The following is a 144,179-nucleotide window of genomic DNA, read 5'->3' on the forward strand; positions in this document are numbered from 1 at the left end:
TTCCTCTCTGTGTATGGACACCCAAGTTCCTAAACCACCTCCCCCCACCATCACACAATTATAATTCATCTGCATTGAGCTCATTATATGGCTCACCAACACCCCTCCTTCCTTTGCTTCTATTCAATGCTGCCGCATGCTGAGCCTGCTATTGACAAGGTATACATTGTCTACTTTAATTGCACACTTCACATCAAAAACACAACAGGTGATGTTCTCAACATGGATAGACTGTTTAGGCTAGTGGGTACTGTCTGTGCTTTGCACATTGAGGTATGGGGTTTGGATCATGGAAGGGGAGTTTGTTTTCCTTTTCTTTTGAATCTTTATTTTTAGATTAAAAATAAATCACTTGGTGGTGTGTGTGAATTCTGTTATGGCATGGTGTGACTCGGTAGCGCGAGTATCTTTAATGCAAGTTTTTACCTTCAATTACATCTGAATCATACAGCGAATCAAATTGAAAGCACAAGCAGCTTTTTCTGATGAAAACACTATGCAAATTGATTATAATCTGTGAGCCAGTTCAGGTGTTTCTGCATGTCTTTTGTTACATTACACTAATAGCGACTATAACACTTAAACGTAGTGGTTTTCTTGAAGATACATCTGTACTGGATCACAGAACATAGGCATGCTGCATATCATTTTAATCAGCAGAAGCAGATTGTTCTATTAAGATGCATTTTAGGGTAAAAAGATGCATTAAAAGATGCACGATGCTACCAAGTCACACAGCTCTCCTATGACCTTAGACTCAAAACATTTCTCTCAACATCCTATCACTTGAAATTTCTGCTATACATTAGAAATTGTATTATACACAAAACAGGGGGCAAGTTTCACATAATGAGAGATCATGTTAGGGTCAATACTTTTTAAAATACACTACTTTGTACTTTCCTTCTCCCTTCCTCTCTGTGTATGGACACCCAAGTTCCTAAACCACCTCCCCCCACCATCACACAATTATAATTCATCTGCATTGAGCTCATTATATGGCTCACCAACACCCCACCTTCTTTTGCTTCTATTCAATGCTGCCGCATGGTGAGCCTGCTATTGACAAGGTATACATTGTCTACTTTAATTGCACACTTCACATCAAAAACACAACAGGTGATGTTCTCAACATGGATAGACTGTATAGGCTAGTGGGTACTGTCTGTGCTTTGCACATTGAGGTATGGGGTTCGGATCATGGAAGGGGAATTTTTTTTCCTTTTCTTTTGAATCTTTATTTTTAGATTAAAAATAAATCACTTGGTGGTGTGTGTGAATTCTGTTATGGCATGGTGTGACTCGGTAGCGCGAGTATCTTTAATGCAAGTTTTTACCTTCAATTACATCTGAATGATACAGCGAATCAAATTGAAAGCACAAGCAGCTTTTTCTGATGAAAACAATATGCAAATTGATTATAATCTGTGAGCCAGTTCAGGTGTTTCTGCATGTCTTATGTTACGTTACACTAATAGCGACTATAACACTTAAACGTAGTGGTTTTCTTGAAGATACATCTGTACTGGATCACAGAACATAGGCATGCTGCATACCATTTTAATCAGCAGAAGCAGATTGTTCTAATAAGATGCATTTTAGGGTAAAAAGATGCATTAAAAGATGCACGATGCTACCAAGTCACACAGCTCTCCTATGACCTTAGACTCAAAACATTTCTCTCAACATCCTATCACTTGAAATTTCTGCTATACAGTAGAAATTGTATTATACACAAAACAGGGGGCAAGTTTCACATAATGAGAGATCATGTTATGTTCAATACTTTTTAAAATACACTACTTTGTACTTTCCTTCTCCCTTCCTCTCTGTGTATGGACACCCAAGTTCCTAAACCACCTCCCCCCACCATCACACAATTATAATTCATCTGCATTGAGCTCATTATATGGCTCACCAACACCCCTCCTTCCTTTGCTTCTATTCAATGCTGCCGCATGCTGAGCCTGCTATTGACAAGGTATACATTGTCTACTTTAATTGCACACTTCACATCAAAAACACAACAGGTGATGTTCTCAACATGGATAGACTGTTTAGGCTAGTGGGTACTGTCTGTGCTTTGCACATTGAGGTATGGGGTTTGGATCATGGAAGGGGAGTTTGTTTTCCTTTTCTTTTGAATCTTTATTTTTAGATTAAAAATAAATCACTTGGTGGTGTGTGTGAATTCTGTTATGGCATGGTGTGACTCGGTAGCGCGAGTATCTTTAATGCAAGTTTTTACCTTCAATTACATCTGAATCATACAGCGAATCAAATTGAAAGCACAAGCAGCTTTTGCTGATGAAAACAATATGCAAATTGATTATAATCTGTGAGCCAGTTCAGGTGTTTCTGCATGTTTTATGTTACGTTACACTAATAGCGACTATAACACTTAAACGTAGTGGTTTTCTTGAAGATACATCTGTACTGGATCACAGAACATAGGCATGCTGCATATCATTTTAATCAGCAGAAGCAGATTGTTCTAATAAGATGCATTTTAGGGTAAAAAGATGCATTAAAAGATGCACGATGCTACCAAGTCACACAGCTCTCCTATGACCTTAGACTCAAAACATTTCTCTCAACATCCTATCACTTGAAATTTCTGCTATACATTAGAAATTGTATTATACACAAAACAGGGGGCAAGTTTCACATAATGAGAGATCATGTTAGGGTCAATACTTTTTAAAATACACTACTTTGTACTTTCCTTCTCCCTTCCTCTCTGTGTATGGACACCCAAGTTCCTAAACCACCTCCCCCCACCATCACACAATTATAATTCATCTGCATTGAGCTCATTATATGGCTCACCAACACCCCACCTTCTTTTGCTTCTATTCAATGCTGCCGCATGGTGAGCCTGCTATTGACAAGGTATACATTGTCTACTTTAATTGCACACTTCACATCAAAAACACAACAGGTGATGTTCTCAACATGGATAGACTGTATAGGCTAGTGGGTACTGTCTGTGCTTTGCACATTGAGGTATGGGGTTCGGATCATGGAAGGGGAGTTTTTTTTCCTTTTCTTTTGAATCTTTATTTTTAGATTAAAAATAAATCACTTGGTGGTGTGTGTGAATTCTGTTATGGCATGGTGTGACTCGGTAGCGCGAGTATCTTTAATGCAAGTTTTTACCTTCAATTACATCTGAATGATACAGCGAATCAAATTGAAAGCACAAGCAGCTTTTGCTGATGAAAACAATATGCAAATTGATTATAATCTTTGAGCAAGTTCAGGTGTTTCTGCATGTCTTATGTTACGTTACACTAATAGCGACTATAACACTTAAACGTAGTGGTTTTCTTGAAGATACATCTGTACTGGATCACAGAACATAGGCATGCTGCATACCATTTTAATCAGCAGAAGCAGATTGTTCTAATAAGATGCATTTTAGGGTAAAAAGATGCATTAAAAGATGCACGATGCTACCAAGTCACACAGCTCTCCTATGACCTTAGACTCAAAACATTTCTCTCAACATCCTATCACTTGAAATTTCTGCTATACAGTAGAAATTGTATTATACACAAAACAGGGGGCAAGTTTCACATAATGAGAGATCATGTTAGGTTCAATACTTTTTAAAATACACTACTTTGTACTTTCCTTCTCCCTTCCTCTCTGTGTATGGACACCCAAGTTCCTAAACCACCTCCCCCCACCATCACACAATTATAATTCATCTGCATTGAGCTCATTATATCGCTCACCAACACCCCACCTTCTTTTGCATCTATTCAATGCTGCTGCATGCTGAGCCTGCTAATGACAAGGTATTCATTGTCTGCTTTAATTGCATACTTCACATCAAATACACAACAGGTGATGTTCTCAACATGGATAGACTGTTTAGGCTAGTGGGTACTTTCTGTGCTTTTCACATTGAGGTCTGGGGTTCGAATCATGGAAGGGGAGTTTTTTTTCCTTTTCTTTTGAATCTTTATATTTAGATTAAAAATAAATCACTTTGTGGTGTGTGTGAATTCTGTTATGGCATGGTGTGACTCGGTAGCGCGAGTATCTTTAATGCAAGTTTTTACCTTCAATTACATCTGAATCATACAGCGAATCAAACTGAAAGCACAAGCAGATTTTGCTGATGAAAACAATATGCAAATTGATTATAATCTGTGAGCCAGTTCAGGTGTTTCTGCATGTCTTTTGTTACATTACACTAATAGCGACTATAACACTTAAACGTAGTGGTTTTCTTGAAGATACATCTGTACTGGATCACAGAACATAGGCATGCTGCATATCATTTTAATCAGCAGAAGCAGATTGTTCTATTAAGATGCATTTTAGGGTAAAAAGATGCATTAAAAGATGCACGATGCTACCAAGTCACACAGCTCTCCTATGACCTTAGACTCAAAACATTTCTCTCAACATCCTATCACTTGAAATTTCTGCTATACATTAGAAATTGTATTATACACAAAACAGGGGGCAAGTTTCACATAATGAGAGATCATGTTAGGGTCAATACTTTTTAAAATACACTACTTTGTACTTTCCTTCTCCCTTCCTCTCTGTGTATGGACACCCAAGTTCCTAAACCACCTCCCCCCACCATCACACAATTATAATTCATCTGCATTGAGCTCATTATATGGCTCACCAACACCCCACCTTCTTTTGCTTCTATTCAATGCTGCCGCATGGTGAGCCTGCTATTGACAAGGTATACATTGTCTACTTTAATTGCACACTTCACATCAAAAACACAACAGGTGATGTTCTCAACATGGATAGACTGTATAGGCTAGTGGGTACTGTCTGTGCTTTGCACATTGAGGTATGGGGTTCGGATCATGGAAGGGGAGTTTTTTTTCCTTTTCTTTTGAATCTTTATTTTTAGATTAAAAATAAATCACTTGGTGGTGTGTGTGAATTCTGTTATGGCATGGTGTGACTCGGTAGCGCGAGTATCTTTAATGCAAGTTTTTACCTTCAATTACATCTGAATGATACAGCGAATCAAATTGAAAGCACAAGCAGCTTTTTCTGATGAAAACAATATGCAAATTGATTATAATCTGTGAGCCAGTTCAGGTGTTTCTGCATGTCTTATGTTACGTTACACTAATAGCGACTATAACACTTAAACGTAGTGGTTTTCTTGAAGATACATCTGTACTGGATCACAGAACATAGGCATGCTGCATACCATTTTAATCAGCAGAAGCAGATTGTTCTAATAAGATGCATTTTAGGGTAAAAAGATGCATTAAAAGATGCACGATGCTATCAAGTCAAACAGCTCTCCTATGACCTTAGACTCAAAACATTTCTCTCAACATCCTATCACTTGAAATTTCTGCTATACAGTAGAAATTGTATTATACACAAAACAGGGGGCAAGTTTCACATAATGAGAGATCATGTTAGGTTCAATACTTTTTAAAATACACTACTTTGTACTTTCCTTCTCCCTTCCTCTCTGTGTATGGACACCCAAGTTCCTAAACCACCTCCCCCCACCATCACACAATTATAATTCATCTGCATTGAGCTCATTATATGGCTCACCAACACCCCTCCTTCCTTTGCTTCTATTCAATGCTGCCGCATGCTGAGCCTGCTATTGACAAGGTATACATTGTCTACTTTAATTGCACACTTCACATCAAAAACACAACAGGTGATGTTCTCAACATGGATAGACTGTTTAGGCTAGTGGGTACTGTCTGTGCTTTGCACATTGAGGTATGGGGTTTGGATCATGGAAGGGGAGTTTGTTTTCCTTTTCTTTTGAATCTTTATTTTTAGATTAAAAATAAATCACTTGGTGGTGTGTGTGAATTCTGTTATGGCATGGTGTGACTCGGTAGCGCGAGTATCTTTAATGCAAGTTTTTACCTTCAATTACATCTGAATCATACAGCGAATCAAATTGAAAGCACAAGCAGCTTTTGCTGATGAAAACAATATGCAAATTGATTATAATCTGTGAGCCAGTTCAGGTGTTTCTGCATGTTTTATGTTACGTTACACTAATAGCGACTATAACACTTAAACGTAGTGGTTTTCTTGAAGATACATCTGTACTGGATCACAGAACATAGGCATGCTGCATATCATTTTAATCAGCAGAAGCAGATTGTTCTAATAAGATGCATTTTAGGGTAAAAAGATGCATTAAAAGATGCACGATGCTACCAAGTCACACAGCTCTCCTATGACCTTAGACTCAAAACATTTCTCTCAACATCCTATCACTTGAAATTTCTGCTATACATTAGAAATTGTATTATACACAAAACAGGGGGCAAGTTTCACATAATGAGAGATCATGTTAGGGTCAATACTTTTTAAAATACACTACTTTGTACTTTCCTTCTCCCTTCCTCTCTGTGTATGGACACCCAAGTTCCTAAACCACCTCCCCCCACCATCACACAATTATAATTCATCTGCATTGAGCTCATTATATGGCTCACCAACACCCCACCTTCTTTTGCTTCTATTCAATGCTGCCGCATGGTGAGCCTGCTATTGACAAGGTATACATTGTCTACTTTAATTGCACACTTCACATCAAAAACACAACAGGTGATGTTCTCAACATGGATAGACTGTATAGGCTAGTGGGTACTGTCTGTGCTTTGCACATTGAGGTATGGGGTTCGGATCATGGAAGGGGAGTTTTTTTTCCTTTTCTTTTGAATCTTTATTTTTAGATTAAAAATAAATCACTTGGTGGTGTGTGTGAATTCTGTTATGGCATGGTGTGACTCGGTAGCGCGAGTATCTTTAATGCAAGTTTTTACCTTCAATTACATCTGAATGATACAGCGAATCAAATTGAAAGCACAAGCAGCTTTTGCTGATGAAAACAATATGCAAATTGATTATAATCTTTGAGCAAGTTCAGGTGTTTCTGCATGTCTTATGTTACGTTACACTAATAGCGACTATAACACTTAAACGTAGTGGTTTTCTTGAAGATACATCTGTACTGGATCACAGAACATAGGCATGCTGCATACCATTTTAATCAGCAGAAGCAGATTGTTCTAATAAGATGCATTTTAGGGTAAAAAGATGCATTAAAAGATGCACGATGCTACCAAGTCAAACAGCTCTCCTATGACCTTAGACTCAAAACATTTCTCTCAACATCCTATCACTTGAAATTTCTGCTATACAGTAGAAATTGTATTATACACAAAACAGGGGGCAAGTTTCACATAATGAGAGATCATGTTAGGTTCAATACTTTTTAAAATACACTACTTTGTACTTTCCTTCTCCCTTCCTCTCTGTGTATGGACACCCAAGTTCCTAAACCACCTCCCCCCACCATCACACAATTATAATTCATCTGCATTGAGCTCATTATATGGCTCACCAACACCCCACCTTCTTTTGCTTCTATTCAATGCTGCCGCATGGTGAGCCTGCTATTGACCAGGTATACATTGTCTACTTTAATTGCACACTTCACATCCAAAACACAACAGGTGATGTTCTCAACATGGATAGACTGTTTAGGCTAGTGGGTACTGTCTGTGCTTTGCACATTGAGGTATGGGGTTCGGATCATGGATGGGGAGTTTTTTTTCCTTTTCTTTTGAATCTTTATTTTTAGATTAAAAATAAATCACTTGGTGGTGTGTGTGAATTCTGTTATGGCATGGTGTGACTCGGTAGCGCGAGTATCTTTAATGCAAGTTTTTACCTTCAATTACATCTGAATCATACAGCGAATCAAATTGAAAGCACAAGCAGCTTTTTCTGATGAAAACACTATGCAAATTGATTATAATCTGTGAGCCAGTTCAGGTGTTTCTGCATGTCTTTTGTTACATTACACTAATAGCGACTATAACACTTAAACGTAGTGGTTTTCTTGAAGATACATCTGTACTGGATCACAGAACATAGGCATGCTGCATATCATTTTAATCAGCAGAAGCAGATTGTTCTATTAAGATGCATTTTAGGGTAAAAAGATGCATTAAAAGATGCACGATGCTACCAAGTCACACAGCTCTCCTATGACCTTAGACTCAAAACATTTCTCTCAACATCCTATCACTTGAAATTTCTGCTATACATTAGAAATTGTATTATACACAAAACAGGGGGCAAGTTTCACATAATGAGAGATCATGTTAGGGTCAATACTTTTTAAAATACACTACTTTGTACTTTCCTTCTCCCTTCCTCTCTGTGTATGGACACCCAAGTTCCTAAACCACCTCCCCCCACCATCACACAATTATAATTCATTTGCATTGAGCTCATTATATGGCTCACCAACACCCCACCTTCTTTTGCTTCTATTCAATGCTGCCGCATGGTGAGCCTGCTATTGACAAGGTATACATTGTCTACTTTAATTGCACACTTCACATCAAAAACACAACAGGTGATGTTCTCAACATGGATAGACTGTATAGGCTAGTGGGTACTGTCTGTGCTTTGCACATTGAGGTATGGGGTTCGGATCATGGAAGGGGAATTTTTTTTCCTTTTCTTTTGAATCTTTATTTTTAGATTAAAAATAAATCACTTGGTGGTGTGTGTGAATTCTGTTATGGCATGGTGTGACTCGGTAGCGCGAGTATCTTTAATGCAAGTTTTTACCTTCAATTACATCTGAATGATACAGCGAATCAAATTGAAAGCACAAGCAGCTTTTTCTGATGAAAACAATATGCAAATTGATTATAATCTGTGAGCCAGTTCAGGTGTTTCTGCATGTCTTATGTTACGTTACACTAATAGCGACTATAACACTTAAACGTAGTGGTTTTCTTGAAGATACATCTGTACTGGATCACAGAACATAGGCATGCTGCATACCATTTTAATCAGCAGAAGCAGATTGTTCTAATAAGATGCATTTTAGGGTAAAAAGATGCATTAAAAGATGCACGATGCTACCAAGTCACACAGCTCTCCTATGACCTTAGACTCAAAACATTTCTCTCAACATCCTATCACTTGAAATTTCTGCTATACAGTAGAAATTGTATTATACACAAAACAGGGGGCAAGTTTCACATAATGAGAGATCATGTTATGTTCAATACTTTTTAAAATACACTACTTTGTACTTTCCTTCTCCCTTCCTCTCTGTGTATGGACACCCAAGTTCCTAAACCACCTCCCCCCACCATCACACAATTATAATTCATCTGCATTGAGCTCATTATATGGCTCACCAACACCCCTCCTTCCTTTGCTTCTATTCAATGCTGCCGCATGCTGAGCCTGCTATTGACAAGGTATACATTGTCTACTTTAATTGCACACTTCACATCAAAAACACAACAGGTGATGTTCTCAACATGGATAGACTGTTTAGGCTAGTGGGTACTGTCTGTGCTTTGCACATTGAGGTATGGGGTTTGGATCATGGAAGGGGAGTTTGTTTTCCTTTTCTTTTGAATCTTTATTTTTAGATTAAAAATAAATCACTTGGTGGTGTGTGTGAATTCTGTTATGGCATGGTGTGACTCGGTAGCGCGAGTATCTTTAATGCAAGTTTTTACCTTCAATTACATCTGAATCATACAGCGAATCAAATTGAAAGCACAAGCAGCTTTTGCTGATGAAAACAATATGCAAATTAATTATAATCTGTGAGCCAGTTCAGGTGTTTCTGCATGTTTTATGTTACGTTACACTAATAGCGACTATAACACTTAAACGTAGTGGTTTTCTTGAAGATACATCTGTACTGGATCACAGAACATAGGCATGCTGCATATCATTTTAATCAGCAGAAGCAGATTGTTCTAATAAGATGCATTTTAGGGTAAAAAGATGCATTAAAAGATGCACGATGCTACCAAGTCACACAGCTCTCCTATGACCTTAGACTCAAAACATTTCTCTCAACATCCTATCACTTGAAATTTCTGCTATACATTAGAAATTGTATTATACACAAAACAGGGGGCAAGTTTCACATAATGAGAGATCATGTTAGGGTCAATACTTTTTAAAATACACTACTTTGTACTTTCCTTCTCCCTTCCTCTCTGTGTATGGACACCCAAGTTCCTAAACCACCTCCCCCCACCATCACACAATTATAATTCATCTGCATTGAGCTCATTATATGGCTCACCAACACCCCACCTTCTTTTGCTTCTATTCAATGCTGCCGCATGGTGAGCCTGCTATTGACAAGGTATACATTGTCTACTTTAATTGCACACTTCACATCAAAAACACAACAGGTGATGTTCTCAACATGGATAGACTGTATAGGCTAGTGGGTACTGTCTGTGCTTTGCACATTGAGGTATGGGGTTCGGATCATGGAAGGGGAGTTTTTTTTCCTTTTCTTTTGAATCTTTATTTTTAGATTAAAAATAAATCACTTGGTGGTGTGTGTGAATTCTGTTATGGCATGGTGTGACTCGGTAGCGCGAGTATCTTTAATGCAAGTTTTTACCTTCAATTACATCTGAATGATACAGCGAATCAAATTGAAAGCACAAGCAGCTTTTGCTGATGAAAACAATATGCAAATTGATTATAATCTTTGAGCAAGTTCAGGTGTTTCTGCATGTCTTATGTTACGTTACACTAATAGCGACTATAACACTTAAACGTAGTGGTTTTCTTGAAGATACATCTGTACTGGATCACAGAACATAGGCATGCTGCATACCATTTTAATCAGCAGAAGCAGATTGTTCTAATAAGATGCATTTTAGGGTAAAAAGATGCATTAAAAGATGCACGATGCTACCAAGTCACACAGCTCTCCTATGACCTTAGACTCAAAACATTTCTCTCAACATCCTATCACTTGAAATTTCTGCTATACAGTAGAAATTGTATTATACACAAAACAGGGGGCAAGTTTCACATAATGAGAGATCATGTTAGGTTCAATACTTTTTAAAATACACTACTTTGTACTTTCCTTCTCCCTTCCTCTCTGTGTATGGACACCCAAGTTCCTAAACCACCTCCCCCCACCATCACACAATTATAATTCATCTGCATTGAGCTCATTATATCGCTCACCAACACCCCACCTTCTTTTGCATCTATTCAATGCTGCTGCATGCTGAGCCTGCTAATGACAAGGTATTCATTGTCTGCTTTAATTGCATACTTCACATCAAATACACAACAGGTGATGTTCTCAACATGGATAGACTGTTTAGGCTAGTGGGTACTTTCTGTGCTTTTCACATTGAGGTCTGGGGTTCGAATCATGGAAGGGGAGTTTTTTTTCCTTTTCTTTTGAATCTTTATATTTAGATTAAAAATAAATCACTTTGTGGTGTGTGTGAATTCTGTTATGGCATGGTGTGACTCGGTAGCGCGAGTATCTTTAATGCAAGTTTTTACCTTCAATTACATCTGAATCATACAGCGAATCAAACTGAAAGCACAAGCAGCTTTTGCTGATGAAAACAATATGCAAATTGATTATAATCTGTGAGCCAGTTCAGGTGTTTCTGCATGTCTTTTGTTACATTACACTAATAGCGACTATAACACTTAAACGTAGTGGTTTTCTTGAAGATACATCTGTACTGGATCACAGAACATAGGCATGCTGCATATCATTTTAATCAGCAGAAGCAGATTGTTCTATTAAGATGCATTTTAGGGTAAAAAGATGCATTAAAAGATGCACGATGCTACCAAGTCACACAGCTCTCCTATGACCTTAGACTCAAAACATTTCTCTCAACATCCTATCACTTGAAATTTCTGCTATACATTAGAAATTGTATTATACACAAAACAGGGGGCAAGTTTCACATAATGAGAGATCATGTTAGGGTCAATACTTTTTAAAATACACTACTTTGTACTTTCCTTCTCCCTTCCTCTCTGTGTATGGACACCCAAGTTCCTAAACCACCTCCCCCCACCATCACACAATTATAATTCATCTGCATTGAGCTCATTATATGGCTCACCAACACCCCACCTTCTTTTGCTTCTATTCAATGCTGCCGCATGGTGAGCCTGCTATTGACAAGGTATACATTGTCTACTTTAATTGCACACTTCACATCAAAAACACAACAGGTGATGTTCTCAACATGGATAGACTGTATAGGCTAGTGGGTACTGTCTGTGCTTTGCACATTGAGGTATGGGGTTCGGATCATGGAAGGGGAGTTTTTTTTCCTTTTCTTTTGAATCTTTATTTTTAGATTAAAAATAAATCACTTGGTGGTGTGTGTGAATTCTGTTATGGCATGGTGTGACTCGGTAGCGCGAGTATCTTTAATGCAAGTTTTTACCTTCAATTACATCTGAATGATACAGCGAATCAAATTGAAAGCACAAGCAGCTTTTTCTGATGAAAACAATATGCAAATTGATTATAATCTGTGAGCCAGTTCAGGTGTTTCTGCATGTCTTATGTTACGTTACACTAATAGCGACTATAACACTTAAACGTAGTGGTTTTCTTGAAGATACATCTGTACTGGATCACAGAACATAGGCATGCTGCATACCATTTTAATCAGCAGAAGCAGATTGTTCTAATAAGATGCATTTTAGGGTAAAAAGATGCATTAAAAGATGCACGATGCTATCAAGTCAAACAGCTCTCCTATGACCTTAGACTCAAAACATTTCTCTCAACATCCTATCACTTGAAATTTCTGCTATACAGTAGAAATTGTATTATACACAAAACAGGGGGCAAGTTTCACATAATGAGAGATCATGTTAGGTTCAATACTTTTTAAAATACACTACTTTGTACTTTCCTTCTCCCTTCCTCTCTGTGTATGGACACCCAAGTTCCTAAACCACCTCCCCCCACCATCACACAATTATAATTCATCTGCATTGAGCTCATTATATCGCTCACCAACACCCCACCTTCTTTTGCATCTATTCAATGCTGCCGCATGCTGAGCCTGCTAATGACAAGGTATTCATTGTCTGCTTTAATTGCATACTTCACATCAAATACACAACAGGTGATGTTCTCAACATGGATAGACTGTTTAGGCTAGTGGGTACTTTCTGTGCTTTTCACATTGAGGTCTGGGGTTCGAATCATGGAAGGGGAGTTTTTTTTCCTTTTCTTTTGAATCTTTATATTTAGATTAAAAATAAATCACTTTGTGGTGTGTGTGAATTCTGTTATGGCATGGTGTGACTCGGTAGCGCGAGTATCTTTAATGCAAGTTTTTACCTTCAATTACATCTGAATCATACAGCGAATCAAATTGAGAGCACAAGCAGCTTTTTCTGATGAAAACACTATGCAAATTGATTATAATCTGTGAGCCAGTTCAGGTGTTTCTGCATGTCTTTTGTTACATTACACTAATAGCGACTATAACACTTAAACGTAGTGGTTTTCTTGAAGATACATCTGTACTGGATCACAGAACATAGGCATGCTGCATATCATTTTAATCAGCAGATGCAGATTGTTCTAATAAGATGCATTTTAGGGTAAAAAGATGCATTAAAAGATGCACGATGCTACCAAGTCACACAGCTCTCCTATGACCTTAGACTCAAAACATTTCTCTCAACATCCTATCACTTGAAATTTCTGCTTTACATTAGAAATTGTATTATACACAAAACAGGGGGCAAGTTTCACATAATGAGAGATCATGTTAGGGTCAATACTTTTTAAAATACACTACTTTGTACTTTCCTTCTCCCTTCCTCTCTGTGTATGGACACCCAAGTTCCTAAACCACCTCCCCCCACCATCACACAATTATAATTCATCTGCATTGAGCTCATTATATGGCTCACCAACACCCCACCTTCTTTTGCTTCTATTCAATGCTGCCGCATGGTGAGCCTGCTATTGACCAGGTATACATTGTCTACTTTAATTGCACACTTCACATCCAAAACACAACAGGTGATGTTCTCAACATGGATAGACTGTTTAGGCTAGTGGGTACTGTCTGTGCTTTGCACATTGAGGTATGGGGTTCGGATCATGGATGGGGAGTTTTTTTTCCTTTTCTTTTGAATCTTTATTTTTAGATTAAAAATAAATCACTTGGTGGTGTGTGTGAATTCTGTTATGGCATGGTGTGACTCGGTAGCGCGAGTATCTTTAATGCAAGTTTTTACCTTCAATTACATCTGAATCATACAGCGAATCAAATTGAAAGCACAAGCAGCTTTTTCTGATGAAAACACTATGCAAATTGATTATAATCTGTGAGCCAGTTCAGGTGTTTCTGCATGTCTTTTGTTACATTACACTAATAGCGACTATAACACTTAAACGTAGTGGTTTTCTTGAAGATACATCTGTACTGGATCACAGAACATAGGCATGCTGCATATCATTTTAATCAGCAGAAGCAGATTGTTCTATTAAGATGCATTTTAGGGTAAAAAGATGCATTAAAAGATGCACGATGCTACCAAGTCACACAGCTCTCCTATGACCTTAGACTCAAAACATTTCTCTCAACATCCTATCACTTGAAATTTCTGCTATACATTAGAAATTGTATTATACACAAAACAGGGGGCAAGTTTCACATAATGAGAGATCATGTTAGGGTCAATACTTTTTAAAATACACTACTTTGTACTTTCCTTCTCCCTTCCTCTCTGTGTATGGACACCCAAGTTCCTAAACCACCTCCCCCCACCATCACACAATTATAATTCATCTGCATTGAGCTCATTATATGGCTCACCAACACCCCACCTTCTTTTGCTTCTATTCAATGCTGCCGCATGGTGAGCCTGCTATTGACAAGGTATACATTGTCTACTTTAATTGCACACTTCACATCAAAAACACAACAGGTGATGTTCTCAACATGGATAGACTGTATAGGCTAGTGGGTACTGTCTGTGCTTTGCACATTGAGGTATGGGGTTCGGATCATGGAAGGGGAATTTTTTTTCCTTTTCTTTTGAATCTTTATTTTTAGATTAAAAATAAATCACTTGGTGGTGTGTGTGAATTCTGTTATGGCATGGTGTGACTCGGTAGCGCGAGTATCTTTAATGCAAGTTTTTACCTTCAATTACATCTGAATGATACAGCGAATCAAATTGAAAGCACAAGCAGCTTTTTCTGATGAAAACAATATGCAAATTGATTATAATCTGTGATCCAGTTCAGGTGTTTCTGCATGTCTTATGTTACGTTTCACTAATAGCGACTATAACACTTAAACGTAGTGGTTTTCTTGAAGATACATCTGTACTGGATCACAGAACATAGGCATGCTGCATACCATTTTAATCAGCAGAAGCAGATTGTTCTAATAAGATGCATTTTAGGGTAAAAAGATGCATTAAAAGATGCACGATGCTACCAAGTCAAACAGCTCTCCTATGACCTTAGACTCAAAACATTTCTCTCAACATCCTATCACTTGAAATTTCTGCTATACAGTAGAAATTGTATTATACACAAAACAGGGGGCAAGTTTCACATAATGAGAGATCATGTTAGGTTCAATACTTTTTAAAATACACTACTTTGTACTTTCCTTCTCCCTTCCTCTCTGTGTATGGACACCCAAGTTCCTAAACCACCTCCCCCCACCATCACACAATTATAATTCATCTGCATTGAGCTCATTATATCGCTCACCAACACCCCACCTTCTTTTGCATCTATTCAATGCTGCTGCATGCTGAGCCTGCTAATGACAAGGTATTCATTGTCTGCTTTAATTGCATACTTCACATCAAATACACAACAGGTGATGTTCTCAACATGGATAGACTGTATAGGCTAGTGGGTACTGTCTGTGCTTTTCACATTGAGGTCTGGGGTTCGAATCATGGAAGGGGAGTTTTTTTTCCTTTTCTTTTGAATCTTTATTTTTAGATTAAAAATAAATCACTTGGTGGTGTGTGTGAATTCTGTTATGGCATGGTGTGACTCGGTAGCGCGAGTATCATTAATGCAAGTTTTTACCTTCAATTACATCTGAATGATACAGCGAATCAAATTGAAAGCACAAGCAGCTTTTTCTGATGAAAACAATATGCAAATTGATTATAATCTGTGAGCCAGTTCAGGTGTTTCTGCATGTCTTATGTTACGTTACACTAATAGCGACTATAACACTTAAACGTAGTGGTTTTCTTGAAGATACATCTGTACTGGATCACAGAACATAGGTATGCTGCATACCATTTTAATCAGCAGAAGCAGATTGTTCTAATAAGATGCATTTTAGGGTAAAAAGATGCATTAAAAGATGCACGATGCTACCAAGTCAAACAGCTCTCCTATGACCTTAGACTCAAAACATTTCTCTCAACATCCTATCACTTGAAATTTCTGCTATACAGTAGAAATTGTATTATACACAAAACAGGGGGCAAGTTTCACATAATGAGAGATCATGTTAGGTTCAATACTTTTTAAAATACACTACTTTGTACTTTCCTTCTCCCTTCCTCTCTGTGTATGGACACCCAAGTTCCTAAACCACCTCCCCCCACCATCACACAATTATAATTCATCTGCATTGAGCTCATTATATCGCTCACCAACACCCCACCTTCTTTTGCATCTATTCAATGCTGCTGCATGCTGAGCCTGCTAATGACAAGGTATTCATTGTCTGCTTTAATTGCATACTTCACATCAAATACACAACAGGTGATGTTCTCAACATGGATAGACTGTATAGGCTAGTGGGTACTGTCTGTGCTTTTCACATTGAGGTCTGGGGTTCGAATCATGGAAGGGGAGTTTTTTTTCCTTTTCTTTTGAATCTTTATTTTTAGATTAAAAATAAATCACTTGGTGGTGTGTGTGAATTCTGTTATGGCATGGTGTGACTCGGTAGCGCGAGTATCATTAATGCAAGTTTTTACCTTCAATTACATCTGAATGATACAGCGAATCAAATTGAAAGCACAAGCAGCTTTTTCTGATGAAAACAATATGCAAATTGATTATAATCTGTGAGCCAGTTCAGGTGTTTCTGCATGTCTTATGTTACGTTACACTAATAGCGACTATAACACTTAAACGTAGTGGTTTTCTTGAAGATACATCTGTACTGGATCACAGAACATAGGTATGCTGCATACCATTTTAATCAGCAGAAGCAGATTGTTCTAATAAGATGCATTTTAGGGTAAAAAGATGCATTAAAAGATGCACGATGCTACCAAGTCAAACAGCTCTCCTATGACCTTAGACTCAAAACATTTCTCTCAACATCCTATCACTTGAAATTTCTGCTATACAGTAGAAATTGTATTATACACAAAACAGGGGGCAAGTTTCACATAATGAGAGATCATGTTAGGTTCAATACTTTTTAAAATACACTACTTTGTACTTTCCTTCTCCCTTCCTCTCTGTGTATGGACACCCAAGTTCCTAAACCACCTCCCCCCACCATCACACAATTATAATTCATCTGCATTGAGCTCATTATATCGCTCACCAACACCCCACCTTCTTTTGCATCTATTCAATGCTGCCGCATGCTGAGCCTGCTAATGACAAGGTATTCATTGTCTGCTTTAATTGCATACTTCACATCAAATACACAACAGGTGATGTTCTCAACATGGATAGACTGTTTAGGCTAGTGGGTACTTTCTGTGCTTTTCACATTGAGGTCTGGGGTTCGAATCATGGAAGGGGAGTTTTTTTTCCTTTTCTTTTGAATCTTTATATTTAGATTAAAAATAAATCACTTTGTGGTGTGTGTGAATTCTGTTATGGCATGGTGTGACTCGGTAGCGCGAGTATCTTTAATGCAAGTTTTTACCTTCAATTACATCTGAATCATACAGCGAATCAATATGAAAGCACAAGCAGCTTTTGCTGATGAAAACAATATGCAAATTGATTATAATCTGTGAGCCAGTTCAGGTGTTTCTGCATGTCTTTTGTTACATTACACTAATAGCGACTATAACACTTAAACGTAGTGGTTTTCTTGAAGATACATCTGTACTGGATCACAGAACATAGGCATGCTGCATATCATTTTAATCAGCAGAAGCAGATTGTTCTATTAAGATGCATTTTAGGGTAAAAAGATGCATTAAAAGATGCACGATGCTACCAAGTCACACAGCTCTCCTATGACCTTAGACTCAAAACATTTCTCTCAACATCCTATCACTTGAAATTTCTGCTATACATTAGAAATTGTATTATACACAAAACAGGGGGCAAGTTTCACATAATGAGAGATCATGTTAGGGTCAATACTTTTTAAAATACACTACTTTGTACTTTCCTTCTCCCTTCCTCTCTGTGTATGGACACCCAAGTTCCTAAACCACCTCCCCCCACCATCACACAATTATAATTCATCTGCATTGAGCTCATTATATGGCTCACCAACACCCCACCTTCTTTTGCTTCTATTCAATGCTGCCGCATGGTGAGCCTGCTATTGACAAGGTATACATTGTCTACTTTAATTGCACACTTCACATCAAAAACACAACAGGTGATGTTCTCAACATGGATAGACTGTATAGGCTAGTGGGTACTGTCTGTGCTTTGCACATTGAGGTATGGGGTTCGGATCATGGAAGGGGAGTTTTTTTTCCTTTTCTTTTGAATCTTTATTTTTAGATTAAAAATAAATCACTTGGTGGTGTGTGTGAATTCTGTTATGGCATGGTGTGACTCGGTAGCGCGAGTATCTTTAATGCAAGTTTTTACCTTCAATTACATCTGAATGATACAGCGAATCAAATTGAAAGCACAAGCAGCTTTTTCTGATGAAAACAATATGCAAATTGATTATAATCTGTGAGCCAGTTCAGGTGTTTCTGCATGTCTTATGTTACGTTACACTAATAGCGACTATAACACTTAAACGTAGTGGTTTTCTTGAAGATACATCTGTACTGGATCACAGAACATAGGCATGCTGCATACCATTTTAATCAGCAGAAGCAGATTGTTCTAATAAGATGCATTTTAGGGTAAAAAGATGCATTAAAAGATGCACGATGCTATCAAGTCAAACAGCTCTCCTATGACCTTAGACTCAAAACATTTCTCTCAACATCCTATCACTTGAAATTTCTGCTATACAGTAGAAATTGTATTATACACAAAACAGGGGGCAAGTTTCACATAATGAGAGATCATGTTAGGTTCAATACTTTTTAAAATACACTACTTTGTACTTTCCTTCTCCCTTCCTCTCTGTGTATGGACACCCAAGTTCCTAAACCACCTCCCCCCACCATCACACAATTATAATTCATCTGCATTGAGCTCATTATATCGCTCACCAACACCCCACCTTCTTTTGCATCTATTCAATGCTGCCGCATGCTGAGCCTGCTAATGACAAGGTATTCATTGTCTGCTTTAATTGCATACTTCACATCAAATACACAACAGGTGATGTTCTCAACATGGATAGACTGTTTAGGCTAGTGGGTACTTTCTGTGCTTTTCACATTGAGGTCTGGGGTTCGAATCATGGAAGGGGAGTTTTTTTTCCTTTTCTTTTGAATCTTTATATTTAGATTAAAAATAAATCACTTTGTGGTGTGTGTGAATTCTGTTATGGCATGGTGTGACTCGGTAGCGCGAGTATCTTTAATGCAAGTTTTTACCTTCAATTACATCTGAATCATACAGCGAATCAAACTGAAAGCACAAGCAGCTTTTGCTGATGAAAACAATATGCAAATTGATTATAATCTGTGAGCCAGTTCAGGTGTTTCTGCATGTCTTTTGTTACATTACACTAATAGCGACTATAACACTTAAACATAGTGGTTTTCTTGAAGATACATCTGTACTGGATCACAGAACATAGGCATGCTGCATATCATTTTAATCAGCAGAAGCAGATTGTTCTATTAAGATGCATTTTAGGGTAAAAAGATGCATTAAAAGATGCACGATGCTACCAAGTCACACAGCTCTCCTATGACCTTAGACTCAAAACATTTCTCTCAACATCCTATCACTTGAAATTTCTGCTATACATTAGAAATTGTATTATACACAAAACAGGGGGCAAGTTTCACATAATGAGAGATCATGTTAGGGTCAATACTTTTTAAAATACACTACTTTGTACTTTCCTTCTCCCTTCCTCTCTGTGTATGGACACCCAAGTTCCTAAACCACCTCCCCCCACCATCACACAATTATAATTCATCTGCATTGAGCTCATTATATGGCTCACCAACACCCCACCTTCTTTTGCTTCTATTCAATGCTGCCGCATGGTGAGCCTGCTATTGACAAGGTATACATTGTCTACTTTAATTGCACACTTCACATCAAAAACACAACAGGTGATGTTCTCAACATGGATAGACTGTATAGGCTAGTGGGTACTGTCTGTGCTTTGCACATTGAGGTATGGGGTTCGGATCATGGAAGGGGAGTTTTTTTTCCTTTTCTTTTGAATCTTTATTTTTAGATTAAAAATAAATCACTTGGTGGTGTGTGTGAATTCTGTTATGGCATGGTGTGACTCGGTAGCGCTAGTATCTTTAATGCAAGTTTTTACCTTCAATTACATCTGAATGATACAGCGAATCAAATTGAAAGCACAAGCAGCTTTTTCTGATGAAAACAATATGCAAATTGATTATAATCTGTGAGCCAGTTCAGGTGTTTCTGCATGTCTTATGTTACGTTACACTAATAGCGACTATAACACTTAAACGTAGTGGTTTTCTTGAAGATACATCTGTACTGGATCACAGAACATAGGCATGCTGCATACCATTTTAATCAGCAGAAGCAGATTGTTCTAATAAGATGCATTTTAGGGTAAAAAGATGCATTAAAAGATGCACGATGCTATCAAGTCAAACAGCTCTCCTATGACCTTAGACTCAAAACATTTCTCTCAACATCCTATCACTTGAAATTTCTGCTATACAGTAGAAATTGTATTATACACAAAACAGGGGGCAAGTTTCACATAATGAGAGATCATGTTAGGTTCAATACTTTTTAAAATACACTACTTTGTACTTTCCTTCTCCCTTCCTCTCTGTGTATGGACACCCAAGTTCCTAAACCACCTCCCCCCACCATCACACAATTATAATTCATCTGCATTGAGCTCATTATATCGCTCACCAACACCCCACCTTCTTTTGCATCTATTCAATGCTGCCGCATGCTGAGCCTGCTAATGACAAGGTATTCATTGTCTGCTTTAATTGCATACTTCACATCAAATACACAACAGGTGATGTTCTCAACATGGATAGACTGTTTAGGCTAGTGGGTACTTTCTGTGCTTTTCACATTGAGGTCTGGGGTTCGAATCATGGAAGGGGAGTTTTTTTTCCTTTTCTTTTGAATCTTTATATTTAGATTAAAAATAAATCACTTTGTGGTGTGTGTGAATTCTGTTATGGCATGGTGTGACTCGGTAGCGCGAGTATCTTTAATGCAAGTTTTTACCTTCAATTACATCTGAATCATACAGCGAATCAAATTGAGAGCACAAGCAGCTTTTTCTGATGAAAACACTATGCAAATTGATTATAATCTGTGAGCCAGTTCAGGTGTTTCTGCATGTCTTTTGTTACATTACACTAATAGCGACTATAACACTTAAACGTAGTGGTTTTCTTGAAGATACATCTGTACTGGATCACAGAACATAGGCATGCTGCATATCATTTTAATCAGCAGATGCAGATTGTTCTAATAAGATGCATTTTAGGGTAAAAAGATGCATTAAAAGATGCACGATGCTACCAAGTCACACAGCTCTCCTATGACCTTAGACTCAAAACATTTCTCTCAACATCCTATCACTTGAAATTTCTGCTTTACATTAGAAATTGTATTATACACAAAACAGGGGGCAAGTTTCACATAATGAGAGATCATGTTAGGGTCAATACTTTTTAAAATACACTACTTTGTACTTTCCTTCTCCCTTCCTCTCTGTGTATGGACACCCAAGTTCCTAAACCACCTCCCCCCACCATCACACAATTATAATTCATCTGCATTGAGCTCATTATATGGCTCACCAACACCCCACCTTCTTTTGCTTCTATTCAATGCTGCCGCATGGTGAGCCTGCTATTGACCAGGTATACATTGTCTACTTTAATTGCACACTTCACATCCAAAACACAACAGGTGATGTTCTCAACATGGATAGACTGTTTAGGCTAGTGGGTACTGTCTGTGCTTTGCACATTGAGGTATGGGGTTCGGATCATGGATGGGGAGTTTTTTTTCCTTTTCTTTTGAATCTTTATTTTTAGATTAAAAATAAATCACTTGGTGGTGTGTGTGAATTCTGTTATGGCATGGTGTGACTCGGTAGCGCGAGTATCTTTAATGCAAGTTTTTACCTTCAATTACATCTGAATCATACAGCGAATCAAATTGAAAGCACAAGCAGCTTTTTCTGATGAAAACACTATGCAAATTGATTATAATCTGTGAGCCAGTTCAGGTGTTTCTGCATGTCTTTTGTTACATTACACTAATAGCGACTATAACACTTAAACGTAGTGGTTTTCTTGAAGATACATCTGTACTGGATCACAGAACATAGGCATGCTGCATATCATTTTAATCAGCAGAAGCAGATTGTTCTATTAAGATGCATTTTAGGGTAAAAAGATGCATTAAAAGATGCACGATGCTACCAAGTCACACAGCTCTCCTATGACCTTAGACTCAAAACATTTCTCTCAACATCCTATCACTTGAAATTTCTGCTATACATTAGAAATTGTATTATACACAAAACAGGGGGCAAGTTTCACATAATGAGAGATCATGTTAGGGTCAATACTTTTTAAAATACACTACTTTGTACTTTCCTTCTCCCTTCCTCTCTGTGTATGGACACCCAAGTTCCTAAACCACCTCCCCCCACCATCACACAATTATAATTCATCTGCATTGAGCTCATTATATGGCTCACCAACACCCCACCTTCTTTTGCTTCTATTCAATGCTGCCGCATGGTGAGCCTGCTATTGACAAGGTATACATTGTCTACTTTAATTGCACACTTCACATCAAAAACACAACAGGTGATGTTCTCAACATGGATAGACTGTATAGGCTAGTGGGTACTGTCTGTGCTTTGCACATTGAGGTATGGGGTTCGGATCATGGAAGGGGAATTTTTTTTCCTTTTCTTTTGAATCTTTATTTTTAGATTAAAAATAAATCACTTGGTGGTGTGTGTGAATTCTGTTATGGCATGGTGTGACTCGGTAGCGCGAGTATCTTTAATGCAAGTTTTTACCTTCAATTACATCTGAATGATACAGCGAATCAAATTGAAAGCACAAGCAGCTTTTTCTGATGAAAACAATATGCAAATTGATTATAATCTGTGATCCAGTTCAGGTGTTTCTGCATGTCTTATGTTACGTTTCACTAATAGCGACTATAACACTTAAACGTAGTGGTTTTCTTGAAGATACATCTGTACTGGATCACAGAACATAGGCATGCTGCATACCATTTTAATCAGCAGAAGCAGATTGTTCTAATAAGATGCATTTTAGGGTAAAAAGATGCATTAAAAGATGCACGATGCTACCAAGTCAAACAGCTCTCCTATGACCTTAGACTCAAAACATTTCTCTCAACATCCTATCACTTGAAATTTCTGCTATACAGTAGAAATTGTATTATACACAAAACAGGGGGCAAGTTTCACATAATGAGAGATCATGTTAGGTTCAATACTTTTTAAAATACACTACTTTGTACTTTCCTTCTCCCTTCCTCTCTGTGTATGGACACCCAAGTTCCTAAACCACCTCCCCCCACCATCACACAATTATAATTCATCTGCATTGAGCTCATTATATCGCTCACCAACACCCCACCTTCTTTTGCATCTATTCAATGCTGCTGCATGCTGAGCCTGCTAATGACAAGGTATTCATTGTCTGCTTTAATTGCATACTTCACATCAAATACACAACAGGTGATGTTCTCAACATGGATAGACTGTATAGGCTAGTGGGTACTGTCTGTGCTTTTCACATTGAGGTCTGGGGTTCGAATCATGGAAGGGGAGTTTTTTTTCCTTTTCTTTTGAATCTTTATTTTTAGATTAAAAATAAATCACTTGGTGGTGTGTGTGAATTCTGTTATGGCATGGTGTGACTCGGTAGCGCGAGTATCATTAATGCAAGTTTTTACCTTCAATTACATCTGAATGATACAGCGAATCAAATTGAAAGCACAAGCAGCTTTTTCTGATGAAAACAATATGCAAATTGATTATAATCTGTGAGCCAGTTCAGGTGTTTCTGCATGTCTTATGTTACGTTACACTAATAGCGACTATAACACTTAAACGTAGTGGTTTTCTTGAAGATACATCTGTACTGGATCACAGAACATAGGCATGCTGCATACCATTTTAATCAGCAGAAGCAGATTGTTCTAATAAGATGCATTTTAGGGTAAAAAGATGCATTAAAAGATGCACGATGCTACCAAGTCAAACAGCTCTCCTATGACCTTAGACTCAAAACATTTCTCTCAACATCCTATCACTTGAAATTTCTGCTATACAGTAGAAATTGTATTATACACAAAACAGGGGGCAAGTTTCACATAATGAGAGATCATGTTAGGTTCAATACTTTTTAAAATACACTACTTTGTACTTTCCTTCTCCCTTCCTCTCTGTGTATGGACACCCAAGTTCCTAAACCACCTCCCCCCACCATCACACAATTATAATTCATCTGCATTGAGCTCATTATATCGCTCACCAACACCCCACCTTCTTTTGCATCTATTCAATGCTGCCGCATGCTGAGCCTGCTAATGACAAGGTATTCATTGTCTGCTTTAATTGCATACTTCACATCAAATACACAACAGGTGATGTTCTCAACATGGATAGACTGTTTAGGCTAGTGGGTACTTTCTGTGCTTTTCACATTGAGGTCTGGGGTTCGAATCATGGAAGGGGAGTTTTTTTTCCTTTTCTTTTGAATCTTTATATTTAGATTAAAAATAAATCACTTTGTGGTGTGTGTGAATTCTGTTATGGCATGGTGTGACTCGGTAGCGCGAGTATCTTTAATGCAAGTTTTTACCTTCAATTACATCTGAATCATACAGCGAATCAAACTGAAAGCACAAGCAGCTTTTGCTGATGAAAACAATATGCAAATTGATTATAATCTGTGAGCCAGTTCAGGTGTTTCTGCATGTCTTTTGTTACATTACACTAATAGCGACTATAACACTTAAACGTAGTGGTTTTCTTGAAGATACATCTGTACTGGATCACAGAACATAGGCATGCTGCATATCATTTTAATCAGCAGAAGCAGATTGTTCTATTAAGATGCATTTTAGGGTAAAAAGATGCATTAAAAGATGCACGATGCTACCAAGTCACACAGCTCTCCTATGACCTTAGACTCAAAACATTTCTCTCAACATCCTATCACTTGAAATTTCTGCTATACATTAGAAATTGTATTATACACAAAACAGGGGGCAAGTTTCACATAATGAGAGATCATGTTAGGGTCAATACTTTTTAAAATACACTACTTTGTACTTTCCTTCTCCCTTCCTCTCTGTGTATGGACACCCAAGTTCCTAAACCACCTCCCCCCACCATCACACAATTATAATTCATCTGCATTGAGCTCATTATATGGCTCACCAACACCCCACCTTCTTTTGCTTCTATTCAATGCTGCCGCATGGTGAGCCTGCTATTGACAAGGTATACATTGTCTACTTTAATTGCACACTTCACATCAAAAACACAACAGGTGATGTTCTCAACATGGATAGACTGTATAGGCTAGTGGGTACTGTCTGTGCTTTGCACATTGAGGTATGGGGTTCGGATCATGGAAGGGGAGTTTTTTTTCCTTTTCTTTTGAATCTTTATTTTTAGATTAAAAATAAATCACTTGGTGGTGTGTGTGAATTCTGTTATGGCATGGTGTGACTCGGTAGCGCGAGTATCTTTAATGCAAGTTTTTACCTTCAATTACATCTGAATGATACAGCGAATCAAATTGAAAGCACAAGCAGCTTTTTCTGATGAAAACAATATGCAAATTGATTATAATCTGTGAGCCAGTTCAGGTGTTTCTGCATGTCTTATGTTACGTTACACTAATAGCGACTATAACACTTAAACGTAGTGGTTTTCTTGAAGATACATCTGTACTGGATCACAGAACATAGGCATGCTGCATACCATTTTAATCAGCAGAAGCAGATTGTTCTAATAAGATGCATTTTAGGGTAAAAAGATGCATTAAAAGATGCACGATGCTACCAAGTCAAACAGCTCTCCTATGACCTTAGACTCAAAACATTTCTCTCAACATCCTATCACTTGAAATTTCTGCTATACAGTAGAAATTGTATTATACACAAAACAGGGGGCAAGTTTCACATAATGAGAGATCATGTTAGGTTCAATACTTTTTAAAATACACTACTTTGTACTTTCCTTCTCCCTTCCTCTCTGTGTATGGACACCCAAGTTCCTAAACCACCTCCCCCCACCATCACACAATTATAATTCATCTGCATTGAGCTCATTATATCGCTCACCAACACCCCACCTTCTTTTGCATCTATTCAATGCTGCCGCATGCTGAGCCTGCTAATGACAAGGTATTCATTGTCTGCTTTAATTGCATACTTCACATCAAATACACAACAGGTGATGTTCTCAACATGGATAGACTGTTTAGGCTAGTGGGTACTTTCTGTGCTTTTCACATTGAGGTCTGGGGTTCGAATCATGGAAGGGGAGTTTTTTTTCCTTTTCTTTTGAATCTTTATATTTAGATTAAAAATAAATCACTTTGTGGTGTGTGTGAATTCTGTTATGGCATGGTGTGACTCGGTAGCGCGAGTATCTTTAATGCAAGTTTTTACCTTCAATTACATCTGAATCATACAGCGAATCAAATTGAGAGCACAAGCAGCTTTTTCTGATGAAAACACTATGCAAATTGATTATAATCTGTGAGCCAGTTCAGGTGTTTCTGCATGTCTTTTGTTACATTACACTAATAGCGACTATAACACTTAAACGTAGTGGTTTTCTTGAAGATACATCTGTACTGGATCACAGAACATAGGCATGCTGCATATCATTTTAATCATCAGATGCAGATTGTTCTAATAAGATGCATTTTAGGGTAAAAAGATGCATTAAAAGATGCACGATGCTACCAAGTCACACAGCTCTCCTATGACCTTAGACTCAAAACATTTCTCTCAACATCCTATCACTTGAAATTTCTGCTTTACATTAGAAATTGTATTATACACAAAACAGGGGGCAAGTTTCACATAATGAGAGATCATGTTAGGGTCAATACTTTTTAAAATACACTACTTTGTACTTTCCTTCTCCCTTCCTCTCTGTGTATGGACACCCAAGTTCCTAAACCACCTCCCCCCACCATCACACAATTATAATTCATCTGCATTGAGCTCATTATATGGCTCACCAACACCCCACCTTCTTTTGCTTCTATTCAATGCTGCCGCATGGTGAGCCTGCTATTGACCAGGTATACATTGTCTACTTTAATTGCACACTTCACATCCAAAACACAACAGGTGATGTTCTCAACATGGATAGACTGTTTAGGCTAGTGGGTACTGTCTGTGCTTTGCACATTGAGGTATGGGGTTCGGATCATGGATGGGGAGTTTTTTTTCCTTTTCTTTTGAATCTTTATTTTTAGATTAAAAATAAATCACTTGGTGGTGTGTGTGAATTCTGTTATGGCATGGTGTGACTCGGTAGCGCGAGTATCTTTAATGCAAGTTTTTACCTTCAATTACATCTGAATCATACAGCGAATCAAATTGAAAGCACAAGCAGCTTTTTCTGATGAAAACACTATGCAAATTGATTATAATCTGTGAGCCAGTTCAGGTGTTTCTGCATGTCTTTTGTTACATTACACTAATAGCGACTATAACACTTAAACGTAGTGGTTTTCTTGAAGATACATCTGTACTGGATCACAGAACATAGGCATGCTGCATATCATTTTAATCAGCAGAAGCAGATTGTTCTATTAAGATGCATTTTAGGGTAAAAAGATGCATTAAAAGATGCACGATGCTACCAAGTCACACAGCTCTCCTATGACCTTAGACTCAAAACATTTCTCTCAACATCCTATCACTTGAAATTTCTGCTATACATTAGAAATTGTATTATACACAAAACAGGGGGCAAGTTTCACATAATGAGAGATCATGTTAGGGTCAATACTTTTTAAAATACACTACTTTGTACTTTCCTTCTCCCTTCCTCTCTGTGTATGGACACCCAAGTTCCTAAACCACCTCCCCCCACCATCACACAATTATAATTCATCTGCATTGAGCTCATTATATGGCTCACCAACACCCCACCTTCTTTTGCTTCTATTCAATGCTGCTGCATGGTGAGCCTGCTATTGACAAGGTATACATTGTCTACTTTAATTGCACACTTCACATCAAAAACACAACAGGTGATGTTCTCAACATGGATAGACTGTATAGGCTAGTGGGTACTGTCTGTGCTTTGCACATTGAGGTATGGGGTTCGGATCATGGAAGGGGAATTTTTTTTCCTTTTCTTTTGAATCTTTATTTTTAGATTAAAAATAAATCACTTGGTGGTGTGTGTGAATTCTGTTATGGCATGGTGTGACTCGGTAGCGCGAGTATCTTTAATGCAAGTTTTTACCTTCAATTACATCTGAATGATACAGCGAATCAAATTGAAAGCACAAGCAGCTTTTTCTGATGAAAACAATATGCAAATTGATTATAATCTGTGAGCCAGTTCAGGTGTTTCTGCATGTCTTATGTTACGTTTCACTAATAGCGACTATAACACTTAAACGTAGTGGTTTTCTTGAAGATACATCTGTACTGGATCACAGAACATAGGCATGCTGCATACCATTTTAATCAGCAGAAGCAGATTGTTCTAATAAGATGCATTTTAGGGTAAAAAGATGCATTAAAAGATGCACGATGCTACCAAGTCAAACAGCTCTCCTATGACCTTAGACTCAAAACATTTCTCTCAACATCCTATCACTTGAAATTTCTGCTATACAGTAGAAATTGTATTATACACAAAACAGGGGGCAAGTTTCACATAATGAGAGATCATGTTAGGTTCAATACTTTTTAAAATACACTACTTTGTACTTTCCTTCTCCCTTCCTCTCTGTGTATGGACACCCAAGTTCCTAAACCACCTCCCCCCACCATCACACAATTATAATTCATCTGCATTGAGCTCATTATATCGCTCACCAACACCCCACCTTCTTTTGCATCTATTCAATGCTGCTGCATGCTGAGCCTGCTAATGACAAGGTATTCATTGTCTGCTTTAATTGCATACTTCACATCAAATACACAACAGGTGATGTTCTCAACATGGATAGACTGTATAGGCTAGTGGGTACTGTCTGTGCTTTTCACATTGAGGTCTGGGGTTCGAATCATGGAAGGGGAGTTTTTTTTCCTTTTCTTTTGAATCTTTATTTTTAGATTAAAAATAAATCACTTGGTGGTGTGTGTGAATTCTGTTATGGCATGGTGTGACTCGGTAGCGCGAGTATCTTTAATGCAAGTTTTTACCTTCAATTACATCTGAATGATACAGCGAATCAAATTGAAAGCACAAGCAGCTTTTTCTGATGAAAACAATATGCAAATTGATTATAATCTGTGAGCCAGTTCAGGTGTTTCTGCATGTCTTATGTTACGTTACACTAATAGCGACTATAACACTTAAACGTAGTGGTTTTCTTGAAGATACATCTGTACTGGATCACAGAACATAGGCATGCTGCATACCATTTTAATCAGCAGAAGCAGATTGTTCTAATAAGATGCATTTTAGGGTAAAAAGATGCATTAAAAGATGCACGATGCTACCAAGTCAAACAGCTCTCCTATGACCTTAGACTCAAAACATTTCTCTCAACATCCTATCACTTGAAATTTCTGCTATACAGTAGAAATTGTATTATACACAAAACAGGGGGCAAGTTTCACATAATGAGAGATCATGTTAGGTTCAATACTTTTTAAAATACACTACTTTGTACTTTCCTTCTCCCTTCCTCTCTGTGTATGGACACCCAAGTTCCTAAACCACCTCCCCCCATCATCACACAATTATAATTCATCTGCATTGAGCTCATTATATCGCTCACCAACACCCCACCTTCTTTTGCATCTATTCAATGCTGCCGCATGCTGAGCCTGCTAATGACAAGGTATTCATTGTCTGCTTTAATTGCATACTTCACATCAAATACACAACAGGTGATGTTCTCAACATGGATAGACTGTTTAGGCTAGAGGGTACTTTCTGTGCTTTTCACATTGAGGTCTGGGGTTCGAATCATGGAAGGGGAGTTTTTTTTCCTTTTCTTTTGAATCTTTATATTTAGATTAAAAATAAATCACTTTGTGGTGTGTGTGAATTCTGTTATGGCATGGTGTGACTCGGTAGCGCGAGTATCTTTAATGCAAGTTTTTACCTTCAATTACATCTGAATCATACAGCGAATCAAATTGAGAGCACAAGCAGCTTTTTCTGATGAAAACACTATGCAAATTGATTATAATCTGTGAGCCAGTTCAGGTGTTTCTGCATGTCTTTTGTTACATTACACTAATAGCGACTATAACACTTAAACGTAGTGGTTTTCTTGAAGATACATCTGTACTGGATCACAGAACATAGGCATGCTGCATATCATTTTAATCAGCAGATGCAGATTGTTCTAATAAGATGCATTTTAGGGTAAAAAGATGCATTAAAAGATGCACGATGCTACCAAGTCACACAGCTCTCCTATGACCTTAGACTCAAAACATTTCTCTCAACATCCTATCACTTGAAATTTCTGCTTTACATTAGAAATTGTATTATACACAAAACAGGGGGCAAGTTTCACATAATGAGAGATCATGTTAGGGTCAATACTTTTTAAAATACACTACTTTGTACTTTCCTTCTCCCTTCCTCTCTGTGTATGGACACCCAAGTTCCTAAACCACCTCCCCCCACCATCACACAATTATAATTCATCTGCATTGAGCTCATTATATGGCTCACCAACACCCCACCTTCTTTTGCTTCTATTCAATGCTGCCGCATGGTGAGCCTGCTATTGACCAGGTATACATTGTCTACTTTAATTGCACACTTCACATCCAAAACACAACAGGTGATGTTCTCAACATGGATAGACTGTTTAGGCTAGTGGGTACTGTCTGTGCTTTGCACATTGAGGTATGGGGTTCGGATCATGGATGGGGAGTTTTTTTTCCTTTTCTTTTGAATCTTTATTTTTAGATTAAAAATAAATCACTTGGTGGTGTGTGTGAATTCTGTTATGGCATGGTGTGACTCGGTAGCGCGAGTATCTTTAATGCAAGTTTTTACCTTCAATTACATCTGAATCATACAGCGAATCAAATTGAAAGCACAAGCAGCTTTTTCTGATGAAAACACTATGCAAATTGATTATAATCTGTGAGCCAGTTCAGGTGATCCTGCATGTCTTTTGTTACATTACACTAATAGCGACTATAACACTTAAACGTAGTGGTTTTCTTGAAGATACATCTGTACTGGATCACAGAACATAGGCATGCTGCATATCATTTTAATCAGCAGAAGCAGATTGTTCTATTAAGATGCATTTTAGGGTAAAAAGATGCATTAAAAGATGCACGATGCTACCAAGTCACACAGCTCTAATATGACCTTAGACTCAAAACATTTCTCTCAACATCCTATCACTTGAAATTTCTGCTATACATTAGAAATTGTATTATACACAAAACAGGGGGCAAGTTTCACATAATGAGAGATCATGTTAGGGTCAATACTTTTTAAAATACACTACTTTGTACTTTCCTTCTCCCTTCCTCTCTGTGTATGGACACCCAAGTTCCTAAACCACCTCCCCCCACCATCACACAATTATAATTCATCTGCATTGAGCTCATTATATGGCTCACCAACACCCCACCTTCTTTTGCTTCTATTCAATGCTGCCGCATGGTGAGCCTGCTATTGACAAGGTATACATTGTCTACTTTAATTGCACACTTCACATCAAAAACACAACAGGTGATGTTCTCAACATGGATAGACTGTATAGGCTAGTGGGTACTGTCTGTGCTTTGCACATTGAGGTATGGGGTTCGGATCATGGAAGGGGAATTTTTTTTCCTTTTCTTTTGAATCTTTATTTTTAGATTAAAAATAAATCACTTGGTGGTGTGTGTGAATTCTGTTATGGCATGGTGTGACTCGGTAGCGCGAGTATCTTTAATGCAAGTTTTTACCTTCAATTACATCTGAATGATACAGCGAATCAAATTGAAAGCACAAGCAGCTTTTTCTGATGAAAACAATATGCAAATTGATTATAATCTGTGAGCCAGTTCAGGTGTTTCTGCATGTCTTATGTTACGTTACACTAATAGCGACTATAACACTTAAACGTAGTGGTTTTCTTGAAGATACATCTGTACTGGATCACAGAACATAGGCATGCTGCATACCATTTTAATCAGCAGAAGCAGATTGTTCTAATAAGATGCATTTTAGGGTAAAAAGATGCATTAAAAGATGCACGATGCTACCAAGTCACACAGCTCTCCTATGACCTTAGACTCAAAACATTTCTCTCAACATCCTATCACTTGAAATTTCTGCTATACAGTAGAAATTGTATTATACACAAAACAGGGGGCAAGTTTCACATAATGAGAGATCATGTTAGGTTCAATACTTTTTAAAATACACTACTTTGTACTTTCCTTCTCCCTTCCTCTCTGTGTATGGACACCCAAGTTCCTAAACCACCTCCCCCCACCATCACACAATTATAATTCATCTGCATTGAGCTCATTATATCGCTCACCAACACCCCACCTTCTTTTGCATCTATTCAATGCTGCCGCATGCTGAGCCTGCTAATGACAAGGTATTCATTGTCTGCTTTAATTGCATACTTCACATCAAATACACAACAGGTGATGTTCTCAACATGGATAGACTGTTTAGGCTAGTGGGTACTTTCTGTGCTTTTCACATTGAGGTCTGGGGTTCGAATCATGGAAGGGGAGTTTTTTTTCCTTTTCTTTTGAATCTTTATATTTAGATTAAAAATAAATCACTTTGTGGTGTGTGTGAATTCTGTTATGGCATGGTGTGACTCGGTAGCGCGAGTATCTTTAATGCAAGTTTTTACCTTCAATTACATCTGAATCATACAGCGAATCAAACTGAGAGCACAAGCAGCTTTTGCTGATGAAAACAATATGCAAATTGATTATAATCTGTGAGCCAGTTCAGGTGTTTCTGCATGTCTTTTGTTACATTACACTAATAGCGACTATAACACTTAAACGTAGTGGTTTTCTTGAAGATACATCTGTACTGGATCACAGAACATAGGCATGCTGCATATCATTTTAATCATCAGATGCAGATTGTTCTAATAAGATGCATTTTAGGGTAAAAAGATGCATTAAAAGATGCACGATGCTACCAAGTCACACAGCTCTCCTATGACCTTAGACTCAAAACATTTCTCTCAACATCCTATCACTTGAAATTTCTGCTTTACATTAGAAATTGTATTATACACAAAACAGGGGGCAAGTTTCACATAATGAGAGATCATGTTAGGGTCAATACTTTTTAAAATACACTACTTTGTACTTTCCTTCTCCCTTCCTCTCTGTGTATGGACACCCAAGTTCCTAAACCACCTCCCCCCACCATCACACAATTATAATTCATCTGCATTGAGCTCATTATATGGCTCACCAACACCCCACCTTCTTTTGCTTCTATTCAATGCTGCCGCATGGTGAGCCTGCTATTGACCAGGTATACATTGTCTACTTTAATTGCACACTTCACATCCAAAACACAACAGGTGATGTTCTCAACATGGATAGACTGTTTAGGCTAGTGGGTACTGTCTGTGCTTTGCACATTGAGGTATGGGGTTCGGATCATGGATGGGGAGTTTTTTTTCCTTTTCTTTTGAATCTTTATTTTTAGATTAAAAATAAATCACTTGGTGGTGTGTGTGAATTCTGTTATGGCATGGTGTGACTCGGTAGCGCGAGTATCTTTAATGCAAGTTTTTACCTTCAATTACATCTGAATCATACAGCGAATCAAATTGAAAGCACAAGCAGCTTTTTCTGATGAAAACACTATGCAAATTGATTATAATCTGTGAGCCAGTTCAGGTGTTTCTGCATGTCTTTTGTTACATTACACTAATAGCGACTATAACACTTAAACATAGTGGTTTTCTTGAAGATACATCTGTACTGGATCACAGAACATAGGCATGCTGCATATCATTTTAATCAGCAGAAGCAGATTGTTCTATTAAGATGCATTTTAGGGTAAAAAGATGCATTAAAAGATGCACGATGCTACCAAGTCACACAGCTCTCCTATGACCTTAGACTCAAAACATTTCTCTCAACATCCTATCACTTGAAATTTCTGCTATACATTAGAAATTGTATTATACACAAAACAGGGGGCAAGTTTCACATAATGAGAGATCATGTTAGGGTCAATACTTTTTAAAATACACTACTTTGTACTTTCCTTCTCCCTTCCTCTCTGTGTATGGACACCCAAGTTCCTAAACCACCTCCCCCCACCATCACACAATTATAATTCATCTGCATTGAGCTCATTATATGGCTCACCAACACCCCACCTTCTTTTGCTTCTATTCAATGCTGCCGCATGGTGAGCCTGCTATTGACAAGGTATACATTGTCTACTTTAATTGCACACTTCACATCAAAAACACAACAGGTGATGTTCTCAACATGGATAGACTGTATAGGCTAGTGGGTACTGTCTGTGCTTTGCACATTGAGGTATGGGGTTCGGATCATGGAAGGGGAATTTTTTTTCCTTTTCTTTTGAATCTTTATTTTTAGATTAAAAATAAATCACTTGGTGGTGTGTGTGAATTCTGTTATGGCATGGTGTGACTCGGTAGCGCGAGTATCTTTAATGCAAGTTTTTACCTTCAATTACATCTGAATGATACAGCGAATCAAATTGAAAGCACAAGCAGCTTTTTCTGATGAAAACAATATGCAAATTGATTATAATCTGTGAGCCAGTTCAGGTGTTTCTGCATGTCTTATGTTACGTTTCACTAATAGCGACTATAACACTTAAACGTAGTGGTTTTCTTGAAGATACATCTGTACTGGATCACAGAACATAGGCATGCTGCATACCATTTTAATCAGCAGAAGCAGATTGTTCTAATAAGATGCATTTTAGGGTAAAAAGATGCATTAAAAGATGCACGATGCTACCAAGTCAAACAGCTCTCCTATGACCTTAGACTCAAAACATTTCTCTCAACATCCTATCACTTGAAATTTCTGCTATACAGTAGAAATTGTATTATACACAAAACAGGGGGCAAGTTTCACATAATGAGAGATCATGTTAGGTTCAATACTTTTTAAAATACACTACTTTGTACTTTCCTTCTCCCTTCCTCTCTGTGTATGGACACCCAAGTTCCTAAACCACCTCCCCCCACCATCACACAATTATAATTCATCTGCATTGAGCTCATTATATCGCTCACCAACACCCCACCTTCTTTTGCATCTATTCAATGCTGCTGCATGCTGAGCCTGCTAATGACAAGGTATTCATTGTCTGCTTTAATTGCATACTTCACATCAAATACACAACAGGTGATGTTCTCAACATGGATAGACTGTATAGGCTAGTGGGTACTGTCTGTGCTTTTCACATTGATGTCTGGGGTTCGAATCATGGAAGGGGAGTTTTTTTTCCTTTTCTTTTGAATCTTTATTTTTAGATTAAAAATAAATCACTTGGTGGTGTGTGTGAATTCTGTTATGGCATGGTGTGACTCGGTAGCGCGAGTATCTTTAATGCAAGTTTTTACCTTCAATTACATCTGAATGATACAGCGAATCAAATTGAAAGCACAAGCAGTTTTTTCTGATGAAAACAATATGCAAATTGATTATAATCTGTGAGCCAGTTCAGGTGTTTCTGCATGTCTTATGTTACGTTACACTAATAGCGACTATAACACTTAAACGTAGTGGTTTTCTTGAAGATACATCTGTACTGGATCACAGAACATAGGCATGCTGCATACCATTTTAATCAGCAGAAGCAGATTGTTCTAATAAGATGCATTTTAGGGTAAAAAGATGCATTAAAAGATGCACGATGCTACCAAGTCAAACAGCTCTCCTATGACCTTAGACTCAAAACATTTCTCTCAACATCCTATCACTTGAAATTTCTGCTATACAGTAGAAATTGTATTATACACAAAACAGGGGGCAAGTTTCACATAATGAGAGATCATGTTAGGTTCAATACTTTTTAAAATACACTACTTTGTACTTTCCTTCTCCCTTCCTCTCTGTGTATGGACACCCAAGTTCCTAAACCACCTCCCCCCACCATCACACAATTATAATTCATCTGCATTGAGCTCATTATATCGCTCACCAACACCCCACCTTCTTTTGCATCTATTCAATGCTGCCGCATGCTGAGCCTGCTAATGACAAGGTATTCATTGTCTGCTTTAATTGCATACTTCACATCAAATACACAACAGGTGATGTTCTCAACATGGATAGACTGTTTAGGCTAGAGGGTACTTTCTGTGCTTTTCACATTGAGGTCTGGGGTTCGAATCATGGAAGGGGAGTTTTTTTTCCTTTTCTTTTGAATCTTTATATTTAGATTAAAAATAAATCACTTTGTGGTGTGTGTGAATTCTGTTATGGCATGGTGTGACTCGGTAGCGCGAGTATCTTTAATGCAAGTTTTTACCTTCAATTACATCTGAATCATACAGCGAATCAAATTGAGAGCACAAGCAGCTTTTTCTGATGAAAACACTATGCAAATTGATTATAATCTGTGAGCCAGTTCAGGTGTTTCTGCATGTCTTTTGTTACATTACACTAATAGCGACTATAACACTTAAACGTAGTGGTTTTCTTGAAGATACATCTGTACTGGATCACAGAACATAGGCATGCTGCATATCATTTTAATCAGCAGATGCAGATTGTTCTAATAAGATGCATTTTAGGGTAAAAAGATGCATTAAAAGATGCACGATGCTACCAAGTCACACAGCTCTCCTATGACCTTAGACTCAAAACATTTCTCTCAACATCCTATCACTTGAAATTTCTGCTTTACATTAGAAATTGTATTATACACAAAACAGGGGGCAAGTTTCACATAATGAGAGATCATGTTAGGGTCAATACTTTTTAAAATACACTACTTTGTACTTTCCTTCTCCCTTCCTCTCTGTGTATGGACACCCAAGTTCCTAAACCACCTCCCCCCACCATCACACAATTATAATTCATCTGCATTGAGCTCATTATATGGCTCACCAACACCCCACCTTCTTTTGCTTCTATTCAATGCTGCCGCATGGTGAGCCTGCTATTGACCAGGTATACATTGTCTACTTTAATTGCACACTTCACATCCAAAACACAACAGGTGATGTTCTCAACATGGATAGACTGTTTAGGCTAGTGGGTACTGTCTGTGCTTTGCACATTGAGGTATGGGGTTCGGATCATGGATGGGGAGTTTTTTTTCCTTTTCTTTTGAATCTTTATTTTTAGATTAAAAATAAATCACTTGGTGGTGTGTGTGAATTCTGTTATGGCATGGTGTGACTCGGTAGCGCGAGTATCTTTAATGCAAGTTTTTACCTTCAATTACATCTGAATCATACAGCGAATCAAATTGAGAGCACAAGCAGCTTTTTCTGATGAAAACACTATGCAAATTGATTATAATCTGTGAGCCAGTTCAGGTGTTTCTGCATGTCTTTTGTTACATTACACTAATAGCGACTATAACACTTAAACGTAGTGGTTTTCTTGAAGATACATCTGTACTGGATCACAGAACATAGGCATGCTGCATATCATTTTAATCAGCAGATGCAGATTGTTCTAATAAGATGCATTTTAGGGTAAAAAGATGCATTAAAAGATGCACGATGCTACCAAGTCACACAGCTCTCCTATGACCTTAGACTCAAAACATTTCTCTCAACATCCTATCACTTGAAATTTCTGCTTTACATTAGAAATTGTATTATACACAAAACAGGGGGCAAGTTTCACATAATGAGAGATCATGTTAGGGTCAATACTTTTTAAAATACACTACTTTGTACTTTCCTTCTCCCTTCCTCTCTGTGTATGGACACCCAAGTTCCTAAACCACCTCCCCCCACCATCACACAATTATAATTCATCTGCATTGAGCTCATTATATGGCTCACCAACACCCCACCTTCTTTTGCTTCTATTCAATGCTGCCGCATGGTGAGCCTGCTATTGACCAGGTATACATTGTCTACTTTAATTGCACACTTCACATCCAAAACACAACAGGTGATGTTCTCAACATGGATAGACTGTTTAGGCTAGTGGGTACTGTCTGTGCTTTGCACATTGAGGTATGGGGTTCGGATCATGGATGGGGAGTTTTTTTTCCTTTTCTTTTGAATCTTTATTTTTAGATTAAAAATAAATCACTTGGTGGTGTGTGTGAATTCTGTTATGGCATGGTGTGACTCGGTAGCGCGAGTATCTTTAATGCAAGTTTTTACCTTCAATTACATCTGAATCATACAGCGAATCAAATTGAAAGCACAAGCAGCTTTTTCTGATGAAAACACTATGCAAATTGATTATAATCTGTGAGCCAGTTCAGGTGTTTCTGCATGTCTTTTGTTACATTACACTAATAGCGACTATAACACTTAAACGTAGTGGTTTTCTTGAAGATACATCTGTACTGGATCACAGAACATAGGCATGCTGCATATCATTTTAATCAGCAGAAGCAGATTGTTCTATTAAGATGCATTTTAGGGTAAAAAGATGCATTAAAAGATGCACGATGCTACCAAGTCACACAGCTCTCCTATGACCTTAGACTCAAAACATTTCTCTCAACATCCTATCACTTGAAATTTCTGCTATACATTAGAAATTGTATTATACACAAAACAGGGGGCAAGTTTCACATAATGAGAGATCATGTTAGGGTCAATACTTTTTAAAATACACTACTTTGTAATTTCCTTCTCCCTTCCTCTCTGTGTATGGACACCCAAGTTCCTAAACCACCTCCCCCCACCATCACACAATTATAATTCATCTGCATTGAGCTCATTATATGGCTCACCAACACCCCACCTTCTTTTGCTTCTATTCAATGCTGCCGCATGGTGAGCCTGCTATTGACAAGGTATACATTGTCTACTTTAATTGCACACTTCACATCAAAAACACAACAGGTGATGTTCTCAACATGGATAGACTGTATAGGCTAGTGGGTACTGTCTGTGCTTTGCACATTGAGGTATGGGGTTCGGATCATGGAAGGGGAATTTTTTTTCCTTTTCTTTTGAATCTTTATTTTTAGATTAAAAATAAATCACTTGGTGGTGTGTGTGAATTCTGTTATGGCATGGTGTGACTCGGTAGCGCGAGTATCTTTAATGCAAGTTTTTACCTTCAATTACATCTGAATGATACAGCGAATCAAATTGAAAGCACAAGCAGCTTTTTCTGATGAAAACAATATGCAAATTGATTATAATCTGTGAGCCAGTTCAGGTGTTTCTGCATGTCTTATGTTACGTTACACTAATAGCGACTATAACACTTAAACGTAGTGGTTTTCTTGAAGATACATCTGTACTGGATCACAGAACATAGGCATGCTGCATACCATTTTAATCAGCAGAAGCAGATTGTTCTAATAAGATGCATTTTAGGGTAAAAAGATGCATTAAAAGATGCACGATGCTACCAAGTCACACAGCTCTCGTATGACCTTAGACTCAAAACATTTCTCTCAACATCCTATCACTTGAAATTTCTGCTATACAGTAGAAATTGTATTATACACAAAACAGGGGGCAAGTTTCACATAATGAGAGATCATGTTAGGTTCAATACTTTTTAAAATACACTACTTTGTACTTTCCTTCTCCCTTCCTCTCTGTGTATGGACACCCAAGTTCCTAAACCACCTCCCCCCACCATCACACAATTATAATTCATCTGCATTGAGCTCATTATATCGCTCACCAACACCCCACCTTCTTTTGCATCTATTCAATGCTGCCGCATGCTGAGCCTGCTAATGACAAGGTATTCATTGTCTGCTTTAATTGCATACTTCACATCAAATACACAACAGGTGATGTTCTCAACATGGATAGACTGTTTAGGCTAGTGGGTACTTTCTGTGCTTTTCACATTGAGGTCTGGGGTTCGAATCATGGAAGGGGAGTTTTTTTTCCTTTTCTTTTGAATCTTTATATTTAGATTAAAAATAAATCACTTTGTGGTGTGTGTGAATTCTGTTATGGCATGGTGTGACTCGGTAGCGCGAGTATCTTTAATGCAAGTTTTTACCTTCAATTACATCTGAATCATACAGCGAATCAAACTGAAAGCACAAGCAGCTTTTGCTGATGAAAACAATATGCAAATTGATTATAATCTGTGAGCCAGTTCAGGTGTTTCTGCATGTTTTATGTTACGTTACACTAATAGCGACTATAACACTTAAACGTAGTGGTTTTCTTGAAGATACATCTGTACTGGATCACAGAACATAGGCATGCTGCATATCATTTTAATCAGCAGAAGCAGATTGTTCTAATAAGATGCATTTTAGGGTAAAAAGATGCATTAAAAGATGCACGATGCTACCAAGTCACACAGCTCTCCTATGACCTTAGACTCAAAACATTTCTCTCAACATCCTATCACTTGAAATTTCTGCTATACATTAGAAATTGTATTATACACAAAACAGGGGGCAAGTTTCACATAATGAGAGATCATGTTAGGGTCAATACTTTTTAAAATACACTACTTTGTACTTTCCTTCTCCCTTCCTCTCTGTGTATGGACACCCAAGTTCCTAAACCACCTCCCCCCACCATCACACAATTATAATTCATCTGCATTGAGCTCATTATATGGCTCACCAACACCCCACCTTCTTTTGCTTCTATTCAATGCTGCCGCATGGTGAGCCTGCTATTGACAAGGTATACATTGTCTACTTTAATTGCACACTTCACATCAAAAACACAACAGGTGATGTTCTCAACATGGATAGACTGTATAGGCTAGTGGGTACTGTCTGTGCTTTGCACATTGAGGTATGGGGTTCGGATCATGGAAGGGGAGTTTTTTTTCCTTTTCTTTTGAATCTTTATTTTTAGATTAAAAATAAATCACTTGGTGGTGTGTGTGAATTCTGTTATGGCATGGTGTGACTCGGTAGCGCGAGTATCTTTAATGCAAGTTTTTACCTTCAATTACATCTGAATGATACAGCAAATCAAATTGAAAGCACAAGCAGCTTTTGCTGATGAAAACAATATGCAAATTGATTATAATCTTTGAGCAAGTTCAGGTGTTTCTGCATGTCTTATGTTACGTTACACTATTAGCGACTATAACACTTAAACGTAGTGGTTTTCTTGAAGATACATCTGTACTGGATCACAGAACATAGGCATGCTGCATACCATTTTAATCAGCAGAAGCAGATTGTTCTAATAAGATGCATTTTAGGGTAAAAAGATGCATTAAAAGATGCACGATGCTACCAAGTCACACAGCTCTCCTATGACCTTAGACTCAAAACATTTCTCTCAACATCCTATCACTTGAAATTTCTGCTATACAGTAGAAATTGTATTATACACAAAACAGGGGGCAAGTTTCACATAATGAGAGATCATGTTAGGTTCAATACTTTTTAAAATACACTACTTTGTACTTTCCTTCTCCCTTCCTCTCTGTGTATGGACACCCAAGTTCCTAAACCACCTCCCCCCACCATCACACAATTATAATTCATCTGCATTGAGCTCATTATATCGCTCACCAACACCCCACCTTCTTTTGCATCTATTCAATGCTGCTGCATGCTGAGCCTGCTAATGACAAGGTATTCATTGTCTGCTTTAATTGCATACTTCACATCAAATACACAACAGGTGATGTTCTCAACATGGATAGACTGTATAGGCTAGTGGGTACTGTCTGTGCTTTTCACATTGAGGTCTGGGGTTCGAATCATGGAAGGGGAGTTTTTTTTCCTTTTCTTTTGAATCTTTATTTTTAGATTAAAAATAAATCACTTGGTGGTGTGTGTGAATTCTGTTATGGCATGGTGTGACTCGGTAGCGCGAGTATCTTTAATGCAAGTTTTTACCTTCAATTACATCTGAATGATACAGCGAATCAAATTGAAAGCACAAGCAGCTTTTTCTGATGAAAACAATATGCAAATTGATTATAATCTGTGAGCCAGTTCAGGTGTTTCTGCATGTCTTATGTTACGTTACACTAATAGCGACTATAACACTTAAACGTAGTGGTTTTCTTGAAGATACATCTGTACTGGATCACAGAACATAGGCATGCTGCATACCATTTTAATCAGCAGAAGCAGATTGTTCTAATAAGATGCATTTTAGGGTAAAAAGATGCATTAAAAGATGCACGATGCTACCAAGTCAAACAGCTCTCCTATGACCTTAGACTCAAAACATTTCTCTCAACATCCTATCACTTGAAATTTCTGCTATACAGTAGAAATTGTATTATACACAAAACAGGGGGCAAGTTTCACATAATGAGAGATCATGTTAGGTTCAATACTTTTTAAAATACACTACTTTGTACTTTCCTTCTCCCTTCCTCTCTGTGTATGGACACCCAAGTTCCTAAACCACCTCCCCCCACCATCACACAATTATAATTCATCTGCATTGAGCTCATTATATCGCTCACCAACACCCCACCTTCTTTTGCATCTATTCAATGCTGCCGCATGCTGAGCCTGCTAATGACAAGGTATTCATTGTCTGCTTTAATTGCATACTTCACATCAAATACACAACAGGTGATGTTCTCAACATGGATAGACTGTTTAGGCTAGTGGGTACTTTCTGTGCTTTTCACATTGAGGTCTGGGGTTCGAATCATGGAAGGGGAGTTTTTTTTCCTTTTCTTTTGAATCTTTATATTTAGATTAAAAATAAATCACTTTGTGGTGTGTGTGAATTCTGTTATGGCATGGTGTGACTCGGTAGCGCGAGTATCTTTAATGCAAGTTTTTACCTTCAATTACATCTGAATCATACAGCGAATCAAACTGAAAGCACAAGCAGCTTTTGCTGATGAAAACAATATGCAAATTGATTATAATCTGTGAGCCAGTTCAGGTGTTTCTGCATGTTTTATGTTACGTTACACTAATAGCGACTATAACACTTAAACGTAGTGGTTTTCTTGAAGATACATCTGTACTGGATCACAGAACATAGGCATGCTGCATATCATTTTAATCAGCAGAAGCAGATTGTTCTAATAAGATGCATTTTAGGGTAAAAAGATGCATTAAAAGATGCACGATGCTACCAAGTCACACAGCTCTCCTATGACCTTAGACTCAAAACATTTCTCTCAACATCCTATCACTTGAAATTTCTGCTATACAGTAGAAATTGTATTATACACAAAACAGGGGGCAAGTTTCACATAATGAGAGATCATGTTAGGGTCAATACTTTTTAAAATACACTACTTTGTACTTTCCTTCTCCCTTCCTCTCTGTGTATGGACACCCAAGTTCCTAAACCACCTCCCCCCACCATCACACAATTATAATTCATCTGCATTGAGCTCATTATATGGCTCACCAACACCCCACCTTCTTTTGCTTCTATTCAATGCTGCCGCATGGTGAGCCTGCTATTGACAAGGTATACATTGTCTACTTTAATTGCACACTTCACATCAAAAACACAACAGGTGATGTTCTCAACATGGATAGACTGTATAGGCTAGTGGGTACTGTCTGTGCTTTGCACATTGAGGTATGGGGTTCGGATCATGGAAGGGGAGTTTTTTTTCCTTTTCTTTTGAATCTTTATTTTTAGATTAAAAATAAATCACTTGGTGGTGTGTGTGAATTCTGTTATGGCATGGTGTGACTCGGTAGCGCGAGTATCTTTAATGCAAGTTTTTACCTTCAATTACATCTGAATGATACAGCGAATCAAATTGAAAGCACAAGCAGCTTTTGCTGATGAAAACAATATGCAAATTGATTATAATCTTTGAGCAAGTTCAGGTGTTTCTGCATGTCTTATGTTACGTTACACTAATAGCTACTATAACACTTAAACGTAGTGGTTTTCTTGAAGATACATCTGTACTGGATCACAGAACATAGGCATGCTGCATACCATTTTAATCAGCAGAAGCAGATTGTTCTAATAAGATGCATTTTAGGGTAAAAAGATGCATTAAAAGATGCACGATGCTACCAAGTCACACAGCTCTCCTATGACCTTAGACTCAAAACATTTCTCTCAACATCCTATCACTTGAAATTTCTGCTATACAGTAGAAATTGTATTATACACAAAACAGGGGGCAAGTTTCACATAATGAGAGATCATGTTAGGTTCAATACTTTTTAAAATACACTACTTTGTACTTTCCTTCTCCCTTCCTCTCTGTGTATGGACACCCAAGTTCCTAAACCACCTCCCCCCACCATCACACAATTATAATTCATCTGCATTGAGCTCATTATATCGCTCACCAACACCCCACCTTCTTTTGCATCTATTCAATGCTGCCGCATGCTGAGCCTGCTAATGACAAGGTATTCATTGTCTGCTTTAATTGCATACTTCACATCAAATACACAACAGGTGATGTTCTCAACATGGATAGACTGTTTAGGCTAGTGGGTACTTTCTGTGCTTTTCACATTGAGGTCTGGGGTTCGAATCATGGAAGGGGAGTTTTTTTTCCTTTTCTTTTGAATCTTTATATTTAGATTAAAAATAAATCACTTTGTGGTGTGTGTGAATTCTGTTATGGCATGGTGTGACTCGGTAGCGCGAGTATCTTTAATGCAAGTTTTTACCTTCAATTACATCTGAATCATACAGCGAATCAAACTGAAAGCACAAGCAGCTTTTGCTGATGAAAACAATATGCAAATTGATTATAATCTGTGAGCCAGTTCAGGTGTTTCTGCATGTCTTTTGTTACATTACACTAATAGCGACTATAACACTTAAACGTAGTGGTTTTCTTGAAGATACATCTGTACTGGATCACAGAACATAGGCATGCTGCATATCATTTTAATCAGCAGAAGCAGATTGTTCTATTAAGATGCATTTTAGGGTAAAAAGATGCATTAAAAGATGCACGATGCTACCAAGTCACACAGCTCTCCTATGACCTTAGACTCAAAACATTTCTCTCAACATCCTATCACTTGAAATTTCTGCTATACATTAGAAATTGTATTATACACAAAACAGGGGGCAAGTTTCACATAATGAGAGATCATGTTAGGGTCAATACTTTTTAAAATACACTACTTTGTACTTTCCTTCTCCCTTCCTCTCTGTGTATGGACACCCAAGTTCCTAAACCACCTCCCCCCACCATCACACAATTATAATTCATCTGCATTGAGCTCATTATATGGCTCACCAACACCCCACCTTCTTTTGCTTCTATTCAATGCTGCCGCATGGTGAGCCTGCTATTGACAAGGTATACATTGTCTACTTTAATTGCACACTTCACATCAAAAACACAACAGGTGATGTTCTCAACATGGATAGACTGTATAGGCTAGTGGGTACTGTCTGTGCTTTGCACATTGAGGTATGGGGTTCGGATCATGGAAGGGGAGTTTTTTTTCCTTTTCTTTTGAATCTTTATTTTTAGATTAATAATAAATCACTTGGTGGTGTGTGTGAATTCTGTTATGGCATGGTGTGACTCGGTAGCGCGAGTATCTTTAATGCAAGTTTTTACCTTCAATTACATCTGAATGATACAGCGAATCAAATTGAAAGCACAAGCAGCTTTTTCTGATGAAAACAATATGCAAATTGATTATAATCTGTGAGCCAGTTCAGGTGTTTCTGCATGTCTTATGTTACGTTACACTAATAGCGACTATAACACTTAAACGTAGTGGTTTTCTTGAAGATACATCTGTACTGGATCACAGAACATAGGCATGCTGCATACCATTTTAATCAGCAGAAGCAGATTGTTCTAATAAGATGCATTTTAGGGTAAAAAGATGCATTAAAAGATGCACGATGCTACCAAGTCACACAGCTCTCCTATGACCTTAGACTCAAAACATTTCTCTCAACATCCTATCACTTGAAATTTCTGCTATACAGTAGAAATTGTATTATACACAAAACAGGGGGCAAGTTTCACATAATGAGAGATCATGTTAGGTTCAATACTTTTTAAAATACACTACTTTGTACTTTCCTTCTCCCTTCCTCTCTGTGTATGGACACCCAAGTTCCTAAACCACCTCCCCCCACCATCACACAATTATAATTCATCTGCATTGAGCTCATTATATCGCTCACCAACACCCCACCTTCTTTTGCATCTATTCAATGCTGCTGCATGCTGAGCCTGCTAATGACAAGGTATTCATTGTCTGCTTTAATTGCATACTTCACATCAAATACACAACAGGTGATGTTCTCAACATGGATAGACTGTTTAGGCTAGTGGGTACTTTCTGTGCTTTTCACATTGAGGTCTGGGGTTCGAATCATGGAAGGGGAGTTTTTTTTCCTTTTCTTTTGAATCTTTATATTTAGATTAAAAATAAATCACTTTGTGGTGTGTGTGAATTCTGTTATGGCATGGTGTGACTCGGTAGCGCGAGTATCTTTAATGCAAGTTTTTACCTTCAATTACATCTGAATCATACAGCGAATCAAACTGAAAGCACAAGCAGCTTTTGCTGATGAAAACAATATGCAAATTGATTATAATCTGTGAGCCAGTTCAGGTGTTTCTGCATGTCTTTTGTTACATTACACTAATAGCGACTATAACACTTAAACGTAGTGGTTTTCTTGAAGATACATCTGTACTGGATCACAGAACATAGGCATGCTGCATATCATTTTAATCAGCAGAAGCAGATTGTTCTATTAAGATGCATTTTAGGGTAAAAAGATGCATTAAAAGATGCACGATGCTACCAAGTCACACAGCTCTCCTATGACCTTAGACTCAAAACATTTCTCTCAACATCCTATCACTTGAAATTTCTGCTATACATTAGAAATTGTATTATACACAAAACAGGGGGCAAGTTTCACATAATGAGAGATCATGTTAGGGTCAATACTTTTTAAAATACACTACTTTGTACTTTCCTTCTCCCTTCCTCTCTGTGTATGGACACCCAAGTTCCTAAACCACCTCCCCCCACCATCACACAATTATAATTCATCTGCATTGAGCTCATTATATGGCTCACCAACACCCCACCTTCTTTTGCTTCTATTCAATGCTGCCGCATGGTGAGCCTGCTATTGACAAGGTATACATTGTCTACTTTAATTGCACACTTCACATCAAAAACACAACAGGTGATGTTCTCAACATGGATAGACTGTATAGGCTAGTGGGTACTGTCTGTGCTTTGCACATTGAGGTATGGGGTTCGGATCATGGAAGGGGAGTTTTTTTTCCTTTTCTTTTGAATCTTTATTTTTAGATTAAAAATAAATCACTTGGTGGTGTGTGTGAATTCTGTTATGGCATGGTGTGACTCGGTAGCGCGAGTATCTTTAATGCAAGTTTTTACCTTCAATTACATCTGAATGATACAGCGAATCAAATTGAAAGCACAAGCAGCTTTTTCTGATGAAAACAATATGCAAATTGATTATAATCTGTGAGCCAGTTCAGGTGTTTCTGCATGTCTTATGTTACGTTACACTAATAGCGACTATAACACTTAAACGTAGTGGTTTTCTTGAAGATACATCTGTACTGGATCACAGAACATAGGCATGCTGCATACCATTTTAATCAGCAGAAGCAGATTGTTCTAATAAGATGCATTTTAGGGTAAAAAGATGCATTAAAAGATGCACGATGCTACCAAGTCAAACAGCTCTCCTATGACCTTAGACTCAAAACATTTCTCTCAACATCCTATCACTTGAAATTTCTGCTATACAGTAGAAATTGTATTATACACAAAACAGGGGGCAAGTTTCACATAATGAGAGATCATGTTAGGTTCAATACTTTTTAAAATACACTACTTTGTACTTTCCTTCTCCCTTCCTCTCTGTGTATGGACACCCAAGTTCCTAAACCACCTCCCCCCACCATCACACAATTATAATTCATCTGCATTGAGCTCATTATATCGCTCACCAACACCCCACCTTCTTTTGCATCTATTCAATGCTGCCGCATGCTGAGCCTGCTAATGACAAGGTATTCATTGTCTGCTTTAATTGCATACTTCACATCAAATACACAACAGGTGATGTTCTCAACATGGATAGACTGTTTAGGCTAGTGGGTACTTTCTGTGCTTTTCACATTGAGGTCTGGGGTTCGAATCATGGAAGGGGAGTTTTTTTTCCTTTTCTTTTGAATCTTTATATTTAGATTAAAAATAAATCACTTTGTGGTGTGTGTGAATTCTGTTATGGCATGGTGTGACTCGGTAGCGCGAGTATCTTTAATGCAAGTTTTTACCTTCAATTACATCTGAATCATACAGCGAATCAAATTGAGAGCACAAGCAGCTTTTTCTGATGAAAACACTATGCAAATTGATTATAATCTGTGAGCCAGTTCAGGTGTTTCTGCATGTCTTTTGTTACATTACACTAATAGCGACTATAACACTTAAACGTAGTGGTTTTCTTGAAGATACATCTGTACTGGATCACAGAACATAGGCATGCTGCATATCATTTTAATCAGCAGATGCAGATTGTTCTAATAAGATGCATTTTAGGGTAAAAAGATGCATTAAAAGAGTCACGATGCTACCAAGTCACACAGCTCTCCTATGACCTTAGACTCAAAACATTTCTCTCAACATCCTATCACTTGAAATTTCTGCTTTACATTAGAAATTGTATTATACACAAAACAGGGGGCAAGTTTCACATAATGAGAGATCATGTTAGGGTCAATACTTTTTAAAATACACTACTTTGTACTTTCCTTCTCCCTTCCTCTCTGTGTATGGACACCCAAGTTCCTAAACCACCTCCCCCCACCATCACACAATTATAATTCATCTGCATTGAGCTCATTATATGGCTCACCAACACCCCACCTTCTTTTGCTTCTATTCAATGCTGCCGCATGGTGAGCCTGCTATTGACCAGGTATACATTGTCTACTTTAATTGCACACTTCACATCCAAAACACAACAGGTGATGTTCTCAACATGGATAGACTGTTTAGGCTAGTGGGTACTGTCTGTGCTTTGCACATTGAGGTATGGGGTTCGGATCATGGATGGGGAGTTTTTTTTCCTTTTCTTTTGAATCTTTATTTTTAGATTAAAAATAAATCACTTGGTGGTGTGTGTGAATTCTGTTATGGCATGGTGTGACTTGGTAGCGCGAGTATCTTTAATGCAAGTTTTTACCTTCAATTACATCTGAATCATACAGCGAATCAAATTGAAAGCACAAGCAGCTTTTTCTGATGAAAACACTATGCAAATTGATTATAATCTGTGAGCCAGTTCAGGTGTTTCTGCATGTCTTTTGTTACATTACACTAATAGCGACTATAACACTTAAACGTAGTGGTTTTCTTGAAGATACATCTGTACTGGATCACAGAACATAGGCATGCTGCATATCATTTTAATCAGCAGAAGCAGATTGTTCTATTAAGATGCATTTTAGGGTAAAAAGATGCATTAAAAGATGCACGATGCTACCAAGTCACACAGCTCTCCTATGACCTTAGACTCAAAACATTTCTCTCAACATCCTATCACTTGAAATTTCTGCTATACATTAGAAATTGTATTATACACAAAACAGGGGGCAAGTTTCACATAATGAGAGATCATGTTAGGGTCAATACTTTTTAAAATACACTACTTTGTACTTTCCTTCTCCCTTCCTCTCTGTGTATGGACACCCAAGTTCCTAAACCACCTCCCCCCACCATCACACAATTATAATTCATCTGCATTGAGCTCATTATATCGCTCACCAACACCCCACCTTCTTTTGCATCTATTCAATGCTGCCGCATGCTGAGCCTGCTAATGACAAGGTATTCATTGTCTGCTTTAATTGCATACTTCACATCAAATACACAACAGGTGATGTTCTCAACATGGATAGACTGTTTAGGCTAGTGGGTACTTTCTGTGCTTTTCACATTGAGGTCTGGGGTTCGAATCATGGAAGGGGAGTTTTTTTTCCTTTTCTTTTGAATCTTTATATTTAGATTAAAAATAAATCACTTTGTGGTGTGTGTGAATTCTGTTATGGCATGGTGTGACTCGGTAGCGCGAGTATCTTTAATGCAAGTTTTTACCTTCAATTACATCTGAATCATACAGCGAATCAAATTGAGAGCACAAGCAGCTTTTTCTGATGAAAACACTATGCAAATTGATTATAATCTGTGAGCCAGTTCAGGTGTTTCTGCATGTCTTTTGTTACATTACACTAATAGCGACTATAACACTTAAACGTAGTGGTTTTCTTGAAGATACATCTGTACTGGATCACAGAACATAGGCATGCTGCATATCATTTTAATCAGCAGATGCAGATTGTTCTAATAAGATGCATTTTAGGGTAAAAAGATGCATTAAAAGAGTCACGATGCTACCAAGTCACACAGCTCTCCTATGACCTTAGACTCAAAACATTTCTCTCAACATCCTATCACTTGAAATTTCTGCTTTACATTAGAAATTGTATTATACACAAAACAGGGGGCAAGTTTCACATAATGAGAGATCATGTTAGGGTCAATACTTTTTAAAATACACTACTTTGTACTTTCCTTCTCCCTTCCTCTCTGTGTATGGACACCCAAGTTCCTAAACCACCTCCCCCCACCATCACACAATTATAATTCATCTGCATTGAGCTCATTATATGGCTCACCAACACCCCACCTTCTTTTGCTTCTATTCAATGCTGCCGCATGGTGAGCCTGCTATTGACCAGGTATACATTGTCTACTTTAATTGCACACTTCACATCCAAAACACAACAGGTGATGTTCTCAACATGGATAGACTGTTTAGGCTAGTGGGTACTGTCTGTGCTTTGCACATTGAGGTATGGGGTTCGGATCATGGATGGGGAGTTTTTTTTCCTTTTCTTTTGAATCTTTATTTTTAGATTAAAAATAAATCACTTGGTGGTGTGTGTGAATTCTGTTATGGCATGGTGTGACTTGGTAGCGCGAGTATCTTTAATGCAAGTTTTTACCTTCAATTACATCTGAATCATACAGCGAATCAAATTGAAAGCACAAGCAGCTTTTTCTGATGAAAACACTATGCAAATTGATTATAATCTGTGAGCCAGTTCAGGTGTTTCTGCATGTCTTTTGTTACATTACACTAATAGCGACTATAACACTTAAACGTAGTGGTTTTCTTGAAGATACATCTGTACTGGATCACAGAACATAGGCATGCTGCATATCATTTTAATCAGCAGAAGCAGATTGTTCTATTAAGATGCATTTTAGGGTAAAAAGATGCATTAAAAGATGCACGATGCTACCAAGTCACACAGCTCTCCTATGACCTTAGACTCAAAACATTTCTCTCAACATCCTATCACTTGAAATTTCTGCTATACATTAGAAATTGTATTATACACAAAACAGGGGGCAAGTTTCACATAATGAGAGATCATGTTAGGGTCAATACTTTTTAAAATACACTACTTTGTACTTTCCTTCTCCCTTCCTCTCTGTGTATGGACACCCAAGTTCCTAAACCACCTCCCCCCACCATCACACAATTATAATTCATCTGCATTGAGCTCATTATATGGCTCACCAACACCCCACCTTCTTTTGCTTCTATTCAATGCTGCCGCATGGTGAGCCTGCTATTGACAAGGTATACATTGTCTACTTTAATTGCACACTTCACATCAAAAACACAACAGGTGATGTTCTCAACATGGATAGACTGTATAGGCTAGTGGGTACTGTCTGTGCTTTGCACATTGAGGTATGGGGTTCGGATCATGGAAGGGGAATTTTTTTTCCTTTTCTTTTGAATCTTTATTTTTAGATTAAAAATAAATCACTTGGTGGTGTGTGTGAATTCTGTTATGGCATGGTGTGACTCGGTAGCGCGAGTATCTTTAATGCAAGTTTTTACCTTCAATTACATCTGAATGATACAGCGAATCAAATTGAAAGCACAAGCAGCTTTTTCTGATGAAAACAATATGCAAATTGATTATAATCTGTGAGCCAGTTCAGGTGTTTCTGCATGTCTTATGTTACGTTACACTAATAGCGACTATAACACTTAAACGTAGTGGTTTTCTTGAAGATACATCTGTACTGGATCACAGAACATAGGCATGCTGCATACCATTTTAATCAGCAGAAGCAGATTGTTCTAATAAGATGCATTTTAGGGTAAAAAGATGCATTAAAAGATGCACGATGCTACCAAGTCAAACAGCTCTCCTATGACCTTAGACTCAAAACATTTCTCTCAACATCCTATCACTTGAAATTTCTGCTATACAGTAGAAATTGTATTATACACAAAACAGGGGGCAAGTTTCACATAATGAGAGATCATGTTAGGTTCAATACTTTTTAAAATACACTACTTTGTACTTTCCTTCTCCCTTCCTCTCTGGGTATGGACACCCAAGTTCCTAAACCACCTCCCCCCACCATCACACAATTATAATTCATCTGCATTGAGCTCATTATATCGCTCACCAACACCCCACCTTCTTTTGCATCTATTCAATGCTGCCGCATGCTGAGCCTGCTAATGACAAGGTATTCATTGTCTGCTTTAATTGCATACTTCACATCAAATACACAACAGGTGATGTTCTCAACATGGATAGACTGTTTAGGCTAGTGGGTACTTTCTGTGCTTTTCACATTGAGGTCTGGGGTTCGAATCATGGAAGGGGAGTTTTTTTTCCTTTTCTTTTGAATCTTTATATTTAGATTAAAAATAAATCACTTTGTGGTGTGTGTGAATTCTGTTATGGCATGGTGTGACTCAGTAGCGCGAGTATCTTTAATGCAAGTTTTTACCTTCAATTACATCTGAATCATACAGCGAATCAAACTGAAAGCACAAGCAGCTTTTGCTGATGAAAACAATATGCAAATTGATTATAATCTGTGAGCCAGTTCAGGTGTTTCTGCATGTTTTATGTTACGTTACACTAATAGCGACTATAACACTTAAACGTAGTGGTTTTCTTGAAGATACATCTGTACTGGATCACAGAACATAGGCATGCTGCATATCATTTTAATCAGCAGATGCAGATTGTTCTAATAAGATGCATTTTAGGGTAAAAAGATGCATTAAAAGATGCACGATGCTACCAAGTCACACAGCTCTCCTATGACCTTAGACTCAAAACATTTCTCTCAACATCCTATCACTTGAAATTTCTGCTTTACATTAGAAATTGTATTATACACAAAACAGGGGGCAAGTTTCACATAATGAGAGATCATGTTAGGGTCAATACTTTTTAAAATACACTACTTTGTACTTTCCTTCTCCCTTCCTCTCTGTGTATGGACACCCAAGTTCCTAAACCACCTCCCCCCACCATCACACAATTATAATTCATCTGCATTGAGCTCATTATATGGCTCACCAACACCCCACCTTCTTTTGCTTCTATTCAATGCTGCCGCATGGTGAGCCTGCTATTGACCAGGTATACATTGTCTACTTTAATTGCACACTTCACATCCAAAACACAACAGGTGATGTTCTCAACATGGATAGACTGTTTAGGCTAGTGGGTACTGTCTGTGCTTTGCACATTGAGGTATGGGGTTCGGATCATGGATGGGGAGTTTTTTTTCCTTTTCTTTTGAATCTTTATTTTTAGATTAAAAATAAATCACTTGGTGGTGTGTGTGAATTCTGTTATGGCATGGTGTGACTCGGTAGCGCGAGTATCTTTAATGCAAGTTTTTACCTTCAATTACATCTGAATCATACAGCGAATCAAATTGAAAGCACAAGCAGCTTTTTCTGATGAAAACACTATGCAAATTGATTATAATCTGTGAGCCAGTTCACGTGTTTCTGCATGTCTTTTGTTACATTACACTAATAGCGACTATAACACTTAAACGTAGTGGTTTTCTTGAAGATACATCTGTACTGGATCACAGAACATAGGCATGCTGCATATCATTTTAATCAGCAGAAGCAGATTGTTCTATTAAGATGCATTTTAGGGTAAAAAGATGCATTAAAAGATGCACGATGCTACCAAGTCACACAGCTCTCCTATGACCTTAGACTCAAAACATTTCTCTCAACATCCTATCACTTGAAATTTCTGCTATACATTAGAAATTGTATTATACACAAAACAGGGGGCAAGTTTCACATAATGAGAGATCATGTTAGGGTCAATACTTTTTAAAATACACTACTTTGTACTTTCCTTCTCCCTTCCTCTCTGTGTATGGACACCCAAGTTCCTAAACCACCTCCCCCCACCATCACACAATTATAATTCATCTGCATTGAGCTCATTATATGGCTCACCAACACCCCACCTTCTTTTGCTTCTATTCAATGCTGCCGCATGGTGAGCCTGCTATTGACAAGGTATACATTGTCTACTTTAATTGCACACTTCACATCAAAAACACAACAGGTGATGTTCTCAACATGGATAGACTGTATAGGCTAGTGGGTACTGTCTGTGCTTTGCACATTGAGGTATGGGGTTCGGATCATGGAAGGGGAATTTTTTTTCCTTTTCTTTTGAATCTTTATTTTTAGATTAAAAATAAATCACTTGGTGGTGTGTGTGAATTCTGTTATGGCATGGTGTGACTCGGTAGCGCGAGTATCTTTAATGCAAGTTTTTACCTTCAATTACATCTGAATGATACAGCGAATCAAATTGAAAGCACAAGCAGCTTTTTCTGATGAAAACAATATGCAAATTGATTATAATCTGTGAACCAGTTCAGGTGTTTCTGCATGTCTTATGTTACGTTACACTAATAGCGACTATAACACTTAAACGTAGTGGTTTTCTTGAAGATACATCTGTACTGGATCACAGAACATAGGCATGCTGCATACCATTTTAATCAGCAGAAGCAGATTGTTCTAATAAGATGCATTTTAGGGTAAAAAGATGCATTAAAAGATGCACGATGCTACCAAGTCAAACAGCTCTCCTATGACCTTAGACTCAAAACATTTCTCTCAACATCCTATCACTTGAAATTTCTGCTATACAGTAGAAATTGTATTATACACAAAACAGGGGGCAAGTTTCACATAATGAGAGATCATGTTAGGTTCAATACTTTTTAAAATACACTACTTTGTACTTTCCTTCTCCCTTCCTCTCTGTGTATGGACACCCAAGTTCCTAAACCACCTCCCCCCACCATCACACAATTATAACTCATCTGCATTGAGCTCATTATATCGCTCACCAACACCCCACCTTCTTTTGCATCTATTCAATGCTGCCGCATGCTGAGTCTGCTAATGACAAGGTATTCATTGTCTGCTTTAATTGCATACTTCACATCAAATACACAACAGGTGATGTTCTCAACATGGATAGACTGTTTAGGCTAGTGGGTACTTTCTGTGCTTTTCACATTGAGGTCTGGGGTTCGAATCATGGAAGGGGAGTTTTTTTTCCTTTTCTTTTGAATCTTTATATTTAGATTAAAAATAAATCACTTTGTGGTGTGTGTGAATTCTGTTATGGCATGGTGTGACTCAGTAGCGCGAGTATCTTTAATGCAAGTTTTTACCTTCAATTACATCTGAATCATACAGCGAATCAAACTGAAAGCACAAGCAGCTTTTGCTGATGAAAACAATATGCAAATTGATTATAATCTGTGAGCCAGTTCAGGTGTTTCTGCATGTTTTATGTTACGTTACACTAATAGCGACTATAACACTTAAACGTAGTGGTTTTCTTGAAGATACATCTGTACTGGATCACAGAACATAGGCATGCTGCATATCATTTTAATCAGCAGAAGCAGATTGTTCTAATAAGATGCATTTTAGGGTAAAAAGATGCATTAAAAGATGCACGATGCTACCAAGTCACACAGCTCTCCTATGACCTTAGACTCAAAACATTTCTCTCAACATCCTATCACTTGTAATTTCTGCTATACATTAGAAATTGTATTATACACAAAACAGGGGGCAAGTTTCACATAATGAGAGATCATGTTAGGGTCAATACTTTTTAAAATACACTACTTTGTACTTTCCTTCTCCCTTCCTCTCTGTGTATGGACACCCAAGTTCCTAAACCACCTCCCCCCACCATCACACAATTATAATTCATCTGCATTGAGCTCATTATATGGCTCACCAACACCCCACCTTCTTTTGCTTCTATTCAATGCTGCCGCATGGTGAGCCTGCTATTGACAAGGTATACATTGTCTACTTTAATTGCACACTTCACATCCAAAACACAACAGGTGATGTTCTCAACATGGATAGACTGTTTAGGCTAGTGGGTACTGTCTGTGCTTTGCACATTGAGGTATGGGGTTCGGATCATGGATGGGGAGTTTTTTTTCCTTTTCTTTTGAATCTTTATTTTTAGATTAAAAATAAATCACTTGGTGGTGTGTGTGAATTCTGTTATGGCATGGTGTGACTCGGTAGCGCGAGTATCTTTAATGCAAGTTTTTACCTTCAATTACATCTGAATCATACAGCGAATCAAATTGAAAGCACAAGCAGCTTTTTCTGATGAAAACACTATGCAAATTGATTATAATCTGTGAGCCAGTTCAGGTGTTTCTGCATGTCTTTTGTTACATTACACTAATAGCGACTATAACACTTAAACGTAGTGGTTTTCTTGAAGATACATCTGTACTGGATCACAGAACATAGGCATGCTGCATATCATTTTAATCAGCAGAAGCAGATTGTTCTATTAAGATGCATTTTAGGGTAAAAAGATGCATTAAAAGATGCACGATGCTACCAAGTCACACAGCTCTCCTATGACCTTAGACTCAAAACATTTCTCTCAACATCCTATCCAATGAAATTTCTGCTATACAGTAGAAATTGTATTACACACAAAACAGGGGGCAAGTTTCACATAATGAGAGATCATGTTAGGTTCAATACTTTTTAAAATACACTACTTTGTACTTTACTTCTCCCTTCCTCTCTGTGTATGGACACCCAAGTTCCTAAACCACCTCCCCCCACAATCACACAATTATAATTCATCTGCATTGAGCTCATTATATCGCTCACCAACACCCCACCTTCTTTTGCTTCTATTCAATGCTGCCGCATGCTGAGCCTGCTAATGACAAGGTATTCATTGTCTGCTTTAATTGCATACTTCACATCAAATACACAACAGGTGATGTTCTCAACATGGATAGACTGTTAAGGCTAGTGGGTACTGTCTGTGCTTTGCACATTGAGGTCTGGGGTTCGGATCATGGAAGCAGAGTTTTTTTTCCTTTTCTTTTGAATCTTTATTTTTAGATTAAAAATAAATCACTTTGTGGTGTGTTTGAATTCTGTTATTGGATGGTGTGACTCGGTAGCGCGAGCATCTTTAATGCAACTTTTTACCTTCAATTACATCTGAATCATACAGCGAATCAAATTGAAAGCACAAGCAACTTTTGCTGATTAAAACACTAAGCAAAGTGATTATAATCTGTGAGCCAGTTCAGGTGTTTCTGCATGTTTTATGTTACGTTACACTAATATCGACTATAACACTTAAACGTAGTGGTTTTCTTGAAGATACATCTGTACTGGATCACAGAACATAGGCATGCTGCATACCATTTTAATCAGCAGAAGCAGATTGTTCTAATAAGATGCATTTTAGGGTAAAAAGATGCATTAAAAGATGCACGATGCTACCAAGTCAAACAGCTCTCCTATGACCTTAGACTCAAAACATTTCTCTCAACATCCTATCACTTGAAATTTCTGCTATACAGTAGAAATTGTATTATACACAAAACAGGGGGCAAGTTTCACATAATGAGAGATCATGTTAGGTTCAATACTTTTTAAAATACACTACTTTGTACTTTCCTTCTCCCTTCCTCTCTGTGTATGGACACCCAAGTTCCTAAACCACCTCCCCCCACCATCACACAATTATAATTCATCTGCATTGAGCTCATTATATCGCTCACCAACACCCCACCTTCTTTTGCATCTATTCAATGCTGCCGCATGCTGAGCCTGCTAATGACAAGGTATTCATTGTCTGCTTTAATTGCATACTTCACATCAAATACACAACAGGTGATGTTCTCAACATGGATAGACTGTTTAGGCTAGTGGGTACTTTCTGTGCTTTTCACATTGAGGTCTGGGGTTCGAATCATGGAAGGGGAGTTTTTTTTCCTTTTCTTTTGAATCTTTATATTTAGATTAAAAATAAATCACTTTGTGGTGTGTGTGAATTCTGTTATGGCATGGTGTGACTCGGTAGCGCGAGTATCTTTAATGCAAGTTTTTACCTTCAATTACATCTGAATCATACAGCGAATCAAATTGAAAGCACAAGCAGCTTTTTCTGATGAAAACACTATGCAAATTGATTATAATCTGTGAGCCAGTTCAGGTGTTTCTGCATGTCTTTTGTTACATTACACTAATAGCGACTATAACACTTAAACGTAGTGGTTTTCTTGAAGATACATCTGTACTGGATCACAGAACATAGGCATGCTGCATATCATTTTAATCAGCAGATGCAGATTGTTCTAATAAGATGCATTTTAGGGTAAAAAGATGCATTAAAAGATGCACGATGCTACCAAGTCACACAGCTCTCCTATGACCTTAGACTCAAAACATTTCTCTCAACATCCTATCACTTGAAATTTCTGTTTACATTAGAAATTGTATTATACACAAAACAGGGGGCAAGTTTCACATAATGAGAGATCATGTTAGGGTCAATACTTTTTAAAATACACTACTTTGTACTTTCCTTCTCCCTTCCTCTCTGTGTATGGACACCCAAGTTCCTAAACCACCTCCCCCCACCATCACACAATTATAATTCATCTGCATTGAGCTCATTATATGGCTCACCAACACCCCACCTTCTTTTGCTTCTATTCAATGCTGCCGCATGGTGAGCCTGCTATTGACCAGGTATACATTGTCTACTTTAATTGCACACTTCACATCCAAAACACAACAGGTGATGTTCTCAACATGGATAGACTGTTTAGGCTAGTGGGTACTGTCTGTGCTTTGCACATTGAGGTATGGGGTTCGGATCATGGATGGGGAGTTTTTTTTCCTTTTCTTTTGAATCTTTATTTTTAGATTAAAAATAAATCACTTGGTGGTGTGTGTGAATTCTGTTATGGCATGGTGTGACTCGGTAGCGCGAGTATCTTTAATGCAAGTTTTTACCTTCAATTACATCTGAATCATACAGCGAATCAAACTGAAAGCACAAGCAGCTTTTGCTGATGAAAACAATATGCAAATTGATTATAATCTGTGAGCCAGTTCAGGTGTTTCTGCATGTTTTATGTTACGTTACACTAATAGCGACTATAACACTTAAACGTAGTGGTTTTCTTGAAGATACATCTGTACTGGATCACAGAACATAGGCATGCTGCATATCATTTTAATCAGCAGAAGCAGATTGTTCTAATAAGATGCATTTTAGGGTAAAAAGATGCATTCAAAGATGCACGATGCTACCAAGTCACACAGCTCTCCTATGACCTTAGACTCAAAACATTTCTCTCAACATCCTATCACTTGAAATTTCTGCTATACATTAGAAATTGTATTATACACAAAACAGGGGGCAAGTTTCACATAATGAGAGATCATGTTAGGGTCAATACTTTTTAAAATACACTACTTTGTACTTTCCTTCTCCCTTCCTCTCTGTGTATGGACATCCAAGTTCCTAAACCACCTCCCCCCACCATCACACAATTATAATTCATCTGCATTGAGCTCATTATATGGCTCACCAACACCCCACCTTCTTTTGCTTCTATTCAATGCTGCCGCATGGTGAGCCTGCTATTGACAAGGTATACATTGTCTACTTTAATTGCACACTTCACATCCAAAACACAACAGGTGATGTTCTCAACATGGATAGACTGTTTAGGCTAGTGGGTACTGTCTGTGCTTTGCACATTGAGGTATGGGGTTCGGATCATGGATGGGGAGTTTTTTTTCCTTTTCTTTTGAATCTTTATTTTTAGATTAAAAATAAATCACTTGGTGGTGTGTGTGAATTCTGTTATGGCATGGTGTGACTCGGTAGCGCGAGTATCTTTAATGCAAGATTTTACCTTCAATTACATCTGAATCATACAGCGAATCAAATTGAAAGCACAAGCAGCTTTTTCTGATGAAAACACTATGCAAATTGATTATAATCTGTGAGCCAGTTCAGGTGTTTCTGCATGTCTTTTGTTACATTACACTAATAGCGACTATAACACTTAAACGTAGTGGTTTTCTTGAAGATACATCTGTACTGGATCACAGAACATAGGCATGCTGCATATCATTTTAATCAGCAGAAGCAGATTGTTCTATTAAGATGCATTTTAGGGTAAAAAGATGCATTAAAAGATGAACAATGCTACCAAGTCACACAGCTCTCCTATGACCTTAGACTCAAAACATTTCTCTCAACATCCTATCCAATGAAATTTCTGCTATACAGTAGAAATTGTATTACACACAAAACAGGGGGCAAGTTTCACATAATGAGAGATCATGTTAGGTTCAATACTTTTTAAAATACACTACTTTGTACTTTCCTTCTCCCTTCCTCTCTGTGTATGGACACCCAAGTTCCTAAACCACCTCCCCCCACCATCACACAATTATAATTCATCTGCATTGAGCTCATTATATCGCTCACCAACACCCCACCTTCTTTTGCTTCTATTCAATGCTGCCGCATGCTGAGCCTGCTAATGACAAGGTATTCATTGTCTGCTTTAATTGCATACTTCACATCAAATACACAACAGGTGATGTTCTCAACATGGATAGACTGTTTAGGCTAGTGGGTACTGTCTGTGCTTTGCACATTGAGGTCTGGGGTTCGGATCATGGAAGCAGAGTTTTTTTTCCTTTTCTTTTGAATCTTTATTTTTAGATTAAAAATAAATCACTTTGTGGTGTGTTTGAATTCTGTTATTGGATGGTGTGACTTGGTAGCGCGAGCATCTTTAATGCAACTTTTTACCTTCAATTACATCTGAATCATACAGCGAATCAAATTGAAAGCACAAGCAACTTTTGCTGATTAAAACACTAAGCAAAGTGATTATAATCTGTGAGCCAGTTCAGGTGTTTCTGCATGTTTTATGTTACGTTACACTAATATCGACTATAACACTTAAACGTAGTGGTTTTCTTGAAGATACATCTGTACTGGATCACAGAACATAGGCATGCTGCATATCATTTTAATCAGCAGAAGCAGATTGTTCTAATAAGATGCATTTTAGGGTAAAAAGATGCATTAAAAGATGCACGATGCTACCAAGTCACACAGCACTCCTATGACCTTAGACTCAAAACATTTCTCTCAACATCCTATCACTTGAAATTTCTGCTATACAGTAGAAATTGTTTTGTACACATAACAGGGGGCAAGTTTCACATAATGAGAGATCATGTTAGATTCAATACTTTTTAAAATACTCTACTTTGTACTTTCCTTCTCTCTTCCTCTCTGTGTATGGACACCCAAGTTCCTAAACCACCTCCCCCCACCTACACACAATTATAATTCATCTGCATTGAGCTCATTATATTGCTCACCAACACCCCACCTTCTTTTGCTTCTATTCAATTCTGCCGCATGCTGAGCCTGCTAATGACAAGGTATTCATTGTCTGCTTTAATTGCATACTTCACATCAAATACACAACAGGAGATGTTCTCAACATGGATAGACTGTTTAGGCTAGTGGGTACTTTCTGTGCTTTGCACATTGAGGTCTGGGGTTCGAATCATGGAAGGGGAGTTTTTATTCCTTTTATTTTGAAACTTTTTATGTAGATTAAAAATAAATCACTTTGTTGTGTGTGTGAATTCTGTTATGGCATGGTGTGATTCGGTAGCGCGAGCATCGTTAATGCAACTTCTTACCTTCAATTACATCTGAATCATACAGCGAATCAAATTGAAAGCACAAGCAGCTTTTGCTGATGAAAACAATATGCAAATTGATTATAATCTGTGAGCCAGTTCAGGTGTTTCTGCATGTTTTATGTTACGTTACACTAATAGCGACTATAACACTTAAACGTAGTGGTTTTCTTGAAGATACATCTGTACTGGATCACAGAACATAGGCATGCTGCATATCATTTTAATCAGCAGAAGCAGATTGTTCTAATAAGATGCATTTTAGTGTAAAAAGATGCATTAAAAGATGCACGATGCTACCAAGTCACACAGCTCTCCTATGACCTTAGACTCAAAACATTTCTCTCAACATCCTATCACTTGAAATTTCTGCTATACAGTATAAATTGTATAATACACAAAACAGGGGGCAAGTTTCACATAATGAGAGATCATGTTAGGTTCAATACTTTTTAAAATACACTACTTTGTACTTTCCTTCTCCCTTCCTCTCTGTGTATGGACACCCAAGTTCCTAAACCACCTCCCCCCACCATCACACAATTATAATTCATCTGCATTGAGCTCATTATATTGCTCACCAACACCCCACCTTCTTTTGCTTCTATTCAAAGCTGCCGCATGCTGAGCCTGCTATTGACAAGGTATACATTGTCTACTTTAATTGCACACTTCACATCACATACACAACAGGTGATGTTCTCAACATGGATAGACTGTTTTGTCTAGTGGGTACTGTCTACGCTTTGCACCTTGAGGTATGGGGTTCGGATCATGGAAGGGAAGTATTTTTTCTTTTTCTTTTGAATCTTTATTTTTAGATTAAAAATAAATCACTTGGTGGTGTGTGTGAATTCTGCTATGGCATGGTGTGACTCGGTAGCGCGAGTATCTTTAATGCAACTTTTTACCTTCAATTACATCTGAATCATACAGTGAATCAAATTGAAAGCACAAGCAGCATTTGCTGATGAAAACAATATGCAAATTGATTATAATCTGTGAGCCAGTTCAGGTGTTTCTGCATGTTTTATGTTACGTTACACTAATAGCGACTATAACACTTAAGCGTAGTGGTTTTCTTGAAGATACATCTGTACTGGATCACAGAACATAGGCATGCTGCATATCATTTTAATCAGCAGAAGCAGATTGTTCTAATAAGATGCATTTTAGTGTAAAAAGACGCATTAAAAGATGCACGATGCTACCAAGTCACACAGCACTCCGATGACCTTAGACTCAAAACATTTCTCTCAACATCCTATCACTTGAAATTTCTGCTGTACAGTAGAAATTGTATTATACACATAACAGGGGGCAAGTTTCACATAATGAGAGATCATGTTAGGTTCAATACTTTTTAAAATACACTACTTTGTACTTTCCTTCTCCCTTCCTCTCTGTGTATGGACACCCAAGTTCCTAAACCACCTCCCCCCACCATCACACAATTATAATTCATCTGCATTGAGCTCATTATATCGCTCACCAACACCCCACCTTCTTTTGCTTCTATTCAATACTGCCGCATGCTGAGCCTGCTAATGACAAGGTATTCATTGTCTGCTTTAATTGCATACTTCACATCAAATACACAACAGGTGATGTTCTCAACATGGATTGACTGTTTAGGCTAGTGGGTACTTTCTGTGCTTTTCACATTGAGGTCTGGGGTTCGAATCATGGAAGGGGAGTTTTTTTTCCTTTTCTTTTGAATCTTTATATTTAGATTAAAAATAAATCACTTTGTGGTGTGTGTGAATTCTGATATGGCATGGTGTGATTCGGTAGTGCGAGCATCTTTAATGCAACTTTTTACCTTCAATTACATCTGAATCATACAGCGAATCAAATTGAAAGCACAAGCAGCTTTTGCTGATGAAAACAATATGCAAATTGATTATAATCTGTGAGCCAGTTCAGGTGTTTCTGCATGTTTTATGTTACGTTACACTAATAGCGACTATAACACTTAAACGTAGTGGTTTTCTTGAAGATACATCTGTACTGGATCACAGAACATAGGCATGCTGCATATCATTTTAATCAGCAGAAGCAGATTGTTCTAATAAGATGCATTTGAGGGTAAAAAGATGCATTAAAAGATGCACGATGCTACCAAGTCACACAGCTCTCCTATGACCTTAGACTCAAAACATTTCTCTCAACATCCTATCACTTGAAATTTCTGCTATACATTAGAAATTGTATTATACACAAAACAGGGGGCAAGTTTCACATAATGAGAGATCATGTTAGGGTCAATACTTTTTAAAATACACTACTTTGTACTTTCCTTCTCCCTTCCTCTCTGTGTATGGACACCCAAGTTCCTAAACCACCTCCCCCCACCATCACACAATTATAATTCATCTGCATTGAGCTCATTATATGGCTCACCAACACCCCACCTTCTTTTGCTTCTATTCAATGCTGCCGCATGGTGAGCCTGCTATTGACAAGGTATACATTGTCTACTTTAATTGCACACTTCACATCAAAAACACAACAGGTGATGTTCTCAACATGGATAGACTGTATAGGCTAGTGGGTACTGTCTGTGCTTTGCACATTGAGGTATGGGGTTCGGATCATGGAAGGGGAATTTTTTTTCCTTTTCTTTTGAATCTTTATTTTTAGATTAAAAATAAATCACTTGGTGGTGTGTGTGAATTCTGTTATGGCATGGTGTGACTCGGTAGCGCGAGTATCTTTAATGCAAGTTTTTACCTTCAATTACATCTGAATGATACAGCGAATCAAATTGAAAGCACAAGCAGCTTTTTCTGATGAAAACAATATGCAAATTGATTATAATCTGTGAGCCAGTTCAGGTGTTTCTGCATGTCTTATGTTACGTTACACTAATAGCGACTATAACACTTAAACGTAGTGGTTTTCTTGAAGATACATCTGTACTGGATCACAGAACATAGGCATGCTGCATACCATTTTAATCAGCAGAAGCAGATTGTTCTAATAAGATGCATTTTAGGGTAAAAAGATGCATTAAAAGATGCACGATGCTACCAAGTCAAACAGCTCTCCTATGACCTTAGACTCAAAACATTTCTCTCAACATCCTATCACTTGAAATTTCTGCTATACAGTAGAAATTGTATTATACACAAAACAGGGGGCAAGTTTCACATAATGAGAGATCATGTTAGGTTCAATACTTTTTAAAATACACTACTTTGTACTTTCCTTCTCCCTTCCTCTCTGTGTATGGACACCCAAGTTCCTAAACCACCTCCCCCCACCATCACACAATTATAATTCATCTGCATTGAGCTCATTATATCGCTCACCAACACCCCACCTTCTTTTGCATCTATTCAATGCTGCCGCATGCTGAGCCTGCTAATGACAAGGTATTCATTGTCTGCTTTAATTGCATACTTCACATCAAATACACAACAGGTGATGTTCTCAACATGGATAGACTGTTTAGGCTAGTGGGTACTTTCTGTGCTTTTCACATTGAGGTCTGGGGTTCGAATCATGGAAGGGGAGTTTTTTTTCCTTTTCTTTTGAATCTTTATATTTAGATTAAAAATAAATCACTTTGTGGTGTGTGTGAATTCTGTTATGGCATGGTGTGACTCGGTAGCGCGAGCATCTTTAATGCAACTTCTTACCTTCAATTACATCTGAATCATACAGCGAATCAAATTGAAAGCACAAGCAGCTTTTGCTGATGAAAACAATATGCAAATTGATTATAATCTGTGAGCCAGTTCAGGTGTTTCTGCATGTTTTATGTTACGTTACACTAATAGCGACTATAACACTTAAACGTAGTGGTTTTCTTGAAGATACATCTGTACTGGATCACAGAACATAGGCATGCTGCATATCATTTTAATCAGCAGAAGCAGATTGTTCTAATAAGATGCATTTTAGTGTAAAAAGATGCATTAAAAGATGCACGATGCTACCAAGTCACACAGCTCTCCTATGACCTTAGACTCAAAACATTTCTCTCAACATCCTATCACTTGAAATTTCTGCTATACAGTATAAATTGTATAATACACAAAACAGGGGGCAAGTTTCACATAATGAGAGATCATGTTAGGTTCAATACTTTTTAAAATACACTACTTTGTACTTTCCTTCTCCCTTCCTCTCTGTGTATGGACACCCAAGTTCCTAAACCACCTCCCCCCACCATCACACAATTATAATTCATCTGCATTGAGCTCATTATATTGCTCACCAACACCCCACCTTCTTTTGCTTCTATTCAAAGCTGCCGCATGCTGAGCCTGCTATTGACAAGGTATACATTGTCTACTTTAATTGCACACTTCACATCACATACACAACAGGTGATGTTCTCAACATGGATAGACTGTTTTGTCTAGTGGGTACTGTCTACGCTTTGCACCTTGAGGTATGGGGTTCGGATCATGGAAGGGAAGTATTTTTTCTTTTTCTTTTGAATCTTTATTTTTAGATTAAAAATAAATCACTTGGTGGTGTGTGTGAATTCTGCTATGGCATGGTGTGACTCGGTAGCGCGAGTATCTTTAATGCAACTTTTTACCTTCAATTACATCTGAATCATACAGTGAATCAAATTGAAAGCACAAGCAGCATTTGCTGATGAAAACAATATGCAAATTGATTATAATCTGTGAGCCAGTTCAGGTGTTTCTGCATGTTTTATGTTACGTTACACTAATAGCGACTATAACACTTAAGCGTAGTGGTTTTCTTGAAGATACATCTGTACTGGATCACAGAACATAGGCATGCTGCATATCATTTTAATCAGCAGAAGCAGATTGTTCTAATAAGATGCATTTTAGTGTAAAAAGACGCATTAAAAGATGCACGATGCTGCCAAGTCACACAGCACTCCGATGACCTTAGACTCAAAACATTTCTCTCAACATCCTATCACTTGAAATTTCTGCTGTACAGTAGAAATTGTATTATACACATAACAGGGGGCAAGTTTCACATAATGAGAGATCATGTTAGGTTCAATACTTTTTAAAATACACTACTTTGTACTTTCCTTCTCCCTTCCTCTCTGTGTATGGACACCCAAGTTCCTAAACCACCTCCCCCCACCATCACACAATTATAATTCATCTGCATTGAGCTCATTATATCGCTCACCAACACCCCACCTTCTTTTGCTTCTATTCAATACTGCCGCATGCTGAGCCTGCTAATGACAAGGTATTCATTGTCTGCTTTAATTGCATACTTCACATCAAATACACAACAGGTGATGTTCTCAACATGGATTGACTGTTTAGGCTAGTGGGTACTTTCTGTGCTTTTCACATTGAGGTCTGGGGTTCGAATCATGGAAGGGGAGTTTTTTTTCCTTTTCTTTTGAATCTTTATATTTAGATTAAAAATAAATCACTTTGTGGTGTGTGTGAATTCTGATATGGCATGGTGTGATTCGGTAGCGCGAGCATCTTTAATGCAACTTATTACCTTCAATTACATCTGAATCATACAGCGAATCAAATTGAAAGCACAAGCAGCTTTTGCTGATGAAAACAATATGCAAATTGATTATAATCTGTGAGCCAGTTCAGGTGTTTCTGCATGTTTTATGTTACGTTACACTAATAGCGACTATAACACTTAAACGTAGTGGTTTTCTTGAAGATACATCTGTACTGGATCACAGAACATAGGCATGCTGCATATCATTTTAATCAGCAGAAGCAGATTGTTCTAATAAGATGCATTTGAGGGTAAAAAGATGCATTAAAAGATGCACGATGCTACCAAGTCACACAGCTCTCCTATGACCTTAGACTCAAAACATTTCTCTCAACATCCTATCACTTGAAATTTCTGCTATACATTAGAAATTGTATTATACACAAAACAGGGGGCAAGTTTCACATAATGAGAGATCATGTTAGGGTCAATACTTTTTAAAATACACTACTTTGTACTTTCCTTCTCCCTTCCTCTCTGTGTATGGACACCCAAGTTCCTAAACCACCTCCCCCCACCATCACACAATTATAATTCATCTGCATTGAGCTCATTATATGGCTCACCAACACCCCACCTTCTTTTGCTTCTATTCAATGCTGCCGCATGGTGAGCCTGCTATTGACAAGGTATACATTGTCTACTTTAATTGCACACTTCACATCAAAAACACAACATGTGATGTTCTCAACATGGATAGACTGTATAGGCTAGTGGGTACTGTCTGTGCTTTGCACATTGAGGTATGGGGTTCGGATCATGGAAGGGGAATTTTTTTTCCTTTTCTTTTGAATCTTTATTTTTAGATTAAAAATAAATCACTTGGTGGTGTGTGTGAATTCTGTTATGGCATGGTGTGACTCGGTAGCGCGAGTATCTTTAATGCAAGTTTTTACCTTCAATTACATCTGAATGATACAGCGAATCAAATTGAAAGCACAAGCAGCTTTTTCTGATGAAAACAATATGCAAATTGATTATAATCTGTGAGCCAGTTCAGGTGTTTCTGCATGTCTTATGTTACGTTACACTAATAGCGACTATAACACTTAAACGTAGTGGTTTTCTTGAAGATACATCTGTACTGGATCACAGAACATAGGCATGCTGCATACCATTTTAATCAGCAGAAGCAGATTGTTCTAATAAGATGCATTTTAGGGTAAAAAGATGCATTAAAAGATGCACGATGCTACCAAGTCAAACAGCTCTCCTATGACCTTAGACTCAAAACATTTCTCTCAACATCCTATCACTTGAAATTTCTGCTATACAGTAGAAATTGTATTAGACACAAAACAGGGGGCAAGTTTCACATAATGAGAGATCATGTTAGGTTCAATACTTTTTAAAATACACTACTTTGTACTTTCCTTCTCCCTTCCTCTCTGTGTATGGACACCCAAGTTCCTAAACCACCTCCCCCCACCATCACACAATTATAATTCATCTGCATTGAGCTCATTATATCGCTCACCAACACCCCACCTTCTTTTGCATCTATTCAATGCTGCCGCATGCTGAGCCTGCTAATGACAAGGTATTCATTGTCTGCTTTAATTGCATACTTCACATCAAATACACAACAGGTGATGTTCTCAACATGGATAGACTGTTTAGGCTAGTGGGTACTTTCTGTGCTTTTCACATTGAGGTCTGGGGTTCGAATCATGGAAGGGGAGTTTTTTTTCCTTTTCTTTTGAATCTTTATATTTAGATTAAAAATAAATCACTTTGTGGTGTGTGTGAATTCTGTTATGGCATGGTGTGACTCGGTAGCGCGAGTATCTTTAATGCAACTTCTTACCTTCAATTACATCTGAATCATACAGCGAATCAAATTGAAAGCACAAGCAGCTTTTGCTGATGAAAACAATATGCAAATTGATTATAATCTGTGAGCCAGTTCAGGTGTTTCTGCATGTTTTATGTTACGTTACACTAATAGCGACTATAACACTTAAACGTAGTGGTTTTCTTGAAGATACATCTGTACTGGATCACAGAACATAGGCATGCTGCATATCATTTTAATCAGCAGAAGCAGATTGTTCTAATAAGATGCATTTTAGTGTAAAAAGATGCATTAAAAGATGCACGATGCTACCAAGTCACACAGCTCTCCTATGACCTTAGACTCAAAACATTTCTCTCAACATCCTATCACTTGAAATTTCTGCTATACAGTATAAATTGTATAATACACAAAACAGGGGGCAAGTTTCACATAATGAGAGATCATGTTAGGTTCAATACTTTTTAAAATACACTACTTTGTACTTTCCTTCTCCCTTCCTCTCTGTGTATGGACACCCAAGTTCCTAAACCACCTCCCCCCACCATCACACAATTATAATTCATCTGCATTGAGCTCATTATATTGCTCACCAACACCCCACCTTCTTTTGCTTCTATTCAAAGCTGCCGCATGCTGAGCCTGCTATTGACAAGGTATACATTGTCTACTTTAATTGCACACTTCACATCACATACACAACAGGTGATGTTCTCAACATGGATAGACTGTTTTGTCTAGTGGGTACTGTCTACGCTTTGCACCTTGAGGTATGGGGTTCGGATCATGGAAGGGAAGTATTTTTTCTTTTTCTTTTGAATCTTTATTTTTAGATTAAAAATAAATCACTTGGTGGTGTGTGTGAATTCTGCTATGGCATGGTGTGACTCGGTAGCGCGAGTATCTTTAATGCAACTTTTTACCTTCAATTACATCTGAATCATACAGTGAATCAAATTGAAAGCACAAGCAGCATTTGCTGATGAAAACAATATGCAAATTGATTATAATCTGTGAGCCAGTTCAGGTGTTTCTGCATGTTTTATGTTACGTTACACTAATAGCGACTATAACACTTAAGCGTAGTGGTTTTCTTGAAGATACATCTGTACTGGATCACAGAACATAGGCATGCTGCATATCATTTTAATCAGCAGAAGCAGATTGTTCTAATAAGATGCATTTTAGTGTAAAAAGACGCATTAAAAGATGCACGATGCTGCCAAGTCACACAGCACTCCGATGACCTTAGACTCAAAACATTTCTCTCAACATCCTATCACTTGAAATTTCTGCTGTACAGTAGAAATTGTATTATACACATAACAGGGGGCAAGTTTCACATAATGAGAGATCATGTTAGGTTCAATACTTTTTAAAATACACTACTTTGTACTTTCCTTCTCCCTTCCTCTCTGTGTATGGACACCCAAGTTCCTAAACCACCTCCCCCCACCATCACACAATTATAATTCATCTGCATTGAGCTCATTATATCGCTCACCAACACCCCACCTTCTTTTGCTTCTATTCAATACTGCCGCATGCTGAGCCTGCTAATGACAAGGTATTCATTGTCTGCTTTAATTGCATACTTCACATCAAATACACAACAGGTGATGTTCTCAACATGGATTGACTGTTTAGGCTAGTGGGTACTTTCTGTGCTTTTCACATTGAGGTCTGGGGTTCGAATCATGGAAGGGGAGTTTTTTTTCCTTTTCTTTTGAATCTTTATATTTAGATTAAAAATAAATCACTTTGTGGTGTGTGTGAATTCTGATATGGCATGGTGTGATTCGGTAGCGCGAGCATCTTTAATGCAACTTATTACCTTCAATTACATCTGAATCATACAGCGAATCAAATTGAAAGCACAAGCAGCTTTTGCTGATGAAAACAATATGCAAATTGATTATAATCTGTGAGCCAGTTCAGGTGTTTCTGCATGTTTTATGTTACGTTACACTAATAGCGACTATAACACTTAAACGTAGTGGTTTTCTTGAAGATACATCTGTACTGGATCACAGAACATAGGCATGCTGCATATCATTTTAATCAGCAGAAGCAGATTGTTCTAATAAGATGCATTTGAGGGTAAAAATATGCATTAAAAGATGCACGATGCTACCAAGTCACACAGCTCTCCTATGACCTTAGACTCAAAACATTTCTCTCAACATCCTATCACTTGAAATTTCTGCTATACATTAGAAATTGTATTATACACAAAACAGGGGGCAAGTTTCACATAATGAGAGATCATGTTAGGGTCAATACTTTTTAAAATACACTACTTTGTACTTTCCTTCTCCCTTCCTCTCTGTGTATGGACACCCAAGTTCCTAAACCACCTCCCCCCACCATCACACAATTATAATTCATCTGCATTGAGCTCATTATATGGCTCACCAACACCCCACCTTCTTTTGCTTCTATTCAATGCTGCCGCATGGTGAGCCTGCTATTGACAAGGTATACATTGTCTACTTTAATTGCACACTTCACATCAAAAACACAACATGTGATGTTCTCAACATGGATAGACTGTATAGGCTAGTGGGTACTGTCTGTGCTTTGCACATTGAGGTATGGGGTTCGGATCATGGAAGGGGAATTTTTTTTCCTTTTCTTTTGAATCTTTATTTTTAGATTAAAAATAAATCACTTGGTGGTGTGTGTGAATTCTGTTATGGCATGGTGTGACTCGGTAGCGCGAGTATCTTTAATGCAAGTTTTTACCTTCAATTACATCTGAATGATACAGCGAATCAAATTGAAAGCACAAGCAGCTTTTTCTGATGAAAACAATATGCAAATTGATTATAATCTGTGAGCCAGTTCAGGTGTTTCTGCATGTCTTATGTTACGTTACACTAATAGCGACTATAACACTTAAACGTAGTGGTTTTCTTGAAGATACATCTGTACTGGATCACAGAACATAGGCATGCTGCATACCATTTTAATCAGCAGAAGCAGATTGTTCTAATAAGATGCATTTTAGGGTAAAAAGATGCATTAAATGATGCACGATGCTACCAAGTCAAACAGCTCTCCTATGACCTTAGACTCAAAACATTTCTCTCAACATCCTATCACTTGAAATTTCTGCTATACAGTAGAAATTGTATTAGACACAAAACAGGGGGCAAGTTTCACATAATGAGAGATCATGTTAGGTTCAATACTTTTTAAAATACACTACTTTGTACTTTCCTTCTCCCTTCCTCTCTGTGTATGGACACCCAAGTTCCTAAACCACCTCCCCCCACCATCACACAATTATAATTCATCTGCATTGAGCTCATTATATCGCTCACCAACACCCCACCTTCTTTTGCATCTATTCAATGCTGCCGCATGCTGAGCCTGCTAATGACAAGGTATTCATTGTCTGCTTTAATTGCATACTTCACATCAAATACACAACAGGTGATGTTCTCAACATGGATAGACTGTTTAGGCTAGTGGGTACTTTCTGTGCTTTTCACATTGAGGTCTGGGGTTCGAATCATGGAAGGGGAGTTTTTTTTCCTTTTCTTTTGAATCTTTATATTTAGATTAAAAATAAATCACTTTGTGGTGTGTGTGAATTCTGTTATGGCATGGTGTGACTCGGTAGCGCGAGTATCTTTAATGCAAGTTTTTACCTTCAATTACATCTGAATCATACAGCGAATCAAACTGAAAGCACAAGCAGCTTTTGCTGATGAAAACAATATGCAAATTGATTATAATCTGTGAGCCAGTTCAGGTGTTTCTGCATGTTTTATGTTACGTTACACTAATAGCGACTATAACACTTAAACGTAGTGGTTTTCTTGAAGATACATCTGTACTGGATCACAGAACATAGGCATGCTGCATATCATTTTAATCAGCAGAAGCAGATTGTTCTAATAAGATGCATTTTAGGGTAAAAAGATGCATTAAAAGATGCACGATGCTACCAAGTCACACAGCTCTCCTATGACCTTAGACTCAAAACATTTCTCTCAACATCCTATCACTTGAAATTTCTGCTATACATTAGAAATTGTATTATACACAAAACAGGGGGCAAGTTTCACATAATGAGAGATCATGTTAGGGTCAATACTTTTTAAAATACACTACTTTGTACTTTCCTTCTCCCTTCCTCTCTGTGTATGGACACCCAAGTTCCTAAACCACCTCCCCCCACCATCACACAATTATAATTCATCTGCATTGAGCTCATTATATGGCTCACCAACACCCCACCTTCTTTTGCTTCTATTCAATGCTGCCGCATGGTGAGCCTGCTATTGACAAGGTATACATTGTCTACTTTAATTGCACACTTCACATCCAAAACACAACAGGTGATGTTCTCAACATGGATAGACTGTTTAGGCTAGTGGGTACTGTCTGTGCTTTGCACATTGAGGTATGGGGTTCGGATCATGGATGGGGAGTTTTTTTTCCTTTTCTTTTGAATCTTTATTTTTAGATTAAAAATAAATCACTTGGTGGTGTGTGTGAATTCTGTTATGGCATGGTGTGACTCGGTAGCGCGAGTATCTTTAATGCAAGTTTTTACCTTCAATTACATCTGAATCATACAGCGAATCAAATTGAAAGCACAAGCAGCTTTTTCTGATGAAAACACTATGCAAATTGATTATAATCTGTGAGCCAGTTCAGGTGTTTCTGCATGTCTTTTGTTACATTACACTAATAGCGACTATAACACTTAAACGTAGTGGTTTTCTTGAAGATACATCTGTACTGGATCACAGAACATAGGCATGCTGCATATCATTTTAATCAGCAGAAGCAGATTGTTCTATTAAGATGCATTTTAGGGTAAAAAGATGCATTAAAAGATGCACGATGCTACCAAGTCACACAGCTCTCCTATGACCTTAGACTCAAAACATTTCTCTCAACATCCTATCCAATGAAATTTCTGCTATACAGTAGAAATTGTATTACACACAAAACAGGGGGCAAGTTTCACATAATGAGAGATCATGTTAGGTTCAATACTTTTTAAAATACACTACTTTGTACTTTACTTCTCCCTTCCTCTCTGTGTATGGACACCCAAGTTCCTAAACCACCTCCCCCCACCATCACACAATTATAATTCATCTGCATTGAGCTCATTATATCGCTCACCAACACCCCACCTTCTTTTGCTTCTATTCAATGCTGCCGCATGCTGAGCCTGCTAATGACAAGGTATTCATTGTCTGCTTTAATTGCATACTTCACATCAAATACACAACAGGTGATGTTCTCAACATGGATAGACTGTTTAGGCTAGTGGGTACTGTCTGTGCTTTGCACATTGAGGTCTGGGGTTCGGATCATGGAAGCAGAGTTTTTTTTTCCTTTTCTTTTGAATCTTTATTTTTAGATTAAAAATAAATCACTTTGTGGTGTGTTTGAATTCTGTTATTGGATGGTGTGACTCGGTAGCGCGAGCATCTTTAATGCAACTTTTTACCTTCAATTACATCTGAATCATACAGCGAATCAAATTGAAAGCACAAGCAACTTTTGCTGATTAAAACACTAAGCAAAGTGATTATAATCTGTGAGCCAGTTCAGGTGTTTCTGCATGTTTTATGTTACGTTACACTAATATCGACTATAACACTTAAACGTAGTGGTTTTCTTGAAGATACATCTGTACTGGATCACAGAATATAGGCATGCTGCATACCATTTTAATCAGCAGAAGCAGATTGTTCTAATAAGATGCATTTTAGGGTAAAAAGATGCATTAAAAGATGCACGATGCTACCAAGTCAAACAGCTCTCCTATGACCTTAGACTCAAAACATTTCTCTCAACATCCTATCACTTGAAATTTCTGCTATACAGTAGAAATTGTATTATACACAAAACAGGGGGCAAGTTTCACATAATGAGAGATCATGTTAGGTTCAATACTTTTTAAAATACACTACTTTGTACTTTCCTTCTCCCTTCCTCTCTGTGTATGGACACCCAAGTTCCTAAACCACCTCCCCCCACCATCACACAATTATAATTCATCTGCATTGAGCTCATTATATCGCTCACCAACACCCCACCTTCTTTTGCATCTATTCAATGCTGCCGCATGCTGAGCCTGCTAATGACAAGGTATTCATTGTCTGCTTAAATTGCATACTTCACATCAAATACACAACAGGTGATGTTCTCAACATGGATAGACTGTTTAGGCTAGTGGGTACTTTCTGTGCTTTTCACATTGAGGTCTGGGGTTCGAATCATGGAAGGGGAGTTTTTTTTCCTTTTCTTTTGAATCTTTATATTTAGATTAAAAATAAATCACTTTGTGGTGTGTGTGAATTCTGTTATGGCATGGTGTGACTCGGTAGCGCGAGTATCTTTAATGCAAGTTTTTACCTTCAATTACATCTGAATCATACAGCGAATCAAATTGAAAGCACAAGCAGCTTTTTCTGATGAAAACACTATGCAAATTGATTATAATTTGTGAGCCAGTTCAGGTGTTTCTGCATGTCTTTTGTTACATTACACTAATAGCGACTATAACACTTAAACGTAGTGGTTTTCTTGAAGATACATCTGTACTGGATCACAGAACATAGGCATGCTGCATATCATTTTAATCAGCAGATGCAGATTGTTCTAATAAGATGCATTTTAGGGTAAAAAGATGCATTAAAAGATGCACGATGCTACCAAGTCACACAGCTCTCCTATGACCTTAGACTCAAAACATTTCTCTCAACATCCTATCACTTGAAATTTCTGCTTTACATTAGAAATTGTATTATACACAAAACAGGGGGCAAGTTTCACATAATGAGAGATCATGTTAGGGTCAATACTTTTTAAAATACACTACTTTGTACTTTCCTTCTCCCTTCCTCTCTGTGTATGGACACCCAAGTTCCTAAACCACCTCCCCCCACCATCACACAATTATAATTCATCTGCATTGAGCTCATTATATGGCTCACCAACACCCCACCTTCTTTTGCTTCTATTCAATGCTGCCGCATGGTGAGCCTGCTATTGACCAGGTATACATTGTCTACTTTAATTGCACACTTCACATCCAAAACACAACAGGTGATGTTCTCAACATGGATAGACTGTTTAGGCTAGTGGGTACTGTCTGTGCTTTGCACATTGAGGTATGGGGTTCGGATCATGGATGGGGAGTTTTTTTTCCTTTTCTTTTGAATCTTTATTTTTAGATTAAAAATAAATCACTTGGTGGTGTGTGTGAATTCTGTTATGGCATGGTGTGACTCGGTAGCGCGAGTATCTTTAATGCAAGTTTTTACCTTCAATTACATCTGAATCATACAGCGAATCAAATTGAAAGCACAAGCAGCTTTTTCTAAGGAAAACACTATGCAAATTGATTATAATCTGTGAGCCAGTTCAGGTGTTTCTGCATGTCTTTTGTTACATTACACTAATAGCGACTATAACACTTAAACGTAGTGGTTTTCTTGAAGATACATCTGTACTGGATCACAGAACATAGGCATGCTGCATATCATTTTAATCAGCAGAAGCAGATTGTTCTATTAAGATGCATTTTAGGGTAAAAAGATGCATTAAAAGATGCACGATGCTACCAAGTCACACAGCTCTCCTATGACCTTAGACTCAAAACATTTCTCTCAACATCCTATCACTTGAAATTTCTGCTATACATTAGAAATTGTATTATACACAAAACAGGGGGCAAGTTTCACATAATGAGAGATCATGTTAGGGTCAATACTTTTTAAAATACACTACTTTGTACTTTCCTTCTCCCTTCCTCTCTGTGTATGAACACCCAAGTTCCTAAACCACCTCCCCCCACCATCACACAATTATAATTCATCTGCATTGAGCTCATTATATGGCTCACCAACACCCCACCTTCTTTTGCTTCTATTCAATGCTGCCGCATGGTGAGCCTGCTATTGACAAGGTATACATTGTCTACTTTAATTGCACACTTCACATCAAAAACACAACAGGTGATGTTCTCAACATGGATAGACTGTATAGGCTAGTGGGTACTGTCTGTGCTTTGCACATTGAGGTATGGGGTTCGGATCATGGAAGGGGAATTTTTTTTCCTTTTCTTTTGAATCTTTATTTTTAGATTAAAAATAAATCACTTGGTGGTGTGTGTGAATTCTGTTATGGCATGGTGTGACTCGGTAGCGCGAGTATCTTTAATGCAAGTTTTTACCTTCAATTACATCTGAATGATACAGCGAATCAAATTGAAAGCACAAGCAGCTTTTTCTGATGAAAACAATATGCAAATTGATTATAATCTGTGAGCCAGTTCAGGTGTTTCTGCATGTCTTATGTTACGTTACACTAATAGCGACTATAACACTTAAACGTAGTGGTTTTCTTGAAGATACATCTGTACTGGATCACAGAACATAGGCATGCTGCATATCATTTTAATCAGCAGAAGCAGATTGTTCTAATAAGATGCATTTTAGGGTAAAAAGATGCATTAAAAGATGCACGATGCTACCAAGTCACACAGCTCTCCTATGACCTTAGACTCAAAACATTTCTCTCAACATCCTATCACTTGAAATTTCTGCTATACATTAGAAATTGTATTATACACAAAACAGGGGGCAAGTTTCACATAATGAGAGATCATGTTAGGGTCAATACTTTTTAAAATACACTACTTTGTACTTTCCTTCTCCCTTCCTCTCTGTGTATGGACACCCAAGTTCCTAAACCACCTCCCCCCACCATCACACAATTATAATTCATCTGCATTGAGCTCATTATATGGCTCACCAACACCCCACCTTCTTTTGCTTCTATTCAATGCTGCCGCATGGTGAGCCTGCTATTGACAAGGTATACATTGTCTACTTTAATTGCACACTTCACATCCAAAACACAACAGGTGATGTTCTCAACATGGATAGACTGTTTAGGCTAGTGGGTACTGTCTGTGCTTTGCACATTGAGGTATGGGGTTCGGATCATGGATGGGGAGTTTTTTTTCCTTTTCTTTTGAATCTTTATTTTTAGATTAAAAATAAATCACTTGGTGGTGTGTGTGAATTCTGTTATGGCATGGTGTGACTCGGTAGCGCGAGTATCTTTAATGCAAGTTTTTACCTTCAATTACATCTGAATCATACAGCGAATCAAATTGAAAGCACAAGCAGCTTTTTCTGATGAAAACACTATGCAAATTGATTATAATCTGTGAGCCAGTTCAGGTGTTTCTGCATGTCTTTTGTTACATTACACTAATAGCGACTATAACACTTAAACGTAGTGGTTTTCTTGAAGATACATCTGTACTGGATCACAGAACATAGGCATGCTGCATATCATTTTAATCAGCAGAAGCAGATTGTTCTATTAAGATGCATTTTAGGGTAAAAAGATGCATTAAAAGATGCACGATGCTACCAAGTCACACAGCTCTCCTATGACCTTAGACTCAAAACATTTCTCTCAACATCCTATCCAATGAAATTTCTGCTATACAGTAGAAATTGTATTACACACAAAACAGGGGGCAAGTTTCACATAATGAGAGATCATGTTAGGTTCAATACTTTTTAAAATACACTACTTTGTACTTTACTTCTCCCTTCCTCTCTGTGTATGGACACCCAAGTTCCTAAACCACCTCCCCCCACCATCACACAATTAAAATTCATCTGCATTGAGCTCATTATATCGCTCACCAACACCCCACCTTCTTTTGCTTCTATTCAATGCTGCCGCATGCTGAGCCTGCTAATGACAAGGTATTCATTGTCTGCTTTAATTGCATACTTCACATCAAATACACAACAGGTGATGTTCTCAACATGGATAGACTGTTTAGGCTAGTGGGTACTGTCTGTGCTTTGCACATTGAGGTCTGGGGTTCGGATCATGGAAGCAGAGTTTTTTTTCCTTTTCTTTTGAATCTTTATTTTTAGATTAAAAATAAATCACTTTGTGGTGTGTTTGAATTCTGTTATTGGATGGTGTGACTCGGTAGCGCGAGCATCTTTAATGCAACTTTTTACCTTCAATTACATCTGAATCATACAGCGAATCAAATTGAAAGCACAAGCAACTTTTGCTGATTAAAACACTAAGCAAAGTGATTATAATCTGTGAGCCAGTTCAGGTGTTTCTGCATGTTTTATGTTACGTTACACTAATATCGACTATAACACTTAAACGTAGTGGTTTTCTTGAAGATACATCTGTACTGGATCACAGAACATAGGCATGCTGCATATCATTTTAATCAGCAGAAGCAGATTGTTCTAATAAGATGCATTTTAGGGTAAAAAGATGCATTAAAAGATGCACGATGCTACCAAGTCACACAGCTCTCCTATGACCTTAGACTCAAAACATTTCTCTCAACATCCTATCACTTGAAATTTCTGCTATACATTAGAAATTGTATTATACACATAACAGGGGGCAAGTTTCACATAATGAGAGATCATGTTAGGGTCAATACTTTTTAAAATACACTACTTTGTACTTTCCTTCTCCCTTCCTCTCTGTGTATGGACACCCAAGTTCCTAAACCACCTCCCCCCACCATCACACAATTATAATTCATCTGCATTGAGCTCATTATATGGCTCACCAACACCCCACCTTCTTTTGCTTCTATTCAATGCTGCCGCATGGTGAGCCTGCTATTGACAAGGTATACATTGTCTACTTTAATTGCACACTTCACATCCAAAACACAACAGGTGATGTTCTCAACATGGATAGACTGTTTAGGCTAGTGGGTACTGTCTGTGCTTTGCACATTGAGGTATGGGGTTCGGATCATGGATGGGGAGTTTTTTTTCCTTTTCTTTTGAATCTTTATTTTTAGATTAAAAATAAATCACTTGGTGGTGTGTGTGAATTCTGTTATGGCATGGTGTGACTCGGTAGCGCGAGTATCTTTAATGCAAGTTTTTACCTTCAATTACATCTGAATCATACAGCGAATCAAATTGAAAGCACAAGCAGCTTTTTCTGATGAAAACACTATGCAAATTGATTATAATCTGTGAGCCAGTTCAGGTGTTTCTGCATGTCTTTTGTTACATTACACTAATAGCGACTATAACACTTAAACGTAGTGGTTTTCTTGAAGATACATCTGTACTGGATCACAGAACATAGGCATGCTGCATATCATTTTAATCAGCAGAAGCAGATTGTTCTATTAAGATGCATTTTAGGGTAAAAAGATGCATTAAAAGATGCACGATGCTACCAAGTCACACAGCTCTCCTATGACCTTAGACTCAAAACATTTCTCTCAACATCCTATCCAATGAAATTTCTGCTATACAGTAGAAATTGTATTACACACAAAACAGGGGGCAAGTTTCACATAATGAGAGATCATGTTAGGTTCAATACTTTTTAAAATACACTACTTTGTACTTTACTTCTCCCTTCCTCTCTGTGTATGGACACCCAAGTTCCTAAACCACCTCCCCCCACCATCACACAATTAAAATTCATCTGCATTGAGCTCATTATATCGCTCACCAACACCCCACCTTCTTTTGCTTCTATTCAATGCTGCCGCATGCTGAGCCTGCTAATGACAAGGTATTCATTGTCTGCTTTAATTGCATACTTCACATCAAATACACAACAGGTGATGTTCTCAACATGGATAGACTGTTTAGGCTAGTGGGTACTGTCTGTGCTTTGCACATTGAGGTCTGGGGTTTGGATCATGGAAGCAGAGTTTTTTTTCCTTTTCTTTTGAATCTTTATTTTTAGATTAAAAATAAATCACTTTTTGGTGTGTTTGAATTCTGTTATTGGATGGTGTGACTCGGTAGCGCGAGCATCTTTAATGCAACTTTTTACCTTCAATTACATCTGAATCATACAGCGAATCAAATTGAAAGCACAAGCAACTTTTGCTGATTAAAACACTAAGCAAAGTGATTATAATCTGTGAGCCAGTTCAGGTGTTTCTGCATGTTTTATGTTACGTTACACTAATATCGACTATAACACTTAAACGTAGTGGTTTTCTTGAAGATACATCTGTACTGGATCACAGAACATAGGCATGCTGCATATCATTTTAATCAGCAGAAGCAGATTGTTCTAATAAGATGCATTTTAGGGTAAAAAGATGCATTAAAAGATGCACGATGCTACCAAGTCACACAGCACTCCTATGACCTTAGACTCAAAACATTTCTCTCAACATCCTATCACTTGAAATTTCTGCTATACAGTAGAAATTGTTTTGTACACATAACAGGGGGCAAGTTTCACATAATGAGAGATCATGTTAGATTCAATACTTTTTAAAATACTCTACTTTGTACTTTCCTTCTCACTTCCTCTCTGTGTATGGACACCCAAGTTCCTAAACCACCTCCCCCCACCTACACACAATTATAATTCATCTGCATTGAGCTCATTATATTGCTCACCAACACCCCACCTTCTTTTGCTTCTATTCAATTCTGCCGCATGCTGAGCCTGCTAATGACAAGGTATTCATTGTCTGCTTTAATTGCATACTTCACATCAAATACACAACAGGTGATGTTCTCAACATGGATAGACTGTTTAGGCTAGTGGGTACTTTCTGTGCTTTGCACATTGAGGTCTGGGGTTCGAATCATGGAAGGGGAGTTTTTATTCCTTTTATTTTGAAACTTTTTATTTAGATTAAAAATAAATCACTTTGTTGTGTGTGTGAATTCTGTTATGGCATGGTGTGATTCGGTAGCGCGAGCATCTTTAATGCAACTTCTTACCTTCAATTACATCTGAATCATACAGCGAATCAAATTGAAAGCACAAGCAGCTTTTGCTGATGAAAACAATATGCAAATTGATTATAATCTGTGAGCCAGTTCAGGTGTTTCTGCATGTTTTATGTTACGTTACACTAATAGCGACTATAACACTTAAACGTAGTGGTTTTCTTGAAGATACATCTGTACTGGATCACAGAACATAGGCATGCTGCATATCATTTTAATCAGCAGAAGCAGATTGTTCTAATAAGATGCATTTTAGTGTAAAAAGATGCATTAAAAGATGCACGATGCTACCAAGTCACACAGCTCTCCTATGACCTTAGACTCAAAACATTTCTCTCAACATCCTATCACTTGAAATTTCTGCTATACAGTATAAATTGTATAATACACAAAACAGGGGGCAAGTTTCACATAATGAGAGATCATGTTAGGTTCAATACTTTTTAAAATACACTACTTTGTACTTTCCTTCTCCCTTCCTCTCTGTGTATGGACACCCAAGTTCCTAAACCACCTCCCCCCACCATCACACAATTATAATTCATCTGCATTGAGCTCATTATATTGCTCACCAACACCCCACCTTCTTTTGCTTCTATTCAAAGCTGCCGCATGCTGAGCCTGCTATTGACAAGGTATACATTGTCTACTTTAATTGCACACTTCACATCACATACACAACAGGTGATGTTCTCAACATGGATAGACTGTTTTGTCTAGTGGGTACTGTCTACGCTTTGCACCTTGAGGTATGGGGTTCGGATCATGGAAGGGAAGTATTTTTTCTTTTTCTTTTGAATCTTTATTTTTAGATTAAAAATAAATCACTTGGTGGTGTGTGTGAATTCTGCTATGGCATGGTGTGACTCGGTAGCGCGAGTATCTTTAATGCAACTTTTTACCTTCAATTACATCTGAATCATACAGTGAATCAAATTGAAAGCACAAGCAGCATTTGCTGATGAAAACAATATGCAAATTGATTATAATCTGTGAGCCAGTTCAGGTGTTTCTGCATGTTTTATGTTACGTTACACTAATAGCGACTATAACACTTAAGCGTAGTGGTTTTCTTGAAGATACATCTGTACTGGATCACAGAACATAGGCATGCTGCATATCATTTTAATCAGCAGAAGCAGATTGTTCTAATAAGATGCATTTTAGTGTAAAAAGACGCATTAAAAGATGCACGATGCTACCAAGTCACACAGCACTCCGATGACCTTAGACTCAAAACATTTCTCTCAACATCCTATCACTTGAAATTTCTGCTGTACAGTAGAAATTGTATTATACACATAACAGGGGGCAAGTTTCACATAATGAGAGATCATGTTAGGTTCAATACTTTTTAAAATACACTACTTTGTACTTTCCTTCTCCCTTCCTCTCTGTGTATGGACACCCAAGTTCCTAAACCACCTCCCCCCACCATCACACAATTATAATTCATCTGCATTGAGCTCATTATATCGCTCACCAACACCCCACCTTCTTTTGCTTCTATTCAATACTGCCGCATGCTGAGCCTGCTAATGACAAGGTATTCATTGTCTGCTTTAATTGCATACTTCACATCAAATACACAACAGGTGATGTTCTCAACATGGATTGACTGTTTAGGCTAGTGGGTACTTTCTGTGCTTTTCACATTGAGGTCTGGGGTTCGAATCATGGAAGGGGAGTTTTTTTTCCTTTTCTTTTGAATCTTTATATTTAGATTAAAAATAAATCACTTTGTGGTGTGTGTGAATTCTGATATGGCATGGTGTGATTCGGTAGCGCGAGCATCTTTAATGCAACTTTTTACCTTCAATTACATCTGAATCATACAGCGAATCAAATTGAAAGCACAAGCAGCTTTTGCTGATGAAAACAATATGCAAATTGATTATAATCTGTGAGCCAGTTCAGGTGTTTCTGCATATTTAATGTTACGTTACACTAATAGCGACTATAACACTTAAACGTAGTGGTTTTCTTGAAGATACATCTGTACTGGATCACAGAACATAGGCATGCTGCATATCATTTTAATCAGCAGAAGCAGATTGTTCTAATAAGATGCATTTTAGGGTAAAAAGATGCATTAAAAGATGCACGATGCTACCAAGTCACACAGCTCTCCTATGACCTTAGACTCAAAACATTTCTCTCAACATCCTATCACTTGAAATTTCTGCTATACAGTAGAAATTGTATTATACACAAAACAGGGGGCAAGTTTCACATAATGAGAGATCATGTTATGTTCAATACTTTTTAAAATACACTACTTTGTACTTTCCTTCTCCCTTCCTCTCTGTGTATGGACACCCAAGTTCCTAAACCACCTCCCCCCACCATCACACAATTATAATTCATCTGCATTGAGCTCATTATATGGCTCACCAACACCCCTCCTTCCTTTGCTTCTATTCAATGCTGCCGCATGCTGAGCCTGCTATTGACAAGGTATACATTGTCTACTTTAATTGCACACTTCACATCAAAAACACAACAGGTGATGTTCTCAACATGGATAGACTGTTTAGGCTAGTGGGTACTGTCTGTGCTTTGCACATTGAGGTATGGGGTTTGGATCATGGAAGGGGAGTTTTTTTTCCTTTTCTTTTGAATCTTTATTTTTAGATTAAAAATAAATCACTTGGTGGTGTGTGTGAATTCTGTTATGGCATGGTGTGACTCGGTAGCGCGAGTATCTTTAATGCAAGTTTTTACCTTCAATTACATCTGAATCATACAGCGAATCAAATTGAAAGCACAGGCAGCTTTTGCTGATGAAAACAATATGCAAATTGATTATAATCTGTGAGCCAGTTCAGGTGTTTCTGCATGTTTTATGTTACGTTACACTAATAGCGACTATAACACTTAAACGTAGTGGTTTTCTTGAAGATACATCTGTACTGGATCACAGAACATAGGCATGCTGCATATCATTTTAATCAGCAGAAGCAGATTGTTCTAATAAGATGCATTTGAGGGTAAAAAGATGCATTAAAAGATGCACGATGCTACCAAGTCACACAGCTCTCCTATGACCTTAGACTCAAAACATTTCTCTCAACATCCTATCACTTGAAATTTCTGCTATACATTAGAAATTGTATTATACACAAAACAGGGGGCAAGTTTCACATAATGAGAGATCATGTTAGGGTCAATACTTTTTAAAATACACTACTTTGTACTTTCCTTCTCCCTTCCTCTCTGTGTATGGACACCCAAGTTCCTAAACCACCTCCCCCCACCATCACACAATTATAATTCATCTGCATTGAGCTCATTATATGGCTCACCAACACCCTACATTCTTTTGCTTCTATTCAATGCTGCTGCATGGTGAGCCTGCTATTGACAAGGTATACATTGTCTACTTTAATTGCACACTTCACATCAAAAACACAACAGGTGATGTTCTCAACATGGATAGACTGTATAGGCTAGTGGGTACTGTCTGTGCTTTGCACATTGAGGTATGGGGTTCGGATCATGGAAGGGGAGTTTTTTTTCCTTTTCTTTTGAATCTTTATTTTTAGATTAAAAATAAATCACTTGGTGGTGTGTGTGAATTCTGTTATGGCATGGTGTGACTCGGTAGCGCGAGGATCTTTAATGCAAGTTTTTACCTTCAATTACATCTGAATGATACAGCGAATCAAATTGAAAGCACAAGCAGCTTTTTCTGATGAAAACAATATGCAAATTGATTATAATCTGTGAGCCAGTTCAGGTGTTTCTGCATGTCTTATGTTACGTTACACTAATAGCGACTATAACACTTAAACGTAGTGGTTTTCTTGAAGATACATCTGTACTGGATCACAGAACATAGGCATGCTGCATACCATTTTAATCAGCAGAAGCAGATTGTTTTAGTAAGATGCATTTTAGGGTAAAAAGATGCATTAAAAGATGCACGATGCTACCAAGTCACACAGCTCTCCTATGACCTTAGACTCAAAACATTTCTCTCAACATCCTATCACTTGAAATTTCTGCTATACAGTAGAAATTGTATTATACACAAAACAGGGGGCAAGTTTCACATAATGAGAGATCATGTTAGGTTCAATACTTTTTAAAATACACTACTTTGTACTTTCCTTCTCCCTTCCTCTCTGTGTATGGACACCCAAGTTCCTAAACCACCTCCCCCCACCATCACACAATTATAATTCATCTGCATTGAGCTCATTATATCGCTCACCAACACCCCACCTTCTTTTGCATCTATTCAATGCTGCCGCATGCTGAGCCTGCTAATGACAAGGTATTCATTGTCTGCTTTAATTGCATACTTCAAATCAAATACACAACAGGTGATGTTCTCAACATGGATAGACTGTTTAGGCTAGTGGGTACTTTCTGTGCTTTTCACATTGAGGTCTGGGGTTCGAATCATGGAAGGGGAGTTTTTTTTCCTTTTCTTTTGAATCTTTATATTTAGATTAAAAATAAATCACTTTGTGGTGTGTGTGAATTCTGTTATGGCATGGTGTGACTCGGTAGCGCGAGTATCTTTAATGCAAGTTTTCACCTTCAATTACATCTGAATCATACAGCGAATCAAACTGAAAGCACAAGCAGCTTTTGCTGATGAAAACAATATGCAAATTGATTATAATCTGTGAGCCAGTTCAGGTGTTTCTGCATGTTTTATGTTACGTTACACTAATAGCGACTATAAAACTTAAACGTAGTGGTTTTCTTGAAGATACATCTGTACTGGATCACAGAACATAGGCATGCTGCATATAATTTTAATCAGCAGAAGCAGATTTTTCTAATAAGATGCATTTTAGGGTAAAAAGATGCATTAAAAGATGCACGATGCTACCAAGTCACACAGCTCTCCTATGACCTTAGACTCAAAACATTTCTCTCAATATCCTATCACTTGAAAATTCTGCTATACAGTAGAAATTGTATTATACACAAAACAGGGGGCAAGTTTCACATAATGAGAGATCATGTTAGGTTGAATACTTTTTAAAATACACTACTTTGTACTTTACTTCTCCCTTTCTCTCTGTGTATGGACACCCAAGTTCCTAAACCACCTCCCCCCACCATCACACAATTATAATTCATCTGCATTGAGCTCATTATATCGCTCACCAACACCCCACCTTCTTTTGCTTCTATTCAATGCTGCCGCATGCTGAGCCTGCTAATGACAAGGTATTCATTGTCTGCTTTAATTGCATACTTCACATCAAATACACAACAGGTGATGTTCTCAACATGGATAGACTGTTTAGGCTAGTGGGTACTGTCTGTGCTTTGCACATTGAGGTCTGGGGTTCGGATCATGGAACCGGAGTTTTTTTTCCTTTTCTTTTGAATCTTTATTTTTAGATTAAAAATAAATCACTTTGTGGTGTGTTTGAATTCTGTTATTGGATGGTGTGACTCGGTAGCGCGAGCATCTTTAATGCAACTTTTTACCTTCAATTACATCTGAATCATACAGCGAATCAAATTGAAAGCACAAGCAACTTTTGCTGATTAAAACATTAAGCAAAGTGATTATAATCTGTGAGCCAGTTCAGGTGTTTCTGCATGTTTTATGTTATGTTACACTAATATCGACTATAACACTTAAACGTAGTGGTTTTCTTGAAGATACATCTGTACTGGATCACAGAACATAGGCATGCTGCATATCATTTTAATCAGCAGAAGCAGATTGTTCTAATAAGATGCATTTTAGGGTAAAAAGATGCATTAAAAGATGCACGATGCTACCAAGTCACACAGCACTCCTATGACCTTAGACTCAAAACATTTCTCTCAACATCCTATCACTTGAAATTTCTGCTATACAGTAGAAATTGTTTTGTACACATAACAGGGGGCAAGTTTCACATAATGAGAGATCATGTTAGATTCAATACTTTTTAAAATACTCTACTTTGTACTTTCCTTCTCACTTCCTCTCTGTGTATGGACACCCAAGTTCCTAAACCACCTCCCCCCACCTACACACAATTATAATTCATCTGCATTGAGCTCATTATATCGCTCACCAACACCCCACCTTCTTTTGCTTCTATTCAATTCTGCCGCATGCTGAGCCTGCTAATGACAAGGTATTCATTGTCTGCTTTAATTGCATACTTCACATCAAATACACAACAGGTGATGTTCTCAACATGGATAGACTGTGTAGTCTAGTGGGTACTTTCTGTGCTTTGCACATTGAGGTCTGGGGTTCGAATCATGGAAGGGGAGTTTTTTTTCCTTTTATTTTGAATCTTTATTTTTAGATTAAAAATAAATCACTTGGTGGTGTGTGTGAATTCTGTTATGGCATGGTGTGACTCGGTAGCGCGAGGATCTTTAATGCAAGTTTTTACCTTCAATTACATCTGAATGATACAGCGAATCAAATTGAAAGCACAAGCAGCTTTTTCTGATGAAAACAATATGCAAATTGATTATAATCTGTGAGCCAGTTCAGGTGTTTCTGCATGTCTTATGTTACGTTACACTAATAGCGACTATAACACTTAAACGTAGTGGTTTTCTTGAAGATACATCTGTACTGGATCACAGAACATAGGCATGCTGCATACCATTTTAATCAGCAGAAGCAGATTGTTCTAATAAGATGCATTTTAGGGTAAAAAGATGCATTAAAAGATGCACGATGCTACCAAGTCACACAGCTCTCCTATGACCTTAGACTCAAAACATTTCTCTCAACATCCTATCACTTGAAATTTCTGCTATACAGTAGAAATTGTATTATACACAAAACAGGGGGCAAGTTTCACATAATGAGAGATCATGTTAGGTTCAATACTTTTTAAAATACACTACTTTGTACTTTCCTTCTCCCTTCCTCTCTGTGTATGGACACCCAAGTTCCTAAACCACCTCCCCCCACCATCACACAATTATAATTCATCTGCATTGAGCTCATTATATCGCTCACCAACACCCCACCTTCTTTTGCATCTATTCAATGCTGCCGCATGCTGAGCCTGCTAATGACAAGGTATTCATTGTCTGCTTTAATTGCATACTTCAAATCAAATACACAACAGGTGATGTTCTCAACATGGATAGACTGTTTAGGCTAGTGGGTACTTTCTGTGCTTTTCACATTGAGTTCTGGGGTTCGAATCATGGAAGGGGAGTTTTTTTTCCTTTTCTTTTGAATCTTTATATTTAGATTAAAAATAAATCACTTTGTGGTGTGTGTGAATTCTGTTATGGCATGGTGTGACTCGGTAGCGCGAGTATCTTTAATGCAAGTTTTCACCTTCAATTACATATGAATCATACAGCGAATCAAACTGAAAGCACAAGCAGCTTTTGCTGATGAAAACAATATGCAAATTGATTATAATCTGTGAGCCAGTTCAGGTGTTTCTGCATGTCTTATGTTACGTTACACTAATAGCGACTATAACACTTAAACGTAGTGGTTTTCTTGAAGATACATCTGTACTGGATCACAGAACATAGGCATGCTGCATACCATTTTAATCAGCAGAAGCAGATTGTTCTAATAAGATGCATTTTAGGGTAAAAAGATGCATTAAAAGATGCACGATGCTACCAAGTCACACAGCTCTCCTATGACCTTAGACTCAAAACATTTCTCTCAACATCCTATCACTTAAAATTTCTGCTATACAGTAGAAATTGTATTATACACAAAACAGGGGGCAAGTTTCACATAATGAGAGATCATGTTAGGTTCAATACTTTTTAAAATACACTACTTTGTACTTTCCTTCTCCCTTCCTCTCTGTGTATGGACACCCAAGTTCCTAAACCACCTCCCCCCACCATCACACAATTATAATTCATCTGCATTGAGCTCATTATATCGCTCACCAACACCCCACCTTCTTTTGCATCTATTCAATGCTGCCGCATGCTGAGCCTGCTAATGACAAGGTATTCATTGTCTGCTTTAATTGCATACTTCAAATCAAATACACAACAGGTGATGTTCTCAACATGGATAGACTGTTTAGGCTAGTGGGTACTTTCTGTGCTTTTCACATTGAGGTCTGGGGTTCGAATCATGGAAGGGGAGTTTTTTTTCCTTTTCTTTTGAATCTTTATATTTAGATTAAAAACAAATCACTTTGTGGTGTGTGTGAATTCTGTTATGGCATGGTGTGACTCGGTAGCGCGAGTATCTTTAATGCAAGTTTTCACCTTCAATTACATCTGAATCATACAGCGAATCAAACTGAAAGCACAAGCAGCTTTTGCTGATGAAAACAATATGCAAATTGATTATAATCTGTGAGCCAGTTCAGGTGTTTCTGCATGTTTTATGTTACGTTACACTAATAGCGACTATAAAACTTAAACGTAGTGGTTTTCTTGAAGATACATCTGTACTGGATCACAGAACATAGGCATGCTGCATATCATTTTAATCAGCAGAAGCAGATTGTTCTAATAAGATGCATTTGAGGGTAAAAAGATGCATTAAAAGATGCACGATGCTACCAAGTCACACAGCTCTCCTATGACCTTAGACTCAAAACATTTCTCTCAACATCCTATCACTTGAAATTTCTGCTATACATTAGAAATTGTATTATACACAAAACAGGGGGCAAGTTTCACATAATGAGAGATCATGTTAGGGTCAATACTTTTTAAAATACACTACTTTGTACTTTCCTTCTCCCTTCCTCTCTGTGTATGGACACCCAAGTTCCTAAACCACCTCCCCCCACCATCACACAATTATAATTCATCTGCATTGAGCTCATTATATGGCTCACCAACACCCCACCTTCTTTTGCTTCTATTCAATGCTGCTGCATGGTGAGCCTGCTATTGACAAGGTATACATTGTCTACTTTAATTGCACACTTCACATCAAAAACACAACAGGTGATGTTCTCAACATGGATAGACTGTATAGGCTAGTGGGTACTGTCTGTGCTTTGCACATTGAGGTATGGGGTTCGGATCATGGAAGGGGAGTTTTTTTTCCTTTTCTTTTGAATCTTTATTTTTAGATTAAAAATAAATCACTTGGTGGTGTGTGTGAATTCTGTTATGGCATGGTGTGACTCGGTAGCGCGAGTATCTTTAATGCAAGTTTTTACCTTCAATTACATCTGAATGATACAGTGAATCAAATTGAAAGCACAAGCAGCTTTTTCTGATGAAAACAATATGCAAATTGATTATAATCTGTGAGCCAGTTCAGGTGTTTCTGCATGTCTTATGTTACGTTACACTAATAGCGACTATAACACTTAAACGTAGTGGTTTTCTTGAAGATACATCTGTACTGGATCACAGAACATAGGCATGCTGCATACCATTTTAATCAGCAGAAGCAGATTGTTTTAATAAGATGCATTTTAGGGTAAAAAGATGCATTAAAAGATGCACGATGCTACCAAGTCACACAGCTCTCCTATGACCTTAGACTCAAAACATTTCTCTCAACATCCTATCACTTGAAATTTCTGCTATACAGTAGAAATTGTATTATACACAAAACAGGGGGCAAGTTTCACATAATGAGAGATCATGTTAGGTTCAATACTTTTTAAAATACACTACTTTGTACTTTCCTTCTCCCTTCCTCTCTGTGTATGGACACCCAAGTTCCTAAACCACCTCCCCCCACCATCACACAATTATAATTCATCTGCATTGAGCTCATTATATCGCTCACCAACACCCCACCTTCTTTTGCATCTATTCAATGCTGCCGCATGCTGAGCCTGCTAATGACAAGGTATTCATTGTCTGCTTTAATTGCATACTTCAAATCAAATACACAACAGGTGATGTTCTCAACATGGATAGACTGTTTAGGCTAGTGGGTACTTTCTGTGCTTTTCACATTGAGGTCTGGGGTTCGAATCATGGAAGGGGAGTTTTTTTTCCTTTTCTTTTGAATCTTTATATTTAGATTAAAAATAAATCACTTTGTGGTGTGTGTGAATTCTGTTATGGCATGGTGTGACTCGGTAGCGCGAGTATCTTTAATGCAAGTTTTCACCTTCAATTACATCTGAATCATACAGCGAATCAAACTGAAAGCACAAGCAGCTTTTGCTGATGAAAACAATATGCAAATTGATTATAATCTGTGAGCCAGTTCAGGTGTTTCTGCATGTTTTATGTTACGTTACACTAATAGCGACTATAAAACTTAAACGTAGTGGTTTTCTTGAAGATACATCTGTACTGGATCACAGAACATAGGCATGCTGCATATAATTTTAATCAGCAGAAGCAAATTTTTCTAATAAGATGCATTTTAGGGTAAAAAGATGCATTAAAAGATGCACGATGCTACCAAGTCACACAGCTCTCCTATGACCTTAGACTCAAAACATTTCTCTCAATATCCTATCACTTGAAAATTCTGCTATACATTAGAAATTGTAATATACACAAAACAGGGGGCAAGTTTCACATAATGAGAGATCATGTTAGGTTGAATACTTTTTAAAATACACTACTTTGTACTTTACTTCTCCCTTTCTCTCTGTGTATGGACACCCAAGTTCCTAAACCACCTCCCCCCACCATCACACAATTATAATTCATCTGCATTGAGCTCATTATATCGCTCACCAACACCCCACCTTCTTTTGCTTCTATTCAATGCTGCCGCATGCTGAGCCTGCTAATGACAAGGTATTCATTGTCTGCTTTAATTGCATACTTCACATCAAATACACAACAGGTGATGTTCTCAACATGGATAGACTGTTTAGGCTAGTGGGTACTGTCTGTGCTTTGCACATTGAGGTCTGGGGTTCGGATCATGGAACCGGAGTTTTTTTTCCTTTTCTTTTGAATCTTTATTTTTAGATTAAAAATAAATCACTTTGTGGTGTGTTTGAATTCTGTTATTGGATGGTGTGACTCAGTAGCGCGAGCATCTTTAATGCAACTTTTTACCTTCAATTACATCTGAATCATACAGCGAATCAAATTGAAAGCACAAGCAACTTTTGCTGATTAAAACATTAAGCAAAGTGATTATAATCTGTGAGCCAGTTCAGGTGTTTCTGCATGTTTTATGTTATGTTACACTAATATCGACTATAACACTTAAACGTAGTGGTTTTCTTGAAGATACATCTGTACTGGATCACAGAACATAGGCATGCTGCATATCATTTTAATCAGCAGAAGCAGATTGTTCTAATAAGATGCATTTTAGGGTAAAAAGATGCATTAAAAGATGCACGATGCTACCAAGTCACACAGCACTCCTATGACCTTAGACTCAAAACATTTCTCTCAACATCCTATCACTTGAAATTTCTGCTATACAGTAGAAATTGTTTTGTACACATAACAGGGGGCAAGTTTCACATAATGAGAGATCATGTTAGATTCAATACTTTTTAAAATACTCTACTTTGTACTTTCCTTCTCACTTCCTCTCTGTGTATGGACACCCAAGTTCCTAAACCACCTCCCCCCACCTACACACAATTATAATTCATCTGCATTGAGCTCATTATATCGCTCACCAACACCCCACCTTCTTTTGCTTCTATTCAATTCTGCCGCATGCTGAGCCTGCTAATGACAAGGTATTCATTGTCTGCTTTAATTGCATACTTCACATCAAATACACAACAGGTGATGTTCTCAACATGGATAGACTGTGTAGTCTAGTGGGTACTTTCTGTGCTTTGCACATTGAGGTCTGGGGTTCGAATCATGGAAGGGGAGTTTTTTTTCCTTTTATTTTGAAACTTTTTATTTAGATTAAAAATAAATCACTTTGTTGTGTGTGTGAATTCTGTTATGGCATGGTGTGATTCGGTAGCGCGAGCATCTTTAATGCAACTTTTTACCTTCAATTACATCTGAATCATACAGCGAATCAAATTGAAAGCACAAGCAGCTTTTGCTGATGAAAACAATATGCAAATTGATTATAATCTGTGAGCCAGTTCAGGTGTTTCTGCATGTTTTATGTTACGTTACACTAATAGCGACTATAACACTTAAATGTAGTGGTTTTCTTGAAGATACACCTGTACTGGATCACAGCACATAGGCATGCTGCATATCATTTTAATCAGCAGAAGCAGATTGTTCTAATAAGATGCATTTTAGTGTAAAAAGACGCATTAAAAGATGCACGATGCTACCAAGTCACACAGCACTCCTATGACCTTAGACTCAAAACAAATCTCTCAACATCCTATTACTTGAAATTTCTGCTATACAGTAGACATTGTATTGTACACATAACAGGGGGCAAGTTTCACATAATGAGAGATCAAGTTAGGTTCAATACTTTTAAAATACACTACTTTGTACTTTCCTTCTCCCTTCCTCTCCGTGTATGGCCACCCAAATTCTTAAACGACCTCCCCCCACCATCACACAATTATAATTCATCTGCATTGAGCTCATTATATGGCTCACCAAAACCTGACATTCTTTTGCTTCTTATCAATGCAGCCTCATGCTGAGCCTGCTATTGACAAGGTATACATTGTCTACTTTAATTGCACACTTCACATCACATACACAACAGGTGATGTTCTCAACTTGGATAGACTGTTTAGTCTAGTGGGTACTGTCTGCGCTTTGCACCTTGAGGTATGGGGTTCGGATCATGGAAGGGGAGTTTTTTTCCTTTTCTTTTGAATCTTTATTTTTAGATTAAAAATAAATCACTTGGTGGTGTGTGTGAATTCTGTTATGGCATGGTGTGACTCGGTAGCGCGAGTATCTTTAATGCAAGTTTTTACCTTCAATTACATCTGAATCATACAGCGAATCAAATTGAAAGCACAGGCAGCTTTTGCTGATGAAAACAATATGCAAATTGATTATAATCTGTGAGCCAGTTCAGGTGTTTCTGCATGTTTTATGTTACGTTACACTAATAGCGACTATAACACTTAAACGTAGTGGTTTTCTTGAAGATACATCTGTACTGGATCACAGAACATAGGCATGCTGCATATCATTTTAATCAGCAGAAGCAGATTGTTCTAATAAGATGCATTTGAGGGTAAAAAGATGCATTAAAAGATGCACGATGCTACCAAGTCACACAGCTCTCCTATGACCTTAGACTCAAAACATTTCTCTCAACATCCTATCACTTGAAATTTCTGCTATACATTAGAAATTGTATTATACACAAAACAGGGGGCAAGTTTCACATAATGAGAGATCATGTTAGGGTCAATACTTTTTAAAATACACTACTTTGTACTTTCCTTCTCCCTTCCTCTCTGTGTATGGACACCCAAGTTCCTAAACCACCTCCCCCCACCATCACACAATTATAATTCATCTGCATTGAGCTCATTATATGGCTCACCAACACCCCACCTTCTTTTGCTTCTATTCAATGCTGCTGCATGGTGAGCCTGCTATTGACAAGGTATACATTGTCTACTTTAATTGCACACTTCACATCAAAAACACAACAGGTGATGTTCTCAACATGGATAGACTGTATAGGCTAGTGGGTACTGTCTGTGCTTTGCACATTGAGGTATGGGGTTCGGATCATGGAAGGGGAGTTTTTTTTCCTTTTCTTTTGAATCTTTATTTTTAGATTAAAAATAAATCACTTGGTGGTGTGTGTGAATTCTGTTATGGCATGGTGTGACTCGGTAGCGCGAGTATCTTTAATGCAAGTTTTTACCTTCAATTACATCTGAATGATACAGCGAATCAAATTGAAAGCACAAGCAGCTTTTTCTGATGAAAACACTATGCAAATTGATTATAATCTGTGAGCCAGTTCAGGTGTTTCTGCATGTCTTATGTTACGTTACACTAATAGCGACTATAACACTTAAACGTAGTGGTTTTCTTGAAGATACATCTGTACTGGATCACAGAACATAGGCATGCTGCATACCATTTTAATCAGCAGAAGCAGATTGTTTTAATAAGATGCATTTTAGGGTAAAAAGATGCATTAAAAGATGCACGATGCTACCAAGTCACACAGCTCTCCTATGACCTTAGACTCAAAACATTTCTCTCAACATCCTATCACTTGAAATTTCTGCTATACAGTAGAAATTGTATTATACACAAAACAGGGGGCAAGTTTCACATAATGAGAGATCATGTTAGGTTCAATACTTTTTAAAATACACTACTTTGTACTTTCCTTCTCCTTTCCTCTCTGTGTATGGACACCCAAGTTCCTAAACCACCTCCCCCCACCATCACACAATTATAATTCATCTGCATTGAGCTCATTATATCGCTCACCAACACCCCACCTTCTTTTGCATCTATTCAATGCTGCCGCATGCTGAGCCTGCTAATGACAAGGTATTCATTGTCTGCTTTAATTGCATACTTCAAATCAAATACACAACAGGTGATGTTCTCAACATGGATAGACTGTTTAGGCTAGTGGGTACTTTCTGTGCTTTTCACATTGAGGTCTGGGGTTCGAATCATGGAAGGGGAGTTTTTTTTCCTTTTCTTTTGAATCTTTATATTTAGATTAAAAATAAATCACTTTGTGGTGTGTGTGAATTCTGTTATGGCATGGTGTGACTCGGTAGCGCGAGTATCTTTAATGCAAGTTTTCACCTTCAATTACATCTGAATCATACAGCGAATCAAACTGAAAGCACAAGCAGCTTTTGCTGATGAAAACAATATGCAAATTGATTATAATCTGTGAGCCAGTTCAGGTGTTTCTGCATGTTTTATGTTACGTTACACTAATAGCGACTATAAAACTTAAACGTAGTGGTTTTCTTGAAGATACATCTGTACTGGATCACAGAACATAGGCATGCTGCATATAATTTTAATCAGCAGAAGCAGATTTTTCTAATAAGATGCATTTTAGGGTAAAAAGATGCATTAAAAGATGCACGATGCTACCAAGTCACACAGCTCTCCTATGACCTTAGACTCAAAACATTTCTCTCAATATCCTATCACTTGAAAATTCTGCTATACATTAGAAATTGTATTATACACAAAACAGGGGGCAAGTTTCACATAATGAGAGATCATGTTAGGTTGAATACTTTTTAAAATACTCTACTTTGTACTTTACTTCTCCCTTTCTCTCTGTGTATGGACACCCAAGTTCCTAAACCACCTCCCCCCATCATCACACAATTATAATTCATCTGCATTGAGCTCATTATATCGCTCACCAACACCCCACCTTCTTTTGCTTCTATTCAATGCTGCCGCATGCTGAGCCTGCTAATGACAAGGTATTCATTGTCTGCTTTAATTGCATACTTCACATCAAATACACAACAGGTGATGTTGTCAACATGGATAGACTGTTTAGGCTAGTGGGTACTGTCTGTGCTTTGCACATTGAGGTCTGGGGTTCGGATCATGGAACCGGAGTTTTTTTTCCTTTTCTTTTGAATCTTTATTTTTAGATTAAAAATAAATCACTTTGTGGTGTGTTTGAATTCTGTTATTGGATGGTGTGACTCGGTAGCGCGAGCATCTTTAATGCAACTTTTTACCTTCAATTACATCTGAATCATACAGCGAATCAAATTGAAAGCACAAGCAACTTTTGCTGATTAAAACATTAAGCAAAGTGATTATAATCTGTGAGCCAGTTCAGGTGTTTCTGCATGTTTTATGTTATGTTACACTAATATCGACTATAACACTTAAACGTAGTGGTTTTCTTGAAGATACATCTGTACTGGATCACAGAACATAGGCATGCTGCATATCATTTTAATCAGCAGAAGCAGATTGTTCTAATAAGATGCATTTTAGGGTAAAAAGATGCATTAAAAGATGCACGATGCTACCAAGTCACACAGCACTCCTATGACCTTAGACTCAAAACATTTCTCTCAACATCCTATCACTTGAAATTTCTGCTATACAGTAGAAATTGTTTTGTACACATAACAGGGGGCAAGTTTCACATAATGAGAGATCATGTTAGATTCAATACTTTTTAAAATACTCTACTTTGTACTTTCCTTCTCACTTCCTCTCTGTGTATGGACACCCAAGTTCCTAAACCACCTCCCCCCACCTACACACAATTATAATTCATCTGCATTGAGCTCATTATATCGCTCACCAACACCCCACCTTCTTTTGCTTCTATTCAATTCTGCCGCATGCTGAGCCTGCTAATGACAAGGTATTCATTGTCTGCTTTAATTGCATACTTCACATCAAATACACAACAGGTGATGTTCTCAACATGGATAGACTGTGTAGTCTAGTGGGTACTTTCTGTGCTTTGCACATTGAGGTCTGGGGTTCGAATCATGGAAGGGGAGTTTTTTTTCCTTTTATTTTGAAACTTTTTATTTAGATTAAAAATAAATCACTTTGTTGTGTGTGTGAATTCTGTTATGGCATGGTGTGATTCGGTAGCGCGAGCATCTTTAATGCAACTTTTTACCTTCAATTACATCTGAATCATACAGCGAATCAAATTGAAAGCACAAGCAGCTTTTGCTGATGAAAACAATATGCAAATTGATTATAATCTGTGAGCCAGTTCAGGTGTTTCTGCATGTTTTATGTTACGTTACACTAATAGCGACTATAACACTTAAATGTAGTGGTTTTCTTGAAGATACACCTGTACTGGATCACAGCACATAGGCATGCTGCATATCATTTTAATCAGCAGAAGCAGATTGTTCTAATAAGATGCATTTTAGTGTAAAAAGACGCATTAAAAGATGCACGATGCTACCAAGTCACACAGCACTCCTATGACCTTAGACTCAAAACAAATCTCTCAACATCCTATTACTTGAAATTTCTGCTATACAGTAGACATTGTACTGTACACATAACAGGGGGCAAGTTTCACATAATGAGAGATCAAGTTAGGTTCAATACTTTTAAAATACACTACTTTGTACTTTCCTTCTCCCTTCCTCTCCGTGTATGGCCACCCAAATTCTTAAACGACCTCCCCCCACCATCACACAATTATAATTCATCTGCATTGAGCTCATTATATGGCTCACCAAAACCTGACATTCTTTTGCTTCTTATCAATGCAGCCTCATGCTGAGCCTGCTATTGACAAGGTATACATTGTCTACTTTAATTGCACACTTCACATCACATACACAACAGGTGATGTTCTCAACTTGGATAGACTGTTTAGTCTAGTGGGTACTGTCTGCGCTTTGCACCTTGAGGTATGGGGTTCGGATCATGGAAGGGGAGTTTTTTTCCTTTTCTTTTGAATCTTTATTTTTAGATTAAAAATAAATCACTAGGTGGTGTGTGTGAATTCTGTTATGGCATGGTGTGACTCGGTAGCGCGAGTATCTTTAATGCAAGTTTTTACCTTCAATTACATCTGAATCATACAGCGAATCAAATTGAAAGCACAGGCAGCTTTTGCTGATGAAAACAATATGCAAATTGATTATAATCTGTGAGCCAGTTCAGGTGTTTCTGCATGTTTTATGTTACGTTACACTAATAGCGACTATAACACTTAAACGTAGTGGTTTTCTTGAAGATACATCTGTACTGGATCACAGAACATAGGCATGCTGCATATCATTTTAATCAGCAGAAGCAGATTGTTCTAATAAGATGCATTTGAGGGTAAAAAGATGCATTAAAAGATGCACGATGCTACCAAGTCACACAGCTCTCCTATGACCTTAGACTCAAAACATTTCTCTCAACATCCTATCACTTGAAATTTCTGCTATACATTAGAAATTGTATTATACACAAAACAGGGGGCAAGTTTCACATAATGAGAGATCATGTTAGGGTCAATACTTTTTAAAATACACTACTTTGTACTTTCCTTCTCCCTTCCTCTCTGTGTATGGACACCCAAGTTCCTAAACCACCTCCCCCCACCTACACACAATTATAATTCATCTGCATTGAGCTCATTATATCGCTCACCAACACCCCACCTTCTTTTGCTTCTATTCAATTCTGCCGCATGCTGAGCCTGCTAATGACAAGGTATTCATTGTCTGCTTTAATTGCATACTTCACATCAAATACACAACAGGTGATGTTCTCAACATGGATAGACTGTGTAGTCTAGTGGGTACTTTCTGTGCTTTGCACATTGAGGTCTGGGGTTCGAATCATGGAAGGGGAGTTTTTTTTCCTTTTATTTTGAAACTTTTTATTTAGATTAAAAATAAATCACTTTGTTGTGTGTGTGAATTCTGTTATGGCATGGTGTGATTCGGTAGCGCGAGCATCTTTAATGCAACTTTTTACCTTCAATTACATCTGAATCATACAGCGAATCAAATTGAAAGCACAAGCAGCTTTTGCTGATGAAAACAATATGCAAATTGATTATAATCTGTGAGCCAGTTCAGGTGTTTCTGCATGTTTTATGTTACGTTACACTAATAGTGACTATAACACTTAAATGTAGTGGTTTTCTTGAAGATACACCTGTACTGGATCACAGCACATAGGCATGCTGCATATCATTTTAATCAGCAGAAGCAGATTGTTCTAATAAGATGCATTTTAGTGTAAAAAGACGCATTAAAAGATGCACGATGCTACCAAGTCACACAGCACTCCTATGACCTTAGACTCAAAACAAATCTCTCAACATCCTATTACTTGAAATTTCTGCTATACAGTAGACATTGTACTGTACACATAACAGGGGGCAAGTTTCACATAATGAGAGATCAAGTTAGGTTCAATACTTTTAAAATACACTACTTTGTACTTTCCTTCTCCCTTCCTCTCCGTGTATGGCCACCCAAATTCTTAAACGACCTCCCCCCACCATCACACAATTATAATTCATCTGCATTGAGCTCATTATATGGCTCACCAAAACCTGACATTCTTTTGCTTCTTATCAATGCAGCCTCATGCTGAGCCTGCTATTGACAAGGTATACATTGTCTACTTTAATTGCACACTTCACATCACATACACAACAGGTGATGTTCTCAACTTGGATAGACTGTTTAGTCTAGTGGGTACTGTCTGCGCTTTGCACCTTGAGGTATGGGGTTCGGATCATGGAAGGGGAGTTTTTTTCCTTTTCTTTTGAATCTTTATTTTTAGATTAAAAATAAATCACTAGGTGGTGTGTGTGAATTCTGTTATGGCATGGTGTGACTCGGTAGCGCGAGTATCTTTAATGCAAGTTTTTACCTTCAATTACATCTGAATCATACAGCGAATCAAATTGAAAGCACAGGCAGCTTTTGCTGATGAAAACAATATGCAAATTGATTATAATCTGTGAGCCAGTTCAGGTGTTTCTGCATGTTTTATGTTACGTTACACTAATAGCGACTATAACACTTAAACGTAGTGGTTTTCTTGAAGATACATCTGTACTGGATCACAGAACATAGGCATGCTGCATATCATTTTAATCAGCAGAAGCAGATTGTTCTAATAAGATGCATTTGAGGGTAAAAAGATGCATTAAAAGATGCACGATGCTACCAAGTCACACAGCTCTCCTATGACCTTAGACTCAAAACATTTCTCTCAACATCCTATCACTTGAAATTTCTGCTATACATTAGAAATTGTATTATACACAAAACAGGGGGCAAGTTTCACATAATGAGAGATCATGTTAGGGTCAATACTTTTTAAAATACACTACTTTGTACTTTCCTTCTCCCTTCCTCTCTGTGTATGGACACCCAAGTTCCTAAACCACCTCCCCCCACCATCACACAATTATAATTCATCTGCATTGAGCTCATTATATGGCTCACCAACACCCCACCTTCTTTTGCTTCTATTCAATGCTGCTGCATGGTGAGCCTGCTATTGACAAGGTATACATTGTCTACTTTAATTGCACACTTCACATCAAAAACACAACAGGTGATGTTCTCAACATGGATAGACTGTATAGGCTAGTGGGTACTGTCTGTGCTTTGCACATTGAGGTATGGGGTTCGGATCATGGAAGGGGAGTTTTTTTTCCTTTTCTTTTGAATCTTTATTTTTAGATTAAAAATAAATCACTTGGTGGTGTGTGTGAATTCTGTTATGGCATGGTGTGACTCGGTAGCGCGAGTATCTTTAATGCAAGTTTTTACCTTCAATTACATCTGAATGATACAGCGAATCAAATTGAAAGCACAAGCAGCTTTTTCTGATGAAAACAATATGCAAATTGATTATAATCTGTGAGCCAGTTCAGGTGTTTCTGCATGTCTTATGTTACGTTACACTAATAGCGACTATAACACTTAAACGTAGTGGTTTTCTTGAAGATACATCTGTACTGGATCACAGAACATAGGCATGCTGCATACCATTTTAATCAGCAGAAGCAGATTGTTCTAATAAGATGCATTTTAGGGTAAAAAGATGCATTAAAAGATGCACGATGCTACCAAGTCACACAGCTCTCCTATGACCTTAGACTCAAAACATTTCTCTCAACATCCTATCACTTGAAATTTCTGCTATACAGTAGAAATTGTATTATACACAAAACAGGGGGCAAGTTTCACATAATGAGAGATCATGTTAGGTTCAATACTTTTTAAAATACACTACTTTGTATTTTCCTTCTCCCTTCCTCTCTGTGTATGGACACCCAAGTTCCTAAACCACCTCCCCCCACCATCACACAATTATAATTCATCTGCATTGAGCTCATTATATCGCTCACCAACACCCCACCTTCTTTTGCATCTATTCAATGCTGCCGCATGCTGAGCCTGCTAATGACAAGGTATTCATTGTCTGCTTTAATTGCATACTTCAAATCAAATACACAACAGGTGATGTTCTCAACATGGATAGACTGTTTAGGCTAGTGGGTACTTTCTGTGCTTTTCACATTGAGGTCTGGGGTTCGAATCATGGAAGGGGAGTTTTTTTTCCTTTTCTTTTGAATCTTTATATTTAGATTAAAAATAAATCACTTTGTGGTGTGTGTGAATTCTGTTATGGCATGGTGTGACTCGGTAGCGCGAGTATCTTTAATGCAAGTTTTCACCTTCAATTACATCTGAATCATACAGCGAATCAAACTGAAAGCACAAGCAGCTTTTGCTGATGAAAACAATATGCAAATTGATTATAATCTGTGAGCCAGTTCAGGTGTTTCTGCATGTTTTATGTTACGTTACACTAATAGCGACTATAAAACTTAAACGTAGTGGTTTTCTTGAAGATACATCTGTACTGGATCACAGAACATAGGCATGCTGCATATAATTTTAATCAGCAGAAGCAGATTTTTCTAATAAGATGCATTTTAGGGTAAAAAGATGCATTAAAAGATGCACGATGCTACCAAGTCACACAGCTCTCCTATGACCTTAGACTCAAAACATTTCTCTCAATATCCTATCACTTGAAAATTCTGCTATACATTAGAAATTGTATTATACACAAAACAGGGGGCAAGTTTCACATAATGAGAGATCATGTTAGGTTGAATACTTTTTAAAATACTCTACTTTGTACTTTACTTCTCCCTTTCTCTCTGTGTATGGACACCCAAGTTCCTAAACCACCTCCCCCCACCATCACACAATTATAATTCATCTGCATTGAGCTCATTATATCGCTCACCAACACCCCACCTTCTTTTGCTTCTATTCAATGCTGCCGCATGCTGAGCCTGCTAATGACAAGGTATTCATTGTCTGCTTTAATTGCATACTTCACATCAAATACACAACAGGTGATGTTCTCAACATGGATAGACTGTTTAGGCTAGTGGGTACTGTCTGTGCTTTGCACATTGAGGTCTGGGGTTCGGATCATGGAACCGGAGTTTTTTTTCCTTTTCTTTTGAATCTTTATTTTTAGATTAAAAATAAATCACTTTGTGGTGTGTTTGAATTCTGTTATTGGATGGTGTGACTCGGTAGCGCGAGCATCTTTAATGCAACTTTTTACCTTCAATTACATCTGAATCATACAGCGAATCAAATTGAAAGCACAAGCAACTTTTGCTGATTAAAACATTAAGCAAAGTGATTATAATCTGTGAGCCAGTTCAGGTGTTTCTGCATGTTTTATGTTATGTTACACTAATATCGACTATAACACTTAAACGTAGTGGTTTTCTTGAAGATACATCTGTACTGGATCACAGAACATAGGCATGCTGCATATCATTTTAATCAGCAGAAGCAGATTGTTCTAATAAGATGCATTTTAGGGTAAAAAGATGCATTAAAAGATGCACGATGCTACCAAGTCACACAGCACTCCTATGACCTTAGACTCAAAACATTTCTCTCAACATCCTATCACTTGAAATTTCTGCTATACAGTAGAAATTGTTTTGTACACATAACAGGGGGCAAGTTTCACATAATGAGAGATCATGTTAGATTCAATACTTTTTAAAATACTCTACTTTGTACTTTCCTTCTCACTTCCTCTCTGTGTATGGACACCCAAGTTCCTAAACCACCTCCCCCCACCTACACACAATTATAATTCATCTGCATTGAGCTCATTATATCGCTCACCAACACCCCACCTTCTTTTGCTTCTATTCAATTCTGCCGCATGCTGAGCCTGCTAATGACAAGGTATTCATTGTCTGCTTTAATTGCATACTTCACATCAAATACACAACAGGTGATGTTCTCAACATGGATAGACTGTGTAGTCTAGTGGGTACTTTCTGTGCTTTGCACATTGAGGTCTGGGGTTCGAAACATGGAAGGGGAGTTTTTTTTCCTTTTATTTTGAAACTTTTTATTTAGATTAAAAATAAATCACTTTGTTGTGTGTGTGAATTCTGTTATGGCATGGTGTGATTCGGTAGCGCGAGCATCTTTAATGCAACTTTTTACCTTCAATTACATCTGAATCATACAGCGAATCAAATTGAAAGCACAAGCAGCTTTTGCTGATGAAAACAATATGCAAATTGATTATAATCTGTGAGCCAGTTCAGGTGTTTCTGCATGTTTTATGTTACGTTACACTAATAGCGACTATAACACTTAAATGTAGTGGTTTTCTTGAAGATACACCTGTACTGGATCACAGCACATAGGCATGCTGCATATCATTTTAATCAGCAGAAGCAGATTGTTCTAATAAGATGCATTTTAGTGTAAAAAGACGCATTAAAAGATGCACGATGCTACCAAGTCACACAGCACTCCTATGACCTTAGACTCAAAACAAATCTCTCAACATCCTATTACTTGAAATTTCTGCTATACAGTAGACATTGTACTGTACACATAACAGGGGGCAAGTTTCACATAATGAGAGATCAAGTTAGGTTCAATACTTTTAAAATACACTACTTTGTACTTTCCTTCTCCCTTCCTCTCCGTGTATGGCCACCCAAATTCTTAAACGACCTCCCCCCACCATCACACAATTATAATTCATCTGCATTGAGCTCATTATATGGCTCACCAAAACCTGACATTCTTTTGCTTCTTATCAATGCAGCCTCATGCTGAGCCTGCTATTGACAAGGTATACATTGTCTACTTTAATTGCACACTTCACATCACATACACAACAGGTGATGTTCTCAACTTGGATAGACTGTTTAGTCTAGTGGGTACTGTCTGCGCTTTGCACCTTGAGGTATGGGGTTCGGATCATGGAAGGGGAGTTTTTTTCCTTTTCTTTTGAATCTTTATTTTTAGATTAAAAATAAATCACTAGGTGGTGTGTGTGAATTCTGTTATGGCATGGTGTGACTCGGTAGCGCGAGTATCTTTAATGCAAGTTTTTACCTTCAATTACATCTGAATCATACAGCGAATCAAATTGAAAGCACAGGCAGCTTTTGCTGATGAAAACAATATGCAAATTGATTATAATCTGTGAGCCAGTTCAGGTGTTTCTGCATGTTTTATGTTACGTTACACTAATAGCGACTATAACACTTAAACGTAGTGGTTTTCTTGAAGATACATCTGTACTGGATCACAGAACATAGGCATGCTGCATATCATTTTAATCAGCAGAAGCAGATTGTTCTAATAAGATGCATTTGAGGGTAAAAAGATGCATTAAAAGATGCACGATGCTACCAAGTCACACAGCTCTCCTATGACCTTAGACTCAAAACATTTCTCTCAACATCCTATCACTTGAAATTTCTGCTATACATTAGAAATTGTATTATACACAAAACAGGGGGCAAGTTTCACATAATGAGAGATCATGTTAGGGTCAATACTTTTTAAAATACACTACTTTGTACTTTCCTTCTCCCTTCCTCTCTGTGTATGGACACCCAAATTCCTAAACCACCTCCCCCCACCTACACACAATTATAATTCATCTGCATTGAGCTCATTATATCGCTCACCAACACCCCACCTTCTTTTGCTTCTATTCAATTCTGCCGCATGCTGAGCCTGCTAATGACAAGGTATTCATTGTCTGCTTTAATTGCATACTTCACATCAAATACACAACAGGTGATGTTCTCAACATGGATAGACTGTGTAGTCTAGTGGGTACTTTCTGTGCTTTGCACATTGAGGTCTGGGGTTCGAATCATGGAAGGGGAGTTTTTTTTCCTTTTATTTTGAAACTTTTTATTTAGATTAAAAATAAATCACTTTGTTGTGTGTGTGAATTCTGTTATGGCATGGTGTGATTCGGTAGCGCGAGCATCTTTAATGCAACTTTTTACCTTCAATTACATCTGAATCATACAGCGAATCAAATTGAAAGCACAAGCAGCTTTTGCTGATGAAAACAATATGCAAATTGATTATAATCTGTGAGCCAGTTCAGGTGTTTCTGCATGTTTTATGTTACGTTACACTAATAGTGACTATAACACTTAAATGTAGTGGTTTTCTTGAAGATACACCTGTACTGGATCACAGCACATAGGCATGCTGCATATCATTTTAATCAGCAGAAGCAGATTGTTCTAATAAGATGCATTTTAGTGTAAAAAGACGCATTAAAAGATGCACGATGCTACCAAGTCACACAGCACTCCTATGACCTTAGACTCAAAACAAATCTCTCAACATCCTATTACTTGAAATTTCTGCTATACAGTAGACATTGTACTGTACACATAACAGGGGGCAAGTTTCACATAATGAGAGATCAAGTTAGGTTCAATACTTTTAAAATACACTACTTTGTACTTTCCTTCTCCCTTCCTCTCCGTGTATGGCCACCCAAATTCTTAAACGACCTCCCCCCACCATCACACAATTATAATTCATCTGCATTGAGCTCATTATATGGCTCACCAAAACCTGACATTCTTTTGCTTCTTATCAATGCAGCCTCATGCTGAGCCTGCTATTGACAAGGTATACATTGTCTACTTTAATTGCACACTTCACATCACATACACAACAGGTGATGTTCTCAACTTGGATAGACTGTTTAGTCTAGTGGGTACTGTCTGCGCTTTGCACCTTGAGGTATGGGGTTCGGATCATGGAAGGGGAGTTTTTTTCCTTTTCTTTTGAATCTTTATTTTTAGATTAAAAATAAATCACTAGGTGGTGTGTGTGAATTCTGTTATGGCATGGTGTGACTCGGTAGCGCGAGTATCTTTAATGCAAGTTTTTACCTTCAATTACATCTGAATCATACAGCGAATCAAATTGAAAGCACAGGCAGCTTTTGCTGATGAAAACAATATGCAAATTGATTATAATCTGTGAGCCAGTTCAGGTGTTTCTGCATGTTTTATGTTACGTTACACTAATAGCGACTATAACACTTAAACGTAGTGGTTTTCTTGAAGATACATCTGTACTGGATCACAGAACATAGGCATGCTGCATATCATTTTAATCAGCAGAAGCAGATTGTTCTAATAAGATGCATTTGAGGGTAAAAAGATGCATTAAAAGATGCACGATGCTACCAAGTCACACAGCTCTCCTATGACCTTAGACTCAAAACATTTCTCTCAACATCCTATCACTTGAAATTTCTGCTATACATTAGAAATTGTATTATACACAAAACAGGGGGCAAGTTTCACATAATGAGAGATCATGTTAGGGTCAATACTTTTTAAAATACACTACTTTGTACTTTCCTTCTCCCTTCCTCTCTGTGTATGGACACCCAAGTTCCTAAACCACCTCCCCCCACCATCACACAATTATAATTCATCTGCATTGAGCTCATTATATGGCTCACCAACACCCCACCTTCTTTTGCTTCTATTCAATGCTGCTGCATGGTGAGCCTGCTATTGACAAGGTATACATTGTCTACTTTAATTGCACACTTCACATCAAAAACACAACAGGTGATGTTCTCAACATGGATAGACTGTATAGGCTAGTGGGTACTGTCTGTGCTTTGCACATTGAGGTATGGGGTTCGGATCATGGAAGGGGAGTTTTTTTTCCTTTTCTTTTGAATCTTTATTTTTAGATTAAAAATAAATCACTTGGTGGTGTGTGTGAATTCTGTTATGGCATGGTGTGACTCGGTAGCGCGAGTATCTTTAATGCAAGTTTTTACCTTCAATTACATCTGAATGATACAGCGAATCAAATTGAAAGCACAAGCAGCTTTTTCTGATGAAAACAATATGCAAATTGATTATAATCTGTGAGCCAGTTCAGGTGTTTCTGCATGTCTTATGTTACGTTACACTAATAGCGACTATAACACTTAAACGTAGTGGTTTTCTTGAAGATACATCTGTACTGGATCACAGAACATAGGCATGCTGCATACCATTTTAATCAGCAGAAGCAGATTGTTCTAATAAGATGCATTTTAGGGTAAAAAGATGCATTAAAAGATGCACGATGCTACCAAGTCACACAGCTCTCCTATGACCTTAGACTCAAAACATTTCTCTCAACATCCTATCACTTGAAATTTCTGCTATACAGTAGAAATTGTATTATACACAAAACAGGGGGCAAGTTTCACATAATGAGAGATCATGTTAGGTTCAATACTTTTTAAAATACACTACTTTGTACTTTCCTTCTCCCTTCCTCTCTGTGTATGGACACCCAAGTTCCTAAACCACCTCCCCCCACCATCACACAATTATAATTCATCTGCATTGAGCTCATTATATCGCTCACCAACACCCCACCTTCTTTTGCATCTATTCAATGCTGCCGCATGCTGAGCCTGCTAATGACAAGGTATTCATTGTCTGCTTTAATTGCATACTTCAAATCAAATACACAACAGGTGATGTTCTCAACATGGATAGACTGTTTAGGCTAGTGGGTACTTTCTGTGCTTTTCACATTGAGGTCTGGGGTTCGAATCATGGAAGGGGAGTTTTTTTTCCTTTTCTTTTGAATCTTTATATTTAGATTAAAAATAAATCACTTTGTGGTGTGTGTGAATTCTGTTATGGCATGGTGTGACTCGGTAGCGCGAGTATCTTTAATGCAAGTTTTCACCTTCAATTACATCTGAATCATACAGCGAATCAAACTGAAAGCACAAGCAGCTTTTGCTGATGAAAACAATATGCAAATTGATTATAATCTGTGAGCCAGTTCAGGTGTTTCTGCATGTTTTATGTTACGTTACACTAATAGCGACTATAAAACTTAAACGTAGTGGTTTTCTTGAAGATACATCTGTACTGGATCACAGAACATAGGCATGCTGCATATAATTTTAATCAGCAGAAGCAGATTTTTCTAATAAGATGCATTTTAGGGTAAAAAGATGCATTAAAAGATGCACAATGCTACCAAGTCACACAGCTCTCCTATGACCTTAGACTCAAAACATTTCTCTCAACATCCTATCACTTGAAAATTCTGCTATACATTAGAAATTGTATTATACACAAAACAGGGGGCAAGTTTCACATAATGAGAGATCATGTTAGGTTGAATACTTTTTAAAATACACTACTTTGTACTTTACTTCTCCCTTTCTCTCTGTGTATGGACACCCAAGTTCCTAAACCACCTCCCCCCACCATCACACAATTATAATTCATCTGCATTGAGCTCATTATATCGCTCACCAACACCCCACCTTCTTTTGCTTCTATTCAATGCTGCCGCATGCTGAGCCTGCTAATGACAAGGTATTCATTGTCTGCTTTAATTGCATACTTCACATCAAATACACAACAGGTGATGTTCTCAACATGGATAGACTGTTTAGGCTAGTGGGTACTGTCTGTGCTTTGCACATTGAGGTCTGGGGTTCGGATCATGGAACCGGAGTTTTTTTTCCTTTTCTTTTGAATCTTTATTTTTAGATTAAAAATAAATCACTTTGTGGTGTGTTTGAATTCTGTTATTGGATGGTGTGACTCGGTAGCGCGAGCATCTTTAATGCAACTTTTTACCTTCAATTACATCTGAATCATACAGCGAATCAAATTGAAAGCACAAGCAACTTTTGCTGATTAAAACATTAAGCAAAGTGATTATAATCTGTGAGCCAGTTCAGGTGTTTCTGCATGTTTTATGTTATGTTACACTAATATCGACTATAACACTTAAACGTAGTGGTTTTCTTGAAGATACATCTGTACTGGATCACAGAACATAGGCATGCTGCATATCATTTTAATCAGCAGAAGCAGATTGTTCTAATAAGATGCATTTTAGGGTAAAAAGATGCATTAAAAGATGCACGATGCTACCAAGTCACACAGCACTCCTATGACCTTAGACTCAAAACATTTCTCTCAACATCCTATCACTTGAAATTTCTGCTATACAGTAGAAATTGTTTTGTACACATAACAGGGGGCAAGTTTCACATAATGAGAGATCATGTTAGATTCAATACTTTTTAAAATACTCTACTTTGTACTTTCCTTCTCACTTCCTCTCTGTGTATGGACACCCAAGTTCCTAAACCACCTCCCCCCACCTACACACAATTATAATTCATCTGCATTGAGCTCATTATATCGCTCACCAACACCCCACCTTCTTTTGCTTCTATTCAATTCTGCCGCATGCAGAGCCTGCTAATGACAAGGTATTCATTGTCTGCTTTAATTGCATACTTCACATCAAATACACAACAGGTGATGTTCTCAACATGGATAGACTGTGTAGTCTAGTGGGTACTTTCTGTGCTTTGCACATTGAGGTCTGGGGTTCGAATCATGGAAGGGGAGTTTTTTTTCCTTTTATTTTGAATCTTTTTATTTAGATTAAAAATAAATCACTTTGTTGTGTGTGTGAATTCTGTTATGGCATGGTGTGATTCGGTAGCGCGAGCATCTTTAATGCAACTTTTTACCGTCAATTACATCTGAATCATACAGCGAATCAAATTGAAAGCACAAGCAGCTTTTGCTGATGAAAACAATATGCAAATTGATTATAATCTGTGAGCCAGTTCAGGTGTTTCTGCATGTTTTATGTTACGTTACACTAATAGCGACTATAACACTTAAATGTAGTGGTTTTCTTGAAGATACACCTGTACTGGATCACAGCACATAGGCATGCTGCAGATCATTTTAATCAGCAGAAGCAGATTGTTCTAATAAGATGCATTTTAGTGTAAAAAGACGCATTAAAAGATGCACGATGCTACCAAGTCACACAGCACTCCTATGACCTTAGACTCAAAACAAATCTCTCAACATCCTATTACTTGAAATTTCTGCTATACAGTAGACATTGTATTGTACACATAACAGGGGGCAAGTTTCACATAATGAGAGATCAAGTTAGGTTCAATACTTTTAAAATACACTACTTTGTACTTTCCTTCTCCCTTCCTCTCCGTGTATGGCCACCCAAATTCTTAAACGACCTCCCCCCACCATCACACAATTATAATTCATCTGCATTGAGCTCATTATATGGCTCACCAAAACCTGACATTCTTTTGCTTCTTATCAATGCAGCCTCATGCTGAGCCTGCTATTGACAAGGTATACATTGTCTACTTTAATTGCACACTTCACATCACATACACAACAGGTGATGTTCTCAACTTGGATAGACTGTTTAGTCTAGTGGGTACTGTCTGCGCTTTGCACCTTGAGGTATGGGGTTCGGATCATGGAAGGGGAGTTTTTTTCCTTTTCTTTTGAATCTTTATTTTTAGATTAAAAATAAATCACTTGGTGGTGTGTGTGAATTCTGTTATGGCATGGTGTGACTCGGTAGCGCGAGTATCTTTAATGCAACTTTTTACCTTCAATTACATCTGAATCATACAGCGAATCAAATTGAAAGCACAAGCAGCTTTTGCTGATGAAAACAATATGCAAATTGATTATAATCTGTGAGCCAGTTCTGGTGTTCCTGCATGTTTTATGTTACGTTACACTAATAGCGACTATAACACTTAAACATAGTGGTTTTCTTGAAGATACATCTGTACTGGATCACAGAACATAGGCATGCAGCATATCATTTTAATCAGCAAAAGCAGATTGTTCTAATAAGATGCATTTTAGGGTGAAAAGATGCATTAAAAGATGCACGATGCTACCAAGTCACACAGCACTCCTATGACCTTAGACTCAAAACATTTCTCTCAACATCCTATCACTTGAAATTTCTGCTATACAATAGAAATTGTATTGTACACATAACAGGGGCAAGATTCACATAATGAGAGATCATGTTAGGTTCAATACTTTTTAAAATACACTACTTTGTACTTTCCTTCTCCCTTCCTCTCTGTGTATGGACACCCAAGTTCCTAAACCACCTCCCCCCACCATCACACAATTATAATTCATCTGCATTGAGCTCATTATATTGCTCACCAACACCCCACCTTCTTTTGCTTCTATTCAAAGCTGCCGCATGCTGAGCCTGCTATTGACAAGGTATACATTGTCTACTTTAATTGCACACTTCACATCACATACACAACAGGTGATGTTCTCAACATGGATAGACTGTTTTGTCTAGTGGGTACTGTCTACGCTTTGCACCTTGAGGTATGGGGTTCGGATCATGGAAGGGAAGTATTTTTTCTTTTTCTTTTGAATCTTTATTTTTAGATTAAAAAAAAATCACTTGGTGGTGTGTGTGAATTCTGCTATGGCATGGTGTGACTCGGTAGCGCGAGTATCTTTAATGCAACTTTTTACCTTCAATTACATCTGAATCATACAGCGAATCAAATTGAAAGCACAAGCAACTTTTGCTGATTAAAACATTAAGCAAAGTGATTATAATCTGTGAGCCAGTTCAGGTGTTTCTGCATGTTTTATGTTATGTTACACTAATATCGACTATAACACTTAAACGTAGTGGTTTTCATGAAGATACATCTGTACTGGATCACAGAACATAGGCATGCTGCATATCATTTTAATCAGCAGAAGCAGATTGTTCTAATAAGATGCATTTTAGGGTAAAAAGATGCATTAAAAGATGCACGATGCTACCAAGTCACACAGCACTCCTATGACCTTAGACTCAAAACATTTCTCTCAACATCCTATCACTTGAAATTTCTGCTATACAGTAGAAATTGTTTTGTACACATAACAGGGGGCAAGTTTCACATAATGAGAGATCATGTTAGATTCAATACTTTTTAAAATACTCTACTTTGTACTTTCCTTCTCACTTCCTCTCTGTGTATGGACACCCAAGTTCCTAAACCACCTCCCCCCACCTACACACAATTATAATTCATCTGCATTGAGCTCATTATATTGCTCACCAACACCCCACCTTCTTTTGCTTCTATTCAAAGCTGCCGCATGCTGAGCCTGCTATTGACAAGGTATACATTGTCTACTTTAATTGCACACTTCACATCACATACACAACAGGTGATGTTCTCAACATGGATAGACTGTTTTGTCTAGTGGGTACTGTCTACGCTTTGCACCTTGAGGTATGGGGTTCGGATCATGGAAGGGAAGTATTTTTTCTTTTTCTTTTGAATCTTTATTTTTAGATTAAAAATAAATCACTTGGTGGTGTGTGTGAATTCTGCTATGGCATGGTGTGACTCGGTAGCGCGAGTATCTTTAATGCAACTTTTTACCTTCAATTACATCTGAATCATACAGCGAATCAAATTGAAAGCACAAGCAACTTTTGCTGATTAAAACATTAAGCAAAGTGATTATAATCTGTGAGCCAGTTCAGGTGTTTCTGCATGTTTTATGTTATGTTACACTAATATCGACTATAACACTTAAACGTAGTGGTTTTCTTGAAGATACATCTGTACTGGATCACAGAACATAGGCATGCTGCATATCATTTTAATCAGCAGAAGCAGATTGTTCTAATAAGATGCATTTTAGGGTAAAAAGATGCATTAAAAGATGCACGATGCTACCAAGTCACACAGCACTCCTATGACCTTAGACTCAAAACATTTCTCTCAACATCCTATCACTTGAAATTTCTGCTATACAGTAGAAATTGTTTTGTACACATAACAGGGGGCAAGTTTCACATAATGAGAGATCATGTTAGATTCAATACTTTTTAAAATACTCTACTTTGTACTTTCCTTCTCACTTCCTCTCTGTGTATGGACACCCAAGTTCCTAAACCACCTCCCCCCACCTACACACAATTATAATTCATCTGCATTGAGCTCATTATATCGCTCACCAACACCCCACCTTCTTTTGCTTCTATTCAATTCTGCCGCATGCTGAGCCTGCTAATGACAAGGTATTCATTGTCTGCTTTAATTGCATACTTCACATCAAATACACAACAGGTGATGTTCTCAACATGGATAGACTGTGTAGTCTAGTGGGTACTTTCTGTGCTTTGCACATTGAGGTCTGGGGTTCGAATCATGGAAGGGGAGTTTTTTTTCCTTTTATTTTGAAACTTTTTATTTAGATTAAAAATAAATCACTTTGTTGTGTGTGTGAATTCTGTTATGGCATGGTGTGATTCGGTAGCGCGAGCATCTTTAATGCAACTTTTTACCGTCAATTACATCTGAATCATACAGCGAATCAAATTGAAAGCACAAGCAGCTTTTGCTGATGAAAACAATATGCAAATTGATTATAATCTGTGAGCCAGTTCAGGTGTTTCTGCATGTTTTATGTTACGTTACACTAATAGCGACTATAACACTTAAATGTAGTGGTTTTCTTGAAGATACACCTGTACTGGATCACAGCACATAGGCATGCTGCATATCATTTTAATCAGCAGAAGCAGATTGTTCTAATAAGATGCATTTTAGTGTAAAAAGACGCATTAAAAGATGCACGATGCTACCAAGTCACACAGCACTCCTATGACCTTAGACTCAAAACAAATCTCTCAACATCCTATTACTTGAAATTTCTGCTATACAGTAGACATTGTATTGTACACATAACAGGGGGCAAGTTTCACATAATGAGAGATCAAGTTAGGTTCAATACTTTTAAAATACACTACTTTGTACTTTCCTTCTCCCTTCCTCTCCGTGTATGGCCACCCAAATTCTTAAACGACCTCCCCCCACCATCACACAATTATAATTCATCTGCATTGAGCTCATTATATGGCTCACCAAAACCTGACATTCTTTTGCTTCTTATCAATGCAGCCTCATGCTGAGCCTGCTATTGACAAGGTATACATTGTCTACTTTAATTGCACACTTCACATCACATACACAACAGGTGATGTTCTCAACTTGGATAGACTGTTTAGTCTAGTGGGTACTGTCTGCGCTTTGCACCTTGAGGTATGGTGTTCGGATCATGGAAGGGGAGTTTTTTTCCTTTTCTTTTGAATCTTTATTTTTAGATTAAAAATAAATCACTTTGTTGTGTGTGTGAATTCTGTTATGGCATGGTGTGATTCAGTAGCGCGAGCATCTTTAATGCAACTTTTTACCGTCAATTACATCTGAATCATACAGCGAATCAAATTGAAAGCACAAGCAGCTTTTGCTGATGAAAACAATATGCAAATTGATTATAATCTGTGAGCCAGTTCAGGTGTTTCTGCATGTTTTATGTTACGTTACACTAATAGCGACTATAACACTTAAATGTAGTGGTTTTCTTGAAGATACACCTGTACTGGATCACAGCACATAGGCATGCTGCATATCATTTTAATCAGCAGAAGCAGATTGTTCTAATAAGATGCATTTTAGTGTAAAAAGACGCATTAAAAGATGCACGATGCTACCAAGTCACACAGCACTCCTATGACCTTAGACTCAAAACAAATCTCTCAACATCCTATTACTTGAAATTTCTGCTATACAGTAGACATTGTATTGTACACATAACAGGGGGCAAGTTTCACATAATGAGAGATCAAGTTAGGTTCAATACTTTTAAAATACACTACTTTGTACTTTCCTTCTCCCTTCCTCTCCGTGTATGGCCACCCAAATTCTTAAACGACCTCCCCCCACCATCACACAATTATAATTCATCTGCATTGAGCTCATTATATGGCTCACCAAAACCTGACATTCTTTTGCTTCTTATCAATGCAGCCTCATGCTGAGCCTGCTATTGACAAGGTATACATTGTCTACTTTAATTGCACACTTCACATCACATACACAACAGGTGATGTTCTCAACTTGGATAGACTGTTTAGTCTAGTGGGTACTGTCTGCGCTTTGCACCTTGAGGTATGGGGTTCAGATCATGGAAGGGGAGTTTTTTTCCTTTTCTTTTGAATCTTTATTTTTAGATTAAAAATAAATCACTTGGTGGTGTGTGTGAATTCTGTTATGGCATGGTGTGACTCGGTAGCGCGAGTATCTTTAATGCAACTTTTTACCTTCAATTACATCTGAATCATACAGCGAATCAAATTGAAAGCACAAGCAGCTTTTGCTGATGAAAACAATATGCAAATTGATTATAATCTGTGAGCCAGTTCTGGTGTTCCTGCATGTTTTATGTTACGTTACACTAATAGCGACTATAACACTTAAACATAGTGGTTTTCTTGAAGATACATCTGTACTGGATCACAGAACATAGGCATGCAGCATATCATTTTAATCAGCAAAAGCAGATTGTTCTAATAAGATGCATTTTAGGGTGAAAAGATGCATTAAAAGATGCACGATGCTACCAAGTCACACAGCACTCCTATGACCTTAGACTCAAAACATTTCTCTCAACATCCTATCACTTGAAATTTCTGCTATACAATAGAAATTGTATTGTACACATAACAGGGGCAAGATTCACATAATGAGAGATCATGTTAGGTTCAATACTTTTTAAAATACACTACTTTGTACTTTCCTTCTCCCTTCCTCTCTGTGTATGGACACCCAAGTTCCTAAACCACCTCCCCCCACCATCACACAATTATAATTCATCTGCATTGAGCTCATTATATTGCTCACCAACACCCCACCTTCTTTTGCTTCTATTCAAAGCTGCCGCATGCTGAGCCTGCTATTGACAAGGTATACATTGTCTACTTTAATTGCACACTTCACATCACATACACAACAGGTGATGTTCTCAACATGGATAGACTGTTTTGTCTAGTGGGTACTGTCTACGCTTTGCACCTTGAGGTATGGGGTTCGGATCATGGAAGGGAAGTATTTTTTCTTTTTCTTTTGAATCTTTATTTTTAGATTAAAAATAAATCACTTGGTGGTGTGTGTGAATTCTGCTATGGCATGGTGTGACTCGGTAGCGCGAGTATCTTTAATGCAACTTTTTACCTTCAATTACATCTGAATCATACAGTGAATCAAATTGAAAGCACAAGCAGCTTTTGCTGATGAAAACAATATGCAAATTGATTATAATCTGTGAGCCAGTTCAGGTGTTTCTGCATGTTTTATGTTACGTTACACTAATAGCGACTATAACACTTAAGCGTAGTGGTTTTCTTGAAGATACATCTGTACTGGATCACAGAACATAGGCATGCTGCATATCATTTTAATCAGCAGAAGCAGATTGTTCTAATAAGATGCATTTTAGTGTAAAAAGACGCATTAAAAGATGCACGATGCTACCAAGTCACACAGCACTCCGATGACCTTAGACTCAAAACATTTCTCTCAACATCCTATCACTTGAAATTTCTGCTGTACAGTAGAAATTGTATTATACACATAACAGGGGGCAAGTTTCACATAATGAGAGATCATGTTAGGTTCAATACTTTTTAAAATACACTACTTTGTACTTTCCTTCTCCCTTCCTCTCTGTGTATGGACACCCAAGTTCCTAAACCACCTCCCCCCACCATCACACAATTATAATTCATCTGCATTGAGCTCATTATATCGCTCACCAACACCCCACCTTCTTTTGCTTCTATTCAATACTGCCGCATGCTGAGCCTGCTAATGACAAGGTATTCATTGTCTGCTTTAATTGCATACTTCACATCAAATACACAACAGGTGATGTTCTCAACATGGATAGACTGTTTAGGCTAGTGGGTACTTTCTGTGCTTTTCACATTGAGGTCTGGGGTTCGAATCATGGAAGGGGAGTTTTTTTTCCTTTTCTTTTGAATCTTTATATTTAGATTAAAAATAAATCACTTTGTGGTGTGTGTGAATTCTGTTATGGCATGGTGTGATTCGGTAGCGCGAGCATCTTTAATGCAACTTTTTACCTTCAATTACATCCGAATCATACAGCGAATCAAATTGAAAGCACAAGCAGCTTTTTCTGATGAAAACACTATGCAAATTGATTATAATCTGTGAGCCAGTTCAGGTGTTTCTGCATGTCTTTTGTTACGTTACACTAATAGCGACTATAACACTTAAACGTAGTGGTTATCTTGAATATACATCTGTACTGGATCACAGAACATAGGCATGCTGCATATCATTTTAATCAGCAGAAGCAGATTGTTCTATTAAGATGCATTTTAGGGTAAAAAGATGCATTAAAAGATGCACGATGCTACCAAGTCACACAGCTCTCCTATGACCTTAGACTCAAAACATTTCTCTCAACATCCTATCCAATGAAATTTCTGCTATACAGTAGAAATTGTATTACACACAAAACAGGGGGCAAGTTTCACATAATGAGAGATCATGTTAGGTTGAATACTTTTTAAAATACACTACTTTGTACTTTACTTCTCCCTTCCTCTCTGTGTATGGACACCCAAGTTCCTAAACCACCTCCCCCCACCATCACACAATTATAATTCATCTGCATTGAGCTCATTATATCGCTCACCAACACCCCACCTTCATTTGCTTCTATTCAATGCTGCCGCATGCTGAGCCTGCTAATGACAAGGTATTCATTGTCTGCTTTAATTGCATACTTCACATCAAATACACAACAGGTGATGTTCTCAACATGGATAGACTGTTTAGGCTAGTGGGTACTGTCTGTGCTTTGCACATTGAGGTCTGGGGTTCGGATCATGGAACCGGAGTTTTCTTTCCTTTTCTTTTGAATCTTTATTTTTAGATTAAAAATAAATCACTTTGTGGTGTGTTTGAATTCTGTTATTGGATGGTGTGACTCGGTAGCGCGAGCATCTTTAATGCAACTTTTTATCTTCAATTACATCTGAATCATACAGCGAATCAAATTGAAAGCACAAGCAACTTTTGCTGATTAAAACATTAAGCAAAGTGATTATAATCTGTGAGCCAGTTCAGGTGTTTCTGCATGTTTTATGTTATGTTACACTAATATCGACTATAACACTTAAACGTAGTGGTTTTCTTGAAGATACATCTGTACTGGATCACAGAACATAGGCATGCTGCATATCATTTTAATCAGCAGAAGCAGATTGTTCTAATAAGATGCATTTTAGGGTAAAAAGATGCATTAAAAGATGCACGATGCTACCAAGTCACACAGCACTCCTATGACCTTAGACTCAAAACATTTCTCTCAACATCCTATCACTTGAAATTTCTGCTATACAGTAGAAATTGTTTTGAACACATAACAGGGGGCAAGTTTCACATAATGAGAGATCATGTTAGATTCAATACTTTTTAAAATACTCTACTTTGTACTTTCCTTCTCACTTCCTCTCTGTGTATGGACACCCAAGTTCCTAAACCACCTCCCCCCACCTACACACAATTATAATTCATCTGCATTGAGCTCATTATATTGCTCACCAACACCCCACCTTCTTTTGCTTCTATTCAATTCTGCCGCATGCTGAGCCTGCTAATGACAAGGTATTCATTGTCTGCTTTAATTGCATACTTCACATCAAATACACAACAGGTGATGTTCTCAACATGGATAGACTGTTTAGGCTAGTGGGTACTTTCTGTGCTTTGCACATTGAGGTCTGGGGTTCGAATCATGGAAGGGGAGGTTTTTTTCCTTTTATTTTGAAATTTTTTATTTAGATAAAAAATAAATCACTTTGTTGTGTGTGTGAATTCTGTTATGGCATCGTGTGATTCGGTAGCGCGAGCATCTTTAATGCAACTTTTTACCTTCAATTACATCTGAATCATACAGCGAATCAAATTGAAAGCACAAGCAGCTTTTGCTGATGAAAACAATATGCAAATTGATTATAATCTGTAAGCCAGTTCAGGTGTTTCTGCATGTTTTATGTTACGTTACACTAATAGCGACTATAACACTTAAATGTAGTGGTTTTCTTGAAGATACACCTGTACTGGATCACAGAACATAGGCATGCTGCATATCATTTTAATCAGCAGAAGCAGATTGTTCTAATAAGATGCATTTTAGTGTAAAAAGACGCATTAAAAGATGCACGATGCTACCAAGTCACACAGCACTCCTATGACCTTAGACTCAAAACAAATCTCTCAACATCCTATTACTTGAAATTTCTGCTATACAGTAGACATTGTATTGTACACATAACAGGGGGCAAGTTTCACATAATGAGAGATCAAGTTAGGTTCAATACTTTTAAAATACACTACTTTGTCCTTTCCTTCTCCCTTCCTCTCCGTGTATGGCCACCCAAATTCTTAAACGACCTCCCCCCACCATCACACAATTATAATTCATCTGCATTGAGCTCATTATATGGCTCAACAAAACCTGACATTCTTTTGCTTCTTATCAATGCAGCCTCATGCTGAGCCTGCTATTGACAAGGTATACATTGTCTACTTTAATTGCACACTTCACATCACATACACAACAGGTGATGTTCTCAACTTGGATAGACTGTTTAGTCTAGTGGGTACTGTCTTCGCTTTTCACCTTGAGGTATGGGGTTCGGATCATGGAAGGGGAGTTTTTTTCCTTTTCTTTTGAATCTTTATTTTTAGATTAAAAATAAATCACTTGGTGGTGTGTGTGAATTCTGTTATGGCATGGTGTGACTCGGTAGCGCGAGTATCTTTAATGCAACTTTTTACCTTCAATTACATCTGAATCATACAGCGAATCAAATTGAAAGCACAAGCAGCTTTTGCTGATGAAAACAATATGCAAATTGATTATAATCTGTGAGCCAGTTCTGGTGTTCCTGCATGTTTTATGTTACATTACACTAATAGCGACTATAACACTTAAACATAGTGGTTTTCTTGAAGATACATCTGTACTGGATCACAGAACATAGGCATGCAGCATATCATTTTAATCAGCAAAAGTAGATTATTCTAATAAGATGCATTTTAGAGTGAAAAGATGCATTAAAAGATGCACGATGCTACCAAGTCACACAGCACTCCTATGACCTTAGACTCAAAACATTTCTCTCAACATCCTATCACTTGAAATTTCTGCTATACAATAGAAATTGTATTGTACACATAACAGGGGCAAGATTCACATAATGAGAGATCATGTTAGGTTCAATACTTTTTAAAATACACTACTTTGTACTTTCCTTCTCCCTTACTCTCTGTGTATGGACACCCAAGTTCCTAAACCACCTCCCCCCACCATCACACAATTATAATTCATCTGCATTGAGCTCATTATATGGCTCACCAACACCTAACCTTCTTTTGCTTCTATTCAATGCAGCCACATGCTGAGCCTGCTATTGACAAGGTATACATTGTCTACTTTAATTGCACACTTCACATCACATACACAACAGGTGATGTTCTCAACATGGATAGACTGTTTAGTCTAGTGGGTACTGTCTGCGCTTTGCACCTTGAGGTATGGGGTTCGGATCATGGAAGGGGAGTTTTTATTCCTTTTCTTTTGAATCTTTATTTTTAGATAAAAAGTAAATCACTTGGTGGTGTGTTTGAATTCTGTTATGGCATGGTGTGACTCGGTAGTGCGAGTATCTTTCATGCAACTTTTTACCTTCAATTACATCTGAATCATACAGCGTATCACATTGAAAGCACAAGCAACTTTTGCTGATTAAAACATTATGCAAAGTGATTATAATCTGTGAGCCAGTTCAGGTGTTTCTGCATGTTTTATGTTACGTTACACTAATAGCGACTATAACACTTAAACGTAGTGGTTTTCTTGAAGATACATCTGTACTGGATCACAGAACATAGGCATGCTGCATATCATTTTAATCAGCAGAAACAGATTGTTCTAATAAGATGCATTTTAGGGTAAAAAGATGCATTAAAAGATGCACGATGCTACCAAGTCACACAGCACTCCTATGACCTTAGACTCAAAACATTTCTCTCAACATCCTATCACTTGAAATTTCTGCTATACTGTAGAAATTGTTTTGTACACATAACAGGGGGCAAGTTTCACATAATGAGAGATCATGTTAGGTTCAATACTTTTTAAAATACACTACTTTGTATTTTCCTTCTCACTTCCTCTCTGTGTATGGACACCCAAGTTCCAAAACCACCTCCCCCCACCATCACACAATTATAATTCATCTGCATTGAGCTCATTATATGGCTCACCAACACCCCTCCTTCTTTTGCTTCTATTCAATGCTGCCGCATGCTGAGCCTGCTATTGACAAGGTATACATTGTCTACTTTAATTGCACACTTCACATCACATACACAACAGGTGATGTTCTCAACATGGATAGACTGTGTAGTCTAGTGGGTACTGTCTGCGCTTTGCACCTTGAGGTATGGGGTTCGGATCATGGAAGGGGAGTATTTTTTCTTTTTCTTTTGAATCTTTATTTTTAGATTAAAAATAAATCACTTGGTGGTGTGTGTGAATTCTGTTATGGCATGGTGTGACTCGGTAGCACGAGTATCTTTAATGCAACATTTTACCTTCAATTACATCTGAATCATACAGTGAATCAAATTGAAAGCACAAGCAGCTTTTGCTGATGAAAACAATATGCAAATTGATTATAATCTGTGAGCCAGTTCAGGTGTTTCTGCATGTTTTATGTTACGTTACACTAATAGCGACTATAACACTTAAATGTAGTGGTTTTCTTGAAGATACATCTGTACTGGATCACAGAACATAGGCATGCTGCATATCATTTTATTCAGCAGAAGCAGATTGTTCTAATAAGATGCATTTTAGTGTAAAAAGACGCATTAAAAGATGCATGATGCTACCAAGTCACACAGCACTCCTATGACCTTAGACTCAAAACAAATCTCTCAACATCCTATTCATTGAAATTTCTGCTATACAGTAGACATTGTATTGTACACATAACAGGGGGCAAGTTTCACATAATGAGAGATCATGTTAGGTTCAATACTTTTAAAATACACTACTTTGTACTTTCCTTCTCCCTTCCTCTCTGTGTATGGCCACCCAAGTTCTTAAATGACCTCCCCCCACCATCACACAATTATAATTCATCTGCATTGAGCTCATTATATGGCTCACCAAAACCTGACATTCTTTGGCTTCTTATCAATGCTGCCGCATGCTGAGCCTGCTATTTACAAGGTATACATTGTCTACTTTAATTGCACACTTCACATCAAAAACACAACAGGTGATGTTCTCAACATGGATAGACTGTATAGGCTAGTGGGTACTGTCTGTGCTTTGCACATTGAGGTATGGGGTTCGGATCATTGAAGGGGAGTTTTTTTTCCTTTTCTTTTGAATCTTTATTTTTAGATTAAAAATAAATCACTTGGTGGTGTGTGTGAATTCTGTTATGGCATGGTGTGACTCGGTAGCGCGAGTATCTTTAATGCAAGTTTTTACCTTCAATTACATCTGAATGATACAGCGAATCAAATTGAAAGCACAAGCAGCTTTTTCTGATGAAAACAATATGCAAATTGATTATAATCTGTGAGCCAGTTCAGGTGTTTCTGCATGTCTTATGTTACGTTACACTAATAGCGACTATAACACTTAAACGTAGTGGTTTTCTTGAAGATACATCTGTACTGGATCACAGAACATAGGCATGCTGCATACCATTTTAATCAGCAGAAGCAGATTGTTCTAATAAGATGCATTTTAGGGTAAAAAGATGCATTAAAAGATGCACGATGCTACCAAGTCACACAGCTCTCCTATGAACTTAGACTCAAAACATTTCTCTCAACATCCTATCACTTGAAATTTCTGCTATACAGTAGAAATTGTATTATACACAAAAGAGGGGGCAAGTTTCACATAATGAGAGATCATGTTAGGTTCAATACTTTTTAAAATACACTACTTTGTACTTTCCTTCTCCCTTCCTCTCTGTGTATGGACACCCAAGTTCCTAAACCACCTCCCCCCACCATCACACAATTATAATTCATCTGCATTGAGCTCATTATATGGCTCACCAACACCCCACCTTCTTTTGCTTCTATTCAATGCTGCCGCATGCTGAGCCTGCTAATGACAAGGTATTCATTGTCTGCTTTAATTGCATACTTCACATCAAATACACAACAGGTGATGTTCTCAACATGGAGAGACTGTTTAGGCTAGTGGTTACTTTCTGTGCTTTTCACATTGAGGTCTGGGGTTCGAATCATGGAAGGGGAGTTTTTTTTCCTTTTCTTTTGAGTCTTTATATTTAGATTAAAAATAAATCACTTTGTGGTGTGTGTGAATTCTGTTATGGCATGGTGTGACTCGGTAGCGCGAGTATCTTTAATGCAAGTTTTTACCTTCAATTACATCTGAATCATACAGCGAATCAAACTGAAAGCACAAGCAGCTTTTGCTGATGAAAACAATATGCAAATTGATTATAATCTGTGAGCAGTTCAGGTGTTTCTGCATGTTTTATGTTAAGTTACACTAATAGCGACTATAACACTTAAACGTAGTGGTTTTCTTGAAGATACATCTGTACTGGATCACAGAACATAGGCATGCTGCATATCATTTTAATCAGCAGAAGCAGATTTTTCTAATAAGATGCATTTTAGGGTAAAAAGATGCATTAAAAGATGCACGATGCTACCAAGTCACACAGCTCTCCTATGACCTTAGACTCAAAACATTTCTCTCAACATCCTATCACTTGAAAATTCTGCTATACATTAGAAATTGTATTATACACAAAACAGGGGGCAAGTTTCACATAATGAGAGATCATGTTAGGTACAATACTTTTTAAAATACACTACTTTGTACTTTCCTTCTCCCTTCCTCTCTGTGTATGGACACCCAAGTTCCTAAACCACCTCCCCCCACCATCACACAATTATAATTCATCTGCATTGAGCTCATTATATGGCTCACCAACACCCCACCTTCTTTTGCTTCTATTCAATGCTGCCGCATGGTGAGCCTGCTATTGACAAGGTATACATTGTCTACTTTAATTGCACACTTCACATCCAAAACACAACAGGTGATGTTCTCAACATGGATAGACTGTTTAGGCTAGTGGGTACTGTCTGTGCTTTGCACATTGAGGTATGGGGTTCGGATCATGGATGGGGAGTTTTTTTTCCTTTTCTTTTGAATCTTTATTTTTAGATTAAAAATAAATCACTTGGTGGTGTGTGTGAATTCTGTTATGGCATGGTGTGACTCGGTAGCGCGAGTATCTTTAATGCAAGTTTTTACCTTCAATTACATCTGAATCATACAGCGAATCAAATTGAAAGCACAAGCAGCTTTTTCTGATGAAAACACTATGCAAATTGATTATAATCTGTGAGCCAGTTCAGGTGTTTCTGCATGTCTTTTGTTACGTTACACTAATAGCGACTATAACACTTAAACGTAGTGGTTTTCTTGAAGATACATCTGTACTGGATCACAGAACATAGGCATGCTGCATATCATTTTAATCAGCAGAAGCAGATTGTTCTATTAAGATGCATTTTAGGGTAAAAAGATGCATTAAAAGATGCACGATGCTACCAAGTCACACAGCTCTCCTATGACCTTAGACTCAAAACATTTCTCTCAACATCCTATCCAATGAAATTTCTGCTATACAGTAGAAATTGTATTACACACAAAACAGGGGGCAAGTTTCACATAATGAGAGATCATGTTAGGTTGAATACTTTTTAAAATACACTACTTTGTACTTTACTTCTCCCTTCCTCTCTGTGTATGGACACCCAAGTTCCTAAACCACCTCCCCCCACCATCACACAATTATAATTCATCTGCATTGAGCTCATTATATCGCTCACCAACACCCCACCTTCTTTTGCTTCTATTCAATGCTGCCGCATGCTGAGCCTGCTAATGACAAGGTATTCATTGTCTGCTTTAATTGCATACTTCACATCAAATACACAACAGGTGATGTTCTCAACATGGATAGACTGTTTAGGCTAGTGGGTACTGTCTGTGCTTTGCACATTGAGGTCTGGGGTTCGGATCATGGAACCGGAGTTTTTTTTCCTTTTCTTTTGAATCTTTATTTTTAGATTAAAAATAAATCACTTTGTGGTGTGTTTGAATTCTGTTATTGGATGGTGTGACTCGGTAGCGCGAGCATCTTTAATGCAACTTTTTACCTTCAATTACATCTGAATCATACAGCGAATCAAATTGAAAGCACAAGCAACTTTTGCTGATTAAAACATTAAGCAAAGTGATTATAATCTGTGAGCCAGTTCAGGTGTTTCTGCATGTTTTATGTTACGTTACACTAATATCGACTATAACACTTAAACGTAGTGGTTTTCTTGAAGATACATCTGTACTGGATCACAGAACATAGGCATGCTGCATATCATTTTAATCAGCAGAAGCAGATTGTTCTAATAAGATGCATTTTAGGGTAAAAAGATGCATTAAAAGATGCACGATGCTACCAAGTCACACAGCACTCCTATGACCTTAGACTCAAAACATTTCTCTCAACATCCTATCACTTGAAATTTCTGCTATACAGTAGAAATTGTTTAAACACATAACAGGGGGCAAGTTTCACATAATGAGAGATCATGTTAGATTCAATACTTTTTAAAATACTCTACTTTGTACTTTCCTTCTCACTTCCTCTCTGTGTATGGACACCCAAGTTCCTAAACCACCTCCCCCCACCATCACACAATTATAATTCATCTGCATTGAGCTCATTATATGGCTCACCAACACCCCTCCTTCTTTTGCTTCTATTCAATGCTGCCGCATGCTGAGCCTGCTATTGACAAGGTATACATTGTCTACTTTAATTGCACACTTCACATCACATACACAACAGGTGATGTTCTCAACATGGATAGACTGTGTAGTCTAGTGGGTACTGTCTGCGCTTTGCACCTTGAGGTATGGGGTTTGGATCATGGAAGGGGAGTATTTTTTCCTTTTCTTTTGAATCTTTATTTTTAGATTAAAAATAAATCACTTGGTGGTGTGTGTGAATTCTGTTATGGCATGGTGTGATTCGGTAGCGCGAGCATCTTTAATGCAACTTTTTACCTTCAATTACATCTGAATCATACAGCGAATCAAATTGAAAGCACAAGCAGCTTTTGCTGATGAAAACAATATTCAAATTGATTATAATCTGTGAGCCAGTTCAGGTGTTTCTGCATGTTTTATGTTACGTTACACTGATAGCGACTAAAACACTTAAACATAGTGGTTTTCTTGAAGATACATCTGTACTGGATCACAGAACATAGGCATGCAGCATATCATTTTAATCTGCAAAAGCAGATTGTTCTAATAAGATGCATTTTAGGGTGAAAAGATGCAATAAAAGATGCACGATGCTACCAAGTCACACAGCACTCCTATGACCTTAGACTCAAAACATTTCTCTCAACATCCTATCACTTGAAATTTCTGCTATACATTAGAAATTGTATTATACACAAAACAGGGGGCAAGTTTCACATAATGAGAGATCATGTTAGGGTCAATACTTTTTAAAATACACTACTTTGTACTTTCCTTCTCCCTTCCTCTCTGTGTATGGACACCCAAGTTCCTAAACCACCTCCCCCCACCATCACACAATTATAATTCATCTGCATTGAGCTCATTATATGGCTCACCAACACCCCACCTTCTTTTGCTTCTATTCAATGCTGCCGCATGGTGATCCTGCTATTGACAAGGTATACATTGTCTACTTTAATTGCACACTTCACATCAAAAACACAACAGGTGATGTTCTCAACATGGATAGACTGTATAGGCTAGTGAGTACTGTCTGTGCTTTGCACATTGAGGTATGGGGTTCGGATCATGGAAGGGGAGTTTTTTTTCCTTTTCTTTTGAATCTTTATTTTTAGATTAAAAATAAATCACTTGGTGGTGTGTGTGAATTCTGTTATGGCATGGTGTGACTCGGTAGCGCGAGTATCTTTAATGCAAGTTTTTACCTTCAATTACATCTGAATGATACAGCGAATCAAATTGAAAGCACAAGCAGCTTTTTCTGATGAAAACAATATGCAAATTGATTATAATCTGTGAGCCAGTTCAGGTGTTTCTGCATGTCTTATGTTACGTTACACTAATAGCGACTATAACACTTAAACGTAGTGGTTTTCTTGAAGATACATCTGTACTGGATCACAGAACATAGGCATGCTGCATACCATTTTAATCAGCAGAAGCAGATTGTTCTAATAAGATGCATTTTAGGGTAAAAAGATGCATTAAAAGATGCACGATGCTACCAAGTCACACAGCTCTCCTATGACCTTAGACTCAAAACATTTCTCTCAACATCCTATCACTTGAAATTTCTGCTATACAGTAGAAAATGTATTATACACAAAACAGGGGGCAAGTTTCACATAATGAGAGATCATGTTAGGTTCAATACTTTTTAAAATACACTACTTTGTACTTTCCTTCTCCCTTCCTCTCTGTGTATGGACACCCAAGTTCCTAAACCACCTCCCCCCACAAACACACAATTATAATTCATCTGCATTGAGCTCACTATATCGCTCACCAACACCCCACCTTCTTTTGCATCTATTCAATGCTGCCGCATGCTGAGCCTGCTAATGACAAGGTATTCATTGTCTGCTTTAATTGCATACTTCACATCAAATACACAACAGGTGATGTTCTCAACATGGATAGACTGTTTAGGCTAGTGGTTACTTTCTGTGCTTTTCACATTGAGGTCTGGGGTTCGAATCATGGAAGGGGAGTTTTTTTTCCTTTTCTTTTGAGTCTTTATATTTAGATTAAAAATAAATCACTTTGTGGTGTGTGTGAATTCTGTTATGGCATGGTGTGACTCGGTAGCGCGAGTATCTTTAATGCAAGTTTTTACCTTCAATTACATCTGAATCATACAGCGAATCAAACTAAAAGCACAAGCAGCTTTTGCTGATGAAAACAATATGCAAATTGATTATAATCTGTGAGCAGTTCAGGTGTTTCTGCATGTTTTATGTTACGTTACACTAATAGCGACTATAACACTTAAATGTAGTGGTTTTCTTGAAGATACATCTGTACTGGATCACAGAACATAGGCATGCTGCATATCATTTTAATCAGCAGAAGCAGATTTTTCTAATAAGATGCATTTTAGGGTAAAAAGATGCATTAAAAGATGCACGATGCTACCAAGTCACACAGCTCTCCTATGACCTTAGACTCAAAACATTTCTCTCAACATCCTATCACTTGAAAATTCTGCTATACATTAGAAATTGTATTATACACAAAACAGGGGGCAAGTTTCACATAATGAGAGATCATGTTAGGTTCAATACTTTTTAAAATACACTACTTTGTACTTTCCTTCTCCCTTCCTCTCTGTGTATGGACACCCAAGTTCCTAAACCACCTCCCCCCACCATCACACAATTATAATTCATCTGCATTGAGCTCATTATATGGCTCACCAACACCCCACCTTCTTTTGCTTCTATTCAATGCTGCCGCATGGTGAGCCTGCTATTGACAAGGTATACATTGTCTACTTTAATTGCATACTTCACATCAAATACACAACAGGTGATGTTCTCAACATGGATAGACTGTTTAGGCTAGTGGGTACTTTCTGTGCTTTGCACATTGAGGTCTGGGGTTCGAATCATGGAAGGGGAGTTTTTTTTCCTTTTATTTTGAAACTTTTTATTTAGATTAAAAATAAATCACTTTGTTGTGTGTGTGAATTCTGTTATGGCATGGTGTGATTCGGTAGCGCGAGCATCTTTAATGCAACTTTTTACCTTCAATTACATCTGAATCATACAGCGAATCAAATTGAAAGCACAAGCAGCTTTTGCTGATGAAAACAATATGCAAATTGATTATAATCTGTGAGCCAGTTCAGGTGTTTCTGCATGTTTTATGTTACGTTACACTAATAGCGACTATAACACTTAAATGTAGTGGTTTTCTTGAAGATACACCTGTACTGGATCACAGAACATAGGCATGCTGCATATCATTTTAATCAGCAGAAGCAGATTGTTCTAATAAGATGCATTTTAGTGTAAAAAGACGCATTAAAAGATGCACGATGCTACCAAGTCACACAGCACTCCTATGACCTTAGACTCAAAACAAATCTCTCAACATCCTATTACTTGAAATTTCTGCTATACAGTAGACATTGTATTGTACACATAACAGGGGGCAAGTTTCACATAATGAGAGATCAAGTTAGGTTCAATACTTTTAAAATACACTACTTTGTACTTTCCTTCTCCCTTCCTCTCCGTGTATGGCCACCCAAATTCTTAAACGACCTCCCCCCACCATCACACAATTATAATTCATCTGCATTGAGCTCATTATATGGCTCACCAAAACCTGACATTCTTTTGCTTCTTATCAATGCAGCCTCATGCTGAGCCTGCTATTGACAAGGTATACATTGTCTACTTTAATTGCACACTTCACATCACATACACAACAGGTGATGTTCTCAACTTGGATAGACTGTTTAGTCTAGTGGGTACTGTCTGCGCTTTGCACCTTGAGGTATGGGGTTCGGATCATGGAAGGGGAGTTTTTTTCCTTTTCTTTTGAATCTTTATTTTTAGATTAAAAATAAATCACTTGGTGGTGTGTGTGAATTCTGTTATGGCATGGTGTGACTTGGTAGCGCGAGTATCTTTAATGCAACTTTTTACCTTCAATTACATCTGAATCATACAGCAAATCAAATTGAAAGCACAAGCAGCTTTTGCTGATGAAAACAATATGCAAATTGATTATAATCTGTGAGCCAGTTCTGGTGTTCCTGCATGTTTTATGTTACGTTACACTAATAGCGACTATAACACTTAAACATAGTGGTTTTCTTGAAGATACATCTGTACTGGATCACAGAACATAGGCATGCAGCATATCATTTTAATCAGCAAAAGCAGATTGTTCTAATAAGATGCATTTTAGGGTGAAAAGATGCAGTAAAAGATGCACGATGCTACCAAGTCACACAGCACTCCTATGACCTTAGACTCAAAACATTTCTCTCAACATCCTATCACTTGAAATTTCTGCTATACAATAGAAATTGTATTGTACACATAACAGGGGCAAGATTCACATAATGAGAGATCATGTTAGGTTCAATACTTTTTAAAATACACTACTTTGTACTTTCCTTCTCCCTTACTCTCTGTGTATGGACACCCAAGTTCCTAAACCACCTCCCTCCACCATCACACAATTATAATTCATCTGCATTGAGCTCATTATATGGCTCACCAACACCCCTCCTTCTTTTGCTTCTATTCAATGCTGCCATATGCTGAGCCTGCTATTGACAAGGTATACATTGTCTACTTTAATTGCACACTTCACATCACATACACAACAGGTGATGTTCTCAACATGGATAGACTGTTTAGGCTAGTGGGTACTGTCTGTGCTTTGCACATTGAGGTCTGGGGATCGGATCATGGAACCGGAGTTTTTTTTCCTTTTCTTTTGAATCTTTATTTTTAGATTAAAAATAAACCACTTTGTGGTGTGTTTGAATTCTGTTATTGGATGGTGTGACTCATTAGCGTGAGCATCTTTAATGCAACTTTTTACCTTCAATTACATCTGAATCATACAGCGAATCAAATTGAAAGCACAAGCAACTTTTGCTGATTAAAACATTAAGCAAAGTGATTATAATCTGTGAGCCAGTTCAGGTGTTTCTGCATGTTTTATGTTACGTTACACTAATATCGACTATAACACTTAAACGTAGTGGTTTTCTTGAAGATACATCTGTACTGGATCACAGAACATAGGCATGCTGCATATCATTTTAATCAGCAGAAGCAGATTGTTCTAATAAGATGCATTTTAGGGTAAAAAGATGCATTAAAAGATGCACGATGCTACCAAGTCACACAGCACTCCTATGACCTTAGACTCAAAACATTTCTCTCAACATCCTATCACTTGAAATTTCTGCTATACAGTAGAAATTGTTTTGTACACATAACAGGGGGCAAGTTTCACATAATGAGAGATCATGTTAGATTCAATACTTTTTAAAATACTCTACTTTGTACTTTCCTTCTCACTTCCTCTCTGTGTATGGACACCCAAGTTCCTAAACGACCTCCCCCCACCTACACACAATTATAATTCATCTGCATTGAGCTCATTATATCGCTCACCAACACCCCACCTTCTTTTGCTTCTATTCAATTCTGCCGCATGCTGAGCCTGCTAATGACAAGGTATTCATTGTCTGCTTTAATTGCATACTTCACATCAAATACACAACAGGTGATGTTCTCAACATGGATAGACTGTTTAGGCTAGTGGGTACTTTCTGTGCTTTGCACATTGAGGTCTGGGGTTCGAATCATGGAAGGGGAGTTTTTTTTCCTTTTATTTTGAAACTTTTTATTTAGATTAAAAATAAATCACTTTGTTGTGTGTGTGAATTCTGTTATGGCATGGTGTGATTCGGTAGCGCGAGCATCTTTAATGCAACTTTTTACCTTCAATTACATCTGAATCATACAGCGAATCAAATTGAAAGCACAAGCAGCTTTTGCTGATGAAAACAATATGCAAATTGATTATAATCTGTGAGCCAGTTCAGGTGTTTCTGCATGTTTTATGTTACGTTACACTAATAGCGACTATAACACTTAAATGTAGTGGTTTTCTTGAAGATACACCTGTACTGGATCACAGAACATAGGCATGCTGCATATCATTTTAATCAGCAGAAGCAGATTGTTCTAATAAGATGCATTTTAGTGTAAAAAGACGCATTAAAAGATGCACGATGCTACCAAGTCACACAGCACTCCTATGACCTTAGAATCAAAACAAATCTCTCAACATCCTATTACTTGAAATTTCTGCTATACAGTAGACATTGTATTGTACACATAACAGGGGGCAAGTTTCACATAATGAGAGATCAAGTTAGGTTCAATACTTTTAAAATACACTACTTTGTACTTTCCTTCTCCCTTCCTCTCCGTGTATGGCCACCCAAATTCTTAAACGACCTCCCCCCACCATCACACAATTATAATTCATCTGCATTGAGCTCATTATATGGCTCACCAAAACCTGACATTCTTTTGCTTCTTATCAATGCAGCCTCATGCTGAGCCTGCTATTGACAAGGTATACATTGTCTACTTTAATTGCACACTTCACATCACATACACAACAGGTGATGTTCTCAACATGGATAGACTGTTTAGTCTAGTGGGTACTGTCTGCGCTTTGCACCTTGAGGTTTGGGGTTCGGATCATGGAAGGGGAGTTTTTATTCCTTTTCTTTTGAATCTTTATTTTTAGATAAAAAGTAAATCACTTGGTGGTGTGTTTGAATTCTGTTATGGCATGGTGTGACTCGGTAGCGCGAGTATCTTTAATGCAACTTTTTACCTTCAATTACATCTGAATCATACAGCATATCACATTGAAAGCACAAGCAACTTTTGCTGATTAAAACATTATGCAAAGTGATTATAATCTGTGAGCCAGTTCAGGTGTTTCTGCATGTTTTATGTTACGTTACACTAATAGCGACTATAACACTTAAACGTAGTGGTTTTCTTGAAGATACATCTGTACTGGATCACAGAACATAGGCATGCTGCATATCATTTTAATCAGCAGAAACAGATTGTTCTAATAAGATGCATTTTAGGGTAAAAAGATGCATTAAAAGATGCACGATGCTACCAAGTCACACAGCACTCCTATGACCTTAGACTCAAAACATTTCTCTCAACATCCTATCACTTGAAATTTCTGCTATACTGTAGAAATTGTTTTGTACACATAACAGAGGGCAAGTTTCACATAATGAGAGATCATGTTAGGTTCAATACTTTTTAAAATACACTACTTTGTATTTTCCTTCTCACTTCCTCTCTGTGTATGGACACCCAAGTTCCAAAACCACCTCCCCCCACCATCACACAATTATAATTCATCTGCATTGAGCTCATTATATGGCTCACCAACACCCCTCCTTCTTTTGCTTCTATTCAATGCTGCCGCATGCTGAGCCTGCTATTGACAAGGTATACATTGTCTACTTTAATTGCACACTTCACATCACATACACAACAGGTGATGTTCTCAACATGGATAGACTGTGTAGTCTAGTGGGTACTGTCTGCGCTTTGCACCTTGAGGTATGGGGTTTGGATCATGGAAGGGGAGTATTTTTTCTTTTTCTTTTGAATCTTTATTTTTAGATTAAAAATAAATCACTTGGTGGTGTGTGTGAATTCTGTTATGGCATGGTGTGACTCGGTAGCGCGAGTATCTTTAATGCAACATTTTACCTTCAATTACATCTGAATCATACAGTGAATCAAATTGAAAGCACAAGCAGCTTTTGCTGATGAAAACAATATGCAAATTGATTATAATCTGTGAGCCAGTTCAGGTGTTTCTGCATGTTTTATGTTACGTTACACTAATAGCGACTATAACACTTAAATGTAGTGGTTTTCTTGAAGATACATCTGTACTGGATCACAGAACATAGGCATGCTGCATATCATTTTATTCAGCAGAAGCAGATTGTTCTAATAAGATGCATTTTAGTGTAAAAAGACGCATTAAAAGATGCATGATGCTACCAAGTCACACAGCACTCCTATGACCTTAGACTCAAAACAAATCTCTCAACATCCTATTCATTGAAATTTCTGCTATACAGTAGACATTGTATTGTACACATAACAGGGGGCAAGTTTCACATAATGAGAGATCATGTTAGGTTCAATACTTTTAAAATACACTACTTTGTACTTTCCTTCTCCCTTCCTCTCTGTGTATGGCCACCCAAGTTCTTAAATGACCTCCCCCCACCATCACACAATTATAATTCATCTGCATTGAGCTCATTATATGGCTCACCAAAACCTGACATTCTTTGGCTTCTTATCAATGCAGCCGCCTGCTGAGCCTGCTATTTACAAGGTATACATTGTCTACTTTAATTGCACACTTCACATCACATACACAACAGGTGATGTTCTCAACATGGATAGACTGTTTAGTCTAGTAGGTACTGTCTGCGCTTTGCACCTTGAGGTATGGGGTTCGGATCATGGAAGGGGAGTTTTTTTTCCTTTTCTTTTGAATCTTTATTTTTAGATTAAAAATAAATCACTTGGTGGTGTGTGTGAATTCTGTTATGGCATGGTGTGACTCGGTAGCGCGAGTATCTTTAATGCAACTTTTTACCTTCAATTACATCTGAATCATACAGCGAATCAAATTGAAAGCACAAGCAGCTTTTGCTGATGAAAACAATATTCAAATTGATTATAATCTGTGAGCCAGTTCAGGTGTTTCTGCATGTTTTATGTTACGTTACACTGATAGCGACTAAAACACTTAAACATAGTGGTTTTCTTGAAGATACATCTGTACTGGATCACAGAACATAGGCATGCAGCATATCATTTTAATCTGCAAAAGCAGATTGTTCTAATAAGATGCATTTTAGGGTGAAAAGATGCAATAAAAGATGCACGATGCTACCAAGTCACACAGCACTCCTATGACCTTAGACTAAAAACATTTCTCTCAACATCCTATCACTTGAAATTTCTGCTATACAGTAGAAATTGTTTTGTACACATAACAGGGGGCAAATTTCACATAATGAGAGATCATGTTAGGTTCAATACTTTTTAAAATACACTACTTTGTATTTTCCTTCTCACTTCCTCTCTGTGTATGGACACCCAAGTTCCTAAACCAACTCCCCCCACCATCACACAATTATAATTCATCTGCATTGAGCTCATTATATGGCTCACCAACACCCCTCCTTCTTTTGCTTCTATTCAATGCTGCCGCATGCTGAGCCTGCAATTGACAAGGTATACATTGTCTACTTTAATTGCACACTTCACATCACATACACAACAGGTGATGTTCTCAACATGGATAGACTGTGTAGTCTAGTGGGTACTGTCTGCGCTTTGCACCTTGAGGTATGGGGTTGGGATCATGGAAGAGGAGTATTTTTTCATTTTCTTTTGAATCTTTATTTTTAGATTAAAAATAAATCACTTGGTGGTGTGTGTGAATTCTGTTATGGCATGGTGTGACTCGGTAGCGCGAGTATCTTTAATGCATCTTTTTACCTTCAATTACATCTGAATCATACAGCGAATCAAATTGAAAGCACAAGCAGCTTTTGCTGATGAAAACAATATGCAAATTGATTATAATATGTGAGCCAGTTCAGGTGTTTCTGCATGTTTTATGTTACGTTACACTAATAGCGACTATATCACTTTAACGTAGTGGTTTTCTTGAAGATACACCTGTACTGGATCACTGAACATAGGCATGCTGCATATCATTTTAATCAGCAGAAGCAGATTGTTCTAATAAGATGCATTTTTTGGTAAAAAGATGCATTAAAAGATGCACGATGCTATCAAGTCACACAGTACTCCTGTGACCTTAGACTCAAAATATTTTTCTCAACATCCTATCCCTTGACATTTCTGCTATACAGTAGACAGTGTATTGTACACATAACATGGGCCAAGTTTCACATAATGAGAGATCATGTTAGGTTCAATATTTTTAAAATACACTACTTTGTACTTTCCTTCTCCCTTCATCTCTGTGTATGGCCACCCAAGTTCCTAAACCACCTCCCCCCACCATCACACAATTACAATTCATCTGCATTGAGCTCATTATATGGCTCACCAACACCCCACCTTCTTTTGCTTCTATTCAATGCTGCCACATGCTGAGCCTGCTATTTACAATGTACACATTGTCTGCTTTCATTGCACACTTCAAATCACATACAGAACAGGTGATGCTCTCAACATGGATAGACTGTTTAGGCTAGTAGCTACAGTCTGCGCTTTGCATTTTGAGGTATGGGGTTTGGATCATGGAAGGGGAGTTTTTTTTCCTTTTCTTTTGAAACTTTATTTTTAGATTAAATATAAATCACTTGGTGGTGTGTGTGAATTCTGTTATGGCATGGTGTGACTCGGTAGCGCGAGTATCTTTAATGCAACTTTTTACCTTCAATTACAGCTGAATCATACAGCGAATCAAATTGAAAGCACAAGCAGCTTTTGCTGATGAAAACAATATGCAAATTGATTATAATCTGTGAGCCAGTTCAGGTGTTTCTGCATGTTTTATGTTACGTTACACTAATAGCGACTATAACACTTAAATGTAGTGGTTTTCTTGAAGATACACCTGTACTGGATCACAGAACATAGGCATGCTGCATATCATTTTAATCAGCAGAAGCAGATTGTTCTAATAAGATGCATTTTAGTGTAAAAAGACGCATTAAAAGATGCACGATGCTACCAAGTCACACAGCACTCCTATGACCTTAGAATCAAAACAAATCTCTCAACATCCTATTACTTGAAATTTCTGCTATACAGTAGACATTGTATTGTACACATAACAGGGGGCAAGTTTCACATAATGAGAGATCAAGTTAGGTTCAATACTTTTAAAATACACTACTTTGTACTTTCCTTCTCCCTTCCTCTCCGTGTATGGCCACCCAAATTCTTAAACGACCTCCCCCCACCATCACACAATTATAATTCATCTGCATTGAGCTCATTATATGGCTCACCAAAACCTGACATTCTTTTGCTTCTTATCAATGCAGCCTCATGCTGAGCCTGCTATTGACAAGGTATACATTGTCTACTTTAATTGCACACTTCACATCACATACACAACAGGTGATGTTCTCAACATGGATAGACTGTTTAGTCTAGTGGGTACTGTCTGCGCTTTGCACCTTGAGGTTTGGGGTTCGGATCATGGAAGGGGAGTTTTTATTCCTTTTCTTTTGAATCTTTATTTTTAGATAAAAAGTAAATCACTTGGTGGTGTGTTTGAATTCTGTTATGGCATGGTGTGACTCGGTAGCGCGAGTATCTTTAATGCAACTTTTTACCTTCAATTACATCTGAATCATACAGCATATCACATTGAAAGCACAAGCAACTTTTGCTGATTAAAACATTATGCAAAGTGATTATAATCTGTGAGCCAGTTCAGGTGTTTCTGCATGTTTTATGTTACGTTACACTAATAGCGACTATAACACTTAAACGTAGTGGTTTTCTTGAAGATACATCTGTACTGGATCACAGAACATAGGCATGCTGCATATCATTTTAATCAGCAGAAACAGATTGTTCTAATAAGATGCATTTTAGGGTAAAAAGATGCATTAAAAGATGCACGATGCTACCAAGTCACACAGCACTCCTATGACCTTAGACTCAAAACATTTCTCTCAACATCCTATCACTTGATATTTCTGCTATACTGTAGAAATTGTTTTGTACACATAACAGAGGGCAAGTTTCACATAATGAGAGATCATGTTAGGTTCAATACTTTTTAAAATACACTACTTTGTATTTTCCTTCTCACTTCCTCTCTGTGTATGGACACCCAAGTTCCAAAACCACCTCCCCCCACCATCACACAATTATAATTCATCTGCATTGAGCTCATTATATGGCTCACCAACACCCCTCCTTCTTTTGCTTCTATTCAATGCTGCCGCATGCTGAGCCTTCTATTGACAAGGTATACATTGTCTACTTTAATTGCACACTTCACATCACATACACAACAGGTGATGTTCTCAACATGGATAGACTGTGTAGTCTAGTGGGTACTGTCTGCGCTTTGCACCTTGAGGTATGGGGTTTGGATCATGGAAGGGGAGTATTTTTTCTTTTTCTTTTGAATCTTTATTTTTAGATTAAAAATAAATCACTTGGTGGTGTGTGTGAATTCTGTTATGGCATGGTGTGACTCGGTAGCACGAGTATCTTTAATGCAACATTTTACCTTCAATTACATCTGAATCATACAGTGAATCAAATTGAAAGCACAAGCAGCTTTTGCTGATGAAAACAATATGCAAATTGATTATAATCTGTGAGCCAGTTCAGGTGTTTCTGCATGTTTTATGTTACGTTACACTATTAGCGACTATAACACTTAAATGTAGTGGTTTTCTTGAAGATACATCTGTACTGGATCACAGAACATAGGCATGCTGCATATCATTTTATTCAGCAGAAGCAGATTGTTCTAATAAGATGCATTTTAGTGTAAAAAGACGCATTAAAAGATGCATGATGCTACCAAGTCACACAGCACTCCTATGACCTTAGACTCAAAACAAATCTCTCAACATCCTATTCATTGAAATTTCTGCTATACAGTAGACATTGTATTGTACACATAACAGGGGGCAAGTTTCACATAATGAGAGATCATGTTAGGTTCAATACTTTTAAAATACACTACTTTGTACTTTCCTTCTCCCTTCCTCTCTGTGTATGGCCACCCAAGTTCTTAAATGACCTCCCCCCACCATCACACAATTATAATTCATCTGCATTGAGCTCATTATATGGCTCACCAAAACCTGACATTCTTTGGCTTCTTATCAATGCAGCCGCCTGCTGAGCCTGCTATTTACAAGGTATACATTGTCTACTTTAATTGCACACTTCACATCACATACACAACAGGTGATGTTCTCAACATGGATAGACTGTTTAGTCTAGTAGGTACTGTCTGCGCTTTGCACCTTGAGGTATGGGGTTCGGATCATGGAAGGGGAGTTTTTTTTCCTTTTCTTTTGAATCTTTATTTTTAGATTAAAAATAAATCACTTGGTGGTGTGTGTGAATTCTGTTATGGCATGGTGTGACTCGGTAGCGCGAGTATCTTTAATGCAACTTTTTACCTTCAATTACATCTGAATCATACAGCGAATCAAATTGAAAGCACAAGCAGCTTTTGCTGATGAAAACAATATTCAAATTGATTATAATCTGTGAGCCAGTTCAGGTGTTTCTGCATGTTTTATGTTACGTTACATTGATAGCGACTAAAACACTTAAACATAGTGGTTTTCTTGAAGATACATCTGTACTGGATCACAGAACATAGGCATGCAGCATATCATTTTAATCTGCAAAAGCAGATTGTTCTAATAAGATGCATTTTAGGGTGAAAAGATGCAATAAAAGATGCACGATGCTACCAAGTCACACAGCACTCCTATGACCTTAGACTAAAAACATTTCTCTCAACATCCTATCACTTGAAATTTCTGCTATACAGTAGAAATTGTTTTGTACACATAACAGGGGGCAAATTTCACATAATGAGAGATCATGTTAGGTTCAATACTTTTTAAAATACACTACTTTGTATTTTCCTTCTCACTTCCTCTCTGTGTATGGACACCCAAGTTCCTAAACCAACTCCCCCCACCATCACACAATTATAATTCATCTGCATTGAGCTCATTATATGGCTCACCAACACCCCTCCTTCTTTTGCTTCTATTCAATGCTGCCGCATGCTGAGCCTGCAATTGACAAGGTATACATTGTCTACTTTAATTGCACACTTCACATCACATACACAACAGGTGATGTTCTCAACATGGATAGACTGTGTAGTCTAGTGGGTACTGTCTGCGCTTTGCACCTTGAGGTATGGGGTTGGGATCATGGAAGAGGAGTATTTTTTCATTTTCTTTTGAATCTTTATTTTTAGATTAAAAATAAATCACTTGGTGGTGTGTGTGAATTCTGTTATGGCATGGTGTGACTCGGTAGCGCGAGTATCTTTAATGCATCTTTTTACCTTCAATTACATCTGAATCATACAGCGAATCAAATTGAAAGCACAAGCAGCTTTTGCTGATGAAAACAATATGCAAATTGATTATAATCTGTGAGCCAGTTCAGGTGTTTCTGCATGTTTTATGTTACGTTACACTAATAGCGACTATATCACTTTAACGTAGTGGTTTTCTTGAAGATACACCTGTACTGGATCACTGAACATAGGCATGCTGCATATCATTTTAATCAGCAGAAGCAGATTGTTCTAATAAGATGCATTTTTTGGTAAAAAGATGCATTAAAAGATGCACGATGCTATCAAGTCACACAGTACTCCTGTGACCTTAGACTCAAAATATTTTTCTCAACATCCTATCCCTTGACATTTCTGCTATACAGTAGACAGTGTATTGTACACATAACATGGGCCAAGTTTCACATAATGAGAGATCATGTTAGGTTCAATATTTTTAAAATACACTACTTTGTACTTTCCTTCTCCCTTCATCTCTGTGTATGGCCACCCAAGTTCCTAAACCACCTCCCCCCACCATCACACAATTACAATTCATCTGCATTGAGCTCATTGTATGGCTCACCAACACCCCACCTTCTTTTGCTTCTATTCAATGCTGCCACATGCTGAGCCTGCTATTTACAATGTACACATTGTCTGCTTTCATTGCACACTTCAAATCACATACAGAACAGGTGATGCTCTCAACATGGATAGACTGTTTAGGCTAGTAGCTACAGTCTGCGCTTTGCATTTTGAGGTATGGGGTTTGGATCATGGAAGGGGAGTTTTTTTTCCTTTTCTTTTGAAACTTTATTTTTAGATTAAATATAAATCACTTGGTGGTGTGTGTGAATTCTGTTATGGCATGGTGTGACTCGGTAGCGCGAGTATCTTTAATGCAACTTTTTACCTTCAATTACAGCTGAATCATACAGCGAATCAAATTGAAAGCACAAGCAGCTTTTGCTGATGAAAACAATATGCAAATTGATTATAATCTGTGAGCCAGTTCAGGTGTTTCTGCATGTTTTATGTTACGTTACACTAATAGCGACTATAACACTTAAACGTAGTGGTTTTCTTGAAGATACATCTTTACTGGATCACAGAACATAGGCATGCAGCATATCATTTTAATCAGCAGAAGCCAATTGTTCTAATAAGATGCATTTTAGGGTAAAAAGAGGCATTAAAAGATGCACGATGCTACCAAGTCACACAGCACTACTATGACCTTAGACTTTAAACATTTCTCTCAACATCCTATCACTTGAAATTTCTGCTGTACAGTAGACATTGTATTGTACACATAACAGGGGGCAAGTTTCACATAATGAGAGATCATGTTAGCTTCAATACATTTTAAAATACACTACTTTGTACTTTCCTTCTCCCTTCCTCTCTGTGTATGGCCACCCATGTTCCTATACCACCTCCCCCCACCATCACACAATTATAATTAATCTGCATTGAGCTCATTATATGGCTCACCAACACCCCACCATCTTTTGCTTCTATTCAATGCTGCCGCATGCTGAGCCTGCTAATGACAAGGTATACATTGTCTAATTTAATTGCACACTTCACATCACATACACAACAGGTGATGTTCTCAACATGGATAGACTGTTTAGTCTAGTGGGTACTGCCTGCGCTTTGGACCTTGAGTTCTGGGGTTCGGATCATGGAAGGGGAGTTTTTTTTCCTTTTCTTTTGAATCTTTATTTTTAAATTAAAAATAAATATCTTGGTGGTGTGTGTGAATTGTGTTATGACATGGTGTGACTCGGTAGCGTGAGAATCTTTAATGCAACTTTTTACCTTCAATTACATCTGGATCATACAGCGAATCAAATTGAAAGCACAAGCAGCTTTTGCTGATGAAAACAATATGCAAATTGATTATAATCTGTGAGCCAGTTCAGGTGTTTCTGCATGTTTTAAGTTACGTTACACTAAAAGCAACTATAACACTTAAACGTGGTGGTTTTCTTGAAGATACATCTGTACTGGATCACAGAACATAGGCATGCTGCATATCATTTTAATCAGCAGAAGCAGATTGTTCTAATAAGATGCATTTTAGTGTAAAAAGACGCATTAAAAGATGCACGATGCTACCAAGTCACACAGCACTCCGATGACCTTAGACTCAAAACATTTCTCTCACCATCCTATCACTTGAAATTTCTGCTGTACAGTAGAAATTGTATTATACACATAACAGGGGGCAAGTTTCACATAATGAGAGATCATGTTAGGTTCAATACTTTTTAAAATACACTACTTTGTACTTTCCTTCTCCCTTCCTCTCTGTGTATGGACACCCAAGTTCCTAAACCACCTCCCCCCACCATCACACAATTATAATTCATCTGCATTGAGCTCATTATATCGCTCACCAACACCCCACCTTCTTTTGCTTCTATTCAATACTGCCGCATGTTGAGCCTGCTAATGACAAGGTATTCATTGTCTGCTTTAATTGCATACTTCACATCAAATACACAACAGGTGATGTTCTCAACATGGATAGACTGTTTAGGCTAGTGGGTACTTTCTGTGCTTTTCACATTGAGGT

This window comes from Taudactylus pleione, unplaced genomic scaffold (assembly GCF_031769625.1).
Source record: "Taudactylus pleione unplaced genomic scaffold, aTauple2 ptg000760l, whole genome shotgun sequence".
NCBI lineage: Eukaryota > Metazoa > Chordata > Amphibia > Anura > Myobatrachidae > Taudactylus > Taudactylus pleione.